This window comes from Euphorbia lathyris, chromosome 6, assembly GCF_963576675.1.
Source record: "Euphorbia lathyris chromosome 6, ddEupLath1.1, whole genome shotgun sequence".
NCBI lineage: Eukaryota > Viridiplantae > Streptophyta > Magnoliopsida > Malpighiales > Euphorbiaceae > Euphorbia > Euphorbia lathyris.
In genome coordinates this window covers 25,310,955-25,455,133 of record NC_088915.1, presented here as the reverse complement: position 1 = coordinate 25,455,133, position 144,179 = coordinate 25,310,955, and the positions used below count along the sequence as shown (strand labels likewise).

Genomic DNA, 144,179 nt, shown 5'->3' with positions numbered 1-144,179 from the left:
TTCTTTGATGAATTGGATCACTTGTGCTTGGCCGACTTGCTTCATTGGTGCTGCTTCTACCCACTTGGAAAAGTAATCTGTGGCAACTATGATGAAACAATGGCCTTTTGATGAAGCTGGAAATATTTTCCCAATTAGGTCGATGGCCCATCCTCTAAAAGGCCATGGTTTCAAAACTGAGTGTAATTCTTCTGAGGGCACCCGTTGGACTTGGCCATACAATTGGCACTTCTTGCAACTCTTCGCATACGTGATGCAATCTCGTAGAATCGTGGGCCAGAAATACCCATGACGATTAATAAGCCACCGCATTCTCCTTCCCGACTGATGAGCTCCACATATGCCTTCATGGACTTGCTTCATGACCTCCATTGCTTTTGGGAAGCCGAGGCATTTAAGTAGCATTTCATCGTAGCTCTTACGGTACAAATCACCTGCCATCAACATGTAATTTCGAGATTGAATGCTTAGTGAATATTTTACTTTTTTGGTTGGGTCATTGAGGTATTCGACGAACGGTTTCCTCCAATCCTGAGCTAAGTTGATATCGATGTCGAATGATTCGAACTGGACACCTCTATCTGTCACGGAAGGATGACCCTGTCTTCTGATGATGACGACTTTGTATGCTGTCTCTTTAGAGATCTTCATTCCAGAAGCGATTTGGGCTAACTCGTCAGCTTCCCAATTGTCATTTCTTGGAATATGCTCCAAACTGACCTCATCAAACATCTCCAGAAGTTGGATTGCGAACGCGAAGTAAGGTAACAGAGATAAACTTGAGCATTTGTATTCTCCTGTTAGGTGTCGGATGACCAATTGTGAATCTCCGAAAATCTTGACCTCTTTTTCTCCTAGGTCGATTAAGATTTCCAAACCAATGATCAGAGCTTCATACTCGGCTTGATTGTTCGTGCATTCGAAGTCCAAGTTTACAGCTAATATCGTCTTAGTCCCGGATGGGGCTGTGATGATTACTCCTGCTCCGCTGGAGCTGTCTGTGCTCGAACCATCGAACTTTAACTGCCAAGGTTCTTTATGTGTCAGATAGATTGGGAGTTCTGCTTCTTCGGGATATTGGAAACTGGTTGGGTGATCGGTTACAAAATCTGCAATTGCTTTCCCCTTTACTGAGGATTGTGGGAGATATGTTAAGGTGAACTCGGCCAATGCTAGTGACCATTTCCCTATTCTTCCCGAGAGGATAGGCTGGTTTAGCATGTACTTGATCAAGTCTGTGCTGGCGATCACGTAAACTCTTGCTTTGAGCAAGTAATGCCTCAACTTCGTGCAAGCGAAATAGAGGGCTAAGCACGTTTTCTCAACTGGACTATATCTTGTCTCTGCTGATAACAATGTTCGGCTTAGGTAGTAGATGGCTTGTTCATGGCGGTTTGCATTATCTTGGGCGAGTAGACACCCAATCGACTCGTCGGTTGCTGATATATAGAGCTTGAGTGGGGTGCCTCTCTTGGTGGCATCAAGACAGGTGGATTACTCAAGTAAGTTTTGATTTCCTCGAACGCCGCTTGATGCTTGTCATCCCACTTGAAACTTTCTTCGTCTTTGAGCCTCAACAGATTTGAGAATGCTCTGGATTTCCCAGCCAAGTTGGATATGAATCGTCTCAAATAGTTTACTTGGCCCAAAAATCGTTGTAACTCTTTTTTATTCTTCGGAGGTTGTGCTTCTTTGATTGCTTTTGCCTTATGGTCGTCGATCTCGATCCCTCTTTGATGGACCAAGAATCCGAGGAAGTTTCCCGCTTTGACTCCGAAGGCGCACTTTAGAGGATTGAGCTTCAAGTTATACTTCCGCATTCATTCGAAGCTTTTCCTCAAATGACCGACATGTTCTGCTTCTCGCTTGGACTTGATAACGATGTCGTCCATGTATACTTCCATAGAGGTGCCGAGTAAATCATGAAAAATGGCATTCATTGCTCTTTGGTATGTGGCGCCGGCATTCTTTAAACCGAATGGCATGACAACCCATTCGAACGTGCCGATTGACCCTGGGCATCGAAATGCCGTTTTTGCAATGTCTTCTTCAGCAATGGGGATTTGGTTATATCCCGCATAGCAATCACACAGAGATATTAATTCATTCTTAGACACAGCATCTACTAACATGTCGGCTATAGGCATTACATAGATGTCTTTTGGCGTGGCCAAATTTAGATCGCGAAAATCTACGCATACGCGTAGTTTACCGTTCTTTTTCACTACAGGCACGACGTTAGATAGCCATACATCGTACTTTGCTGGTCTGATGAATTTAGCTTTGAAAAGTTTTTCTATCTCCTCCTTCACCTTGCCTTCCACTTCTTTGCTCATTCTCCTTGTTGGTTGCTTGAAGGGTTTGAATTCCGGTTTGATTGGCAATCTATGTTCCACAACGTCTTTGCTCAACCCGGGCATTTCATCATAATTCCAAGCGAAACAGTCTTTGAACTCCTGAAGCAAACTGATAATGGCCTCTTTCAACGTTGGGCGTAGTAGGTTACTGACAAATGTAACCCGAGGTTCCTCTTCGGTTCCTAGATTTACTTCGTCCAAAGGATCGACTGCCATGGAACCTTCATCTTCTAACTTTGGGTTTGCCCTCTTCAGATCTTGTAGTTGGATTTCTTCTCCTTGAGGATTCAGTTCTGTTATTCCTTCGGGGGTTTCGACTTCTGAGACCCTCATGTCGTTTTCTTGGAACAGTTTCTCCACTAGTTGTTGTGCATTCAGTTTTGATATAGCGGCTGAAGCTACCGCTTCTTTTCTTGATGTTGTCTTAATCATGGAATTTCTTCAATTACTGGTTCGTTATGGAATGGCCTTCGATGAGGCACAATTGCCGTTGGTTTCAGGATATTCTTAATCTCTTCGCCACATGATTGTTCTTTGTGGTTGGCCCCAATTCGGATTGGGCCAACAGATTCCTCGTAGAGTCTGGCTTCGACCACATCGGAGTAAGTTTCGAACGGCTTCTCGTTTGCCCGAACAATTTCCACATCGTCTCCCTTCCAAAATAGAAGGAGTTGATGTAATGATGAGGGGATGCACGAGTTGGAATGAATCCAATCTCTCCCCAAAAGCGCCTGATAGCTCGCAGTTGAATTTACTATGAAGAAAGCAGCCATGGCAACCAATAGTGAGCTCCAAAGGTAGGACACCGTAAGTCTTCGCAATTTCTAACGTGAAAGCTGAAACCGACACTTCTGACGAGATTATGTCTTCCTCCGATTTTCCTAAGGCTAGGACCATCTTCATAGGCATGATGTTAACGGCCGATCCATTGTCGATGAGCACTCTGGAGATCGGTTTGCCATCTACATGAGCCTTGACGTATAGAGGTTTAATATGGCGAGTCATCCTTGGAGTGGGCTTGTCAAAGTAAACCCTCTTCATGCCCTCTTCACCTGATGCCTTCGGTACTGTGTCTTCTTGCTTTTTGTGCTCGAGTTTGGGGACTTCTTTCTTGGTGTCTTCACCTCTAAAATCCGAAGGTAAGCTTAAAGAGGTAGCGGCACAATCTATTCGTATGATGAAATCTCCAACCCGGATCTGGAGGTTTTTCTCTTGGTTTTTTCCTCCTCCTTTCGCGTCATTAGAGTTAACGCTGGATGATTCCTTTCGATCATTCCTCTTTTCTGCCTCTCTCTTCCTTAATTTTCTTTTCGCATTTTTGGAGAGAGGTCTTAGGAACTTCTTGTGGCTATTCAATTGCCATTGATTGACGGGCGACATGCTTGAAGGTGTCACGAAACGTGGTCGTCGTTGTTGCACGTCTCTTTTCTTTGTATTTTGCGATTGCCTTGAGCTTTCCTCCAACTTAGATGGCGTCGCTTTTGGTACCCATATCTGCCGGGTTTTTAGGTCGCAATGTTGCTTTCCTTTGCCCCCCCCCCCCCCCACACTAGTGAAGTGGCATTGATCATGTTGGCTATTTGGAATGGGTCCTCATCAATCAGCATGCTTTCCTTCTTTTCCGGGAATTGGAGTATCCCGCGGTTAATCCTATCCTGCACGGCGTTTCTAAAACCAAAACAAGCTTGAGTGTTATGGCTCCAGTTGTCGTGATACTTACAGTAATCTCGTCCGCGTATTTCATCTTTGGATGGGATCACATGTCTAGGAGGCAATGTGATGAACTGCTCTTTTAGTAAGTAATCGAAGATCTCTTCCGTCTTTGAGACGTCGAAAGTATATTGGGTGGTTGGAACCCTTTTGACTACCTCTGGAGTTTTGGGATTTTTTAACAACACGGGACATGTTCGAGATCCGGTGTTTGTTAAATCGGCGATGGCTACCTCATGTGTTTGTACATCCCCTTGATAGCTTCCCATCGAGTTCTTCTTGCGTCGATGATCTTCTCTCATTAGTTCCTCATACTCCGAAACTTTGGCCACCATCTCATAATAATCATGAAAATCAATCCCCTGAAATTTCTTCCGGTTCTCGAATTCTAGTCCGCGTTGGGCAATCTTTACGAATTCGACCTCGGGGATATTGATTCGACATCGATGTCGCATCTTTTTGAATCGGTTGATAAAATTTTCAACCGGTTCCCCATGTCGCTGTGTCATTCGGGACAGTTCCTCCACGCAAACTTCGGGCTCCGTCCGGTAGAATTGGTTGTGGAAAAGCCTTTCCATTTGCTCCCATACGTGAATGGACCCTGATGGCAGAGTGGCATACCAAGAGAACGCTGGTCCCATTAGTGATCCTGGGAATAGTCGCAAGCGCAACATGTCGAAGTTCGTATCCATGCTCAAACCACTGCACTGAAAGGTGAAGCGTGCCACATGTTCTATGGTGGATTGCCCTTCCTCTCCTGAAAATAAAGTGAAATCAGGGACTCTAAAATTGTGAGGTAAGGGATAGAGTTGGTCATACTGCCGTGGGTACGGTTTTTGGAATTCGGGCCGGTACACCTCCCTCACGGCTGGCCCATAAATCTCTTGGACGATGTTCTTTATGCGTTGGGCCTCCCCTACGTTATTGGTGGGTTCCACGCGTGTATGCGTCGTCCGTTGTGGGTGAAAGTTGCTTCCTCTCCCATTGCCCCCCGAGTTACGAGTATAGCTCTCCTCATAATGTTCGGTATGGTTACTAGGCCCGGTATGAGATCTAAACTGTTGTTGAGGTGGTGGGACTTGGACGTGTTCTGGGATGATCCTATCGCCGTGCTCATTGAACCTAAGGTTTTCTTCCCGGATTGGTGGAGGGGTATATCTTTCACTGGCACCTGAGATCGGCGTTCCTTTTCCATTGCTTGCCGGTCCTTGGGATCTTGACTTTTGTGAGAAAAGCTCGGCGCATTTCTCTGGGATTTTGCCGATTTCTCCGGTTAAATCGACAATCCTCTCCTCGAGGGCCGGAACCTTGTTGGAATCGTTTATCGCCTCGCTGTTAGCTTTGAACATGGCCTTATTGCTAGCTTGCATTGCGCTGTATATAGCTTCATTATTCTCTCTCATGGTTTGTGAAAACCCATGTAGAAATTGGTTGATTTGCTTCTCCATATTTGCTATAAATGGTGCCAAGTCGAATATGGGCGGGCCTTGAGGTGGTTGTTGGTTTGTATCGCGACTATGGCTCACAGTCTCGGCCACAAAGCCTTCGGGCATTCCGGGCTCATTGTTACGGTCTTGGTTCTGATTTTGACTCTCTTCGGAGTCCGATGGAATTGGATCTTTCCCGGTGTTCTTCCTAGGCGGCATCCTTCGTGAGTACTTATAGGTAAAAATGATGAAATCAAGTTAGTAATCTAGTATTGAAAAAAGAAAGAACAAGAAAATAAATAAATACTCATTAATGGAATAAAAACAAAGCATGAAAAACAAGTGGTTTAAAACTGAATGAAAAATAAATATGATATGAAAAAGGGTAATGGAAGAAAATAGGCACAAAAACGAGTTCTAAAATTTTTGGTGAAGCCTAAAGAAAAGGTCCCACTGGGCGTGCCAAAAATTGTTAGCGTTAGCTAATAAATTTTGGTAAAGTGGAAGTGGGATAATGAGTGTGGAAAAATTGTGTGTGATGGGTATTGAAATTTTTGGCAAAGCCTAAGAAAAAAGGTCCCACTGGGCGTGCCAAAAATTGTTAGCGATATTTTGCGAATATGCTAATTTTCAATCTTGTCACGTGTGGTTAGGGTGCGGGCGTGCCAGAGAAGATTACCTCTCAATTAAAATGGTTAAGTTTATGGAATTTGCGCGCCAAAACTTGAATTCTAAACGAAACGATTGGCGAGGGACGCAAGGATTGAAAAAGTCCCTCTTGGGTCTCTCGCGCCGTTATAGAAACTTTGCGAGATAAATTGTTTTTATTTAAGCTAAGCGTATAGATTGAAGACGGGAAAAGTAAAGAAATTGAAGGTGCGAAATTAACACGAGATTTGGTGAAAAATCGGTATTTTATTGATGTAAATCAAGGTTTGAATACATGTGTTTGAGGTAAGCATGAAATTGAAAATGAATTACAATTGAAGAACTTCTATACTAAACATATAGCTAATTCAATTGAACTGGAAGAACAAATCAAATACAAGGAATTGAAATGCAATTAAAATAAATTGGAATTCAACAACAAACTCGGAGCCACAATAGCTATCTCGGATTGATATTGAATTTTGGTGTCGGTGCGAGGTCCTTGGAGAGCTGCAACCGGTCGGGCCCGTACGGTATGTGATCTTGGCAATGGCAAAACGTTGGTAGGCAAATGGGGCAGATTTAACCCTCAACTTTGGGAGGCTCGTTTGGATGCTTAAGAATACGGAATTGGACGAGTAAATAGGCTAAATTTAACTTCAGGAGGTCAGGAACAAACTTCTATAAGGGATCGAAGGCTAAAACGGATGCTAAGTAGACGAAATTGGGAGTTGAAAATAACTGGACGAATCTGGAAAATTCTGGAAACAGAATGTCTAAAAGGATTTGGGCTGGACAGATCGGCTTGTAAATAGAGTTTCTGGGCACGGAATTGGGCAAATAAATATACTAGATTGAACTTCAAGACGTCAGGAACAACTTTTTCAAAGGGATTGAAAGCAAAAAATGACTTTAAATAGACGCAATCGGGCTTTGAAAGTAATTGGACGAATCTGGAAAATCGATTTGAAAACAGAGCTCTAGCTAGGAATTGAGCAAATTAAAGACTTGGAATACTAAATTGAATTAGAAAAACTTGGAAAGAGGCTATTGGAACTTTAATTGGAGCTAAAGAAGAGCTAAAAGAGGAATCGAAGCTAAGAAAAAACGAAGAACGAAAGAAAGAACTTGAAGAACTAAGAACAAAGGGACTTAAGAACTAAGAACTAGAGAGCATTGGAAGGGACCTTAGGAAGGGGTTTTGTTGTGTTGGATTGAGTGTGATTTTTTATGAAGGAGAGGGGGTCTATTTATAGTATTTTGGAGTGGCATTTTGGTAATTATTCAGTGGCATTTTGGTAATTATTCACCAACTACCCCTTGAAATTCTCTCCCACTAACTTGCCACATCACCAACTAACTTAACTTCTTCAACTCCCACTAACTGCTGTTGACTGCTTCCAACTGCTGCCGGAAGAGAGGATACGCCCCGCGTAATGTCGGTTACGCCATGCGTACCAGGGCTTCTAAAGCTTGCGCGTTTTGTCGATGACGTTTATGCGTGGCATATGGAAGGGTACGTCCTGCGTAAACGAGTCTCTGAAGTGGAACGTCTTCGGATGCGCGGTATACGCCCTGCGTATGGAAATGCACGCCCCGCGTAAACGTGCTCCTGATCCTGAAACGCCTTTGGATGTGTGAAGTACGCCCCGCGTATGAAGATGTACGCCTCGAGTATTTGGGATGAATTTACGAATGTATTTATTATTTTTATTTTATCATTATTATTTTCTAGATACAATGAAAACTATATCCTAAAATTGACAAACAAGCATTATATATATATATAATAAAATTTATTTATTTTGGGCCAACAGGTGCAAAATCAAATGTTAAAGTTATTTATAATGATCAATTAAGATTGGTTTGAGTGGTTAATGATCGATCTCAAATCGCTTAAGCTAGATCTCGAGAGAGAGGATCTACCTAAAGGTTATCTAACGAGCCTCGGACCGAGAAATCTGACAAACTATAAAAAAAAAAAAAAATGTATCTATAATGACTTTGATTATAAATTTCATTTAGAATTCCTAAGATGAATGTAGGACAAATGGATTAATACTCAGAATATTAATCAAATTATTAAGTAATAATTGAAAGGAGAAATAAAAGGAGTTTTTATATTAATAAGTAATGCCCTCCCTTTCGAAAAGACCGGTGGGCATAGTATTCGGCCCAAAAAGGCCCAGTCAATTTCAGAATATGGATTAGGGTCACTGAAGCCCAACAGAAATTTCAGAAATGCCAAATCAAGCCCATTCAGGCCTGCCTCAACTTCAGTAACAAAGATAGAAATAGAGAGGAAGAATAAAACATAGAGAAAACATGAGGGTCACAAAATAGAGTAGCAATCAATTAGAATCTACTAAGTAAAAAGGCTATGATATTATTATTATACTATAATATTAGAATTAGAATCCTTAAGGAACACAATACAAATTACCAGAATGAAATCAGTTTTTGCACCAAGTTCACAACCTTACCCAAAGGAGAAATGAGTTTTTATTTGTAACATCCTCAAATTATGAAATTTAATATACATTTTGGTATTAATTTCAGAATTCATAATTGAGGGTAACTTGATTACTTCATTTCTATATTAAATTCCAACGATTTTAAAAAGGGTTAATTGCATTTTCTAAAGGTCTTTTCAATTATAGTTAATGTTTTATGCGCTTGGAGTGAAGGTGATACGGATTAATGTTGAACGAGTTAAATCAACAAAGAGGTTCTTTTCTAGCTAAACTAGAATGAGTGAATCTCGGCATTTCACAGACTAAATCCGTAGGAAATAAGAATCCCTCATTGCTGAAGGTGTAAAAGCTTAACAAACATCGAAGAGAAGATAATAAGTTTTAATTAATGAAAAGTTGTTCTTTCTTACAAATAAGGAGGCTTATATATCACTCCCAATAAAAATGTAAAAGACACAATTACCCAACTAGGGTTACAACTCATTAAACAAGGAATAAGGGCAAATAGGGAATAAAAGGATAAATGACATTTAGATTAGGGTAAAGTTCAAATAAAACCCTTGTGGTTTCACTAATTTTCAGATAAAGGACTGTGGTTTACTTTTTGTCAAAACGATGACTGAGGTTTTCAACTTTAGCAAAATAAGGACTTTTTCGATTGATACTATTAAAATCACCCTTAACAACTTCAAAAATGACATATTTTAAGAACTACTAATATTCTAAGCAACTTTAATTCTTCAACTTTTTTATTTCGAGATTATTTAGATGATGTTTGGTAAAGAGAGAGAAAGTTAATGTTTAGAGAGAGAAAGTTCCAAAAAAGATGATTTTATAAAATCGAAAATGTAGTTCCATAGAAAATATGACATTGAACAACTTTAATTCTTGAAAATTTTCATTTTCAGGTCGTTAAAGATAGTTTTAATAGCATTATTAAAAGTGCAAAACCTCAGTCCTCGTTTTGACAAAAAGTAAACCACAGTTCTTTATCTGAAAATTAGTGAAATCACAGGGGTTTTATTTGAACATTCCCCTTTAGATTATTCTTTTTAAATGGCAAGACAGTAATTATATGAGTGGCAAAATAGTCAACTACAGGAAGGACAGAAAAACTAACGACATTGTCTTAAAGTTCGTTGTGTTGGAAATCACGCTCATACGTCGAGGGAGTGAGCCCATATGTAGTGTTAGTCACTCCACATGATGTGTGACTGACATTCTGCCCTTCAGTGAGCAAAATTCGTTCTTCTCCATTTCTAGTTGCAACCTCACTCGGCGAGTGGGCAGACTCACACACCGAGTGAGGGGTTTTTCACCCTACAGTTCATTTTCTTGGTTTGGTATGTTCCCCCTTTGATGCAGCTTCTTCCACCACTCGCCCCCTTTCATCTAGTCGATTAGATGCCCATATCATTCACTCCCTCTTGAAAAGAACTTGACCTCAAGTTACTTGTTGAGTATGGAAGAAACTCGTAGACCTTGAGCGGACTCTACGATTTCAAACCAAACAAAGGTGTTGTTCGAAATAAATCCATGAAGCCCATTCCACAAGCTTCCGGATTCACATTCTTCACATGAAATTCCTCTTCAGTTTGTGACCTGCCACTATCCTCATCCTCATTCACATTCATCTTCCACTCTCTACCTGCATCAAATGAGATATCTCGGCGAAGCTTGTCAAACCACTTCCCAACAATACCTTGCATTCTCTTCCAAATTCCCACATTATATCGAACAGACCAACCCCAAACCTTCTTAGTCTCCAGTCCACTAACTTGAAGACTCGCCACAACATTTTTTCTCTCATAGCTGACATTAAATGGAATATCCCGGCAGCACTCGTCAACCCACTTCATAGTGATCCTAAGAACACTCGCGTTAGCTCCTCCCTTATCTTGAGTTAGCAATCTCGGACTTCTAGATTCACCTCTTCACTAGCTCCGCAACTCTTGAAGATCTCTCATTATATCAACATCACCCCAGATAACATTCCCATTGATAAGATACTCCATGAATCTTACATTCTTCACTACAAGGCTACCTCCCATAGATCCCTCATAGGATAAATTCTTCCTCAATAAACACAACATAGATCACCAACACATGCATTTCAACAAAGTACAAAAGAATAAGTTCAAATTTTACCAAATGGGAGAATTGATTCATCCATAAGGTGTATATGCTAGGAGTCCCGGTTCTTTCTACAGGCGTCACAAGGTATACTTCATCCATCTCCTTACAGCTTAATTTCTCAAGACTAGGTGCACTATCTCTAGGATCACATGCTATGCCACATGGCACCCTTCCCAAAGGCGGAAGCCCTTATGGTGGCTCTTTGAAAGACCCATACTTGTCACCTTCAGACATTTGTTCAACTTCCCACTTTCAACTTTGCTCTTTCCCTTCTCAACCACATTCTTCCCTTTGGATCTGACTTCATCATGAGAGAGGCTAGGTAAAACATCCACGGAATCCAAGTCAATATGATGAAATGTCTTGCCCGTTTTACCGATGCACCCATTCACATTCAACTCCCGAGTTGGACAAGCATTCAAGGTTGCCTTCTTTTTCTCTAAAGACAAACTCTTCAAGGATGTAAGGATGTACTTGATTCCGTCTTTGCATATGGTGTAGGTGTTGCTTCTTTCCGCATGTGGGGCATCACAATCGAATTGCCATGGCCTACCTAATAGCACGTGGCAAGCATCCATCTCTACAACATCACATATAGCTTTATCTCGATAAGCCCCAATGGCGGAAGGAAACTTACACCAGTGAGTAACTTAAAGCCTCTCCACCTTGTTGACCCAACCAATGCAAGGTCTAGGATGTGGCTCGGGAACCAAACCAAACTTTCTCAATGTGACTAATGATATTCATTTGCCTTCCTTCATCGATAATCACCTCACATTTCTCCCTAAGAACTAAGCATCATGCTTTAAATAATTGATGTCGTGGGTCATGCTTTTATTCACTAGATATGAGCACCCTTGTCACCAAGTACACATTGTGCTCATCAGCATCATCATCAGCTCCATATGTATCTTTATTTTGGCCCCACTAAACGTCCTCCAGCTTATCATTATAAAGGAATCTACCTTCATCATCTTTATAAGTAGCCTCGTGTTGATTCCACTCAATGTACTGGAGCTCATCCTCGTCATGATAGACCCCGTCTTCGCCATCTTCATAAGCGACCCCATGTTGGTTCTGCTCAACTTTTCAATGCTCGTTCTTATTATGGTAAACATTATCATCTTCATCGTAATCATTTTCATTCATATGGCGATAAAATTCACCATCCTCACATATCTCATCCTTGGAAATGTCCTCTCTCTTCAACCCCATCCTTGAATTCACTATCATAATAGCCAAACTCACCATTTCTTTCTAGCTCATTCTCGTATTGGTCTCCTCTTCATCAATCTCCTCTTCTAACTCATTTTTCCCATAATCATATTCAAATTCCTTCCCCTCTTCATCAACAGTCCATTCTTTCCCATGACCTCTCATTTCCTCCCACTTCTCCCTATGGTTCAAGCCGGTTAATCCATTTGGATAGTTACCCGACGCAAATGACATGTTACATCCCACTATGGTTGAACCACCAACATCTCTCCCATCAGTATAGTCATCAACCTCCATATAATAAGTGATTTCCTCATCCTCCTCAAATAGTTTATCAATCCCAAAATCACTCTTCCCCTCTTCAAGATAAATGCCCTCACTTTCCTCAAGCATAAAAATGAAGTTGTGTTTAAGGGGCATTTTATCAAACATATGAGGAGCACCATTTTCAACATGAGTTTTCGCAATGTCCTCACCTACAAACACTTCTTCCTCCTGATATATACATGAACTCACATTTTCATTCACAATTCCATTATCAATAAGCTCACAATGAGAATCTAATCCACAAATAACATCATAAACATCCAACTCCTCCCTAGTAATAGGATTACCCATAACTTCAATATGAGAAATTGAAAGTTTAGGATTTACCTCTTCGATGTGTAATGGAGAAAATATTGGTGATGTATCTTTAGGAGGAACTTCCAAGGTTGGTTGGAAGGCATTTTGGATTTCTAGCTTGAGACTCTCGCACGATGCTCTCAACTTCCTCATTATCTCATCACTTGCCCGGTTTTTCTCCCTAATACCGGCTCTCCAATCATCGAGTGTCTTGAGATCATTCCTTTATCTTATTGATTCGGTTAGGAAATCTTCACATCTCTTGTTGGCTGCTTCTTTGGATTCTTAAGATGAACTTGGTTGAACCATTGTCAAAGAAGTCTCGATTAGGAAAACGATCGGCTCTGATACCAATTGATACAGATTAATGTTGAACGAGTTGATTTTAATCTTAAATCAACAAAAAGGGTTCTTCTCTAGCTAAACTAGGAGTTAATCTCGGGTTTCACGGACTAAAACCGTAGGAAATAGGAAATTCCCCATTGTTGAATGTATGAAACCTTAACTCGCTTCAAAGACAACACTATATTTTTAAGTCATCAAAAGTTAATCATCCTTACAAATAAGAAGGCTTATATAGCTCTCCCAAATAAAATGCAAAAGACACAATTACCCAACTAGGGTTACAACTCAATAAACAAGGATTAGGGGTAAATAGGGAATAAAAGGGTAAGTGGCATTTAGGTTATTATCCCTAAATGGCAAGACAGTCAATTATGGAAAGGGACAGAAAAATTGACTTCACTATCTCAAAGTTCATTGCATTGAAAATCACCCCCACACGTTGAGTGAGTGAGCCCACACGGCATTTGAGTCACTCCACACAGCATGTGGATGACATTATGCCCTTCAGCGAGTGAAAATTCATTCTTCCCCATTTTCAGTTGCAACCTCGGTCGGCGAGTGGGAAGACTCACACGCCGAGTGAGGGTTTTTTCACTATACGGTCCATTTTTTTGGTTTGGTATGTTCCCCCTTTGATCTGGCTTCTTCCGCCACTTACCCCCTTTCATTTAGTTAATTAGATGCCCGCATTAGAAGGATAACGATTCTCATCTCTCATCTCTCTTCCATCTTTTTATCTCCAATAATTCAATCCATGCTTTAAAATATAACGACGTGTTTGCAATCCTTGTGAAGAAACATTTAAAGTGAGACTTATTTTGGTTTTGATAGTGATGAAATTCAGTTTGGATAAATAAATTTCAGACTAGCTTTATTTCTCTAAAGTCATTACTTTGAAGGTGTTGATTGTTCGTTTTGTTTCAAGAACAAAAGAAATGGTGTTAGGGAGATCTCTTACGAATATTAGGAGGTTAGAATACCATATTTTCAGAATCATTTTGGTTAGGGATTGAAGTTTGAATTTGATGGCATTCGAGTTTAAATTGTGATTGTTAGAATTAAGATGTTCGATCTTAGTTAATTCGTTTTTGGAAGAGATTAAAACTCGTTGATATGAGTTCTTATGGTCCAGTAAAGGTAAAATGTAATATATTTCATGTTGGTTTGTTTTCAGTTCGAATTTGGTGACCTTTAGGATTGAAATATGGCTGAATTCGTTTCCCTCTCTTTATTTATAACTGTTGGTAGATTTGGCAGCATTTTGTGTTTTAAATGTAACTCTTTCATATGAACTCTTCAGTGATTCAAATTGGAGAATAAACCTGAGACATAGAAGAAAAACTTCTAGCTTTATATGTTTTACAAATTCGAATTGTTAATAGTTTCGTATTGGGGTTGTAATCTGATGAATCCGTTGAAACCTAATTTTTCATTTTCACTGTTTTTCTCCATTTAAACATCATATTTGTCCGATCGATATAGACCTGTTCAAAAGCCTACTAGCCCGCCCAGCCCATCCAAGTCCGTTCTTCAAAGACTGGGCTTGGACATGTATGTTTCATAATAGGCCCGACTCGGTCCAACCCGCTTAGGCCTGCATATAAAGTAGGTTGGGCTTGGGATTTGACTCAAAACCCAGGCCCAACCCGACCTAAAATTTTAATAATAATTTTAATTTAATAAATTTTATAGTTTAATAAACTTTATATTCCAAAAATAAAAATTTTAAATTTTTTCAAACATAAAAATTTCCAAACCATATATTTTTTAGAATTGGTGAACATGTTTTTGTTACTATTTTATTTATTACTATCAAAAAAGTATTTTTTTTATTTAGGATTGTGTTAATTGATTTTTATTGAAATAATCCTCTAAAATTTATTTTATTGTATCTTATTATTTATATTTGTAATATAATTTTTTAGTTTAATTTTAAATTTAAAAAAATACAAAGATGTTAGTTGGATCGGGCCGGGTTGAGCTTGGGAATTAGTTCTTTTAGCTTGGCCCAACCCGGCCCGAGCCCGGTATAAATATAGTGCAGGATTGGTTGGGTTCGGACAAAGTAATTATGTGACAAGCCCGGTTAGGCCCGACCCAAGCCTAGTCCGATCCAACCCATGAACAGGTCTAAATCGATATGGAATTTATTTCGAATGTTCTAGAACTTAAAATAGAACTTCTTAGATATCTTTGAGAAACTTTGAGGATTGATTAATCATAGAATGCAATTTATGTTTATAAGAGAGCGAGTGGCAGGTGACAAGAACTCGAATAGTTTTGATTAGCTTGATAAGCAAGAGGTAAATATAATTGTTTGTATTTGTGTGTGTACATATGTACTCAACAATTCAAACCATTCAATTCAAGTAATTATTATTCATAAATATAAATACTCATACAAATATTTATTGTGAAATATTTAGATAACGTGAAAGAGATGATCACGTTGTTAAGATGCTTTCATATGATCAAGAAAGAATAGTTTGAAGTTCATAAGTTTTGATCTATTAAGAGAATTAGGCGTTTATAAATTGTGAGTTTGTGTTGGAATATGTTTACGTTAGAATAAAATGTAAATAGCTAGCTTGGGTGGGTATGTTCAATGGTCTGGAGGTTTGATAAATGTGATCATAGATACCTATCTCGGAAGGGAGGTGATATGGTGTTATTTTGCTCAAATTTGAGCTTATATTGTGCCTAAAACTAGGGGCAATAGCAATATCGTATTATTGAGATAATTATTATGAGGTTAAAAGGTTATGTGTCTTGAAACTGGGGGCGGTAGCGTATACCTGCGTTGAAATATTACTAACCATGAAATTATTGGGTATATTTCACTTAGGTCTAGCTGGGTTCTTAAAAATGAACATAATAAGTTATTTTTTTGTCGTTTGAATAAATCAAGTCATGTACGAGATGTTATGTTTATATTTTATTTCATTTTTATTGATTAATTAAATATAATATGTATGCAATTATTTGTATATATGTTTGCATATATTTATGTATATAAATATAGGTAATTATGTTTGTTGAATAAGCAGCTCACCCCTTGCCATGTTGAAATTTTGAGGCTAGGGTTGAAAGATTCATGCTTGCTAGTTTTCTCAGTTTCATTCTACTTTCAGTTTGGCCAACACAATCGTCTCATTCCCATTAGCAATTCCATAGACATTCATTAGGATTTATTATATTGTTGGATTGGATTATTTTGTTTAGATTTAAGTGAACTTTATTGATTAATTAAATTGTTTAATTGGTTACTTAGTTCTTTGATTATGAGATTTTGGTTGACGATAATAAATGAGGAAACTTTATTGGTTATGTTGTTTGCATGTAATTATGATGGATTCTTGAATTTCTGTGTGTATTTAATGTGACCCGGTCTAAGGACTATCATTCCTTCGTTGTACTAATTTTGGTCTAAATGATGGATATTGATCCACGTGGCCTGTCATATGGCATCATCTTTTAAGCAATTGTCTCACAACGATCCAAAGGTTTCTCCTTTATTTGTTGTATTGATTTCTAGGATGAATGGTGGGTATTAATCCATGTGGACGGATGGTATATAAGCATCTTTCTGGGATATTCCTTAGCTTGGATCAAATAGTCCTTATAAGTGATCCAAATTGTAAGAATGACATTAATTAATGTGTAAAGGATGCTCTTTTTGAACATACTAGAGAACATTCCTTAGGGTATCAGATGTCCCCCCTCAAAGTACATGTTTTCTTCGTTATCCTTAAGAAGGAAGGGGATTTCTTTCCAATGGTGCTTCAAGAAGTCCTGACGAGTAAAAGATAGCTTGAAAGAAAGAATAAAGGCCATGGTCATCTTTTTCATCAGTTGTAAGCGCCTTTTTTGGTTTCCATAACCTTTTCTTAACATGAAGGGAGTTTGATAGCGATAAAATGTATCTACTCCTAATAGCAAGTGAACTCTAACGTTATAAAGTAGTAAACGTTCTTAAGAACGATATTGATCCCACAGAGACTAATTTTTTATTCCTTACTCGACTAAAATCCTAAGTTAACTAATGAGTTGGTTAAGAAGTTTGTTGTTTTTATTACTCTTAGTTAAATGAAAAGGTTGTGATCTAAGATTGGTTGTTCTATGAATGAGTGAGAGACCGAGATATCAGGATTCCTATGTATAGCTCCTATGGTATCGAGTTGTGTAGTGATGTGACAAAGATAAAACTATAAAGACGGTGACTTTCCTTAAAAAGTAAATAACCTCGACCTAAGATTATTAACTTTATTCATACTTCCTTAGATCAATGCTTGATTAGGCAAGATCTTTAAGTTACCAGAAAGCATGAATATTAATGAAAGCTAAAGCTAAGTTGTGACTTAAGCTACAAAGTCGCACTATCCGATTAGGGTATAGGTAAATTTAGGGTTGCTTAATTGAATTGATTACTTGATCAGGTTTCACAATTCAACTCCTATACTAATTACTTGATTAGGTTTCTTAGCATAGAAAAACAATAATTCCTAACTTAATCTTTTAGTTAGTTTCTTTTCACAACATCGTTTAAACGTTAACTTGATTCAGACCATATTCGCTAAACATAGTTCACCTTTAATCTCAGCCAAAAGGGTGATTTAGTTCATGATGGAGCTAAAGCACAACTTTGAGGATAAGATGTAAGAGAGATGAGCCCATGTTTATCAAATACTTTCTTAAGATTCAGTATGAGAGAGAATACGAGATGAAGAGAATTGAACTTTAATAAGTAATAAATTGACAAACTTGAGATGAAGAACAAACCAATATTGATATCTTACAACTAAGGAACGAATGTACCTTGGTTGATTGAATACAAAACGAATCTGAACTTACTTGAATGTAAAAACGAACAAAACTAAGAACTAATTTAAGCGAAAATTAAGAATGACTGAAATTGAATACCTAATACAACGGTTCTAGCCTCTATTTATAGTGTTCTCATCACCGCCCTAGTCTAATTAGGTCTTCTCTCTATCTCTGAATCAGATTGAGGTTTTTTCTTTGATCAAAAGTTGAATAATTAAAGTTGAGTTGGAGCAGGATTCGTTAAGCTACTCACCGAGTAAGGGGGCTTACTCGCCGAGTAGGTGTCTAAGATCGAGCATTCAGATTTGACTTTTGGTTCTATTTCTTTGACTGAGCTTGATGACTGTCTAGTCTGGACAAGTAAATTAACTCGCCGAGAAGCTAATATTACTCGCCGAGTACAAGCTCTACTCGCTGAGTAGCTGTTCTTTTCAACCTTCATTTTGCTCCGTTTGACTCTGTTTCTTCCTCAATTGTACCTGAAACACCTCAAAGTGCACATCAAGTGTATAATGGAGAGAATACCACATAAACCATGGTAAATAGATGATAATACACCTAAATAGGCCTAAAACCATGCCTAAAATTCTATATAAAACGGTCCTAACAGAGTTCCACGAAGTCTAAAAGGGAACCCATCCGGAAACAGAGCACCTTCAAGGTCGTTTCCATCCTTATCCCACATGATTCAAATCTAGAACTAGTAGGGTTTAAATTATTTTAAGCTAGAAGATTTGTTTGTAATGAATGGCATTCTCTCCGAGGGGTAGTTGTTAAACCACACGGCGTCATCAGTGGCATGCCGAATAGTGGGGGCCCAAATACTTCAAAGGGTGTCCCGATCATGATAGCCTTTAGATCATCATAAATTTTAACTATGGAAAGGAGATCGAGCCAGTCATTCGATGTAATGTGGCTGGGAGAAATATCAAATTCATTCAAGACATTGACGACGTCGTCGGCTAAGGTAACCTCGCCCGTTGCTATAGGATTTTTTTTTTGTAAAAGTCTAGATGGCCTTCTAGAGCATGGGTGCTAACTTGATTATCATGAGGGAGCACCGCCTCCCGATGGACGAATTCAAGGTATTTAGCGGTGATGGTAGCCAATGAAAAAATGTTCATAAAGGGAACTTGCTCGTTGTTTTTAGGTTTTCACTCTTTTTTTTAGGTTTGTTAGTTCCATATTGGTTCGATGGATTAAGATTTCTAGATGTCATATTGGAAGGAAGATAAAAATAAAAAGAAAGAGGAATTTGGATAAACCTACTCGCTCGGAGGAAAATGAGATTGCCGGAAAATAGGAGAACACAAGCAAATCACAAAACATATTAGAAGAGAAATAACACATGTAAAATGCATGAAAGCATTGAAGGAAAGTATCTATAGGGAATTAGGCAATTGAAATGACAATGACGGTATAATGATCTTAACTAACTAAGTTTAATGATGGGGTTCAAGGATCGAAGAGTTTTGACCAATCCCAAGAAGAGAGCGAAAGTGATAAACAGACACTTAAAGTTGCGTGTGCAGATTGAAGAAGCACAATTCCCTATAGCTAGCTAGCTTATGCAAGCAACACCGAACCCTTGAAGAAGGAAAAAAAATGACTTTACCTTCCAAGCTATTCAACGGTGTCATTTTACCAAGTCCAATATGAAAGCCGAGCCTTCAAGAACTCAGATACATACTGAAAGGGGGAAGTTGAATATAATGAAGGGTAAATTCCAAAAAAAAAAAAAAACCATGTGGTTTGTTATTACAAAAAAAAGGAGCGTGTTATACGCCATTACCCGAAAAACGAAAAATGGCTTAACACCGTTAAAACTGCTGACGTGGCAATGGGTAAAATTGGAAAAATTAATTTTTTTTATTTTTTCTCTTCTTCTTCTTCTTTTTTTTTTCTTCTTTTTTTTTTAAATTTCCGATACTTCGGAAACCTAGAAATTTTCAGATTTCTGAAAATTTCCAGATTTCTTCTTTTCTTCTTCTTCTTCTTCCTCTTCTCTTCTCTCATTCTTCTTTTTTTTCTTATTTTTTTTTTTAATTTCCGATACTTCGGAAATCTGGAAATTTCCAGATTTCTGAAGATTTCCAGATTTCCGAAGAAATTTCCAGATTTCGACGGAAATCTGGAAATTTTCAGATTTCTTCAGCTGGAAATTTCCAGATTTCTGGAATCGAATCTAAAAAAAATAGAAGAAAAAAAAGAAGAATGAGAAAAGAGAGGAGGAACAAAAAGAGAAGAAGAAGAAGAAGAAGAAGAAGAAGAAGAAGAAGAAGAAGAAGAAGAAGAAGAAGAAGAAGAAGAAGAAGAAGAAGAAGAAGAAGAAGAAGAAGAAGAAGAAGAAGAAGAAGAAGAAGAAGAAGAAGAAGAAGAAGAAGAAGAAGAAGAAGAAGAAGAAGAAGAAGAAGAAGAAGAAGAAGAAGAAGAAGAAGAAGAAGAAAGAAAAATAAAAAAAAAATTAATTTTTCCCGTTTTACCCCTTGCCACGTCAGCAGTTTTAACGGTGTTAAGCCATTTTCTGTTTTTCGGGTAACGGCGTATAACACGTTCCTTTTTTTGTAATAACAAACCACAAGGGTTTTTATTGAAATCCATGAAATCACAGGGTTTTTTTTTAGAATTTACCTATAATGAATTGTTTGAAGGTATCTTTCTTTTATTTTTTATCCTTATTTATTTATCGTGCTTCCTATTTGTAACGTGTCTTCTGGATGAAAACCATGTGTTATTTAACAAATACATGTCTCCAAATCAAAACCATAAATACTATGGTCGACATTTTACGTTCTTTTTAGTAATTTGACAGCTTATAAAGTAAATTGATGTTTAAAATAATTCTATACGTCGATTTAGAACGTGAATTTTATTAATATATAAATATAGTTTTTTTAAAGATAAAAAACTATTAACTATGATTAATTTAAGATACTTTATGATTCAAAAAAAAAAATATGTCTTGATCTTTATTAATAAAGCAAACGATGTGCAAATCTTTTTTCCTTTTCCATGAAAAATTACTACTAATAAACTACTATCTTATAAATCATTTTAAAACAAATGTTAACAAAACTAAATAGAAAACTACGTAAAAAATAAATGGGCAAATTACATCTATGGCCACTGAAATTTACCAATTTAACATTATGGCCATTAAATTTCAATTTTTAATAATATGATCATTGGACTTTATATTTTTTAACACCGGTGACTACTCAACGCCTCAAAACGACCGTTGACGGCCTAAAAATAAAAAATCCAAAGCGTTAATGATATTCTAAGGAACTTTAATTGTTGAAAATTTTCGTTTTGAGGTTATTTAGGTATTGTTTTGTTAGGAGAGATAGTGAATTTTTAGAGAGAGAAATCTCAAAAATATGTGATTTTGGAAAATAAAAGTGGTTTGATGGTTAATGTCGTTCTGAACAATTTTAAATCTTCAATATTTTTATTTTGAGGTTGTTAACGGTCGTTAACGGTCACTTTAAGGAGTTAGTTAAAATTGAACGGTCACTGGTATTAAAAATGTAAAATTCAGTGGTATACTATTAAATTTAGTGATTATAATGTTAAAATGGGTAAAATTGAGTGACCATAGGTGTAATTTACCCAAAAATAAAAGATTCCCTAATTTTCATCAATCAATTAACCGTTTCAAATCTATAATAATAATCTCAATTTGTTGGGAGGCCACTGCAAGTTATATAACCTGGGATGTCGGTATTGAATATTCTTTTTCGGATAAAACTTTTATTATGATTAAAAAAGTGATGCGCCGGGCATCGCGTGACTAGAAGATGGCACGTCCCTACGTGCGTGCCTTGGTGTGTAAGTCAAGACAGTTGTACTTTAGACTATTGTACTTCACTATTTATTTTTACATTTTTATTTATGCATTTTCCTGTTAGCAATAAAAGTACACAATCTAGTTTTAAAGAAACTTAGATTTCTTACCAAAAAAAAAAAAAAACTTAGATTTTAAAATATAATTATATAACTTTTGGATTCACACAACAAAATGGATATCTTTGAACAATATAATTATATGAACAATATACCTCCATCTATGGATAACTTTTGGATTTATACAACAAAATATAATTATATGAACAATATGTCTCTATCTGTAGTGGGGCGTGATGTTCATACGTCCCACCTATGGTGGAGACATATTGTTCATATGCCCCGATATCGAAAAATTGATTTTTTAAAAGTCATTCGATTTTACTATAAACAACCGTTAATAAAATATATTTTTGAATAAAATTACGTATCATTAATCATTTTCCATATTTTTTTTCTTTACCGAATTAGATTTTAGAGAGTTTTGGATTTTTGAGAGGATTTGGAAATTTGAGAGGGTTAGTGAATTTGTTGAAAGGGTTGTTTCGTCTTTTCACGAGGCTAAATGTAGGAATTTGTGGCTAGATTTAGTAATCAACTAAAAGAAATGATATAAAATATAAAAAAAATATTATTATGTAATATTATATTTTAAAGGGTTAAGGTGCAAAAATACCCCTAACGTTTTAGGCCAGGAGCAATTTTACCCCTAACGTTTAAATATGTGCAATTTTACCCCTAACGTTGGAAGCCAGAGCAATTTTACCCCTAACGTTAATAAATTGGATCAATTTGAGAAATAATTCATCAAACTTTATTCTTGGTCATGAATCTTGTCATCTACACTTCATATGTGTGTCATTTTATCAGTAATAAATCACAAATATACGTTGGGATGTGAAAAAAAAAAATATAGTGTCTTTTTTGTACGAATTAGACAAAAAAAATTCAAAAATTCACCGAATTTATAAATATTAATCTCAAATTCTATTATTAAATTATAAAAAACATAAAATCTTTTTTTAGAACGAATTGTTATGCAATCTGTGCATAATAAGGAACAAAAATATATGTGTTTTATAATAGTGTCTGAAATTGACCCAATTTATTAACGTTAAGGATAAAATTGCTCTTAGCTTCCAACGTAGGGATAAAATTGCACCATTTTAGACGTTAGGAGTAAAATTACTCTTGGCCTAAAACATTAGGGGTATTTTTGCACCTTAACCCTATTTTAAATGTTATCGTTATTATAAGCATATTGGATTTTTAATTAAATTAGAATTGACAATAGTTCAATAATTGAGACGAAAACCACACTAAAAATAGTTTGACGTGTAATCGTAGAGACCTTGTCTTAGCATCGCCATTAGGATGGTGGTATTGACAATCATCTTTGTCCAAAAAGATGTACTATTCTTTTTTTCCTCAAATTGAAATAAGTACAAAATCAATGTCAAATTCTCTCAAGCTTAAATGTAATTAACAAAAAAAAATTCCAAAATATAATTCATAGTCAGTCTATTTTCTATTTAATATGATAAAGTAGTAATTATATTATGAATTTATTTTGTCCTTTCACATGCTAGATAACTGAAAAATTCAAATTTTAATACTATATAATTATTTGGTCCATTGAATATACAGTTTTATACTCATACCACTGTAAAAAGGTAAATAAGAATATATAAGAGTAAATTATATATCGACTAGTATAATAGATACATAAGTTTGTGTAGCGTACAAAAGTAAAATTTTATTTTTAATTATATTTAAATAAAAGCATATAGTCTAAATTCAAAAAACTATAACTCACACGCCGTGTGATTAAGTCACAGATCGTATAAGAGCGATGTAAGGTCCCTACTCATATTGAACCACACAATATGCAAGGTATGCCACACAACGTGTAGGTTCGAGAATTAGTCTCTATTTAGTCAGAAATCAACCAACACGACGTGTGATTTAGCCCACATGATGTGTGGGATAGAAAACCAGCACTAGTTCACACGTAATTACAAGGATTCGAGACAATCGGGACACCACAATGAACCAGCAATCGAACTAATGAGTAACCACTTAAGTCTGACACCTTATTTATACATGTCCAAAAGACACACAAATCCATGAACCCAAGATTAAAGGAATGGTAAGATGAAATGGCAAGAATGGGGAGCAAATCAAGGAAAGTTGATGAAGTGAGTGATGAGTTTATGTGGTGGATAGAAGATGAAAGCAAAATTAGGAGGAGTGGGCGACATGTACAACCAACTAACAATCCAAAAAAACTATAAATAAGATCCAAAGCTTCCATTCTAAACATTAACCTATAAGTAGGACCTAAAGCTTTCATTGGAAACGCCAACCAATAATCTAAAAACACATAAGTTATGCCAAAATCTCTCTAGAGTTTTAGTTTTGCTCTTTTTAGTTTCCAGCCTTGTTTTCGTCCTACAAACCCTTTTCTAGTCTTAATTTACTCTTTAGCAACTCAATCTTTTGATGAGGGCATCTTTCCTCTAGCAACGACTCCGAAGCCGAGGGATGAGGAGCTTAGTGTCAAAGCTAGCGAGGGCTATTGAGAGCCACCCAAGGAGAAAGGAAGCAGCGGCAGTCAGCATAACACGCGGGGCGTGTCTATCGTTACGCGGGGCGTACGGAGCCCAATCCGAGAAGAGAGTCCAGAAGCTCATCCACGCGGGGCGTGCTTCCTCATATGCAGGGTGTCATACCAGATACGCCACGTGTAAACCCCATCAACAAGAAGCACCAAGTTCAGGAGCTTCACCACGCGGGGCGTAGCAAGCTCCATGCGGGGCGTCATACCAGATACGCCACGCGTAAACCCCATCAACAAGACGCACCAAGGGCAGGAGCTTCACCATGCGAGGCGTAACAAGATCCACGCGGGGCGTGTCCCGCCAGGAGAATACTTCTTCCCCAAGTTTCTCATGCTATGGACCACTTCTTATTTACACCTTTGCCACTCCCTTATTATAGCCCTACCACTCCTTTATTTACATCCATGCCACCATCTTATTATTACCCCCATTTTACCCCCTAACCTTACTCTTTACTTAATTATGTATGTTAGCCTTTTATGTAATTTTGTTTTAGGGTTTTAGATGATATAAATTCATCTCTTTGTCATTGTAATAGTTAACTTTTTATCAATCAAATATTAATCTTCTTCAAGAAGCTTGTTAAGGTTTTCACCTTCAACAATAGGGATCTTTGATTTCCTACGAATTTAGTCCGTAAAACCCGGGATTCACTCCTTCTAGTTTAGCTAGAGAAGAAATATCTTTGTAAGTTTACGATTAAAACTTTCAGATAAACCTGATCTGTATCATAAGTTCTTTACATTCGATTAGTAATCCTCGAGTTCAAAAGTTACCGTTTTCATAGCTCAAGGTCCACTAAAATCAGTTTCTGTCCATTTTTTTACAATCTTTCCAGCTAATTCGTTTTCAAATTTCAGACACTTTAAAGTATGTTTATGTCCTCAATTCTTATACAAACTCGCCCTTAATGTCCTGAATTTGATTTTAGCCTTTTTTTTGCCATATTATGTGTCTGAAAACCAGTTTTACAAGCCATTCTATGCATACATTTTACATATTTTGCCAAGCTTTTACAAATTCTGTCAACTTACTTCATTTTTATGCATCCGAGCCTTTATAGTTCGTTTTTGTCCTTAATTTTTATACAAACTCGTTCCTGATATCCTAAACTTTAATTTAGCCTTTCATTTCGTGCTCAAAAACTCATGTGCGAGTCATCCAAAGTGACCCAGATATGTCCAAACTTAGTTACTCTACCCATTTTCAAACCGTTCAAATCAGAAACCCGTAGACGAAGTCGGTCTCGCTTGTTGTCGTCTGCTCGAAGTGCTCATAGTGTTCGCAGATCCAAAGCCGCTCGTAGCTCAATGCCTCCTTGAGATAACTAATTATGGCTCCGAGTTTTTCTTTTCAATTTCTAATTTTATTTCCTTTATTGTGATTATTGTAATTCAATTCAATTCCTGCTCATGTTATTGATTTCTTTAAACCCAATTTTGCAATTGGTTTAACTATATGTTGATATAGAGATTAATTCAATTATAATTATTTGCCTTTAATATATGTATTCAAACCCTTTTTTACATCAATAAAGTATACCATTTTTACATCAAATCTCGTTTCAATCTCACATTTGTTTCCTTTACTTACTTGCAATAGCTTAAAATTATTCTAGCAAAGTGTCTATAACGGCGCTAGAAACCCAATAGGGACTTTCTCAATAATTGCGTCCCTCACTAATCATTTAGATTTCAAGTTTTGGTGTGCAAATCCATAAATTTAACCATCCATATTAATTGAGAATTAATTTCTCTTGCAAGCCCACACCCAAACATGTGACAATGTTGAAATTAGCATTATTCCAAAATATCACTAATAATTTTTGGCATGTCCAATGTGACCTATTTCTCAAGCTTTTACCAAAAAATTTAATACCCTTTTTTCTTATACCATATTCCATAATTTTTTCCACACACGTTATCCCACTTTCACTTTACTAAAATTTATTAGTCTAACGCCAATAATTTTTGGCACTCCTAGTGGGACACATTTTTTTTTAATATTAGCTTAGCCAAAAAATTTACACACCGCCAGAATAAAACTTTAGTAACTCAGTCTGCTAGAAAATCTTTGGTCTTTAGGCTAGCAATAAATTTAGCTACCAAAATTTGTGTCTAGACTTGCTTTATTTGTTGGGTGTTCTTTTGACAATGTTGCTATTTATTTTATTTGTCTTTATTTATTCCATACTTTTATTTCTTGCAATTTTATTTGCTAGCAAAATAAGAGTATGTATTTGCTTTATTTACATAATAAATTTAGTTTAATAATTTTTACTTTCCATTATTCACGGAAAAATGCCTCCAAAAAAGAACATAGGGAAAGACCTTATTCCATCTGACTCAGGGGAAAGCCAAAACCAGAGTCGGATCCCAGATAACAAACCAAGAATACCTAAAGGCTTCGTAGCTGAGACGGTAGACGACATCAAGAGGACCAACCGGCCTCTGCCTCAAGAGTCATCCCCAATCGATTTTGATACAACTCTACGAAACATGGAAAATTATATGAACATGATGATGCAAGTGCTTAGAGCTAACAACGAGGTCATCACAAAGGCAAATAAAGTGTTAGCCCTCGAGGAGAGAATCGTTGATCTCACCGGTAAGGTCAACAAGATCCTAAAAAAGTGTGTTGCGATCTTCTCTCTGAAGTGAACATCACAAGGAGCAACAGACAATGGGAGAGGAGTCTCAATTTCCGGTGCCGGTGAAAAGTACATCCCACCCCAGACTCGTGAAGAAAATTTGAGGTTTAATGAGCAAAGATATATGATTAGCCCATAAAGTGTTCCCGTGCCACCACCATACCAACACTTCAGGTCTCATGTCAGACTTAGCAATCATGATGTGTATTACAAAGAAAACCATGTTTGTAATATGAAGGGCAATGGAAGAGGAAGCGGTTTAAACACACACCGAACGATGCACACACGAGTGGAGCCGATGCACAACATTAGGGACACTTAATGAATAAATAATATCGTCCAAGAGATCCACGAACCAACTGTAAAGGAGGTGTATTATCTTGAGTTATAGATGTTGGTCCCGTGTGATTAGTTCCAAAGGGGGGGTTAGGAACTAATGTCACTTTTTAAGGTCAATTATGCTGACTTAATCAATTCTTTAATTTATTTAACTTTGTTTAGGTCAGCACGGCCGAGAGATGTATGACAGCTTTAGTCAGATGCTGACTAGAACTGTTTTACTTGTGAGTTGGGAATTAACACTTGAGGTCAGCTTCCGAATTAGCACCAAGATTACTCAGTGTCAGCTTTTAAAATTTATATCCTGAGCAATTTAATCAAGCAACACATAAATAGATATATTGAGAGAGAGTTAGAAGTTACTCAGCATGACTTATCCTGGTTTGGCCTCTCCGCCTACGTCCAGTCCCCAGAGTCCCTTCGGGCTTTTTCAATCCAATACTGAGCTCTTTAAAGGTAGAGCACAAACCGTTTACAAGGCAGTTGAATATGCAAGAGTGCCTTCCTCTATTCGTCTACTCAACTCCTACTAAGTGCTATAACCCAACACCTAGATTTCTCTACCGCTGAGTACTTAAAACCGAGTACTCAACACAACTCTCTCAATTTTACAATTGATACAAACTTGTTCTTTCTATATGAAGAACACTTTAGATGATTACAAAATCAATCTAGCTTTTACACAGAAATGGAAGTTTAGTGTAAGATCTTTTTCTTGTTTGAATGTGCTTTGTATGTGTATGCTCTTTTCTCTTTTGTATTTTTGCAGTCGGTAAAGGATCCAAGAATGAACTTGTCTTTTTATAGTTGAGGTCTGAAGCTCTAATGATTTGAATCTGGAGTTATCCGTTGGATTCAAACGGATCTATTGCGTCATTATTCTGGTCAGCTTCAGATTTGCAGGCCAATCCTATCGTCTGAAATTAGCAGGCGCCAGGCTTGTCTTCTTCCCGCAGGTGCGTCTTCTAGTGCCAGTTCGTCTTTTAGCTAACGGACAGTTGACCCATGCATCTCAAAATTGACTCTGTGCGTAATTCCAAGGTTTCTATTATTGGTGCAGACAGTTGTCGGATCTTGTCTTCTAGCAAACAGATCGTTCGTTCTGTCCTGACGAACACTCAGCTTGACTGTATTGACGTTGCTTTTGTTCTTTATTTCTGGGTCATATTCTTACTCAGCTTCCGTGGTCAGCTTCATCTGTAAGCATTAGTTTAGAGGAAGACTTCTCTTCTTTGATATTGAGTTGCGTTCCATTCAGCTTCTTTGGGCAGCTTCATCTTCAAGCTTTTGTTCTGAAGATGGCTTATCTTTTATTACGCTGAGTTGCACTTCACTCAGCTTGTGCTGTGTTCTCATGCCGATTTCGTCCTTTCTTACTTTTTATTTTTGTTTTCATTTATATTTATACTCAACACTAAACAAACATATTAGTACAATTAAATCAAAGCACTTAAATTTAATTGCCCCTTAATCATGGATTAACTTAAATAATTTTGTCAAATCAAAATCATGTGGAAAGGTGTTTCAACAAACTCCCCCATTTTGATGTTGGCAAAATATTTAATTAATAGAACTCAGCATTGAGATTCCTCATGATTGAAATTTCTTTTATACTTCTAAAATTACTCCCCCGTAAGGGTTGCATCTATTGACTTAAATTAACTCTAAACCTTCTAAGATTTAATCGAGTAAAATTAAGACATGTCTATACTGACTTAGTTCAATTCTAGACCTTCCAAGATCTAATTCAGATGAGCCTAGGTCAGCTTTCAGAAGAGTTCGATGCTTCAAACATATGTTAACTCAGTTTGATACATGGATAGTTTAGGTATCAAAGTTTATGGAAGGATGTATCAGAGCTAATGTGTACTGAGTATGTTCCTTTTTAATTTTGTTTGTTTGTTCATTTAAGACAGATAAGCATATAGCACAACAAGTAAGTAAGCATCACATAAGATTTATCAGTTTGAATGAAAGATGCATAAATGTATAGATGTTCAGTTTAAACAGGATAGAACACGCCAGATAAAATTACAAGTCAAGAAACTAAGACTAGCCAATCTATTTCTTCCTATTGACTTGAGCTTGGTGAGCAGGATTTACTTTGCCTTTCCCTTTGGCGGTTTGTTGTTGCTGACCCTGATTTCCTAAACCAGATGCTTCCCTCATTTTCTGCTGAGTTCTAGCAGCTTGCATTTCTTTCTCCCCCGTTTTTCCAGCATCAGATGAAGGGGGAATAAATGTCTCGCGAAGAACAGCACGATTTAGTTTGGCTGAGTATGCTTGGAGTTGACTCGTACTTTCCTGAAGGCCGTCGAAGACTGCCATGCCATCGTCCAGAGTGGCATTAGGGATCCTTATGATAGCACTTAGCATGCTCAGAAGATACTCCTATGATTTCCCGATCCAAGTTATAGATTCTGATAGCTTGGCATAAGATTGATGGTACATTTTGAGTAACGCATCATCATAGAACTGACGTTGAGCATTGGAATGCCGGACATGCTTAAGTGTGGCTTGAGAATACTGCAGAATCTCATTTGTCTTTACTTGGTCAGTATCCATCTCTCATTTGTCTTTAACTTCGAGCACTTGCTCCACAGAAACAAGACCGTGTGGAGCTTTGGGGTCGGCTTGTTCCTCAGCTTGAGAAATAGAGGCTTGCTTTTTCTTAAGTTGATCTAGAGTTGGTTCAGAGAAGAATTGAAACTGAAGTTTTGTGAGGGCAGTAATCAGTTCTCTTAGTGGAGAATCATCCAGAATGTCAATGACTGGAGACTTTTGAGCCTTGTATTTGAGTCGTTTGCCTGTGCGGTTCTTATGAGTTGGAGGAGAGGGATCAGCAGGAATGGAGTCAAGAGACTCAGAGGAGGAGTTTAGTCCAAGGTCACCATTGAAACCTTCCACAACCTTGTCCTGCATAAGCTGCTCAGTTTGATTTTCAGTCTGCTCAGCATCAACTGTTTGATTTTGCTCAGCATCAACATCCTTACTAGGCTCAACATCATCTGTCTTTTCAACATCAAACTGACCTCCATCATTTCCCAATTCTTCTTCCTAGTCAGTAGGGGTTTTCTCAAGATCAATCTCTTGACTTCTTACAAAGTGTGAATCTTCAGAGACTAAAAAGTCTAGAGGAGGTGCATCAATCGGTTTTAACCCAGAAGGTTTCCTCTTCTTTTGCAAAGGTTGCTCAGGGGTTTCCTCACTTTCTTCTTCAGTCTCTACTGGCCTTTTCTGTTTTTCTACTGACACAGGTTCCTCCTGACCTTGCTCAGTATCAACTTTCTTCCCATATGATACAAACCGAATTTTCTTCGGAGCTGAGTTAATGTCTTTGGAAGAGGTTTGGTCAGCTTTCCTCTTTTTATCCTGCCTAGTGCGATCAGCATGTTCCTTGCTTACCACCACTGTCTTTCCTTTCTTAGTTGGCATAGCTTGTTCTCCTTCCTTGTATGCTAACCCAAACAGTAGTGCCGCTGTGATTTCAGTACCCCATGACTCAGCTTCACCAACGGTGCTTACCTGATGGTCCTTAAGAATTCTTGTGATGAGGGAGCCCATCCTAAGTTTCCCAGTACTCCGTTGGAATGCACCGACGAGAAAGACGGACATATTGAGTGGTTGGTAGGTCAGCATGTGCCAGATAAAGTTTTGCTCGAAATTTGAGGCTGATGAGGCGGAGTTGACCTTAGGAAATATGAAGTTGGTCAGGATGTAATGAGCCATTTTTTGATTCTGACCCATACACGTACTGGCTATTTCTCCCTTGTGGTCCTTCGGTTTACAGAATTCATCGGGGTAGTCAAGTTTGGCGTTTGTGGTTCTAAATTCTTTACCTTTGTTCGGCATCTTTAGAAAAGTTGCTAGATAGGATGGAGTTATCGAGATGTCCTTGCTTGTGACCTTGGTGACTAGATGGTCATCGTTGTCCTTATCCACTTTGAGATTCGAATAGAATTCCCTTACTAGCCGGGGGTAAGTTTTACCAGAGATAGAAAAGAATTCTGACCATCCGTTTTTGGAGATCCACTCACAGAAGGGTTGCTCAGCTGTTACAAAACTTAGGGAGAACCACCGGCAATGAAGTACCTCACAATTCTTTACACAGTTGTAAACCTGAAGAAATTCCTTTTCCTTAGGTTGCTTGTCTTTCTTCTCTTTCTTCTTTTTCGAAGAGGTTGCTGGGTCAGCTTGAGGGTTCTTGCTCGGAGTATTGACCTTGGATTGGTCATGCTGACCATGTCCTTAAGACTCAATAGAAGTCTCATCATAGTCCTGCTAAGCAGGAGATGGAGGGTTTTCATCGGAGCGATTTTGGTCGTAATCGGCATCGGAGATATTCTAGGAATCAGACATGATTTTCTTGAGAAATTTTGAAAGGTTTTGGGATTTAATAGAGAGAGAGAGCGAGAGATTGAATGTCAGAAATTTTAAGTGTAAAGAGAGACAAGTGGGAATTCGTCCACTATTTATAGAAGTGCCGAGTTGATCTGATACGTTGGAGTGGCGGTTTTACCTTGAGATGATCAATCGACAATTATTCTGGCATTTATGACACAATCGGCGCATGTGTTTTCTAATTATTGCTCTTACGTCATCCTAGGTGGCTATTTAATATGCGTGCTAGCATTAATTGTGCAAGTGGATTTACTCAGTATCTGGAGTTCTAAACGTTTGAAATTCTGAGTAGTCAGTTTTACGTAGAAGAATTTCGTTATGCTTAGTAACTCAGCTTATGTTAATCACTCAGTATGTATGTCTACTCAGCATAGGGTGATAAACTTCATATTTAGCTCAGCATGCAATGGTTACTAATTTAGCACAAATCACTCAGCATGGTAATCACTCAACATTCAATTTAAACATAGAATTTTAGTGAAGAGGATTAGACATATCGATAGCTTCCCTTAGTATGTGAAATTGCTCACGAGCCAGAGGCTTTGTGAAGATGTCCGCAAGCTGTTCATCTGTAGGAACATAGGTCAGCTTGATCTCACCCTTGAATACATGATCCCTTATGAAGTGATGCCTTATGCTGACATGCTTCATCCTGCTGTGTTGGATTGGATTTTTGGATAAGTCAATGGCACTCTTGTTGTCACATTTGACTTCTATTGTTTCTGTTTTTACACCATAATCCTAAAGCTGTTGCTTTATCCATAGGACCTGGGCCACACATCTTCCAACAGCAATGTACTCAGCTTCAGTTGTTGACAGGGCCACTGATGATTGCTTCTTTCTGAACCAAGATACTAGACAGCTTCCAAGGAAGTGACACCCTCCTGAAGTACTCTTACGCTCTAGCTTATCTCGTCCATAGTCAGCATCAGTGTATCCAATGAGTGTGAAGTCATTTGTATTTGGATACCATAAACCTGCATTAACTGAGCTTTGCAAATATCTAAAAATTCTTTTCACAGCTATAAGATGAGATTCCTCGGGGTCAGCTTGATATCTTGCACAATAACATACTGAGTACTGAATGTCAGGCCTACTAGCAGTAAGATAAAGTAAGGAGCCAATCATACCTCGATATAATTTGCTATCTACTGATTTACCTTTTTCGTCAGCACAAAGGACAGTGTCAGTACCCATTGGGGTAGATATGGGCTTACATTCTTCCATATCAAATTTCTTTAGCATTTCTTTGGCGTACTTAGACTGACTAATGAAGATGCCATTCTTCCCTTGCGTGATTTGAAGTCCAAGGAAGAAGTTGAGTTTGCCCCATCATAGACATCTCAAACTCAGTTTGCATCTGTTTACAAAATTCTTTGCACATAGATTCGTCAGTAGCACCAAAGATTATATCATCTACGTAGATTTGTGCCAGCAGGGTATTTTACCCTTTTTCTTAACGAATAAGGTTGTGTCAGCTTTGCCTCTGACATAGTTCATGGTCAGCAGGAAACTGGTCAACCTCTCGTACCAAGCACGTGGTGCTTGTTTCAGGCCGTATAGGACCTTCTTGAGTTTATAAACGTGGTTTGAAAATTTTGGATCTTCAAACCCTAGAGGCTGACTAACATATACCTCTTCATTTATAAATCCATTAAGAAAAGCACTTTTGACATCCATTTGATATAGTTTGAAGTTCATGAAACTAGCATATGCACACAATATACGTATAACCTCTAACCTAGCAACGGGAGAAAATGTCTCACCATAGTCAATACTGTTGGTCCCTTGTAGGGTTGCAAGTATAGTTCCAAGGGGGGGTTAGGAACTATTTAAACTTTTTTTGCAATTAGGGCAGACTTCTTTTTCTAAGGAAAAAGGTTTTAACAGCGGCGCTGAGTAAACAGCAAGATACTGGCTTAGTCAACTGGTGACTAGGTTAGTTTCTTAGCTTGAGTCAGGAGATAGCACTTAGAGTCTATTCCTGAGCTCAGACGTTTAACGCGCACAACTCAACTTGACCTCTTTACTTGGTCAGTTTTTGGTTATTTCAAGCAAGCAATATATATAAGGAGTTAAAGGTAAGAAATACTTCACTCAGCAGATTTATCCAGGTTCGGCTTCTTCTAAGCCTACGTCCTGTCCCCGGAACACGTTCCGAGATTTCGAATCCTCTACTGAGCTCTTTAAAGGTAGAGCCTCAAACCTTTTACAATCTTAGCAACTGAGTATGACAAGAGTACCTTCCTCTATACCTCTACTCAATCCTAATCTCTCGCCGAGTACTAAAACCGAGTACTCAGCCTCTCCTTTCTATCTCTAGAAATGATAAGTGTTTTGTCCTATACAAAGATTTGCTAAGACACTTTAGACGATTGAAACAATCACTCTAGACTTTTACACAGATATAAGAATTGTAGTGTAAAATTTGCTTTGCTTCTTTGCTTGCAGAACTTGTGTAGAAATTTGGTCAGCGTAATGGCTTGATCAAGTTCTATGTGGAGTGAAGCTTCTGATGGCACTATTTATAGAGACGTCTGGGCATCGGTCATTTCGAATTTCGAAATAACCGTTGGAGGGAAACGGCTATATGTCGTTGTCATCCTGACTTGCTCAGAGCTCTCAGCCAATCAGAATTGTGTATCTTCTGTCCTCGGTCAGCTCAGCAGACTGTCTCTCCTTTTATGGTAAAGTCAACTGGACAGTATACTGTGTCGTCTGAACTTTACCCAAAGGGGAAATACTTTGTCTGGAAGTTTTCCTTTGCCAGCTGCTGTCTTGTACGCTTTGTCGAGACTACTCAACAGCTTCATCTTGAAGTTGTTCCCGAAGGTCTTCTAGATCCTTCCTTTTGCTGAGTTGCGTTTTGTTCAAAACGGCAACATCTTGACACACGCGGGCCGAGTTGTACTGAGCTGTTTGACTTGGGCCTTGACTTCCGTATTGGGCTTGGGCCTTTTGATTCTTGTGACTTATAAACAATTTTAACTCAACATTGAACAAACACATTAGTAGAATAAATCAAAGCATTTAAACTTAGTGTGTTTAGAATATGTATTTCAATTATACTTAAACAATTTTGTCAAATCAAAATTATGTGGAAAGGTGTTTCAACAAACTCCCCCATTTTGATGTTGGCAAAACTATTCAGCGAGGAACTCAGTATGAGCTCCCCCATGATAGTTGACCTAGTATAGTTTAGCAAACTCCCCCGTAAGGGTTGAGCTACTGACTTAGTTTTACTCAAAACATTTAAAGGTTTAAATGAGTAAGTCTAAGGTCAGTTTTCAGATATAGGTCAGCTATTTCAACATATTCTATTTACTCAGTATTAAGCGGAAGGTTTAGTCATATAGAGCGCACTGAGTAATTTATTGTTCAATGAGTTCTTATCAGAATGTTTTATAAACACATAGGTCAATGTCAAACATGTTATCAACATTTGATTTAGTCAGTAAATGTTACAAGTATTAAACATAGCTGATTTAATTGAAGATACATAATGACTCAGTACTTAGTAACATATATTATAACTCAGGAATTGAATAAAAGATGCAGATATGATATATAGATAGAAGTCAGTGATTACACAGCAAAATATATATAGATAAGGCAAATAGATTACAACTGACTTAGCCTATACTGATCTAGCCTATCTATTTCTTTTTCTTGTGTTGCGACTGACTTCGCTCATGCTGAGCTCTAGCTGCATGTTCTTTCTCCCCCATTTTGTCAACTTCAGGGAGTCTGAAAGCATCTGTTAATACAGCTCGAGTCAGTTCTTGGGACAGCTCTTTAAGTTTCTCAGCGCTTTTATTTACGCCATCAAAGATCGCAACTCCATCAGCTGAGACCTCTTCGGGTACTTTGAGATCAGCAGCACTGAGCATATTGACGCTAAACGCTTGAGCTTTGCCTTGCCAGATAAGAGCTTCAGTAAGGCCAGCAAAGATTTGGTGAAAAGTCTTTAACAGAGCTGTGTCGTAATACTGACGTTGAATGTTGTTATGACGAATGTGGTTGAAAGTTTGTTGTGCGAGAGTCAGCATCTCATTCTGCTTCATTGCGTCAGTATCCATCTCTTGCTTATTCAGATTAAGCAACCGTATAGCCTCACCAATTTGCTCTACCGAGCACTGACTGTACGAAACCATTTGCTCGTTGGTCTTAAGTTGCTCAGTATGAAGCTGAGCAAAGAGCATCTTGATTTCAGATGAAGTGGCATAGTCAGTGTTCACAGCTGATAATTTCTGAACTTGTTGGTGGAGAGAGTTCAAGTGTTGCACGGTTGTCAGCTGGATCTCAGCCAGCTTGGCAATTGAATCCTGCTTAGCTTGCTGTGCTTGGAAGGATATAACGACGTTCAGCAGATCCTTGAGTCCCTTAACTTTGTTGAGAAGCTGAGTGACCTGTGAAAGCTGGGAGGTCTCAAGAATTGAAGAGCCAGCAGCAGGAGGAGTGGAGTGGAGTGTTGAAGGTCTCTGATTAATGCTTGCACCGAGTCAATGATCTTTTTACCGGACTCAGTGGCATTCAGATAGCTTTGTGATCCTTCAGGGACATCAGTGTGACCGGAAGGAAGAGGAGTGAAAGGAGTTACCAGGTCAGTGACTGGAAGTGATGAACCAATCTGCACTTGTGTTTGTGGGATAGTTGATTGATCGGCAGAGAGTTGAGTTGGAGAAGTTGTAATGCGAATACTGTCTGTGCTGACGGCAGAAGTGTGTGGAGTCAGCACCATGCTAGAGGAAATAGCATGAACAGTAGTCGGCTCAACCTGACTGGTTGATGTTGCAGAAGCATTGGGGTCGGCATGTTCCTGTTGAGAAGAAACAGAGGCTTGCTTTTCTAATGGCGCCGATGTAGTGGAAGTGGATTGGCGTTTGAAAAACTTGAGTTTGACGGTAGAAGGGTCCTTAGATGGTTTTGAAAGGACAAAGTCAGGAAGAGTTGGTGGTTGCACAAGAAGTTCACTATCTAGCTTCTCACTGGCCTTCACCAACTTTCGCCTTCTACGAGGTGGAGTGACAGTATGATCAGGTTCTCCTGAGTGAGAAGGGGAAGATTCTTGTTGCTCAGTATGAGGCTGGTCAGCTTGCTCTTCAGCTGGATCAACAGTGTGTTGGTCGAGTACTTGCTCAACTCCAGCAGCTAACTCAGTATCGGCATGCTCAACCTCATTCTCACTGGCCGTTTCCTCAGAGTCCTTAGCGTCATCCTGACCGATGGCTTCTTCTTCTTCTTCTTCGGTACTGTCACCGTCAAGTTCTTCCTCAATTTGAGAGATGAAGTGATCATCTAGTTGTACCTCATGCTCATCATGCTCAGCTTCTGTACCTTGACACTGGGTGAAGTGAGAGTCACCCGGTACAACGAAGTCTATAGGTATGGCATTCAGTGGAGTCAGTGTTGAAGACTTCTGCTTCTTCGGAGGTTGCTCCACAGCTTCCTCAGTTCCAGGCTCACCTTGCCTGCTTCTTTTCTCAGCTGACTTACCAGCTGACTTCTGCCTCTTTGCTGGAGACTCAACGTTTTGTGAAGGAGTCTCAGCAGTTTTCCTTTTGCGGGAAGCTGGGGCCTTAGTCCTTCGCCCTTTCTTTGGCTCAGCAGTTCCCTCAGCTTGGCCAGCAGCAGCAGCAGCTTTACCTTTCTTCAAAGGCTGTCCAAACTTTAGTGCTCTCAGTGAGGCTGCTGTGATCTCAGTTCCTCGAGTCTTCTCCTCACCTTCAAGATCAACCTTATGGTCAATGAGGATTCTGGTGATGAGTGATCCAAGCCGCATCGTGCCAGTGCTTCGAAGGAAACCAGCAACGAGAAAGACCGGCATGTTAATGGGAGTGTACGTCAGCATATGCCATATAAAGCATTGCTCGAAATTTGTTGCTGATGTAGTGCAGTTGATCTTTGGGTAGATAAAGTAGGTCAGCAAGTAGTGAGCCATCTTCTGGTGCTGACCCATTAATGAAGCTGAGACTTCTCCTGAGTGACCCTCAGGTTTGCAGAAGTTGTGTGCATAGTCAGTTTTATCCTGATCTCCCGATCTTCTCAGTCTTGGTCCCTCAGTTTTTAGCTTGAGAAGATTTCCTATGTAGAGAGGGTTGATGAAGATGGTTTTGTTTTTCACCTCAGTGCACAGGTAGTCAGTGTTGTCATTTGCAACTTTGAGGTTGTGGTAAAACTCCCTCACCAGGTCAGGATAGGTTTCATCCCTAACCGAAAACAGCACAGTCCATCCATTCTGTGAAATCCACTCGTAGAACGGTTGTTCATTTTGCACGAAGTTTTCAGAGACCCATCTTGAGGGCTCAACTTTCCATTCGCGGACATTCTTAAAGACCTTGGAGTAGGTACTGACCTTTATGGGTTTTCCCTGACCAGAGGTTTGGCCAGCTTTTCCTTTGCTCGTCGTAGGAGGATTTCCAGTAGGTTCATCGGAGCTAGTCTTTTAGTGGCCGGCACCGGAGACGTTGTAGGATACCTTAGTCATTTTCGAGGATGGAGAAGGTTTAGAAGGATTTTGAGAGAGAAGGAGTTTCTTTGCCTTAGAATTTGATTAAGCGTAAAGAATAAAAGATGGGGAATTACCCATTATTTATAGATGGAATGAGCGGTGTGGATTTAATCGAATCCATGTGTCAGTTTTCCCTTGGGATTGTGTACCGACAAGGATCCTGGCATTTATGACACATACGGCGAATACGTCATCCTAGGGCTATACGCGTGCTATTGCATTTATGCTAATGGATCTAACACTCAGCGTGTAGAATACTAAGCGTTTGATATTCTGAGTGGTCAGCATTGCATAAAGGGATGATTTTTAAGTTTAAGTTTAAACTAATTTACTCAGTGTGCAAGTTTACTCAGTATTTGATGTTCAATCAGTTTCGATGAGTTACTCAGCAAACAATCAATCATTCAGCATAGTAATTCACTCAGCATTCATATTTATTTAGCACAGGAATTTACTGAAGAGGATTAAACATACCAATTGCTTCTCTCAGTATGCTGAACTGTTCACGGGCCAGTGGCTTCGTGAAGATATCCGCAAGCTGTTCATCCGTTGGGACAAAGGTCAGCTTGATCTCACCCTTGAGTACATGGTCTCTAATAAAGTGATGTCTGATGCTGACATGCTTCATTCTGCTGTGTTGAACTGGGTTCTTTGAAAGATCAATTGCACTTTTGTTGTCACACTTGACTTCAATTGTCTTCGTTTGAACACCATAGTCTTCAAGCTGTTGCTTGATCCATAAGACTTGAGCAACACAATGACCAGCAGCAATGTACTCAGCTTCAGTGGTAGACAAGGCTACTGATGCCTGCTTTTTGCTGAACCAGGATACAAGATAGCTTCCTAAGAAGTGACATCCTCTAGAGGTGCTTTTACGTTCTAGCTTATCCCGTCCATAGTCAGCGTCAGTGTATCCGATGAGTGTAAAATCATGAGTATTTGGATACCATAGACCTGCGTTCACTGAGCTTTGCAAATATCTAAGGATTCTTTTTACAGCAATGTAATGGGATTCCTTAGGGTTAGATTGATATCTGGCACAATAGCATACTGAAAACTGAATGTCCGGTCTACTGGCTGTTAAGTAAAGTAGAGAGCCTATCATACCTCGATCTAATTCGCTGTCTACTGACTTACCATTCTCGTCAGCGCAGAGGACAGTGTCAGTGCCCATAGGAGTGGATATTGGCTTGCAATTTTCCAAATCATATTTCTTTAATATCTCCTTGGCATATTTGGCTTGACTGATGAAGATGCCATTCTTTCCTTGTTTAATTTGAAGACCGAGGAAGAAGTTTAGTTCTCCCATCATGGACATTTCAAACTCAGTCTGCATTTGTTGGCTAAACTCCTTGTACATTGATTCGTTAGTTGCACCAAATATTATATCATCAACATAAATTTGGGCCAGTAGGGTATCTTTACCCTTTTTCTTAATGAATAAGGTTGTATCAGCTTTACCCCTGACATAATTTCTAGTCAGCAGGAAACTGGTCAGCCTCTCATACCAAGCACGTGGTGCTTGCTTGAGGCCGTACAGAGCCTTTTTGAGTTTGTAAACATGGTTTGGGAACTTAGGGTCCTCAAAACCTGGAGGTTGATTTACATAAACCTCCTCGTTTATAACTCCATTAAGAAATGCACTTTTGACATCCATTTGGAATTATTTAAAGTTCATGTAAGATGCATATGCACATAGAATTCTAATTGCCTCTAGCCTTGCCACTGGGGCAAAGGTCTCACCATAGTCAATACCTTCTTACTGACTGTAGCCCTGAGCTACAAGCCTTGCTTTGTTCCTGACTACGTTTCCTTGTTCATCCATCTTGTTCCTGAAGACCCATCTTGTTCCGATGGTCTTTTGACTCTTTGGATGAGGCACTAACTCCCATACATCGTTTCTTCTAAATTGATCGAGCTCCTCTTGCATTGCGATCATCCAGAATTCATCGTACTCAGCTTCAGCGAAATTCTTCGGTTCTTGTACTGAGACGAAGGCAACATTGCTGAGGTACTTCCTGAGTTGATTCCTCGTCATCAGGGTATTCCCAGCAGAATCAAGGATTGCACTCTCTGAGTGCCCTCTTGGAATCCTTATCTCTTTAGGTAGATTCATGTCTTGTGCTGTTTCTGTTTCAACAATCTCTGCAGAAGTAGATGGGTCAGTAAAAGTAATCTTAGGTTCACTCTTACTCTTGGTCAGCCTTTTCGTGAATGACTCAGTAGCTGGTTCTTGGTCAGCGGTGGTTACTGAGTGTGGATCATCTTCGGTCAGCGGCTGGTATCTACCTGCAGGGTCAGTTTCGTCGAACTCTACATGTACTAACTCTTCTAAAACTTGAGTTCGCTTATTAAAAACTCTGTATGCTTTGCTGTTTGTTGAGTAGCCCAAAAAGATAGCCTCATCAGCTTTTGAATCAAACTTTGCTAAGCTATCTTTGGTATTTAAAATAAAACATCTACAGCCAAAGGCACGAAAGTATCCAATATTGGGCTTTCGTCCTTTCCAAAGTTCATAGGGGGTTTTCTTTAATATAGGTCTAACTAGAGCCCTATTAAGAATATAGCATGCTGTGTTAACAGCCTCTCCCCAAAAATACTTTGGAAGCCTATGCTCATCCAGCATTGTCCTGGCTATTTCAACCAGAGTTCTGTTCTTCCTTTCTACAACCCCATTTTGCTGAGGTGTTCTAGGAGCAGAAAAATTGTGGTCAATGCCGCTGGCTTCACAGAATTCAACAAACTTTTGGTTTTTGAATTCTCCACTGTTATCACTACGGATGTGAGCTAATTTTAGGTCTTTTTCATTTTCAATTTTTCTAACCAAATTTGAAAATGTCTCAAAGGTCTCATCCTTGCTGGTCAGCAAGATAACCCACGTATACCGAGAGAAGTCATGTACAATGACCAAGGAAAATCTTCTTCCACCCAGACTCAGCGGCTGGACTGGACCAAAGAGATCCAAGTGTAGTAACTCTAACGGACGCTTAGTTGAGACAATATTTTTGTTATGAAAAGATTGTTTGGTTTGTTTTCCAGCTTGGCAAGCGTAGCATAATTGATCTTTTTGAAATTTAAGGTCAGGCAGTCCCTCAACCAATTGCTTTCTTGCTAGTTTGGCCAGGAGGTCCATGCTTACATGACCAAGTCTCCTGTGCCATAGCCAGGAATTTTCTTCCTTTGATACTAAGCACACAGTTTTTGAAATTTTTTTCTCTAAGTCTAGCATAAAGACATTATCTATCCGAGGGGTAGTTAAAATTAACTCATTTGTTTTACTCTCGTATATTTTACATCCAGTAGCATCAAATATAACTTTTCTCCCATTGTCACATAGCTGAGCTACGCTGAGTAAGTTATATTTGAGTCCGCTGACTAGGGAGACAGATTCAATAGTAGGATTACCTCCGATGGTTCCTGACCCTACTATCTTACCCTTCTTGTTGTCTCCAAAACTTACAATTCCTCCTCGTTTACGCTCAAATGTGATGAACTGAGTTTCATCACCCGTCATATGCCTTGAGCATGCGCTGTCAATATACCACATCTTTGACTTCTCGGCACATCTCAGGCTTACCTGCATTGTAACTAGTTACTTTTAGGTACCCAATTCTTTTTGGGTCCTTGCTTGTTAGGTGCAACAGGTAAAGCATCATATTTTATTTTATGGCGACATACATGGACAGTATGGCCATTCTTTCCACAGAAGTCACAACTGACCTTCTGTTTAGGATGTTTCACTGACTTGTCAGCACACCTTAGTGGTGTGTCCTAACTTCCCACAAAAGTCACACTGGACTTTTCGTTGGGGATTCCATCTCTGCTGAGTACCTTTGTACTGAGTTCTCAGAGGACTGCTTCTTTTATTTGGAACCTTTAGTTGGTTCTGGATAGCTGTGACGTCCTTACTCAGTTTCTTTGAAACTGACTGGACTTTAGAGACAGACTCATGTATGATCTTCATGTTATCATGCAGAGTTGTATTGTCCTGAAGAAGGAATCTGAGGTCACTCAGTTTGACCTCTCCCACTTCGTCACAGCGCCTGCTGAGTGCTCTAACTTTCTTATTACACTTCTTGACAAGTGTATAGAGATCACTCAGGGCATTAACCATATCGTTTCTGAGCTGGGGAAGATAAATTACCTCATTTGATTGCTCCTCGTCAGTGGAGTCAGCTTTCATGACAAGGGATTTCTGCTTCTTGTCTTCAGATTTTTCCTTCACCTCAAAGTTTTTCATGGATATCTCATGGGTCAGCAATGAACCGATGAGTTCGTCATATTTGTAGGTGGTTAAATCCTGAGCTTCCTCAACTGCTGTCTTCTTTGCTTGCCAATCTTTAGGAAGACTCCTGAGTATCTTTTTGACTTGTTCTTCCTTAGTGAAGATTTTTCCAAGTCTCTTGAGCTCATTAATGATGTTGGTGAACCTTGCATTCATGTCTGAAATGCCCTCATCATTGTTCATCTCGAACAGCTCGTACAGTCTCATCTGCTGATTCACCTTGGACTCTTTTACTTTATTTGTTCCCTCGTAGGTGACTTCCAGCTTTCTCCAGATCTCTTGTGCTGACTCACAACCTGAGATTTTATTATATTCTGCAGCATCGAGCGCACAGTGAAGCATATTGATAGCCGAAGCGTGATTTTGAAGCTTCTTAAGATCATCCTCTGTCCATTTGGCCTCAGCTTTTACAACTGTTTGGCTAGCCACAACCTCGACAGGTACAAATGGGCCTTGGACTATAGATAGCCAGGTACTCATGTTTGTAGCTTGAATGAAGTTTTTCATCCTATTCTTCCCGAAGGTATAGTTTGACCCGAAGAATAGGGGAGGCCTAGTAATGGACAGCCCCTCAGGCAGTATCTGAGTTGTTTGGTTTCCAGGGAGAAACCGAGTGCTATTTTCGCCCATGGTAGGGATCAGCTCAAGGTTGTTAGACCTTTTACAGTGAGCTTTTAAGCTCTGATACCACTTGTTGGTCCCTTGTAGGGTTGCAAGTATAGTTCCAAGGGGGGGTTAGGAACTATTTAAAAAAAAATTTGCAATTAGGGCAGACTTCTTTTTCTAAGGAAAAAGGTTTTAACAGTGGCGCTGAGTAAACAGCAAGATACTGGCTTAGTCAACTGGTGACTAGGTCAGTTTCTTAGCTTGAGTCAGGAGATAGCACTTAGAGTCTATTCCTGAGCTCAGACGTTTAACGCGCACAACTCAACTTGACCTCTTTACTTGGTCAGTTTTTGGTTATTTCAAGCAAGCAATATATATAAGGAGTTAAAGGTAAGAAATACTTCACTCAGCAGATTTATCCAGGTTCGGCTTCTTCTAAGCCTACGTCCTGTCCCCGGAACACGTTCCGAGATTTCGAATCCTCTACTGAGCTCTTTAAAGGTAGAGCCTCAAACCTTTTACAATCTTAGCAACTGAGTATGAAAAGAGTACCTTCCTCTATACCTCTACTCAATCCTAATCTCTCGCTGAGTACTAAAACCGAGTACTCAGCCTCTCCTTTCTATCTCTAGAAATGATAAGTGTTTTGTCCTATACAAAGATTTGCTAAGACATTTTAGACGATTGAAACAATCACTCTAGACTTTTACACAGATATAAGAATTGTAGTGTAAGATTTGCTTTGCTTCTTTGCTTGCAGAACTTGTGTAGAAATTTGGTCAGCGTAATGGCTTGATCAAGTTCTGTGTGGAGTGAAGCTTCTGATGGCACTATTTATAGAGACGTCTGGGCATCGGTCATTTCGAATTTCGAAATAACCGTTGGAGGGAAATGGCTATATTTCGTTGTCATCCTGACTTGCTCAGAGCTCTCGGCCAATCAGAATTGTGTATCTTCTGTACTCGGTCAGCTCAGCAGACTGTCTCTCCTTTTATGGTAAAGTCAACTGGACAGCATACTGTGTCGTCTGAACTTTACCTAAAGGGGAAATACTTTGTCTGGAAGTTTTCCTTTGCCAGCTGCTGTCTTGTACGCTTTGTCGAGACTACTCAGCAGCTTCATCTTGAAGTTGTTCCCGAAGGTCTTCTAGATCCTTCCTTTTGCTGAGTTGCGTTTTGTTCAAAACGGCAACGTCTTGACACATGCGGGCCGAGTTGTACTGAGCTGTTTGACTTGGGCCTTGACTTCCGTATTGGGCTTGGGCCTTTTGATTCTTGTGACTTATAAACAATTTTAACTCAACATTGAACAAACACATTAGTAGAATAAATCAAAGCATTTAAACTTAGTGTGTTTAGAATATGTATTTCAATTATACTTAAACAATTTTGTCAAATCAAAATTATGTGGAAAGGTGTTTCAACAAATACCCTCTTGCTAACTATAGCCTTGGCCTACAAGTCGAGCTTTATTTCTGACTACATTGCCTTGCTCATCTAATTTGTTTCTAAAGACCCACTTAGTTCCTATGGTCTTTTGATTCCTAGGTTTTGGTACTAAATCCCATACCTTATTTCTTTTGAACTGATCAAGCTCGTCTTGCATAGCATTGATCCAATGTTCGTCGTGCTCAGCATCCGAGAAATTCTTTGGCTCATGAACTGAGACGAATACAACATTGCTGAGATACTTTCTAAGCTGATCTCTCGTCATCAGCTTGTTTTCAGCCGCATCAAGAATGGACTTCTCCGAGTGTCCTCTTGGAATTTTGACTTCTTTAGGTAATGTTTAGTTGTCTGGAATAGGTGTTTCTACACTATCTGTAGGAGTAGATTGGTCAGCAAAGGTAATTTCGGGTTCGTGTTTACCTTTGGTCAGCCCTTGTGGTGACGACTCAACGGCTCCATTTTGGTCAGCGGAAGCTGAGGTTGGGTCATCTTCGGCAGACTGAGTTATCTTTCCTGCAGGGTCAGTTTCATCGAACTCAACATGTACAGACTCTTCTACAACCTGAGTTCGTTTATTATACACCCTATATGTTTTACTGTTAGTTGAGTACCCAAGAAAGATCGCTTCGTCAGCTTTAGCATCAAATTTAGCAAGGTTTTCTTTTGTGTTGAGTATAAAACATTTACAACCAAAGGCACGAAAGTAGCCAATGTTGGGCTTTCGTCCTTTCCAAAGTTCATAAGGGGTTTTCTTGAGTATAGGTCTAACTAAAGCCCTATTTAGTATATAGCATGCTGTGTGGACAGCTTCACCCCAGAAATACTTTGGAAGCCTATTTTCGCTCAGCATTGTTGTAGCAATTTCAACTATTGTTCTGTTCTTCCTTTCAACAACCCCATTTTGTTGAGGAGTCCTAGGAGCAGAAAAATTATGGTCAATGCCACTGACTTCACAGAATTCGTCAAACTGTTGGTTTTTGAATTCTCCGCCATTATCACTTCTAATATGAGCTACTTTTAGGTCTTTGTCAGTTTCAAGTCTTTTGACTAATATGGAAAACATCTCAAATGTTTTATCCTTGCTACTCAACAAGATGATCCAAGTATACCTAGAGAAATTGTCTACAATAACTAAGGAGAATTTCTTACCGCCCAAGCTGAGTGGCTGGACAGGTCCGAAAAGGTCCAAATGTAGTAATTCCAATGGGCGCTTGGTTGAGACAATATTTTTATTTTGAAAAGACTTTTTAGTTTGTTTACCTTGCTGACAAGCATTACATAATTGATCTTTCTCAAATCTAAGTTTGGGCAATCCCTCAACTAATTGCTTTCTTGCTAGTTTGGCAAGGAGGTCCATGCTTACATGACCAAGTCTCCTATGCCTTAGCCAGGAGTTGTCCTCCTTTGATACTAAGCATATATTTTTTGAAAAGTTCTTTTCTAAACTCAACATGTACACATTGTCAACACGAGGGGCAGTTAAAATCAAATTGTTTGTTTTTCCCTCGAGTATCCGACACTCAGTGGCGTCAAATACAACATTTCTACCGCTGTCACACAGCTGAGCTACGCTCAATAGGTTATATTTGAGACCCCTTACTAAGGAGACTGACTCAATAGTAGGGTTACCTCCGATAGTACCTGAACCGACTATCTTACCCTTTTTTATTGTCTCCGAAACTTACACTTCCACCTCATTTACGCTCAAGTGTGATGAATTGAGTTTCATTAGCAGTCATGTGCCTCAAGCATGCACTGTCAATATACCAAAGCTTTGACTTCTCCACGCACCTCAGACTCACCTGCATTTTGAATCATTCATCTTTATGTACCCAATTCATTTTGGGTCCTCATTGGTTAGCATAGACAGGTGCTACATCATGTTTTAACTTGTGACGACATATATTTATTGTGTGGCCAGCTTTACCACAGAAGTCACAATAGGTCACCCTTTGAGAGTGATTTTGTTTCTGGTCAGCATGATTATGCTGAGCATGCCAACATACCTTAGTAGTATGGCATTTCTTTCCGCAGAAGTCACATTGGACATTCCACCGAGTATACCAACACACATCAATGGTGTGCCCTCTTTTCCCACAACAGTCACACTGAGTGAACCGTTTATGTTGACCAGTACCTTGATACTCAGCATTGAGATAGAACCCTTTCTTAGCCGATTTACTCAGTTGGTTCTGTATGGTTGTGATGTCCTTTCTCAGCTTCTTTGACTCAGTTTGGACTTCCAAGACAAAACCATGCATGACTTTTAGATTTTCATCTTGCCCGGTGTTGTCTTGGAGAAGATATCGGAGGTCACTCAGTTTGACCTCTTCAATCTCATCACATCGCCTGCTGAGTGCCTTTATTTTCTTGTTACACTTTTTAGTCAGTGTGTATAGATCACTCAGGGCGTTAACCATTTCATTTCTAAGCAAGAGTAGTGATGTTACCTGATTGGAGCGTTCTTCTTGGTCAGTATCATCTGAGAGGTCAGCTTGCTCAGATTGGCTTTGGTCAGCAGCGTCGTCGGCCATGAAGCATATATTTGCTGTCTTATTTGCATCAGCTTCTGATGAGGTTGACTCATCACTGTCACTCCATGTGGCTACCATTGCCTTTTTGCTTCCCTTCTTTTCTTTCTTTAAGTTGGGACAGCTTGACTTAATGTGCCCAGTTTGATGGCACTCGAAGCATATGACAGGTTTTGAGCTGTCCTTTTTGTATCTATTATCGCTGGACTCAGCTCTGTATTTGTCGCTTCTTCTGAATGGCCTTTTGCTGTTCTTGTCACTCTTTCCGAACAACTTCTTCATCTTCCTTGTGAACATGGCCATCTCCTCATCATCTGATGAGTCAGCTTCGGTTGAGCCAGCTTTCATGACAAGAGATTTTTGCTTCTTGTCTTCTGACTTTTCTTTTTGCTTCGAAGTTTTTAATAGAGATCTCATGAGTCAGCAGAGATCCGATCAGCTCGTCATATTTGTACGTTGTCAAGTCCTGAGCTTCTTCCACAGCTATTTTCTTAGCTTGCCAGCTTTTGGGTAGACTCCTCAAGATTTTCTTCACTTGCTCTTCTTCTGTGAAGTTCTTGCCGAGTCGTTTGAGCTCATTAATGATATTTGTGAATCTTGAGTTCATCTCCAAGATGTCTTCATTTTCATTCATTTCGAACAGCTCGTATAGCCTCATATGCTGATTCACTTTAGATTCCTTGACTTTGCTCGTGCCTTCATAGGTCACCTCTAGCTTTTTCCATATCTCTTGTGCTGACTCACAACCTGAAATTTTATTGTACTTTGCAGCATCTAGAGCACAGTGAAGCATATTGATAGCCGAAGCATTATTTTGTAATTTTTTAAGGTCATCTTCTGACCACTCAGTTTCACTCTTGACAACTTTTTCGTTGTCTACTGTTTTGTAAGGCACATATGGGCCTTGAACTATTGCAAGCCACGCACTCATGCTTGTAGCTTGAATAAAGTTCTTCATCCTATTTTTCCAAAATGTATAGTTTGATCCAAAAAACAAGGGTGGCCGACTAATTGATAATCCCTCAGGGAGTATCTGTGTTGTTTGATTTCCTGGAAGGAAACGAGTGCTGTTCTTAGCCATTTATCGGGATCAGCTCAAGATAGTTATATCTTAGAGTAGTGAGCTACTCAGCTCTGATACCACTTGTTGGTACCGTGTGATTAGTTCCAGGGAGGGGGGTTAGGAACTAATGTAACTTTTCAAGGTCAATTATGCTGAATTAATCAATTCTTTAATTTACTTAACTTTGTTTAGGTCAGCACGACCGAGAGATGTAAGACAGCTTTAGTCAGATGCTGACTAGAACTGTTTTACTTGTGAGTTGAGAATTAACACTTGAGGTCAGCTTCCAACTCAGCACCAAGATTACTCAGTGTCAGCTTTTACAATTTATATGCTGAGCAATTTAATCAAGCAACATATAAATAGATATATTGAGAGAGAGTTAGAAGTTACTCAACACGACTTATCCTGGTTCGGCCTCTCCGCCTACGTCCAGTCCCCAGAGTCCCTCCGGGCTTTTTCAATCCAATACTGAGCTCTTTAAAGGTAGAGCACAAACCGTTTACAAGGCAGTTGAATATGCAAGAGTATCTTCCTCTATTCGTCTACTCAACTCCTACTAAGTGCTATAATCCAACACTTAGATTTCTCTACCGCTGAGTACTTAAAACCGAGTACTCAGCACAACTCTCTCAATTTTACAATTGATACAAACTTGTTCTTTCTAGATGAAGAACACTTTAGATGATTACAAAATCAATCTAGCTTTTACACAGAAATGGAAGTTTGGTGTAAGATCTTTTTCTTGTTTGAATGTGCTTTGTATGTATATGCTCTTTTCTCTTTTGTATTTTCGCAGTCGGCAAAGGATCCAAGAATGAACTTGTCCTTTTATAGTTGAGGTCTGAAGCTCTAGTGATTTGAATCTGGAGTTATCCGTTGGATTCAAACGGATCTATTGCGTCATTGTTCTGGTCAGCTTCAGATTGGCAGGCCAATCCTGTCATTTGAAATTAGCAGGCGTCAGGCTTGTCTTCTTCCCGCAGGTGCATCTTCTAGTGCCAGTTCGTCTTTTAGCTAACGGACAGTTGACCCATGCATCTTGAAATTGACTCTATGCGTAATTCCATGGTTTCTATTATTGGTGCAGACAGTTGTCGGATCTTGTCTTCTAGCAAACGGATCATTCGTGCTGTCTTGATGAACACTCAGCTTGACTGTATTGACGTTGCTTTTGTTCTTTGTTTCTGAGTCATATTCTTACTCAGCTTCCGTGGTCAGCTTCGTCTGCAAGCATTAGTTTAGAGGAAGACTTCTCTTCTTTGATACTGAGTTGCGTTCCACTCAGCTTCTTTGGTCAGCTTCATCTTTAAGCTTTTGTTCTGAAGATGGCTTATCTTTTATTATGCTGAGTTGCACTTCACTCAGCTTGTGCTGTGTTCTCATTCCGATTTTGTTATGTCTTACTTTTTTATTTCTGTTTTCATTTATATTTATACTCAACATTGAACAAACATATTAGTACAATTAAATCAAAGCACTTAAATTTAATTGCCCCTTAATCATGGATTAACTTAAATAATTTTGTCAAATCAAAATCATGTGGAAAGGTGTTTCAACAATAGAAGGCCTATCCTCGATAGTATGACCAACGGTACCTCATGCCTCATAATTTTAGAACTCATGATTTCACTTTATTTTCAGGAGAAGAATGGTAATCTACTATGGAGGATATTGCGCATTTCAAATTTCAGTGCAGTGGTTTAAGTATAGATACTAACTTTGATATGTTGCTTTTGCGTCTGTTTTTTGGGTCTAATATTTTCTTGGTACACTACATTATCAGCGGATTCGATTAACAGATGGGAGCAAATTAAAGGCTTTTCCACACCTAATTCGACCACATATAACTCAAGGTATGTGTTGCTGAGCTCTTTTGCATGGTGCAACGAGATGGTGAGCTTGTTGAAAATTTCATTAACAGGTTTAAGAAAATGAGTTCGTAAAAATCGCTCAAAGAGGTTTGGAATTCAAAAACCGAAAGAAATTTTAAGAGATTGATTTTCATGACTATTATGAACTGGTGGTGAAAGTGTCTAAGTATGAGGAAATAATGAGGGAGGACCACCGCCAAAAGAAGAACATGATAAAGAGTTACAAGGGAGATGTGCAAACTCATGTGGTTGTCATCGCTGATTTGACCAACATTGGGTCCCGAACGTGCCCAATTTTGATGAAGAATCATAAAGCTATGAAAGTGGTCAAAAGAAATCCAATGACCCAATATACATTCGACGTATCAAAGACGGAGAGAATCTTTGACTACATGTTGAATGAAGAGTTTATCACCCTGCCGCACAGACATATGATCCCGTCTAAAGAAGAAATACATGGATGAGATTACTATAAGTATCACAACAACTGGAACCATAGTACTCAAGTGTGGTTTGGTTTTAGAAATGCTCCATAAGATAGGATAAACCGAGGAATACTTCAATTTCCGAAGAAAAAAGAAAGCATGCAGATAAATGACAACCCTTTCCCGATGGTTAACATGGTTAATGCCACTTTGTTAGAATGGGGGGGCAAGGAAAAATATTTTTCCAACCCAAGAACTCTGTAAGTCTAGGTATCATAGTCGGGAACATCAGTGGCAAGTTCAGAGGAAAGTTTGAGGCAATGATAAAACCTGAAGAAGAAATGCGTACAACAACAGCGCTCGTGTTTCATGACACCTCCAAGTACGACACCTATCTACCAGTGGAAAATCAATAACCACAAGAAATTCCCAAAGCTTCTCTCAACAAACACAAAAATAAAGATAAGAAAGAGAGGGTAAAAAAAAGAAAAAATCAAAATGAGGAATCCAATGTTAATTCTAATAAAACAAGAAAAAAGCAAAAACGAAGAGAAAATATTCAAATTCACATCGGGGATTTCGTCATTCAAATCAGGTGCGCGATAACCTTTTTGATCTTGCCTTCAAATTTAGAGGTGAAAACCTAAAGGAGAAGGCGTATAAACCTAAGAAGGAAGAGGGAAGTAGTGTAACAACAAAGGCATCAGATGAGGACCTCATAAAGAGGGTTTATTTTGATAAACCCACCACAAAGATGACCCGTCATATTAAGCCACTAAGGCACATGTAGATGACATGCCAATTTATAGGGAGCTCATCAACAATGGACCAGCTATTAACATCATGCCCGTGAAGATGGTCCTAGCCCTTGGAAAGACAGAAGATGACATCATTTCATCCGAAGTATCGGTGTCAGCATCCACTGGTGAGATTTCAAAAACATATGGTGTCTTACAGGTAAATTTTTTATCAATGGTGTACAACTTTTATCCCATTTCACACTTTGGTGTACAACCTTCATTTTGTCTCACTAACATGTACAACCCTATAGGTGACCTCCCACATTTTGTGTACAGTCGGTAAAAATATCCGGTCAACACCTGATCAATGCGCCACCTTATTGTTTTTATCCAAGTCATTAGTAAAAGTGGAACCCATAAATTACAAAAAAATAATTTTTACTCTTTCTCTCTTTTACTCTTATCCCTTCATCTCTTCATGTTCTTCTCTCTATTTCTTTCTCTCCCTTTAAATTTCTTTTCTCTCTAATTCATCTCTCTCTAGCTCTCTCTAAATTTCTTTCTTTCTCTCTCACACACCTCTCTCTCACACACATACACACACCTTTTGAGGTTTTAAAATAGAGATGTTTTTTTTTTTTGCAATTCTTTTACTGCCTACTTGGTTTCAGAACTGAAGTATTGGCTAACAACAAAAACAATGTATATATGATTTTCAAAGATTTACAGCTTTTACAAATGATCTTATAATTTCAACACAATAAAACTAAACTATAGAGAAATTATTTAGTTCTTTAAACGAATACCATTGAGCAATTCATTTCTTCCGACTAGTACTTATGAGAAGACACGGTCCACTTGCTTTCCTATATCATCCAAATGCTTTTCAAATTCCTCAAATTTCATCTCCATTGCTTTTCCGCAGGCTATGACATTTGATAAATTTCAAATCCAGATTTGAGATTGCAAATCAATTGGGTTATACAAGTTTGAAAATTTGGCATTCTATATGAATTTGTTTGATAGAAGAACATAAATACATAAATAATAATAAAAAAGAATAGTCAAAAGATATTATCCATAAAAAGGACACTCTAGATGAAATTAAACATTTATTTGACTTTAGGTTGACCTGTCATTTTATTCGATCATACACAAAAGTGGGAGGTCACCTATAAGTTCGTATATTAGTGCGACGTATATGTGATGGTGCCTGTTTCGAGACTTTCAAACCGATATCCACCCGATCCAGTCAATGTTGTGGATAACATTCGGTAAATGAGTCCTTTATTAGCTTTAGCTAAGTCCTTTCCATCCCGATAAACTCTTATGCGAGTATAATGGCCTCTGTATCTTTTATACAGAGGTAAAGAAGGTTGCTTAAAATTCCCATATATTAGTTGTCTCGATATATGTTGGGAGAAAACAGAATTTGGCCTCTCTAGTAAGGGCCTATTACTGATGCATAGAGAATCTATATTAATCTTGTATGTACTTGACCACTTGTATGAATTCAGGCCCTAGTCATACTGGATGCCTACTCATTGCAATGGCGCTGGACCTCTTATGTATCTGAATCTAGGATAATATTAAAGAGCCATGTCTATAATTTTGGAAAAAGTATAAAATTGTCACGTCCGTGTCTAAATTTCTAAAATTTATACCTTGATAGTAATAGATATTATAATTATTAGGTGTATGATTTTTATTTGGTGTTATAGGAAAAGTTTGGAGTTAATTTCGATGGTTTTATGTATAAATTAAAAGTTTAGGATAATTTGTAAAAGAATATATAAAGATAGAGGACCAAACTGGATATTCGATAATTATGGTATATATAAATCCAACTATGTCGAAGAGGCAAAGATTATCCATTGTTTTTTCTTTTCTTTTTCTTTTTTCTTATCATTTTAAATTCATCAGTTTTCTCTAAACCGTTTCTCTTCCGTTTCTTTGATTTACGGAGATTCGACCGTCCGAATCACTCGAAATTGAAACCATAGCATCTTTATACATAGTTCTAAGTCTTAACCGAAGAGTTTTTGAGTTTCGGCAATGTTTGGAGCGAAACGTCTTAGACATAATTTAGACGAGAATTGAACGGGTGTATTTTAGCCGAGGTAAGTAACTATCAACTATATTTTGAGGTTTATGTATATAGATATATATTTAATCAAAGAAGTTTCAGAAATTGATATTTTAAGATTATGCAGGAATTTTGTAAAATTGAGATTTTTCACGATTTTGCTTTTTATTGTGAAATTACGGTTCAAATGAAGCTATTAACTATGCTTCTATGTGAATTTCAGATTTTACTTGATTATGTTGATTTAAGGCTTGATTTGGTTGATTTACATATATACATATATGTTTTTTGTTTCAATGTATATATATATATATATATTGAATAAAATGAATTTGATGATTTCTTACGAATTGGTTTTGGATTGAGAAATCTGTTGTGGTTATTGTTGTTATTATTTTGGATTGAAATCCATATATGATTTTTATGAGTTGTGATATTTCGAAAGATTAAATGGTTTTGTCCATCTAGGATTGCCCGGGGTAGGAGTTGTATTTGTAAGACCATACCTAATGGCGGTATGGCCAGAGTGCACGGCTGGTAGTCCTAACTATTAGGCAAGGAACGAGATATAAATGAGATATCTCGATATTGTTATGATTGATGTTATGATCTACACGGGTGCAATTCGAGGATGGATACACATACACAAATTTTATTTTATGAACTTAAGTTTTGAGAATATTTTATAAGGTTTTGATGATTATATTATAAACTTAAGTTTTGAGTATATTTTATAAAGTTTTGATTAAATCCCTTTATAAATGTATATATGTAGCTATGTTAAGTAAAGTTGGTTTTTATAGCTGATAGTTTCTTATTGAGATTTTTGTCTCACGTTTTTAAATGTTTTAACGTTTTTAGGTGATAAAGTACAGGATATAGAGAAGGTTACCGATCGATTAGGCGAGGTTTGGAAGTGGCTGCTTATTGTTAGAATTATGGTTAGAACTTTGGTATTTCAATTATAATATAATATGATATTATGATATTGGGATAAATTGGAGACTCCTAAGTGTTGATTATGATCTTCCTAATTCACGCCCGATGCCGATTGAGGTCATCTAGGGTCGGGTGTGACAGTTTGGTATCAGAGCTCTAGATTAAATTCTTCGGACCTAAGGTTGATAGTAATTGAGGAATATCGATATTTGGTGATAGCTAAGAATTAATCGATAGTAATTGAGGCATATGGATATTTGGTGCAAGTTAAGAAATAATTTGAAATTTTTCGAGGATTGAGTAACTAGCTAATAAGGGGTAGACATGAGATTTGATGGTTAGTAACATATTGGGTGTATGAAAAATTAGCAAATGATTTGATATTTGGTGATATGAGTTACATACTTGATATGAAGTATGACTTGGAATTGATATTTGAGAGTTTAATAGTTAGCTTACAACCCTATATATATGAGATATTAGTAAATTATAACTTTGAGCTAGAGATAATAGAAAATTGTCTATATAGGTGTGGCGGGAGAATCAGATTCGTATATGAATCTTATGATGCATTTTACGACCAGATAGAGGTCGAATCTGTCATAGAGTCATAAATGAAAGTTCTTTATTATTATCTTACGTTTCCAAGGGTTTTTGAATCGCCTTAATCGGACTCCGTATGAAAAAGTTATGCTGAAAACGGCATATGTTGGTCATTTTAGCGTTAAACCAGACTTTGGTTTTTGCTTCGATTTTTCTCCTTATTTGAGAGACATTGCTACTGGTTTACATGATAAGTTTGTCTTCTTAGGACTATAGGAGTTTGAGGAAATGATAAAGTGATAAATTGAAGATAATAGATATGAGATTGAGAAAGATAAAATATGGAGGTTTCATTTAATGGGTTTGATGATGTTTAGAGAGATACCGATGTTCGTGATCAATGAGAAGTAAAGTGGGAGAATATATTAGAGTTCATGATTTGATGATTAAATATGAAAATTTGGTAAGCTTAAATAGTGTTTGAGGAAATAATTAAGATATAAATTTTGAGGACAAATTTTGCCGATCTTAAGCACAGTTTGAGATAGGAAATTAAGAGATAAATATGATATAAAAGGATATATATGTTGATAATTTGTAGTACATATATGGTTAATAGAAGTTATAGTTGAAGTTTGTGTGATTATGGTTTAAGTTTATATAAGGATCAAATTGAGTGTTTATAGGTCAAATAAGAAAATCGAATGATATTATAGATTTATTGACTTTTATGGGTGTAAAGATAGTATTTGGAGTTTGGAGAAAAAAAAACACATTGATTGTCGTAATTTAGGTACTCTATATTTCTTGATTATATCGTTTGGAGAAACGATTAAAGTTTATTTGGTTGGATTGATGGTATATATAGTGGTGATTATAAAAAAAAATAGCAGGTTACCTTAATTGATTTTAAGGAGTTAACTGGAGAATTATAAGAGTGATATGAATATTAAAATTTTATGGAAATGAGCCTTATTGATAGGAAATTGTATCATCATAATGAGGTTTATATTTGTGATGTTGATGTTGAGGTTTATGAAATGACTCTTATAAGAGTGATGATGATGTTGATGCTAATGATTGAAGATTATCATATAAATAGTTATTGGAGTGAAAAATTATAGATTTAAGTATTATTATGATGAAATATGATTATAGGTGTGTGATGTTTATTGATTGGAATTATTTGAAGTTTAAGACAAATATAAGATCGTACATATTAACGGTTCAAACGTGATATTTTTGAAGTCTGTAGAACTTGGAGATAGGTAAAATATATTTGATATATATCTGCAATTGATGGAATCAATTGTGGTTTAAATTTATTGAAGTGAGATTTGGTGTATGTTAGGAAGATATGAATGATATTTGAAGTTTTATTGTGGATTATGGTGATGGAATTAACTAGGTGAAGTTTAGAGTTACTAAGAGTTATATTGAAATGGATAAATCATGGAGTTAATGGAGGGAAATGTTAGAATTTGTGGTCTTATGATGATTATGAAGAATTGTGATAATGTGAAATAATTTTGTGATCTTGGAGATAATTTGAGGAAGAAAATGTAGATTAGAGAACGTGAATTTCGATGACGAAATTTCTTAAGGTGGGGAGAATTGTCACGTCCGTGTCTAAATTTCTAAAATTTATACCTTGATAGTAATAAATATTATAATTATTAGGTGTATGATTTTTATTTGGTGTTATAAGAAAAGTTTGAAGTTAATTTCGATGGTTTTATGTATAAATTAAAAGTTTAGGATAATTTGTAAAAGAATATATAAAGATAGAGGACCAAACTGGATATTCGACAATTATGGTATATATAAATCCAACTATGTCGAAAAGGCAAAGATTATCCATTGTTTTTTCTTTTCTTTTTCTTTTTTCTTATCATTTTAAATTCATCAGTTTTCTCTAAACCGTTTCTCTTCCGTTTCTTTGATTTACGGAGATTCGACCGTCCGAATCACTCGAAATTGAAACCATAACATCTTTATACATAGTTCTAAGTCTTAACCGAAGAGTTTTTGAGTTTCGGCAATGTTTGGAGCGAAACGTCTTAGACATAATTTAGACGAGAATTGAACGGGTGTATTTTAGCCGAGGTAAGTAACTATCAACTATATTTTGAGGTTTATGTATATAGATATATATTTAATCAAAGAAGTTTCAGAAATTGATATTTTAAGGTTATGCAGGAATTTTGTAAAATTGAGATTTTTCACGATTTTGCTTTTTATTGTGAAATTACGGTTCAAATGAAGCTATTAACTATGCTTCTATGTGAATTTCAGATTTTACTTGATTATGTTGATTTAAGGCTTGATTTGGTTGATTTACATATATACATATATGTTTTTGTTTCAATGTATATATATATATATATATTGAATAAAATGAATTTGATGATTTCTTACGAATTGGTTTTGGATTGAGAAATCTGTTGTGGTTATTGTTGTTATTATTTTGGATTGAAATCCATATATAATTTTTATGAGGTGTGATATTTCGAAAGATTAAATGGTTTTGTCCATCTGGGATTGCCCGGGGTAGGAGTTGTATTTGTAAGACCATACCTAATGGCGGTATGGCCAGAGTGCACGGCTGGTAGTCCTAACTGTTAGGCAAGGAATGAGATATAAATGAGATATCTCGATATTGTTATGATGGATGTTATGATCTACACGGGTGGAATTTGAGGATGGATACACATACAAAATTTTTATTTTATGAACTTAAGTTTTGAGAATATTTTATAAGGTTTTGATGATTATATTATAAACTTAAGTTTTGAGTATATTTTATAAAGTTTTGATTAAATCCCTTTATAAATGTATATATGTAGCTATGTTAAGTAAAGTTGGTTTTTATAGCTGATAGTTTCTTATTGAGATTTTTGTCTCACGTTTTTAAATGTTTTAATGTTTTTAGGTGATAAAGTACAGGATATAGAGAAGGTTACCGATCGATTAGGCGAGGTTTGGAAGTGGCTGCTTATTGTTAGAATTATGGTTAGAACTTTGGTATTTCAATTGTAATATAATATGATATTATGATATTGGGATAAATTGGAGACTCCTAAGTGTTGATTATGATCTTCCTAATTCACGCCCGATGCCGATTGAGGTCATCTAGGGTCGGGTGTGACACAAAAAGTAAACCATGTGGTTACACCTGTTTTTGATTGGCACCCTTGTGGTTTAAAAATTTACAAACTGGTACCTTGAGGTTCATTCCGTTAACAAACACGTACCAAATTGACTAATGGTGTTGAAAGTCAGAGGGAAAAGAGTTAATTTTGTCCTTATTTTATTTAAATTAACCCCCTTATTATCTAATTATCACAAACAAACCCCAAAATAAAAAATAAAAATCAATTACACAATCTTTTCCATCTCTCTTTAATTTCTTATTTTTCCTTCTTCTTTCTTTCTTTCTCTTCTCTCACATCTTTGTTAAATTTTCTCTCTCTAAAAAATCAATTGAACATAAGAACCATGAATGTAATAATAATAAAATGCTAATATATAAGGGGATGTAACCATCTCTCCTATTGGTGTGCGAAAGGGTCTTCAGTTCCGCCAACCACATGGGACAGGGAAACTGTTAAACAACATTCTCAGTTCCACTATGTCGTGAGCCCATCCTATAAAGGAAGCTTGCATATGCACTCGAGTCTTATAGGCTCAAAAGTCCCATCAGTCTTCTCACAAGTTGCTAATTTGTCTTAGTGGTGGGAGGAACATGGACTTGTACTAGCTGGAGGAGCTTGAGTTGTGGGGGAGGGGGGGGGGGGGTGAAGGTCGTCACTATTGCCGAGGTAACAACTCCAATTACTCTAATATCGATATGTAATGAACTCGTGATGATTTCTCAGGTCCATACTCACTCGTAATTAGAAGATCCGGTTCAACATTCCTCTAAGATTCCTACAAGATAGAGATTGGTCGGATCCTTGAGATGAACTCTTCTACGCTCAAGTTAGTTATAATCTAAGAGAAAAGCAAGGCAATAGTAAACTAGGGTGTTAATGAGCCAGAGCAGTTCAAAAAAATATTCAAGATTAGGTCGGTCAAAGCTTAACTTGATAGCTTTCGCTTGAGTTTGGGATCGACTCGAGCATTAATGAGCACGAGTTGAAGCTTCCTTATATTCAGCTCAAAAGCTCACAAACATGCTCAATTTTTCTCCAGAAATATCTTCATAATCTTTCAGTAAGTAAGATCTATATGATAATAGACAAAACTCTTTAATTTTTTTCACGAAGGAAAACATAATAACACCCATATAGGGTGACAAACAACAACCACCCGTAAAGAAAAAACCACATCTACTGTAGTAGATCAATAATTTTTTTTATTTAATAAAAAAAAGAAAAAACTTATCTTTCGGCTAAAAGCCGGAAAACCCCTAAAATTTGGATAAAGAACTAATTGAATCACATTCGACGTGTATAATGACGCGTTTATGTTTGCTAAATGTATTATTGCGAAGCTAAGGTAATAAATTATAAATATACATGAACTAATTAATAACAACAAATTGAAATACAAAAATTTATTTAAGATTTTTAGATAATTAAAGAGATGAAATAAATTTGCTAATTAACAATGTTTTAAAAGTTTGAAAATCTTTTTTTTGACACGCAAGAAAAAAAGTTTGAAATTCTGACACAAACAAATACATTATCCTAAAAAATGATGAATGTTAATTTGAAGATTTATATCACTTTTTATCTGTCAATGTACTAATAATTATTGATTATAATTATTTGAAATATTGGAAAAAACCTTGAATTCATATCCACTTTAAATTGGAAAAAGAAATAATTTAAAAAAGAAAAAAAAAGAAAATGATAAGCATTGCTACTTTATTTTTTTTTATTAATTTTATCAAAATAAAGAGTATGGATAAAGCTAAACTTTGAACAGATATGGAATCCAACCTCAAACTTACACCATCATTGAAAAGTTTTATGTTAATATTTAAAATTCAATACTTATTTATATAATTATAAAATTGTTACGTCATTTAAAACATTTGATATATTTAATATAGACATTTTATTTGATATTTCGAAAAGAACTTAATTGAATAGTTTAAGCATTTATCTATTATAAGTGCATTTAAGATTATGATTTTTCAACCACTTAAAATATTCAATTAAGTTAAAAATCACTTATTTTATTAAATCAAAATACTAATATTTTTTATATTTAATATATTTTTTTATTGAAGCGGAAAAAGTTATATATTTTTTAAGAGATAATTTTTTTATACGAAGTACTTATTTTTAATATTTGTCAAACAATTATCATTCAATAATTTTCACACTGATAATATGCAATTCTTAGAATTTAATACTTCCTCAAATTCAAAATAATTATCACATTTTGAAAAAAATTCTTATTTCATATTACATATTATTTGTCTATCTTTAGTTTTTAATGTAAACTTTTCATATTTTACCCTTATTAATCAGTTTAATATTAATTGTATTTTTTTTGTCTAAGCTTTTAATGTGTAATAAGTGGCACAAAAAAAAATGAAATTTATTAATAAAGAGAAATAAATAATATTTTAATCTATTTTCCATAAATTTAATATAAATTAATTATTTTTTTTTTATCAAAGAAAACCAATAGATTATAATTAAAGAAAAATACCCGCACGGTCATTACAAACTAAAGACCAGATACTAGCAGGACAATCCTCCATAAGGATAATCGAAGAATCAAGATCGTTTGCCCACTTAGCTAAAGCATGAGCCACACTATTTCCTTCCCGAGGAGTAAACTGGAAAACACATGAGGAAAAAGCACGACTCACAAATAAAACATCAGAGTACATAAAGGAGAGACTAGATTGTGGAATTTGTCCCTTAATAAGGCCATTGATCAGAACCAGGCTGTCAGCGTCAATGATGATAGGGCTAAGGCAACAATCACGGGCAAGCTTTGCACTCTCAAGAACTGCCATAAGTTCAGCCTCCTCAGCGGAACTGCAATCAGTAACTGGTATACCTGCAGAAAACATAATATGCCCGTACCCATCTCTAGCAATAATTCCAATTTTCGTTTGACCAGTGCTTGAGTTCCAGGCCGCATCACTATTAAGCTTGTAAGTTCCAATAGGTGGAGCAATCCATCGCACGCCAGATCTCGTGATCACCTGCTGCTGCTGTCCCAAAAGCGATCTATGCATCTCCACACTATCTCTTTCCCGAGCACTCCATTCCGCCTGGAAAGCCATAATTTTTGACAACACAATCTGCACAGGTATAGCTTCCCCTTTGTAAACTAAATTGTTCCTTCTATACCACACCCACCATAAAGCAATTACCGCCACTTGTTGTTCCTGCAAATTGAAATTTTTCAGAATAAATGTAAACAGAGACCACATATCAGCAACAGGGACCTTGTCAAGCCTTGCCGGTAAGGGTAGTTGACGCCAGAGGTCCTTCACAACGGGGCATTTTAGTAGCGCATGGTTTATATCCTCTCTAGCAAAACCGCAGCCCTGGCAAATCGTATCCACCATAATGCCACGCCCTTGTAAATTCACAAAACACGGTAGTTTGTTTTTCAAAAGTTTCTATAGAAAATGATGGATTTTAGCTGGGACATCAAGATTCCACAACGATGCCCAGTTAACCACAATTGGATTCGACGATGAAGCCCTATCCTGCAACTTCATTCTAATCCCTTCAGCCAGATAATAACAGGATTTTACTGAAAAAATACCTGATTTTGTACATTCCCAATACACTTCATCAGGGGGTCTTTGCATGCTGAGCTTTAATTGCAAGATTGCTCTCACATCATCTTCCACAAAAACCTCTCGTATTCGATCACCCTGCCATTCACCAGTATCTGCATCAATTAGTTCCTTTACCATATCAGGACGAGGGGAAACCAACGCTACAAGGGATAAATTAATTATTTTTATAATATATACAATTTGTTCAAATATAGCCATTATTTTGAAATAAAAAAATAGTATTATTTCAATACATTTTTAATTTTATAAAAAAATAAATACTTATTATTTTATCACTTAATTTTATATTTCTAAAAAAAATTGCTAACATGTTCTCCCGAAAAAGGAAAAAAAGTTACCATTTCTTTTGCTTAAAATATCTGTATCGAGGGGCTTTTACTCATAAAAAAATAAAAAATAAAAAAATCTGTATCGAGGGCGAGTTCAGCGTAGAGTGTATGCACCTGATGACTGCCCGCTTTTGCACCTTCCAAGTCCTACAATGTTCTGGTAGCAGAAAATGAAAAGAAAAAACGGTGAAAGCAAACACATCTAAATACCGAATCTCTATTCCAATTAAAAAATTCTTTTGCTTAGTATCAACTTTTACATTCCATTTGCTTGAATTTCGTTCATGTGCTGCTTGTACTATTCTTATGTTTCACTTCGGCGAGTGATGCTACTGCTAATTGTTTCTTGATCCGATAATCCATTTCCAAAATATATCGTCGGCACGATGTTGGAGGATCAGGTCGCATATCTGTTGCAGAGGTACCTCGGAAATTATGTCAAAGGCCTCAGTAAAGAAGCTCTAAAAATTAGTGTCTGGCGAGGTTTGTGCCATCATCATCATCTTCTTCTAGTTATTTGTGTAGCTTGTTAATTGATTGCTACTCATTGGTCAAGTATGTCGTTACTTCTTGGAAATTTGATATGCATTCGAGTTTTGGGGCTTCAAGTAGGTTTCGAGTTGTGCGATTGAACTTGAATTTGCTGTGGCTTGATGTATTAGTAAGGAAGTAATTGCTATGTCTAGTGACAGTTTAGTCCTTGGTCTTCTAGGAGTATAACGAGCTTGAATTTCAAGAAATGCCGTATTTTCATGCATTGCCAGTTGGCTTCGTTTTATTATTGACAATTAAACTAAAGGTAGAGAAGAATAGTTGGTTTTAGATTTCAATGATCAAACTGGCATAATTTTTGTTATCATTTTACCGCACTAGGGATTTGAGGATTCCGTAACTCACAGCACTAAGATGATGTTGAAATGCACGAAAATCTAATTCGTCTTAACTTGAAGGGTGTTTTAGAATGAGCAAGGAAATAAATGGTATTCTGCTTGTGCTGCACTGCAATTATGTGGTTTGAGCAAAAATATGTTATAATTTGAATTCCTGATGGATAAAAGGCCAATTTTGCCGTTATACTCACCAGCAAGTGCTGTCTTTCCAAGATAAATTTATGGTCTGATTGGCTTGCTGTTTTATAGGCATGATCAATTTACTCTAATTTCTAACAAATAAAATAAGCTTACCTCATTATAAATGACAAATTAATTTTGTCCAAAAGGAACTCATGTGAAGTATATTGGTATTATTTTGATTTAAATATAAATTTAAAATATCAGGTTAATTAGCCAAAAGTAGCTCTACTGCCAGAAATTGGGGTAAGTTTGACATAAATTCAAGCTAGCAGTTAATTAGTTCATAAAGTTAACTTGAGTTAAATCAGACTTCGTTTTCAAGCTCAAGTTGGTAAATTGACCTGAACCAATTTTCTAATTCAATAATGAACAATGAGGTAGAGTTCCACTTTATTGGAAAAAGTTTTACATTATATGAATAGTTTCTTATTTATTGAATTTCCTTTGTTTTTTCTTTTCCTATTATTGTATTAGCAATTTGTTTCTTCTCTTCAGTGTCTAGTTCTATACCTTCTAAATTGAACAAGTCTTTTGGTGCTGAGACCTGAGAACGAATAAATAAGAAACTATTCATATAATGTAATGATCTTCATTATTTTGATGTTGACATGTCAAATCAAATAATTTTCTGATGCTTTTCAATTTTTTTTTTCCTGATGTGGCATTTCTGGTGAATTATTTTGCACTCATCTTTGGTGAGCGAATAACTTTTGTCATGTTGAAAAATGCAAAGTAGAGATATACTCTCTCTCTGTTTGAAACAAACTTTATAAGCAAACAAATCAACGACATACACTAGGAAGGTGGGGATACTATAGAAACCGCTCTCCCACCATAGCCAGAGAGCTTACTTGCCTAGCAAGGAAATGGGCAATCTCACTAGCTGTTCTTCTAGCAAAGACGACAGAAACTTCCGGAAGCTGTGACAATAATTTTTTACAATCATCAAATAGTAACATAAAAGGCGAAAATCTGGAACAGTGATCCTGAACCGCAAAGCAAAAACTTGACTGTCTATTTCCAGCATAACACGACCCTCCCAAATCCAAAGAAGCCCTGCCCTTAGACTAAAAGTTTCAGCAAATAGTGAATCTGTAATTCCTTCAATTATTCCCGAATGCTCGGCTCAACTATAGTTTTTCCCAAATGATTTCTCAAAACACAGCCAAGAGAACTGAAAAGGTTATCCGCAAACACAACAACATCTATATTAAATTTTAAAAGAGACAGCGTCGGAGGAACCCAACTAGGATTATTAAGGCCCGATTTCCACTTTTGTAGTTGAACCTTTGTTGTTTTTCCTTAAAATTCGAAGGAATGATGTAATGAATTTAGTCTTGCTTGAACTTGTTCACAAGTCTTACTGGTCAAGCAGAATAACTATTTTGTGAATTGATTATCTTTTGTAATGACATCTCTTGAAAATATACACCTTTGCGCAGTAGGGTCCATATATATATATATGTATATATATATATACATACACGTGTAGATTGTATTTTTTTTTGGGGCATATTCTAAGTATTTTGCAAATCGTTTTAAGAAAAAACACAATCTAATTTCCTTTTTTTTTTGGGCTCAGTATTAGTACTTTACAGAGTCTGTGAGGCTGAAATACAAGACTTAGGCCCTTATTATTTCTATTTAATTTTTTATGGGGCCACTAGATAAATAGAGTGATTTCACTTCACCTCTTATTTGTGTATACATAATGCTGATTTTTGGAAACAAGTAGGGTCCACGGACACCATTTCTTACCAAATAGACCTGTCTATGACCTGTTGAACTCACATTTATCTGACGATTAGCTTATATGGATATTGACTAGTATATCTTACATGTTTTACCCATTACAATTATAGGGGAAACCAACTATGCTGGTAATTTCATTACATTATCAATAATTACAAATTTGATTTTAGTTGCTAAAGGGTTATGCTTGGGAATGTTTGAATCTGTTCAATGGAATGATTGAACTTAGATGAGGTCCAAATGAAAAAAATGGGTGGGCAAAAATGTTTTTCTCTATGTATGCAACATGATTGGAGAACCAAATTCCTCACCCCCTTTCTTTTAATAGTTATTTAATATAGTTTTGGCCTTTATATTTTCTTGTCCTAAAATTTGGACCTAATATACCATTAGACTGTTTTGTTTGCATCGCTTTTCTAGAGAATTCATTTATCGGATGTAAGTTTGTCCTTGTTGGTAGATATACCTATTTATGAGAATTTTCTTTTTCGTGGACTTTGCAATGTATCATCTGAACCTTGGGAAAGTATTGACTCATTAATGTTATGAATAAGTTTCCATGTTTGTGCTTTGACAATAGCTTTGATAACAAATATATGTTAAAAACCATATTTCTAGTCATTGAATTTCTTACTTGATGTCATATGTTATACTTTCGATCATTCGTCAAGTTATATGTGATTTTTTTCACGCATTTTGGCTCATAATCTTGTGGTGTATTAAATTCTTAGATTATAGATTGAATTATTAACCATTAGTAACTTCTGTCTAAAGTAGAAATAAGTGTGCATTGTTTGAAACTATCTTGATCTACTGTAGCATGTTTATTTTATTCTTTGCAATTAATTGGATTGTCATCAAACAAATAACGTTCTGAATTTAAAAGTAAGTTTTGTTTTATATGTACTTGTGCATTCTTGTTTTGAAGGTGATGTAGAGCTAACAAATATGCAATTGAAGCCAGAGGCGCTTAATGCACTACAATTGCCTGTGAAGGTGAAAGCAGGATTTCTTGGATCAGTTAAGCTTAAGGTTTGTGGTTTTAGCTTTTCCATCAAACTAATTATCTATCATGGTCTGTAATAATTGTTCCTCTTTGTTTGTGAAATGGGTCAATCCTCTTTATGCCTATGTGTGTATTTGGATTTGAATAATTTGAAGCATGCAAATTTATATTTCCAGCTAAGTTTACTTTGGAGCACTTTGATGTTTTTGGGAAACTTGGATTATGTGGTTTGCTTTTGTAGAGAAATGGACCCCTTATTTAATTTGGATATGATCTTGTATCTATTCCTATGTCATTTCTATTTTGCTCAAATCAAGGACAACTTGGCTTCAATTAGGGAGCATTGACATACTCCTTGTATCAGTATTTTCAGTTGCAATCTTTTGCATGTTGAAATACCCATGATTTTGTTGATTTTAGAACTCTTAGGCACTGTTGCTTTGCCTTGATAGATCTTCCTAATGCAATAAGCATTGAAGTTTCAACCCATAATCAACCTCATGAAAATTCTTTTGTAACCGTCCATTTTGTGCAAATGAAAATATTTTATGGCCGCTTCAGTTTGTTCATAGCCTCCTTAGTCACCAAACCTTACCTTCACTAACGTTTGTTAGACATCTCGAACCTTCTTCTTCTTTAATCATCATTGTCATCATAATTCCTACCCCGAAAGATTAACCTTGAGTTAGATGCATATCTAACTCCTCTATTTCCTAATCATATTATTGAAAATCAGTACTAGTTCTCCATAAAAAATGATTTAATTATCTCTTTAGTTTAGCTTATTTTGCCTTTCTTTTGGGAACAAACTAGTGAAGTTTTTCCTTTCCTGCACAAGTGAAAAATTGGACTTTATAATTATTCCCTCCATTATTCAATTCCGGAGCATGTTATAATTGCTCTTTCTACGCCACCTTGTGCCATTTGATTTTTGGGGCCAGCTTCATGAAAAGAGGTCAAATTCAAGACTTCTTCTTCCGCCCTGAGATCTTCTTGAATTTCAAGTTTGTGGTTCCAAAATTTTCAATTGAGCTTTTATAGGTTCTTGATGCTGTAAGGCTTGGACAGCATGGGTCTAGTCAATCATTCTCATCTAGCCAACTTGTTTCTTGGGGATGATTAATTCTATGTCAAACTCTTCCTCTACCAACCATAGCCTCGATCTTTCTTGTGCAATGTCATTATTATTGCTTTGGAGGATATAAGTGTCACTTTATATTAATTATTAGCTAAATGTTGGACTAAAGCATCATAGAAATACTTTCTTGGGAGGAGGTTGATAAATTCTTACTATATTTGTTTTCACATTTTTTGAAGGTTTTGGTATAAGGGAATTCAACAGTATTGTTCTAGACTGTATATTGGTTGTTTTTTGATGAGTGTGGCAGGAAAATACGGCTATTAGAAGTTGATATTTATGCTGTGGGATTACATTATAAGAAGGGATTGAATTTTGAAACTGCCTTCCATTTTGCATAGCATTCAAGGGTTAAAATTTAACATGGTAGTAATGGTGAGATTAACTTACAAACTGGCTTTGTGGACCCCTTCTCTATCATAAAGCAAATCTGAACTAATTGGCTTGGTAAGCATAGCCTAACAACATCCAGGGCTGTGTTAGAAATAATAAAGTTTTCTTGAGGTCCTTCACTAGCTTGTGTCTTTTTTTCTTCTTCACAAATTCTGTTAGTGCATTTGATGATCCGACATTAGGTACACCTTCTTTTGGATGTTACTGAACGGATAGAGGTATGAAATGGGTCTATAATTTACTTGCTCATCTGTTAGAGAATTTGTCATGAATCAGTGCCTTGCTCATATTATCCACAATAGGTACATAGCGTGGTTGTGTCTTTTGAGACGTGAGAAAGAATGAGATTTTTTATCTGCTCTAGTATTTAGGTATTCATGTTCATCTATTTCCTTATGAAAAAAATATGTTGGCCAGCTTGGAGAAGACATGAGGTGATGTCAGGGAAGCCGGACCATTCTATATAATATAATTGTACAATATATTTGTAAATGAGCAATCTGATTTTGAGAGGGGATGCTAATGTAGGTCTTCATAATTGCTTATAGACTTCCACATCCTTGGTTTGCACTGCTTTAGGCATTGGCGTACATACTCTTAACTTTTTTTTTTTTGTTTTCATCATTCAAAATAAGTGTCATTTGAATGGTTGGTGACAACACATGTTGTTCCACTCTTCTTTCATTTGAGGTATCTTGTACTGGGAGAACTTAATTGCTTTATAAATTTAGCAGTCTATGGAAGGGGCTTATGGCTTTATTCCATTTTTTTTTTATCCAAACTGCCAACCTTGGTTCAATAAATCTTCAGATCAGAATTTAACTATCATGATTAAGTGCTAACAGATAAAATGGTTCTGTGGTAGACCTTATCATCCTAAAAATAGGAAATGATTAGGATAAAAATTGGTCTCACTAGATTAGATCAAATAGACTTCTAGAATAGTTTTCGTTTGATTACATTTATTTTATTAGTTGCATCATTTATGTGTTAAGTTTGTATTGCTCCTTTATAAAAGGAGAATCTATAGTGAAATGAAGCAAGCAATTCCCTAAAGCTTCTATTTTCAAGAGACTGTTGACTGTTGAGTTCCTAACTGTTCAGGATGATAGTTAAAGGGTATAAGGTCTCAGTACTAGATTGCATACTCAAATGCAGAACAATCTAGCGTTTTGCTTGACCAGTTTTCTGGTTTTTAACTGTTAGAAGTTGTAGTTCATAGTTGTTTTTTCCTCCTTACTCTATTTGCACAACACACAACTTGAATTCTGCATAAAACACGCACAGAAAGATTGCTAATTCAGTTGGAAACTGAAACGACATGATGCTCTACATAGGCACACATGCATCATAGCTAATTTTTTCTGTTAACCAAAACCAGAAAACATGGATGTGCACAATAGCTTAACCCAGTTGGGCAACGAAAACTGAAATTGATAATTAATATGGCTAGTTTACCGAAACTGGAGATGAAAATTTGAAAACATAAATCTGAACTGCTATTTTGGTTCAGCCCTATGTACGGCTTGTAAATGTGCAAAGAAAGGACCATCTCAGCCCTAGTACGCAGTACAGGAGATCTGGGTTGACAAAGGACCATTGTCTGATAAGCAGGCCTGTATACTCGCGATTATTCATTAGTTAGCAGGAATCTTTACAGGTTGCAGATTGAAATTTTAGTGGCGTTTTGTGCCTAGACATTGCATGCATTGAAACCTTCCATATCTAATTATTGTTATTTTATCTTCATGCATGGTTACACCTACTTACAGCTTACAGTATTTTTCATCTTCTTGTAGTCAAAGCTAAGTCTTTTTCTAATTGTGCTGGATGGCATGATTAGAGTATTCTGGGTTTTGTACTTATTGACCAGCACTTACAAAACTTGTATGGAGTAATAGATATGTTCAATTCTAATGCTATATCTTGTCTCGGCTGCGTTCCTTTTCTTATGCAGTACATGCAATGATTGTATATTATGTATGAATAATTAGATCTTTGCGTATTCAAGAAACCTACTTCAATTTCAGGTTCCATGGAGCAGGCTTGGCCAAGATCCTGTTTTAGTTTATCTGGATAAAATTTTTTTATTAGCTGAACCTGCAACTGAAGTTGAGGGACAGAGTGAGGATGCAGTCCAAGAAGCAAAGAAAAGTCACATACGGGTAGGACATGGTGATCCATGAGCAAGTAGATACAGTTCCTGCATGGGGCAGTATATTAATGTTGAATTTACTTTTCTTATTCTTTTGGGCATAGGAAACGGAAATGAAGCTGTTGGAAAGAGCACAGCGATTAAAGTCAGAAGTGGTATGGTGTTATGTTTTGCTTGTGCCAATTAAAGATTCTTTGTTTTATTGAGTTCCTTGAGTACTTGACATTCGCAATTACATAAACCCTAGGACAAAACATAATCTTTGTTCAATTGGCATGTTATGTGCTCCTAATGTAGTGAATTGCATTTTTACTTGTTTCAACATCATGGGGTCGGCTATTTGGATGTCCGTTTGGAAATTTGAGGAAAATCAATAGTGTCCATGTTGGAGACTTTTTCTGGGCCAAAATCCATTTGAATTTTGAGTTTTTGCTATTATAGAGTATTTAGTTGGAATAGGATCCCCACAAATCTTTCATGGGCCAGTTTTATCTTATTCCGATATCTTACCAATTTTCTGCTTTTATTCAGATCTTAAATGTATTAGAACTTAAGAAAGAGAAAGAAAACTATTGGGAACACCAGTGCCAAGATCCCTTGGAGGTTGTCTTCTTTGCATAGCATATTTTGAGTCGTTATCTCTTCAATATGCATACACTATTATAGCAAATGTCATCTTTCCCAAATAAATTAAAGAAAAAGGATCCCCGATAAATTTTGTCATTATTACAGTTGAACCGATCTTCATTCCTGCCACACTCCTTTTTGCAGCTGGCTTTATATTTTTACTACTGTATTGCCAGTTACTGTATAGTAGTATATTTCCAAGAAATGGTGGACAATAAAACTGTGAAATTCTTGCCTTTCGACTTGACTTATAGTCTTTTGACCGTTTTGGTCTTTCCATTTCTCAAATTCTATCTCCTGAATCTGTTGCAATGCATATTGCATGTGTGACTTTTGAAGAACTCATCGTGGTTGGGATCCCTCATCAACACCATAATTGGGAACTTGAAGCTTTCAATTTCAAATATCCATATCAGATATGAAGATCATGAGAGGTATCCTTCATCTTTTGGATGTCAATGGCTTTTCATTTCTAGCTATTTTTGATGCGTGATGATGTTGTCAAGTTGTGAATATATATTGTCAATTGTCATATGATAAATTGGTATGTCAATGTGTATTTAAAATATCAATGATCTCTTGTTCCAAAATAAGATAAAAAAAAAAAGGGCGGCCCGGTCGCACTACGCGTCCCCGCTGAGCGAGGGTCCGGGGAGGGGTCCCACCACAAGGGTGTACGGGGGGCAAGCCTTCCCCTGCCAATTTATTTGGCAAGAGGCCGCTCCTAAGACTCGAACCCGTGACCTTTTGGTCACACGACAACAACGTTTACCGTTGCGCCAAGGCTCGCCCTCTGTTCCAAAATAAGATAAATAAAAATATTTAAATAGGTTGGACCATTGGATCAAATACTAATACACCACTTCCTTTCTTCAATTTGTATGGTAATTTTGTTTGTGTTTTATTTATTAGAACTAGTTGAACTATAATCATCTTATAAATCTAGGATTAAGATTACTATAAGAATCATCAGAATTAGGATTATTTATTATCCTTAATATTCATGGTAGATTTATTATATAGAGTTCATACAACGTTATTGTCTAAAAGTTGATTTTTTTAATGACCAAAATAGAGGATCTATGATTAAATTTTATCATATATTGCAAGTCTTCACTGTGAGTGTTGTTGAATCATTCACAGTTAGCTTATTTTATGTTTGTTATTTGAGATGCATATTTGTAATAAAATTTTATCAATAGAAAGTGCATTGATGTGTTTAGGCTTAAAGGGTCTAGATAGTTAGGCTTTTCCTTTAATTTTTTTTTTTTTTTCATTATTTGAGTTATAAATACTAATTATATGAAGATATTAAAATCTTTACAAGGCTACATATTGTTAATAATTTTATAAACAATGCCCTTTTTGTTTGTCCGAAGGATTGCTCCTTGTGTGTATATAACTTGATTTTAAAATTTTCTGTGTTGTAGCAATCCTGGCCATCCATTTGCAGCTGGTGTTACTTTGGGGAAACTCTCAGCTGTGACAATTGATGAATATGGCATGGAAACTTTTGTAACTGGGGGAACACTTGACCGTATTCAGAAGGTTCATATTTCCATTCTACATATAAACAGCCATTTATACGGAAGATCTGATTGTTTATCTAATTTTCTTCTGGTGCAGATTGAAATAATCAGTTTATTTGGACTAGTAGAGTACTACTTTGAGTTATATTTTTGCTAAATGTTATAGAAATATATGCTGGATACTTGTGTGAAATACTATGCTCTTAATTAGTTCCTTATACTTTAGAGGCTTATTCATCTGATTGCTTGTGAGATGGATGGAAATTGTAGAATAGTACTCGGACAGATGATTTAATGAATAACGGAACTAAAGCTTTTTTGTTTTTCTCCCCATCCGGCCTTTTGTTTTGACAGTGTTTCAGTGAGTGATTTTGTTGTTACTATATTGTGGCTAACTAAGGTTTATGTTTTTGTTTTCTTTAGTCTGTGGAACTTGATCAACTTGCTCTCTATCTTGATTCTGATATATCACCATGGTATGTTGACAAACCATGGGGGGACTTGCTTCCTTCAGAATGGGTTCAGGTTTGTTGTCTGAGTTGTGTATGCTAGTTTTAACAACATCTTTCGAAATGGTTATCTTGGTGACAAAATTGATATTTTTCAATCAGGTTTTTACATTTGGTACAAACAATGGTAAACCGGCAGATCGTATAATGAAAAAACATTCATATGTTCTGCAACCAGTGAGTGGGAATGCAAAGTACTCAAAATTGTCGCCAAATAAATCAACTAATGGTGGTCAACCTCTGCAGAAAGCAACAGTTAACTTGGATGATGTGACACTCTGTTTATCAAAGGTTCACTAGTCTTTCAGGTTCATTTATCTTTTGATTCTGAGAGTACTAGGCACATGTTCACTGGTTGCCTTTTTGTGTTTACAGAATGGATACAGGGATGTTTTAAAATTAGCTGATAATTTTGCTGCCTTTAACCAACGCCTAAAATATGCTCATTATCGCCCGCTTGTGTCAGTAAAATCTAATTCACGATCTTGGTGGAGGTATGCCTATAGAGCTGTTTCTGACCAGATGAAGGCGGCAAGGTATTCACTAGTTAGTTGTCTTTGCCTAATGATGTTGATGTTTATTTATTGAAACTTTGAAAGTTATAAATTAGATATATACTGGTATGTATGCCACAAATTCGACTGACACAGGATAAACACCAAGGTGCCTGCAGGTGATGTCAGATAAAATAATGGAACGCTTCTTCTGCCTGCTTGTTTAGGAGCAGGAGATGTGTTTAATTCAAAATACTTTGCTAGAATTTTCATGGTACTTGAGTTGTTATGCAATAAGGTCCCATCGAGTATTTTTCTTTTTGATCAAAGAAAGTGGAAGATTCCAATGTATGCACATCCTTATTTTAGAATGTCATATTTAATGTCGGCCCACAATTGTAGCACATTACACTTTTGAAGCAGATGGTTGTTCACATGGCATCAAGTCAGGATATTTTAATGTTATGTTCATGTCATTTCAATCTGCTAAACTATTGATTCCTTACAGTTGTATATTTCTAGTACATGTGTCAAAAGCAATCTTTTGGAGAAAATAGTTATATGACAACAGCATGGTGGGTTTTGGTTACTCTTAAGCATGTGGGACTTGCCATTTTAAAAAGCTGTTAATCTTGTTTCTTAAAGTAAGGTCGAGCAATGCTTTAATCACCTCTTATTTGTTTGGGGAATTATCTCATTGTTTTACTTGTTGTTATTTATTGATGCATCAATTTGCGCTTGTATTTCTTACTCCTCTAAGCTTGCTTTGCTGTGGGTTTTGAATTCTCTGTTTAATATATATATATATATATATATTATTTATTTTATACCATGGAAAATTCATTTTATACAGGTAAACTCATGGAAAAAATGAGTAAAATCAGATTTGTGAACTATAAAACAGCATTCTTGTATTTAAAGTCTTGCTTCTTATATAAAAAATGAAGTGCATTCATCTGATTGTTGCCCACATCAAATTAATATTATCCCTTGAACAATATGGATGCTAAGGCAGCTATTTCTATCAACATTGTGCTTCATAGTGTCATCAACTGTTTATTATTTTTAGGCTGGGTGTTTGTAGAAGATGGTTTTGGGGGAATGAAGTTCTTTTGTCGTCTTATGCATATTATATTTCATGGTTCTATGATCGCTAACAGAATGACCGTTGTGGCAGTGGGAAATTATCTTGGGATCAGGTCCTTAGGTATGCAAGTTTACGCAAGAGATATATCTCTCTATATGCTTCTCTGCTGAAGTCTGACCCAAACCGGCTGATAATTGATGACAACAAAGAAGTTGAGGAGCTGGATCGTCAACTTGATATTGAACTCATAATCCAGTGGAGGTATCTACAATTTTATGCGTATTAACTTGTCTTGTGTATTGATTCTTGATTAACCTTGATCGAGAAATAGTTGCTTTCAGTTTCAGCATTGGACATTGGCATTGTGAGATGAAAACAAAAATTGTTCATCGAGACCAACATGCCAAACCTGCTTTTATGTGGTCTGGCAATGATTATTAAAAAAAATAAGTTAAAATAAGAGTGGTTCAAAGAGGGACACTATAATTTTGCTCTTTTGCTCATCTCTTTTCCCTCACAAACACATGAATAAGCACTTACAATGCTAGTTTCACTTGAGGCAGTCCCGATTGACCTTTAAATTATTTATATTTTTAGATATTTGGTTCAAAAGTAGAGTGCAGTGGTGTTATTTACCGCCATGCATGTGATTTGAGATGTTTTTCAGTTCAGCTTCTAATTGTTTGGGAGCTTAAATATGCTGTTGTTTTGTTAGATTGTCATTTTTATTGGCATTTTTGAAACTGTTACCTTCATGTGGTTTATTGAGGAGCAGATGCTCCAAAATCTGCATGTCAAAGATTAAACAAAAAGTCAGGTAACTTTTACGTAACAGTATACAAAAATCCTTGATGTAACGGTCTTTATGTGGTGTGATGGCCTTTATTTAAATCCATGAAGGAAGATGAAACTTATACATGCATCTGCTTCAGGATGTATTTTCTTTCTTCAGGCCTCACCTAGGAAGCCCTGACACTTCTTGGAGGTTAATGTAAGAGTTTCGGACACTTCGAGGACAATCAGGCAATACGGGGACACTTCGGGGACACAACTTCTTTGTTTAATTAGAATATAGGTTTTTTTAATGATTTTACTAAAAAGAGGGGTTATATATAAGAAAATAAAATAAAGGGTTAATTTCAAATTAAACCTTGTGGTTACATGTTTTTGCAAATCGTTAACTGCGGTTTTTTTTTTTATTACAAACCGAACCTTGTGGTTTGCAAAATTTTCATTTTGTGTTGACTTTGCCAAATTTGGCCGATAACGACCTCAAAATGAAAATTTTCAACAATAAAAACGTGAATCCACATGGTTTAATTTGAAATTAACCCTAAAATAAAACCCTTAAAAAATCAAAATCTAAAGAAAAGAATATAGCAACAGCCCTTTTTTGGTAGTTTAAATAGTTTGAAATATTGAATGTTTATTTTTGATGAATTAATGACTTATGAATGTTAGTTACAATATATATATATATATATATACACACACACAACAACAACAACAACAAAGCCTTAGTCCTGAAATGATTCGGGGTCGGCTAACATGAACCATCATATATATATATATATATATATACACACAACAACAACAAAGCCTTAGTCCCGAAATGATTCGGGGTCGGCTAACATGAACCATCATATAAAACCGTGCAATCAAGTCGTGTCAGCGACAGAAATTCTCTCCCTCCGTCGTATCCACTACCATATTCTCCTCAATCCCTAATAAACTCATATCACTCTCGATCACCCTCCTCCAAGTTTGCTGAGGTCTTCCCCTACCCCTCACCACTACATCCCTTTGCCACTCTTCAGTCCTCCTAACCGGCGCATCAGGCGCTCTTCGTCTTACATGGCCAAACCACTTTAGTCGGTTTTCCCTCATTTTATTCTCAATAGGTGTAACCCCTACTTTTGTCCTAATTATTTCAATACTCACCCGATCGTTTCTCGTATGACCACACATCCACCTCAACATACTCATCTCCACCACCGACGTCTTATGAATGTGACAGTGTTTCACTGCCCAACACTCAATGCTGGTCTGATTGCCGTGCGGTAGAATTTTCCCTTCAATCTATTAGGCATGCCGGGGTCACAAAGGAAACCCATAGCACTCTTCCACTTCGCCCAACCAGATTTAATCCTATGAGCAACATCTCCATCTACTTCTCCATCCGTTTGGATAATAGATCCTAAATACGGGAAGCAATCCGAGGCCTGAACAACTCTCCCATCTAGGGTGATTGTCCCTGCCTCCCTACTTCTATCGTCGCTAAACTTATACTCCAAATATTCTGTCTTACTTAAGCTCAACTTAAAGTCTCTAGATTCTACAATTTGTCTCCATAGTTCCAACTTATATATATATCTGGCGTGTCCCTTCCGTAGCCGTCTCTCACATTTTTTAAAAATGCCGTTTGCCGCACCCACACGGTACGAGTACCTGTGTCGGTGCTTCCTAGGGCCTCCCTCACCCATGAATTGCTAAGCATGTGCTTGTTTTCATACTTGCAATAGTATGTTCTTATATACAATTATATTGGTAGTCTCGAGGTTAAAATATGTCTTCCTGTGTCTGATCACTTATTTATTTTTTCACTTTAGTATTTACCTACATCACCACATACTGATTTTATGCAGAATGCTGGCTCACAAGTTTGTGGAGCAGTCAGTTGAATCAGAACTTTACTCGAGGAAAGAGAGAGCTAAGAAATCGTGGTGGTCATTTGGATGGTAATATATATATTTATTTTTTCTCGAGAGTGAACCTGTTTATGCATGTTCTAATCTATTTTACATGGTTAACAAGTAATGCCAAAAGTTTTTTGAGATAACTGTTTGCTGTATGTATTTTTCAGGGGGAACCAATCTCTTAAAGATGGAGGTGAACAAATTCATTTCACTGAAGAGGACTGGGAACAACTAAACAAACTAATAGGTTATAAGGAAGGTGATAGTGAGGAGTCGGTGATAAGTAATGAGAAGGTGGATGTTCTTCATACTTTCTTGGAGGTTCACATGCAACATAATGCTTCAAGGCTTGTTGATGGGGTCCATGAGTGTCTTGCTGAATTGTCCTGTGACGATCTCAGTTGCTGTATTAAGCTTTATCCAGAAACAAAGGTTTTTGACTTCAAATTGGGATCATATCGGTTATCATCACCAAGTGGTCTCCTTGCCGAGGTTAGATTCCATTCGTCATTGAAATATTTTCTAGCAATCCATAATTAGTATGTGAGCATATATTTTTTGATTCTTGACCTTGCAGAGTGCAGATGCTTTGGATTCTCTGGTTGGTGTCTTTTGCTATAAGCCTTTTGATGCTAAGGTGGATTGGAGCATGGTTGTCAAAGCTTCTCCGTGTTACATGACTGTATGCTGCTACCCTCTAAATCTCTAAGATGATAAACTTATGCTTATTTACTGATTAATGTTATGGGTCAGTATCTGAAGGATTCTGTTGATGAAATTATCAAATTTTTTGAAAGCAATGATGCTGTTAGTCATACTATTGCACTGGAAACAGCAGCTGCTGTGCAGGTATTCTTCTTCTTTTTATGCAGGTCTCTTGAAGGAAAAATTGTTAGCTTCTAAAAGTGCTAGGAAAGAATACCTGCTTATGCATGTTATCTGGATTATAAAAAAATTATTAGCTTTTTAAAGTGCATGGCGAGCATGTGCTACAATTTAATACTTCTATTTCTGGACCCAAGAAATAATTTGTTGTTGGTGGTGCACAAGGTTCTAGCAATAAGTTGGGGAATTTTTTTTTGTTTTTTGTAGAATTCATGATACAATCTAGACAAGCATGCTTATAATAATTGGACACATGAATTATGAAATTTTATGCTGACTAAAGTGTCTATGTAGGATAGGCATTCGTAATAGTTAATTTCAAGTTTAAGCAGATATGATCTGTGATAGAAGTTGTGGTGCTAGATAGTGTCAAATTCTTGTATTTTGAAATTAAGTTTTCAGGGCTTGATCTTTCTGTGGAGGTCTACTGATTGTTTTTCCATTGTTTGATAAGCAGATGACAATTGATGGAGTTAAGCGCACTGCTCAGCAACAAGTGAACAGAGCATTGAAGGATGAATCAAGGTTTTATGCTCGCTGATATTGTTTGTTGTTTAGAAAGAGTTGAAGTGATTTCAGTTGATTCTTGTGCAAGCATTAGATGTAGCTTTTAGTCTTTTTTGGATTCTTCATGTGCATTTGATTTGTCTCGTTTTTAGAAGAGTGTCTTCAGCTTGTCTTTGACAATATTGGATGCTGTTATTTTACTGCTCGCTTGTTTATGTTCGCTTTTGTGCTTTTGAAAAGCTGATTGCAAATTTGTAGAGTTTTAGACGTGTTCTACAGAATTACAACATTCCAATTTTGATGATTGCCGATGTCCTAGGAATGTGATTTGAGATGCATATGCGGATTTGCCTAGACTAATATTATATTGCTTTTACCTAAATGAGGAAACTGACATTTACTGTTTACACGGTGATAGGTTTCTGTTGGACTTGGATATTGCAGCTCCAAAGATCACAATTCCTACTGATTTTCGTCCTGATAACATCCATTCCACAAAACTTTTGCTAGACTTGGGAAATTTGGTGATTCGCTCGCAGGTCAATTCACGAATTTGATTTCAACGGATATTTAGATTAACTATTTGAGTTAATAACTTTTGAACTTGTTTAGAATTTTAAAAATAGTAGTTCATAGCTGTCAGGGTACCCATAACTTTTGAACTAATAGCTGTGCTAATATGAATATCTCCATTTTGATTTTTTTTCAAATTAGCTGGGCTTTTTAAATTTATATAATTGGTGTTATCCTTACTGACCTTAGTAATTGCGAATTATTTTTCTCAAAATTAATTTTGTTACATCATCAAATTATTTATAATCATAACAAAAATCTAAATATGTGGAAGGTGGTTAGATAATGCTTATTTGAATAACAATATATATAAATAAAGAAAAGATAACCATGACTGACTTCTTTAAAATATTTAGAAGTTCTATTTTTTTCATATTTCATAGCATAACATATACTCCCTCCATTCCATTATATAGGTCATTCTAGCAAATTAGTTTTTTCCCTAAATATTAGTCATTATAGGATTCCAAAAACTTTTAGTTTAGTTTTTTGGTCCAAATATTAATTTTTTTTATATTGGTCCAAATTAGTTTTTTCCCTAAATATAAGTCATTCTATGGAGACAAACTTTAGAATCTAGAGGCTTTAAGTTGAGCCGAAGTAAGACGGAATATTTGGAGTGTAAGTTTAGCGGCGATAGGAGTAGGGAGGCAGAGAGAATCATCATAGATGGGAGAGTTGTTCAGGGAGATGTTGCTCATAGGATTAAATCTGGGTGGGCGAAGTGGAAGAGTGCTCCTTTGTGACCCTGGCATGCCTAATAGATTGAAGGGAAAATTGTACCGCACGGCAATCAGACCAACATTGTTATATGATACGGAGTGTTGGGCAGTGAAACACTGTCACATTCATAAGATGTCGGTGGCGGAGATGCGTATGTTGAGATGGATGTGTGGTCATACGAGAAAGGATCGGATGAGTAATGAAATAATTAGGACAAAAGTAGGGTTACATCTATTGAGAATAAAATGAGGGAAAACCGACTAAGGTGGTTTGGCCATGTAAGACGAAGAGCGCCTGATGCGCCGGTTAGGAGGACTGAAGAGTGGCAAAGGGATGTAGTGGTGAGGGGTAGGGGAAGACCTAAGCAAACTTGGAGGAGGGTGATCGAGAGTGATATGAGTTTATTGGGGATTGAGGAAAATATGGTAGTGGATAGGACAGAGTGGAGAGAGAGAATTTGTGTCGCTGACACGACTTGATTTCACGGTTTTATATGATGGTTCATGTTAGCCGACCCCGAATCATTTCGGGACTAAGGCTTTGTTGTTGTTGTTGTACATGTGTTTTTTAATATTCCAATGCTTATTCTCCAATAGTGACATGAGAGAGAATTTTTTTTAGTTAACCAATATATTTTTTAATTTGTGTGAAATACCCAAGAATGACGAGTAAATTACACCAATAGTACCTGAACTTTACCCTAATTCACACTTTGGTACCTAGATTACATTTTGTCCCGAAAATATACCTAAACTAACGATGACCGGACAATTTAGTAGGTTTGATGAGTAAATTACACTAATGGTACCTAAACTTTACCATAATTCACACTCTGGTACCTAAATTTCATTTTGTCCAAAAAATACACTTCAAGTAAAGATGAATCGATAATTTAGTATATTTGACCAGTCAACGTGAGTTCCATTTTAAATTAGAAATTTAGACCCATCATACACTCAATTAACATATGCAATACTACCCTTTAGCTCTACATATATATTAAAGGGTAGTATTATAATTTTATGTTAATTGAGTGTATTGTAGGTCATAATTTTTAATTCAAAATGGTCAAACTCTCGTTGATTGGTCACTAACCGATCAGATGTACTAAATTATCCGGTCACCTTCACTTGAGTTATATTTTTAGGACAAAAAAATCTAGGTACCAAAGTGTGAATTAGGAAAAGTTCAGGTACTATTGATGTAATTTACTCGGACAAACTTGCATTGACCGGTCATTTACCGGTAAAATTTACTAAATTGTCCGGTCATCGTTACTTCGGGTATTTTTTTGGAACAAAATATAATCTAGGTACCAAAGTGTAAAATAGGTAAAGTTCAGGTACTATTGGTGTAATTTACCCCAAGAATGACTTATATAATGGAATGGAGGGAGTAAAATATATGATTAAAACCTATGCATACCTTTGTTGGTCACTAACACATGAAAAACTACTTCTATCAGTCATTTAATTATTTAACTGTTATTAGCTATCAGTCTTCAAGCTGCAAACTATCTCAAACAGTTATATACTTATATAGGTTTTAACATGTTAAGTATTTAAAGCCGGTGAACTTAATATTTGATTCGTCAAGTGCTTGCAGGATGACTATGACAAGAAATCATCTGAGGACCTTAATTTGTATTTGCAATTCGATTTGGCTTTAAGTGATGTCTCTGCTATTTTGGTTGATGGTGACTACAAGTGGAATCAAACCTCAATGCACCAGTCTGCAAACTCTGGTCAATCAAGTGGTATTAGCTTCTTGCCTGTTATTGACAGGTGTGGGGTAATCTTAAGGCTTCAACAGGTAAAAATATTCATATTCTCACTCTAAATTTTGGTAGTTTTAGTGTCTGCATATGTACACATCACACATGCATGTGGTTCATGTTGTATAATATGCATGTAGTAAATAATATGCATGTGGTAAGCATACACGTGGATTTTGTGATGTCTTATCAGATTTTATGTAATGGAAGCTAATATCGTGTTGTATCGTATTCAGATTCGATTACAGAATCCATCCTTTCCTTCAACAAGAATATCTGTGCAGTTGCCATCGTTAGGGTTTCACTTTTCTCCTGCAAGGTATCATCGATTGATGCAAGTAGCAAAGGTTTTCCAGGAGGAGGATATTGAGAATTCAAATCTGATCCGGCCTTGGTTTCAAGCAGATTTTGAGGGGTGGCTGCACCTTCTTATTCGAAGGGTTCTCCCTCTCTCTCTTTCTCATGTGGTTTGATTTCAAGAGGAGGGTTAGCATTTTAACAATGGAGTTATCTTTTTTTATTATTTGATAGGGCATGGCAAATAGAGAAGCTGTGTGGCAGCGTCAATACCTTTGCTTAGTTGGGCCTTTTCTTTATGTACTGGAAAGTCCTGGGTCTAAATCTTACAAGCAATACCTCAGGTTTGGAAAACAACTTCTTTCACATTCTGATTTTTGATCATCCAATCATAAAGATCTATGAGAACATGAAATCACGAATTGAGAAGTGATACAAACACAGAGAAGAAGATTGAAACTACCAAATAGTAGTCTATTAGATTGAAGAACTCAAAGAACTATTACACTGCTATGAAATGAAAGACAAAGATAGAATAATGAATTGAGCCTAAACTCAACCCCCACAGGAAGATATTCTTCCCTCCCTACTCAAAGAGCGGAGCCTAACTCAAATGAGCCAAACAACATGATTTTGCATACCCTTTCCTTCTCTCCCTACTGATATATATATATATTATATATATATGTGTGTGTGTGTGTCTGTATACTAACAACCACTCTCTCTCTTCACTAATCAGACCCTAAACCACGTGTCCCTCAATTCCCATATCACCCTTATGCCTATCAGCATATTCTCTATCATACCCACCCTTTCAGAACAGACTTGTCCTCAAGACTGTAACCATCCAATCGACACCAAATATTGAAACCGTGTTGAGTAAAAGTCAAAACATGAAAACTGATGTAATATCTCAATAGTATAGCTCTCTGCTTCAGAACCCTCTTTTGCAAACCTCCACCAAGGCCACATTTAATCGCTGTCCCAATAGCTTTCTCCAAAATAGGACCATCACCATAAATATAAGCTTTAGGACTACAATAAAATTCAAGCTTTAGACTATCAGGTTCACCATCACTATGATATTTGATGCCTTAAGAAACTTTAGACTCGATGCGCACTATTTCATTGGTTTTCTATGTGATGAACCAGAAAACAAGAATTTCTTGCACTCCTGTTGTGTTATCAACATTTGTGTTTGTTGCAATTTCTATTGTACCACTGTCAACTTCATTCATCATCTCAAATCTCTTAGGGAGAAGTGGTTCCTTAAATTTCTAGTATGCAGCTTTCATTGCTCTGCTCTCCTGAATAAACTCTAACCCACTCTTATCAACTGTATTTGTGAATACCCAGATGGACTTTAAAGCTTCCCCTTTTTCCCTTGTTAAATGAGAATAGCCATCTACGACTGCAACAATGCTAGAATTCTCGTAAGCCACAACAAATTCCTTTCCCTTAATGATGTAGACTGTAGTCATCTAACATACTCACCTCCTTCGAAACAATGGTTGCAACTGTTATACTGCTGCCCACCTTTGAAACCAAGCCAAGTGAACTTAAAATTTTCCCATTGTTGTATCGAGGAATTGCAAATATCCAGATTGCTCTTATTTCTGTAATTCTGTGCATCTGAAATAGACAGAAGAAAAAATACCCAATTGATTTCACCATCCAGAGTTGCCCAATTTGGGACCACAGAGAATTTAGACTTATTTCTACGAAATCGAAAATACCGAATTGAAGTCTGGGTTTGATGGGTCTGACCAGTGTCAACAAATAGCGGTGTATGAGCTATCAAGGACAAATCAATGGCAGTTCCATGAAGATGCAGTGCAAAATTCCTGTCCTGTACGAAATGACCCGCCAGCTTTTATCTTAATGTCAAGAGCCGTTGCTGAATGACGCTTTGGTATTTCAATGACTCCATTTTTGTTATTTATGGACACAAAATTCCCAAGAACGACGGCCGGCAGAATTGGGTCGAAGGAGAAGTGGCGGTGTTATGAAGCGGTGGTAGAGGGAAAATAGGAAATAAAAGGAAGGTAGATGGTATAGGACAAAATGTGAGACTGATTTACCTCATGACTGGATCGATTACCCTGACCTTGCAATTCTTCTGTCAGACTAATCACCGTCCAAGCTTTACACTTTCTGCTAGATCCAATAGTTTGCGTTTGTCCCTCAAACAGAAATTCGTTAGTCTCAACCTCAATCCCATCAACTCAATCAATCGCATTGATGCCATCCCAGCATCAGTATTCTCTCTGTTTTTTAGAATAGTGGAAAATTATTACATCAAGTTTAAAGAAGAAATTATGACCTGCAAGTGAAGTTGGAGAATCGTGTTCTGTTGTGGAGATTGAACAATTAGGTGTAAAATGGAAATTACCCATTATTTTGTTGGGCCTAATATCTTGGCCTGTATCAACATAAAATGGGTCCCATATTTCACTATGAATTAGAAACACTTTTCTGGTGGTACTCCACTCACGCCAAACAACATCTCCATTAGATGGTAAGTTACCTTTCCATCCAAAAAATGTCTCCGGCGAACACCCTGGCTGCTAGGGCTGTAATCGAGCCGAGCCGAGCGTTAACCTGCTCAAGCTCGGCTCGCTATAAAATTAACGAGCTCGAGCCCGAGCCGAGCTTGCTGTACAATTAACGAGCTCGAGCCCGAGCCGAGCTTTGGCTTGCTCAACAAGCTCGAGCTGAGCTTCGAGCTTGTTTCGAGCCCAAAATCCTCTTTGGACTTGGTTCATTAAGAAAATTATCTAACCATGAGTTGTTTGTGAGTAAATCGTTAATTATATTTGTGAAGTTTGCTCGCAAATAACTCTTTAATTGTGTACATAAACAAGCTCACAAGCAAAGTTTGTGAATAAATAAACAAGATGCTTAAAAATAGTTCGTCTATTACTCATTTATTATGTTTGTGAACAAACTCATCTAACAGCAAATGAAATAGTATTAAGTTTAGATATTTGTGAACTAAGACAAAACTATATAGTTTTCTACAAAACTAAAATTTGTTCATAAATGTTCTAATCGAGCCTGCTCGCGAGCTTTCGAGCCGAGCTTTGGTCTGCTCAAGCTCGGCTCGTTTACGAACCGAGCCAGTAAATCGTGCTCACGAGCAGCTCGTTTACAAATCGAGCCGAGCTTTTATCGAGCCGACCACCGAGCCGCTCATGAGCGGCTCAGCTCATTTACAGCCCTACTGGCTGGAAAAAACACTTGGACACGTTGTCCAATTGAGGCAGACAACAAGTGTGGCCTCATCGACGCCTCCACCAATGCCCTTCCCAATAGGAACAACAACAGCTTTGATCCGATCTACAGTCTCATGAGGCTCAACAGGATTATCGGTGATCTGGACTTGTTGGAGGAAGAAGCGATTTGTCTCTGGTGGTCGGCGATCCATCGTGACTTCTTTTGAAATTTCCTCCTGCTTGTTAGACCAACTCTCCATTGTATCGTCTATCTTCTGAATCTCTTCTTTACCCATAAACTCTTCACACTTCTGCATAGACTCTTCCATTGCCTCTCTGGTTCGTTTTTCCAGCTTAGAGTTGGATTCAACGATTCTTCCTGTTGGAGTAATCTCAACGGCATTTGTATCCTCCATGTGAGTAACTACTGGAATGTTAGATTCAACATCAGTGGGTGGTATTTCAAAAGGCCTCGAAATATTACCACAGAAATGCTTCTCCATAGCTTCAAGTCCGGATATGGTTTTCTTCATTGTTTTCTCCAGATCTACCAACGTCTGAAAGATGTCCCAACTAAGTTCTTTCAGTGTTTGCTTTCCCATTCTGATTGTGTTTCGATTTTCAGTTTCCTAGAGACACCGCCGATTTATACAAATGAAATACAAACACAGAGAAGAAGATTGAAACTACCAAACAGTAGTCTATTAGATTGAAGAACTCAAAGAACTATTACGCTGCTATGAACTGAAAGACAAAGATAGAATAATGAATTGAGCCTAAACTCAACCCCCACAGTAAGATATTCTTCCTCCCTACTCAAAGAGCAGAGTCTGTTAGGAATAATTGAAATTACGATAAACGAAAATAAGCAAAGACACAAGAATTGTTTACCCAGTTCGCCACTCAATATGAATGACTACGTCTGGGGGCACTACCAAGCCATGATATTTACTATAATGAATGAGATACAGATTACAGAGAAAGAGGTTACATTTATACTCCTGAAACCCTAACCGTCTGAAACCCTAATCGCCCAAATTTTTTTTTTGGGCCGATGGCCCAACAGGGGCTACCGCTCCCGTACCCCCGTCCAACTCAGCAGCGAGTTGGATCGCTGCAGTTGGGCCCATCGCTTCAGTTGGGCCTATATATATTAGTCTCCATAAGCCCAACAATCTCCCACCTGGAGACTAAATCCGTCCTTTGATGGTAGTGCCATGCCTTTAACTTAATTACCAAGGCCAGCTGAAGCCATACATAGCTTCAGCTTCTCTAAGGTTACAACCTTAGTCAACATGTCTGCAGGATTCTCTGTGCCTGGAATCTTCATCAACTGCAATATCTTCCTGTCCAAGAGATGCCGTATGTAGTGATACTTCAACTCTATGTGCTTTGTTCTTGAGTGAAAGGCGGGATTCTTTGCCAAATGAATGACACTCTGACTGTCGCTGTACAGAATAGGATCCTTCTGCTCCTTTCCCAACTCACGCAAGAAATTCTGCAACCATACCATCTCCTTACTAGCCTCAGTCACTGCAACGTACTCAGCTTCTGCAGTAGACAAAGCCACCACCTTCTGCAGCTTTGAAGCCCAAGAGACAGCAGTACCACCCAATGTGAAGACATATCCGGTTGTACTTCTTCTCTTGTCAAGGTCACTAGATGCCAAATCTGCATCCACATATCATGTCAACATAACTTTCTTGCCCTCAAAACATAGGGCCTGTTCAGTGGTTCCCTTCAGGTATCTCAAAATCCACTTTACTGCTTCCCAATGCTTCTTACCAGGGTCTCCCATGAAACGACTAACAACTCCCACAGCATGTGCGATATCCGGCCTTGTGCACACCATTGCATACATCAAGCTGCCAATTGTTGAGGCATACGGAGTTCTCTCCATCTGGACTCGCTCTTCTCTGCTCTTGGGTGAGTCATGTTTAGATAGCTTGAAATGGCTACCCAAAGGAACCGTAGCTGGCTTGGCATCTTGCATGCCGAATCTAATCAATACCTTCTTGATATACTCAGCTTGTGAGAGATACAACTTTCCAGCCTTCCTATCTCTTTCAATCCTCATGCCCAGAATTTGCTTAGCTTCTCCGAGATCTTTCATAGCAAACCGCTCAGATAACTGCTTCTTCAGTTTTCTCACTTCTCGAGCACTCGACCCTGCAATCAGCATATCATCAACATATAACAGTAAAATTATGTAGCCTTCATTCAATTTCCTGAAGTAACAACAATGATCAGCTTCACTCCTCACGAACTCAATTTCGTGCATGAATCCGTCAAATTTCTTGTACCACTGTCTTGGAGCTTGTTTCAGACCATACAAGCTCTTGTTCAACTTGCACACAAGCTCAGCGTTATCAGACTCATAGCCCTGAGGTTGCTTCATATAGATGTCTTCATCTAAATCCCCATGAAGAAATGCCGTTTTTACATCCATTTGCTGCAGCTCCAAATCTTCTGCAGCTACCATACTCAACACTAAACGAATAGTAGTCAGCTTCACCACTGGAGTAAAAACGTCAGTATAATCTATGCCATACCTTTGCTGGAAGCCTTTCACGACCAGCCTTGCCTTGTAGCGTTTGCTACCATCAGCCTCTTCTTTGATTCTGAAAATCCACCTGTTTTGTAGAGCCTTCTTACCCTTTGGAAGCTCAACAAGTTCCCAGGTGCCATTGGTCATCAAGGAATCCATCTCATCATCTATTGCAAGCCTCCACTTGCTCGCATCCTCTCCAAGAGATGCTTCCAATTAGCTTTCTGGTTCACCACTATCTGTCAACAGCATGTAGTTGCTTGTAGGCGTGTACCTGTCAGGTGCTCTACGCTCTCTAGTGGATCTGCGCAGTGTAACCGGTGGAGTTTGGGGTTCTTCTACCTCCTCCACAACTGTCTCCTCCACAACTACCTCCTTGCTCCCACCAGAATTCGTGATGTCTAGTTCCACGACCTCTGGTTTTGCATCACCAGTATCAGATGCGCCCAGACTATCCTTGTACATTATCTGCTCGTTGAAAACAACATCCCGACTGCGAATAATCTTCCTGTTCTGACTGTCCCAGAACCGATATCCGAAATCATCACCACCGTATCCAATAAACGTGCACTTAATAGACTTTGCATCTAACTTACTTCTCTCAAGGGGAGCAATATGAACACATGAATCACATCCAAATACTCGTAGAAAGGATAGATTTACCTGTTTGCCACTCCAAGCCTCTTCAGGAATGCCACTCTCCAAGGGACTCGAAGGCCCTCTGTTGATCAAGAATGCTGCAGTGTTAACTGCTTCTGCCCAGAATGTCTTCGGAAGTTCGCACTTCAGCCTCATGCTTCTAGCACGCTCACACAGAGTTCTGTTCATTCGTTCTGCAACTCCGTTCTCCTGAGGAGTTCCTTTCAGAGTCTTCTCCATGCGAATTCCATTCTCAGCACAGAATTCCTTGAATTCTCTAAGCTCATACTCTCCACCATTGTCAGACCTCAAGCACTTTACCTTCACACCTGTCTCATTCTCAACCAGGGCCTTCCATTTTCGAAAGGAATCAAAAGCATCAGATTTCTTTCTCAGAAAATAGATCCACACTTTCCTGGTGGAGTCATCAATGAGGGTCATGTAATACAAAGCTCCACCAAGGGATTTCACAGGTGCAGGACCCCATAGATCGCTGTGAACTAACTCTAACTTCTCTTTCTTCAAAGTTCTGCCACCCTTAGAGAAACTGACCCTTTTCTGCTTCCCAAAGATGCAATCCTCACACAGCCCAAGATCAGCAGATTTCAGACCCGGCAACAGACCCTTTGAATACAACACTTTCATCCCCTTTTCACTCATGTGACCAAGACAACAGTGCCACAAATCTGCATTGACATTCTCCATCACGACATCAATGCTATTGAAAACGTTGTCTGTTAAGTACAACGATCCAACCTTCTCACCACGGGCAACCACCATGGCTCCTTTGGTCATTTTCCAAGCACCACCTGCAAAGATTACACAATAACCTTCATCATCCATTTGCCCGATTGACAACAGATTTCTCTTTAGGCCAGGAACATGCTTTACTCCAGACAGCTTTATCACAGATCCATTCGGGGATTTGATCGAAACATCTCCCTTCCCTACAATCTCCAAAGGCTCATCATCAGCAAGATAAACCTTTCCGAATTTCCCAGGGGTATAGTTTTCCATCAAATCTGCACTACTACATGAATGAAACGAAGCTCCTGAGTCTAATACCCAAGACTCCAGAGGACTCCTTACACTCAATACCAGGGCTTCTGCTGCTGTTTCTGCAGTTGAATTACTCAGAATCAACGCATCACCAAAATCCTCGCTGGTTGAATTCACTGACTTCTCCTTCTGCGGTGCCTTACATTCACTCTTGTAATGACCATTCTCATTACAATTCCAGCACTTGATGTGGCTCTTGTCCTTCACAGGTTTCCCTCTCCCTTTGGACTTAGACCTGCCACGATTCTGCTTTGACCTGCGATCTGACCTGCCCCAATTCTCTGCATTCAAGGCTGATCCTGATGTGGAACCTGACTTTTTCCTGCGAATCTCCTTGCTTATAATCAAGTCTCTGACATCATCAAACCTAAGTTTTTCTTTCCCTGCTGAAGCACTTAGGGCAGTAACCGTGCCGCTCCAACTCTCTGGTAAAGAAGATAACAGAATTAGGGCTAATACCTCTTCGTCGAAATCAATATCTACAGAACTTAATTGAGTGATTGTCATATTAAAATCATTCAGGTGCGTCGCCACTGCTATATTCTCCGTCATCTGCAGATTAAACAGTCGCCGCATCAGATGAACTTTGTTTGCCGCGGAAGGCTTCTCGTACAACGAACTCAAGATCTCCAACATCTCCTTCGTGGTCTTTGCCTTCACCGTGTGATGCGCCACGTTTCTGGACAGCGACAGGCGAATAACGCTCATCGCTTTTCTGTCCAACAGCTTCCACTCTTCATCATACATATCCTCCGGCTGCTCACCCAGAGGCTGGTACAGATCTTTACCGTACAGGTAATCCTCGATCTGCATCTTCCAGAAACCGAAATCCGAACCATCGAATTTCTCCACAGGGGGTTTTTCCGTCTCCCATCGTAATTACCCTCGCTCTGATACCAGTTGTTAGGAATAATTGAAATTACGATAAACGAAAATAATCAAACACACAAGAATTGTTTACCCAGTTCGCCACTCAATATGAATGACTACGTCTGGGGGCACTACCAAGCCAGGATATTCTCTCCTTACTGCTATATATATACTAACTGCCACTCTCTCTTTTCACTAACCACGTGTCCCTCAATTCCCATATTACCCTTATGCCTATTAGCATATTCTCTGTCAAAAAACATAATATCCGACTGTGTGAAGCATTTGAAAGTAGGCAGTTAGTGACTTGTGCTCATAATTCTTGTCAACTTAAGTTATGTTTAGTTTCTGATTGCTTCCGCGTTGCTGGTCCAAATTCACTAGTGATTTGTGTTTATAATTCTTATCAATCAAAGTTATGTTTAATTTCTGATTGCTTTGGTCTTGTTGGTCCAAATAATCAGCAATAAATCTATGACCTTTTTTTTTAATGAAATTCGTTTATTAGAGATAAATCAGTTACAAATAATGAGAATTATTTAGCATTGCTAAGTGATAAGAAGGATGGGTGCAGATTAGTTGGCCACATGCATAGTAACGGAAATTCGGATTTAACTGACATACATATCTGTTGAGAATGGTGAATTTTTTTGTTGATGAAATCAATCAGAAGCTAGTATAGTTAAGTTCAAACTCAGCAGCATACCTGAAACAATGTTTGGATCAGATATATGGTCAGTGGGCTTTAGTTTAACTGGCACAGTTTTAAACTGAGTGAATTAGCTTTGTGTCTAAAACTCTTCTTGGAAAGAAACAGTTGCAAATGTACACTAGTGTGAATTTCGAAAATGGAAACTACAGCTGCAATTATATAATAGTATGATGTTGAGCTGGGTAAAAACTCTGACTTCTTTGGTAGAGCACATATCCTGTTCACTAAGATGAAACCGATATGGTTTGGCTGGTAAATGATACATGTTCATGCACTCGTTGTAGCTTACGAGGAAAGCAGATCTATCAACTTCCAGAGGAATTTGTTGGTGTACAGTATTTAATGGCTATCTGTGATGCCGGGCGGCCAATTAACAAGGTTTAATAATTGGATTCTTATTTTCATACCCTTCTATAACATTATTGAAAATTCATATTGTAGGTACTTTCTTCAGCATCAACTCATTTTCATGGTCTTTCTTCATGTAGGTTCTAGAGGATGTGAATGCACTAATACTACGATATGATTCTGATGATTTGCGAAGAAGTTGGCAAAGCCGCTTGCAGGGGGCCATATATCGTGCTTCAGTAAATCCTTTGCTTATTTCAACCTATGTACCTGTTTTTTTTTTTTTTTTTTTTTTTTTTTTTTTTGTTGAATACTAGTCTGTATACTCCTACCTATATTCTTAATTTTGAATATTCTTGGCAGTCAAAATCTTGAAAGTATCTATTCCTTTGAAATTTGCTTGAGTGTCTTCTTGGGTTTGTCATCCATTTTTTATATTTTTCCTTGTTAATGTATACGTAGTGTGTTTCCGTGTCAGAAAGTATAGCACTGTTAACGAATGGACATGAAACCTAAAAAAAATATTCACAAGATACAGAGGCAGATAATTGACAACTGTTTGTTTGCTTTTAGAAGGGTTTTCTTTGTCTCATAAAACAAGAAGGGTTTTAGTTATATGTCCATATGTATCTGTTAACATTTTAAATAACCCCCTATGTATATGCTTTTAACTAGCGGGCAAACCATGGAAATTCTCTGTACTTGAATACTTCCATGTCTAGCTGCTTGTTGCCTAATTTTTCAGATATCAATGATTTCCTACAGGTTTCTGCACCAATTACTAGCCTTTCTGAAAGTTCATCAGATGCTGATGACTCGGAAATGGAATCTAATGACAACCTTGATGCAAGAGATGTTTTGAAGATGGAACGTTTATTTTTGACTGGAGATCTTGATGAACTAAAGATATCCTTCAATTACAATCATCAAGTAAAGAATGCATTACAATTTATGACATTTCTTTTACTTGAACTGCTTGTGAAATCACATTACTTTTATATTTTGTAGCATGATATGAGCTTTCTGTCGGTGCTTCTTGCTGAGGAGAGTCCTTTATTCGAATTTCGAGCGCTAGGAGGTCAGGTACATATAGTATTGAACTATAATTAAGTTTATGAATGCTTTTGTGTTTCACAGCTTAGCAGATCTAAACTTATGCTCAGGTTGAACTTTCAATGAGAGAAAATGACATGTTCATTGGCACAGTTCTGAAATCTCTGGAGATTGAAGATTTAGTTTGTGGTAATAAGATTTCCCGGACTTCTTTCTTGGCGAGGTCAATTATTGGAAATGAGGATGATCATTCATCTCCTGATGTGATTAAGAGCTTCAACAATAATAATCGGACTCCTAGTGAAGGCGAGGACAATTTTTATGAGGCATCAGAAAATTTGGTTGACTCTGAGTATCTGACTCCCCAGAATCCACTTCCATTTGACAATGCGTGGTTGAAACCTCCTACTTTTAGTCGGATCACTGGTTTATTACCTACTGATACTTTTCAAAACAAGACAGAGGACATTGAACGGAATAATACCTTGGATAGTTTTGTGAAAGCTCAGATAGTTATCTACGACCAGAACTCTTTTCTGTACAAGAACATTGATATGCAGGTGGAGAACTTTCTGTTTTAGAGCTCTATCCCATTTGTATGGTTCACTGACTAATTTGTAAATGGTCATAATTAGGTCTCAGTCACATTGGCTACACTGTCATTTTTCTGCCGCAGACCAACAATTCTTGCCATCATGGAGTTTGTCAATGCAATTAATATCAATGATAGAAAAACTGAAGCTTTAAGTGATAGTGATTCAGCTGTAGTGGTTAACCATGACAGTTCTAGAGATGATGGGATTGATGATCAATCGACAGCCATTGCGGAGCCCGTTGTCAAGGGTTTACTGGGCAAGGGAAAATCAAGAATTATTTTCAATATAGTATTAAATATGGCCCGTGCTCAGATTTTAATAATGAATGAGAATGAAACTAAGCTAGCTTCTTTCTCCCAAGAGAATTTGCTGACTGATATCAAGGTTTCAGTTTTTCCCTCTTCTTTTACCGTTTTCACATTCAGTAATATGTGGACAAATGCAATCTGTTTACGCTTGTTTGTTATGTTTTTCCTTGAAGGTCTTTCCAAGCTCTTTTAGTATAAAGGCAGCTTTGGGAAATCTAAGAATAAGTGATGAGAGTCTTCCTGGAGACCATGCATATTTCTGGATCTGTGATATGAGAAATCCTGGGGGCAGCTCATTTGTTGAGGTACTTTCTGTTATATATATATATATGCATGTGTGTATATTCCTTTATGACAAAGGGTATCAGTTTCAATGCATGTGTAGCTGAACTCAACGAATTTGCTATTAGTTGAACTCAGATTTCTGAAGGTTACTAATTACTTATGTTGCAGGAAAGGTATATTTTGAATTGGGGTTATATAAACGCAGCATTGACGGCTCTGCGTTCTTTAACTCTTCTCTTCTCTGTAGCTGTCTAGTGTCTGGTTTTATGGGTATCTTCTTTTTAGAAACATGTACTGTTAGGTATCTTCTCTGGTGTGTTTATAACTGTCAAGGAACCATTTGAACTAAAAGCTTAAGCTGATAGTTAAGGCCCAATTCACATTAATATTTGACACACCCCTGCACGCAAATGCCCACTGGGCTTGAAGCGTGCACAACACATGCCCATATTACCATGTTCTGAAATTAAATTAACAAATGAGGTTGCCAGGAGTCGAACCCTTGATCACTTGGTCAAAGAGGCTATGATGCCATGTGATGTGATAGTTAAGGCCCAATTCATATTAATATCTGACAATAATCATCTTTTTGATTGATATGGTATATCTTACAAGCCTTACTTGTGATTATGCAGTTGGTTTTCACTTCATTTAGTTCTGGTGATGAAGACTATGAAGGTTTTGAATATAGTCTTTTTGGCCAGCTTTCAGAAGTGCGGATTGTTTATTTGAATCGATTTGTGCAGGAGGTAAATGAATATCAACTATTTTGTTTATTTGCATAATTTTGTCTCATTTATGATATCATTAAAATATTTGATATTTGATGTGCAGATTGTCAGTTACTTTATGGGTCTTGTTCCTGACAACAACTCAAAGGATGTTGTGAAGTTAAAAGATCGGGTGACAAATTCTGAAAAGTCATTTACAACTAGTGAAATAGAAGGGTCACCAGCTTTCAAATTGGATCTTTCTCTCAGGAAGCCTATCATATTGATGCCTAGGCAAACAGACAGTCCTGAGTAGGTTTACATTTAGTTTTAAAGAAAGTTGTATGTTATTTACAGTCACTGTGACGTGTGCATTGAATTTATTAAACTTTTAACAGTTACTTGAAGCTTGATGTGGTTCACATAACTGTACGGAACACCTTCCATTGGCTTCATGGTGGAAAGAGTGAGATTGATGCTGTGCACATGGAAATACTAATGATTCAGGTTAGATTTTGCCAAGACAGCTGAATGAATTTTGCTATGACATTCTTATATAACTGGTCGATCCAAGAAAATGATTTGTGGCTAGCTTGATTCACTTTGACTCTCTAAGTGCTCGCAATATAAACTAATCAGGAGTGTTTGTTCCAAGTATCAAACTTTTTCATGACTGTAAGCGATTGTATGCATGATTGAATTGTCGTCATTGTACTGCCAGCAATATGCATTTTACCTCTGGACCTAACTATTCAGCTATTTCTTGTTAATTACAGGTTGAGGACATCAATTTAAATGTTGGTGCTGGAACTGAATTAGGTGAAAGCATAATTCAAGATGTTAAGGGGATTTCTATAAGCATTCGGAGGTCGCTTCGGGACTTGTTGCATCACATACCAAGTATAGAAGCTGCTATCAAGGTATTCTAAGAGAGAGTAGAAAATCCCTCAGGTGTTCTCATCAATGGTTCACTTTTTATTGCTTGATCATCCTTAAATTAAAAAAATATATATTTTCGAAGTTCGAAAAAGACACAAGTATTACTTGAATTTGACATCTTGCTTTATCAGATAGGAGAATTGAAAGCGGCTCTATCAAATAGAGAGTACCTGATTATTACTGAATGTGCACTGTCTAATATATCTGAGACGCCAAATATTGTGCCTCCGCTTAAGCATGATTCTGGGACATCTCTTGATATAATAGAACCCATTGTCTCTCAGAATTTAGTTGGTAATGAAATTGAGTCACAGATTGAAGAAGCATGGATTTCCATGAAAGTTTCCGTTCATATCAATTTAGTTGAATTGAGCTTACTTTCTGGAGTATCCAGAGATGCACCTCTTGCTACAGTACAGGTAATATATTTTATTGTTCACGATTTATTTTAAAGGTTCAAACTCAAGGTTACCTTTCATTAGTTAGTCCTTGCGACAATTTATGGCCTACAACAACATTGTTCTTTTTACCCTCGTTTGGTAACTATATTTTTCAATGTCCTGATTGTGAGGTTTTAAATATTGTGGTGTTTGTTTTCTTAGTCAGTTATTCAGGGAAGGAATAAATGGTGATATTTAAAATTCATTGTCTCTTTTTATTTTGGTCCAAATTGAGAAATCTTTCATGTTGAATTAGTTTTTTTTTTTTGTCTTGCTATAAAGGAAATTAACAAGTCGGTCATCTCTAATATTTTTTTTTTTTTTTTAATTTTTAGACTTCATTATCCGAATAAAGTTCCTATGTTTATGATCAAAATTCGTTATTATTCATTTTTAACTTTTGGTTATCTTGTTTAGTATCACATTTTTCTACTAGTTCTATTAGAAGTGCAGGGTTAATTATGTCCTTAATTTCGAAATGTCTCAATGGAGTTGTGTTATGAATAGCATGCACAATGTTTGTTCTACATTAGTACCAACTTTCGAGCTCAATGAAAATTTAGCACAGCTAAAATTTGCTTGTCATAGCAACCTTTGATCAAAGCTTTAATGGATGCTTATGGTGTTTGACCAATACAAAACTGACGAAAAAGTATAAGGAAAAAAATTGTATTCTTTTTCATGCCCTTGACCTTTGTCTTCCACTATCTTGGTTTCGGTATCTTGTTTCGATGTCAGCAACCATCTTGTTGGTTACGTTTTCATATTCCTCTGTTCCTATCATTGTGTCTCATTGAACTTCCTGTCAAGTTTAGTTCCTAGAATTATGCGTGCTTCTTAACTATCTTGGATGTTAGACAGAAGGGGGAATGTTATATCCAAGGTTATTTCTTGTATTCGTTCCTTGTTTGAAGCAATTTCTAGTGTTTCATTCTCTTAAAAATTTCATTTTCATTTATATCACATGCCCATTTTTTAATCAGATTTTTTGAGGTGGAATCTATTTTTGAACTTCTATGTAATTTTAGTGTTGTCGTTGCACAGGTTGCTGGTGCATGGCTTCTTTACAAGTCCAACAACATCGGGGAAGGTTTTCTCTCTGCAACACTTAAGGGCTTCACTGTGATTGATGATCGAGATGGCACTGAAGAAGAGTTCAGATTGGCAATAGGAAAGCCTGATAACATTGGTTATGGTCCACTTCACTTTCAAAATGACAATGAAAACCAACATATGGCTGGTCCCAGTTTCAAAAATTATGATGAGGTGATACCAACTCCTACAATGCTTATACTCGATGCCAAATTTGGTCAACACTTGACACGCATGTCTGTCTGTGTTCAAAGGCCACAACTGCTTGTTGCACTTGATTTTCTTCTGGCTGTCGTTGAATTTTTTGTTCCAGCGGTTGGTAATATGCTGTCAAATGATGAAAGTAAGAAACCTTCACATGTGGTTGATACAATAACTTTGAATGAGTCAATTTATAGGCAATCCTCTTCTGAATTTGCACTCTCCCCATCAAGACCATTGATTGTTGATGATGAAAGATTTGACCATTTTATTTATGATGGTCAAGGTGGGATATTGCATTTAAAAGATAGACAGGGACATAGTTTCTCTGCACCTAGCAAGGAAGCCATTGTATATGTGGGAAGCGGAAAAAGGTTGCAATTTAAAAATGTTGTAATAAAGGTGATATTTTTTTTTTTTTTTTATCTGGATTGCCTGAAAGTTGAGAAAATATTTAATTGTCCAAAATACTGATAAATTATGAAATTTTTGTTGATATAGAATGGGAAATATTTGGATTCCTGTATTTTATTGGGAAGCAATAGCAGCTATAGTGTTTCAAAGGAAGATGCAGTCCATTTGGAGGAAGAGGATGAAGCTTCTTATTTGGAATCTTCAAGAGAAAGTATTAATGCTTTACAACCTCAAAATCCTGCAGTTGAGAGATTGACTGAGTTTATCCTTGAGTTTCAGGTCAAGCATTCTATAATTTGTTTGTTCAAATCATTTAAAAAAGTTATATTTAGAGTCATTTTAAATTAAGTGTTCAAACTTTATTTTGGGTGAATGATGCTTATGAAGATTTCTCTTGAAAATAGTGGCCTTTCTTATTCCTTTTCCTTGGTTTGATCCGTTCCTCTATGCTATTTTGTTGTCCTCATTCTTTCGTTTTTCTTTTTTGACCTCTCTCGCCATTTCTCTAGCATTTCAATAACTTGTTTGTTGCTTCATAGGCTATTGGCCCAGAGCTTACCTTTTACAATACATCACAAAAAGTGGGAATGTCACCAATCATCTCTAACAAACTTTTGCACGCACAATTGGATGCATTTGCCAGGTTTGCTTCCTAATTGTTATTTTGATGTGTTAGTTTCTTGGCAATAAGAAGTAGACAATATTTAAAAATTCTTCATGAAACTGAGTAATTGGAATATATATATATATATTGCTTGTATGTGTTTAAAAATTCTTCATGAAACTGAGTAATTGGAATATAATGGTTTCTTAGTAGAAGTACTAGGAAATAGTTGATGTAACACTAACATTTTTATACTTTGTTACTCTAAGGCTTGTTTCGAAGGGTGATACAACTGAAATGACTGCAAATGCACTTGGCCTGACAATGGAAAGCAATGGGATCAGGATTGTGGAGCCTTTTGATGCCTCTGTGAATTATTCAAATGCTTCTGGGAAGACCAATATCCATCTATCTGTTTCAAATATATTCATGAATTTTACATTCAGCATCTTGAGACTGTTTTTAGCAGTAGAAGAGGACATTTTGGCATTTCTGAGGATGACGTCAAAGCAGATAACTGTAACCTGTTTTGAGTTCGATAAGGTTGGAACCATAAAAAGTATGTAATAAGCTAGGCTTTTTCCCTCTTCTTCCATAGTGATAGAATGATGAGAAGATATGTTGCGTTGAAACGTTGATCTATAACCCTGTCATTGTGCTTTCAGATCCATATAATGATCAAGTATATGCCTTTTGGAGACCTCGTGCACCACCTGGATTTGCAGTCCTTGGTGACTATTTGACTCCAGGGTTAGTAAAATCTTCTAAAACTCCCTATTTTAAGTTTATTCACTACATTCATATAATTGCTTTGCTCATGACAGGGACAAGCCACCTACAAAAGGAGTTGTGGCTGTGAACCTGAACTTCGCTAGAGTCAAACGACCCACATCTTTCAAACTAATTTGGCCCCCATCAGCTTCTAAAGAAGTTTCTGGCCAAGGTGTGTCCAGTTCTAACTTCTTAGAGAATGGTCTCAAAGATGGGGATGGTAGCTGTTCTGTGTGGTTCCCTGAAGCACCCAAAGGCTACGTTGCATTAGGATGCATGGTGTCTGCTGGAAGAACACTGCCACCTCTTTCTTCTGCTTTTTGCATCTCGGCTTCTCTAATTTCTCCCTGTCCTCTGAGGGATTGTGTCGCCATCTCTAGCAATCTGTATGTTGAAATCAATGTGTTAACTCTATAGATCTGCACAAAATTATGCATGCTATGAAGATATACGTGTCATTCCCTAACGTGCTTATGTGTATATTTCATCTAACTTGATGGTTTGAATTTCTAATTTGTATTGGAATTTCAGACATTCATCAAGTCTAGCCTTTTGGCGTGTGGAAAATTCGTTCGGTACTTTCTTGCCTGCAGATCCAACGACTCTTTGCATGATAGGCGGAGCTTATGAACTATACCATCTAAAGTTCAGGCTTCCAGAATTTTCTCCCAAAGCTTCCAAAACTCACGATGCAAAACCTTCTCCTTCTGGTGATGCTGATAGACTGCAATCAGAAAAAGCAACATCTCTGAACTCTGGTCGACGTTTTGAAGCTGTTGCTAGTTTCCAGTTGATATGGTGGAACCGAATTTCAAGCTCAAGGAAGAAAATATCCATATGGCGTCCAGTAGTCCCTGAGGGGATGGTTTATTTTGGTGATATTGCTGTTAGGGGGTATATAACATTTTCCTTCCTTTACATTACAGATTTGTTTCCCCGTATCCAATAATAGATTTATTTAGGTTTTAAGATTGTTTTTAAATTAGGTATGAGCCTCCCAACACTTGCATTGTCCTTCATGATACTGGAGATGAAGAGCTTTTCAAAGCTCCCCTCGACTACCAACTTGTTGGACATATTAAGAAACATAGGGGAATGGAGAGTATTTCTTTCTGGATGCCTCAAGCTCCCCCAGGTTTTGTTTCATTGGGTTGTATCGCATGCAAGGGCTCTCCAAAACCAAATGACTTTTGCAGACTAAGATGCATGCGGAGTGACATGGTTGCTGGAGATCAGTTCCTGGAGGAAACTATATGGGATACATCTGAGGGAAAGTTTACGAAAGAACCATTTAGTATGTGGACAGTTGGTAATGAGTTGGGTACCTTTATTGTCCGTAGTGGTTTCAAAAAACCGCCAAGGCGGTTTGCTTTGAAATTGGCAGATCCCAGTATACAGAGTGGTTCTGATGATACTGTCATTGATGCTGAAATTGGAACTTTTTCTGCTGCAGTTTTTGATGATTATGGTGGTTTGGTGAGAATTTGTTCTTTGCAACTTTCTTTAGTATTGTTATAATTATGTTCAAATACATGTTTTGAACAAATTGTGTGCTAGTAGCATTAGTGGAATGAGCATCATATTCTAGTTTAGGATGCTCCATACATCATGGATATGGAAAATCCGGGTTAGAATATTTTCTATTTTATTTGTTCTCTTGTCAAGTTCTGAACTTTTTGAAGTGGGAAAGACGAGGCATAGGAAGTTTACAATGACATGCAAAGTTATGATGTCAGAATAAAGAAAACGTTATTGTGAATGTCTCTGATCAAGACAGCCTTGATGAAAATATTACAAAGTGAATTAGAGTTTAAAGAATTGTTCTTTTAAGCTGCAATGATGCATGTTAAATTTCATGCTTTATGCCTTCTTTTGTCTGATAGATGTTAGTTTCACGTTTTGTTCAAAGAGTGGTTCTTAGAATAAAAATGTTTTTAGTTAGTCTTTTCATTCTCTATACCAACTATACATAATTATGCTCTTCTTTTTCTTTTTTTGTCAAGTCTTCAGTTACAGCATCTGTCCATCAAATGTGTGACCCTTCTTTTCCAATATCTAGGTAACATGTCCTCAGGCTCAAATCCTCAAGATGTATTACCAAGGAAAATAGTGTGGATTCTAGTTATTTTTAGACTTGGAGGACCTTCTTTAGTTTTGTTGGCTGCATTAGTGTATTTGTGTTGTGCTTGTGTATAAATGATTCTGGTAGGGCCGAGGAACACATATCTTAGTGAAAACATGGTTCATTTTAGGTTTTTCTCCCTCAGCTTTCTATAGTTCGTCTTGCTCCAAAAGGTTTGATTGATAATTTGGTCTTACAGAAATTACAATTAAGTATTTGGAGGTAATGGACTTAAGCTTTAGTTTATGCATTAATGGATTCTTTATTTCTGTATTAAACGTTATGCTTGTCTATGCGGGTTGATTTGTGATTGCTTAAATGGACATTACGGGCATCTTCTTCTCTTCATTGGCTGACATCTTTTTCTATTGTTCAGCCTTGTAAATTGTTCTTCTGGTAAACTAAGAACTCTGGTGAATTTAAAAGAGAAAATGTTCATGCAAGAATTTGCATAGGAACTCAATTCTTTCTTCTCAGCCCTTCTTTCTTTGGGTTCTATCTGGTTTTCGAGTAGCACAGGAGAAAAGAAAGAAGTTTAACTTTCCTTGTTGGATTTTAAGGACATGCTTTAATTGCTTTTGCACCTATTTTGGATTGAATGAGATTTTGTATTTATATTCATGAAATTGCTATGTCATAGTAATCTATTTTAGTGTTTTCTTCCATATTTTTCTCTGTAAGATTTTGAATAACTGAAGTATTTGTTATTTGCTGCCTTGCTACTTGTGGCCTATTTGAAAGCATAAGTACAAGTTTCTGATGTGAAGAATCACACCTTCCATAAGTTGCTATCCTATTGTTTGTGTTACTTTGCTTGGCAGTTTGATTGTCTTATCTGTCTGAAATGTTGTCAGAAATATGTATGTATTTTACAAAATGCCTCAGTTGCTCATTATGGATCGACTTTGATCTCAATTCAGTAACCAAGTACAAGATTGGAATAAACATTTTATTGATTTATTTCCTGAAACTTGCAGATGGTTCCCTTGTTCAATATATCTTTGAGTGGAATAGGATTCAACTTGCATGGACGAACTGATTACTTGAATTCGACTGTGAGCTTCTCTCTGGCTGCTAGGTCATATAATGATAAGTTAGAATCATGGGAGCCACTTATTGAGCCAGTTGATGGATTTTTACGGTAAGCTATTTTCTACAGGTTTCTTTGCATGTTCAACTTTTGAAAGGATGGGGGGATACAGCTACCTGAATTCCTCATAATACCTTGCGTTGCTTAGTGAATATTAATGTTGCCTTCATTTATATATGAGAAACGAAGGCATAGACCTTAAGAACTCCACTAATTCTTAAAAAAAAACTTTAAGTGTTCTCTTTTTGTTTGGGAGAAAGTACTCCATTCCATATATTGAAATATAAAGAATTTATATACAAGAATGAGGATAGTAAGTGGACAAGTGTACTAATCCCTATAATTTATATTACAGCTAGCCGTGTTCACATTTTTTCATACTATAACACTCCCCCCTTAAGTCGGAGCATAGATAACAAGCATTCCCAACTTTTTAGTAATGACATCAAGTAGTTATTAGGTGAGTCATGAGACCAAATTAAGTGACCAGAGATTATCACTGGAATGGTTTTAGAAGAAGTGACCGGAGGTGGAGACTGAGAGGTGATTGCGCTCTATAGAAAACCCTAATGTGGTTGCTTTTTGTGGCTGACCCGAATGTGGCTGCTCTCTAGGGCAGAGCCAAAAGAAAGAATAGGAAAAAGATCATATTTAATCCGAGAAACTCAACTCGTACATCTGAAACACAAACCAAAATCCAGAAGCTCAACTAGACTCTCATACTCTGTTAATTTGAAAGAAAATTATTCCAATTCATATACTGAAAGATATAGAATTTAAATAGAAGAATGAGAATAGGAAGTGCACCAATAATATATTAATCCCTGTAAGTCCTCCTTTGGTTGCTCCCTGAAATTCTTCTATTACAGGTAGCTATATTCACATATTTCATACAATAACATAAAGCTGTTTTTTTGTTGTCCCTTTTCTTACTTGTTGATAAAGAACAGAGCAGAATACATCATACACGACGAGGGATCCTTTCGTGATAAAAAAAAGCTCTAAAAGCTTATGCTTTCAACTGCATTATTGCTCTTTTACGTGCACAAGTGAAATGGGAAAAAAGGGTTGGGATTTCTATGTTTGGACTTCAGAAGCCTGTCACCATGTTCACTTGTAGTTAATAGTGGGTTTTTCGAAAACAAACAGTTGAAACAAGAATTTGACCAGGAGGAAAATCTCATAAAGGTTACAGGCATTTAATGGTTTTTTCTTTTTCCTTTTTCTGAAAGAAAATTGTAGAAAATTAGGGTAGAAGAGAACCCTTATGTAAAAATTATAGAAAACAAACAAGTTGTTATAGAATAAGTCAATGTAATAAATGTAAGAATGGCTAAGTCAACTAAAGCATGCCTAAGTCAACTAAAGCATTGTTAGAGGCTGCTGTGGGCTTACTATGTCTCCTTGATTGAAGGAGAACCTTGCATATGTTTGCTGTTAATACCTTCAAATTTGTAATAAGAAGTGACTCCTAAACTTGTCTAGGAATCCACTGTCTATAATGAAATGCCAGATATGGATGTTTCAAAATGTCCACAGCCAGACTTACTCATCTACTGTAGGTTGTTGGTGTTATTCCTAATGGGCATAGCTAATAGAACAAACATCTCAACTTTTAGTAGAACTTAGGCTTTCCATTTATATAAAGAAAAGGATAAGGTGCAAAAATACCCCTAACATTTACGGTCAGGAGCAATTTTACCCCTAACGTCTAAAATGGTGCAATTTTACTCCTAACGTTGGCGGTCAAGAGCAATTTTACCCATAACATTGTCAAGTTGGGTCAATTTGAGGAATAATTCATTAAACCGTCTTCTAGGTCATGAATATTATCATCTATACTTCACAAATGAGTCATTTTATCATTCATTAATAATAACAGATCATAAACATATGATTATACGTGGAAAAAAATTAAAAAAAAATTAAGAAATATACCTTATATTGTAAAAAATTTCACCGAATTTATAAATATTAATCTCCAACGTTAGGGGTAAAATTGCTCCTGGATGTAAACGTTAGGGGTATTTTTGCACCTTATCCCTAAAGAAAACAAGGATGCTTAGAGAGGCAAACTATGATTAAAACATGTAGATTGAAGGGAAAATTCTACCGCACGGCAATTAGACCTGCATTGTTATATGGTACGGAGTGTTGGGCAGTAAAACACTGTCACATTCATAAGATGTCGGTGGTAGAGATGCGTATGTTATGATGGATGTGTGGTCATACGAGAAAGGATCGGGTGAGTAATGAAATAATTATGACGAAAGTAGGGGTTACATCTATTGAGAATAAAATGAGGGAAAACCGACTAAGGTGGTTTGGCCATGTAAGACAAAGAGCGCTTGATGCACTGGTTAGAAGGATTGAAGAGTGGCAAAGGGATGCAATGGTGAGGGGTAGGGGAAGGCCTAAGCAAACTTGGAAGAGGGTGATTGAGAGTGATATGAGTTTATTGGGGATTGAGGAAAATATGGTAGTGGATAGGACGGAGTGGAGGGAGAGAATTTATGTCGCTTACACGACTTGATTTCACGGTTTCGTATGATGATTCATGTTAGCCGACCCCGAATCATTTCGAGACTAAGGCTTTGTTGTTGTTGTTGTTGTTGTTGTTGTTGTTGTGTGTATGTGTCTCTCTGTTCATTATTGCTTCTGGTTGTTTTTCGGTTTTGAATTTGGTGGTGTTCTGGAAATTGTCATTCTATTGAATTAGTTTTTTTACTTTGCAGATACCAATATGATCTCAATGCTCCAGGGGCAGCCTCACAGCTACGATTGACCTCGACCAGGGATTTGAACTTAAATGTGACTGTTTCTAATGTGAATATGATCATCCAAGCCTATGCAAGCTGGAATAATCTTACTCATGTGCACGAATCTTACAAAAATAAGGTTCCTCCGGGTCTTTCCTTCTCTCTCTCTTTCTCTCTCTGTTAAGTAATAACATTTCTATTTTTGCAATTATGCTATATGCATTTTTGCCGTGTGACCTGAGGTCACGGGTTCGAGTCTTAGGAGCGGCCTCTTGCCAATTAAATTGGCAAGGGAAGGCTTGCCCCCAATACACCCTTGTGGTGGGACCCCTCCCCGGACCCTCGCTCAGCGGGGACGCGTAATGCGACCGGGCCGCCCTTTTTTTTATGCTATATGCATTTTTCAGTATGATGTATTCATATTTAACTGATGGTCTATGATCAAATAGGAAGTTCTTCCTCCAACTGATGGTGGAAGATCTGTAATGGACATCCATCAGAAGAGAAATTATTATATAATCCCAGAAAACAAGCTTGGTCAGGACATTTATATGCGTGCAACTGAAGTCAGGGGGCCCTCGGATATAATAAGAATGCCTTCTGGGGATATGAAGCCTGTGAAAGTCCTTGTTTCAAAAAATATGTTGGATTCGCACTTGAATGGGAAGTTTTGTGGAAAAGTTAGAGCAATGGCAACAGTTGTCATACTGGACGCATTGGTAAGTTATTTTTTGTTGCCTTCCCTCTGAGGCATGTTAAAATTCCTCTGCAGCTAGGGTGTATGCAAACTGATCATAAAATATAAGCTGTGTGAGATTCCTGATATGCTCAGGATTTTGTTAAGATCTTGATATTTTCATTGACAAGATTGTTAGCTTGTGGTATTCCTGATTTGCTGCAGTAAGTGTTTGAATTGGAATCGTATTATAGATGCATCGAGTATGCCTCTATATAGCACGGAAACGTGTAAATATTGAAAATATAGTGACATATTTATAAATATTAGAAGTATAATAATATATTTCAAAAATATGAGAAGTATAATAATATATTTGAAATGTTCAATATTATGTTTAAAACAAAGATCAATATGAATTTTTTGTGTAGCAGACTATCATCACCAATTATTATAAGTAAGTACCTATAGGAACAGCTCTTATCATAAACATAACTATAATAAAATACGTGATATAATAATTGATAGAACAATGAAAGTGAATAATAAAAAAATTGATATTTATACTCTACAGTTGAACAACATCGAGTAGAGAATAGGAATAATTAGAAATTTTGGAATAGAAATTATCATCAATTAAGAAGTTCTAGCTAAAGAGGGAAGTTTCAATTAGATAGAATCATAGATTCATATTCGGAATTGAAATTGGATTGTGTTTGCTGGCAGAAACAGTTTCCTAAACTAGAAACACCTTTTCTATTTTCCATATTTACAGAAACATGCCCGGAAACGTGTTGTACTGGTTTCTGGGCGTTAACATTTCTGAAACAGACACAAAACATGAAAATGCTAATGAAGAGGAGTTTCCGTGCCACATAGGTGTGGCTTATTTGGTGTCTCTTCATGATTTGCAGGGGTATGAAGGGATTTTAGCCAGGAGCTTGGCTTTTTAATGTTAAAGAGTTGTTCCAATAATGTGAAATAATAAGTGCAAAGTAGAAAATAAACTGAATAGGTCCGGTACTTGCATCGACCAAACTCTCCGCTTTAGAAGATTCTACTGAGGTGGGGGGATTAGGAGGTTTAGATGACAAGTCAGAGAAAAGAAACAAAATAAATATAACAAAGTGATTCCTTCAAATCCATAAATTCTTAACTGTGTATTGCCTTCGGCAGAAAGCCACGATGTGATCATGTCATAAGAGTTTCACTATAGACCTGATTCTTCAAAATATGAACTGTTGAGATATGAGTCAATATGTCAAATTTCCTGTGGTGCCTGCCAAAACTCCGTTTCTATTGCGTTTGGGAAAAAACCACTCCTCAATAGGGCAGACGATTATTTCCTTAATATTACACACTTATGTCAGAGCTTGGCTTTGGCCCATTTACGTAGAGGTGGCATGGAGTACCCAAGTTAGAGGGTCTCCTACCCAATGTGAAGGTCTCGAACTCGATGTTGTTGAACATGGTGGCTAGCTAATAAAGTGGAGAACATATTCATGGAGTGGAGAGGGGGCTTTGTCAATAAGCATAAATAATTTGATTATGTATATATGAGAATAGAAGGGGTAACTATCCTTTTTTTTAATGGTTGAGTACATGAATTCTTGTCTCTCTTGTATGGTTGTGGAAAACTGGACCAATTTTTAATTAGTTAACATTTATGATACCCTTGATATGATAATTGAGTAAACTGATGCAATCGCTCATAGCCAATTATTACTTACAATTCGTAGGCAATTAATGATGTATATATTCTGAATAAATCTGACTTTTTCTTTGTTCGCATAATAAAATAATTCAAGTTTTGCTGGTTAGTTAATACGTTTCTCATTAGTGTAATTGTATTGATGGGTTTGTGCGAGAGTTTGGAGCTTTCAGAAATTCTGATATATTTGTATAACATGTTTGGTGGATAAAGATGTCATGCATTGTGGTAGTCATATTTAGGGATTTAAGTTTAACCATGTAACTTTTATGTTGTTGGATCACATTGCTTTTTATTGTTTCTAATGCTCCCATGACTTGAAAGAACGGGGTGGTTTGGCCATGTAAGACGAAGAGCGCTTGATGCGCCGGTTAGGAGGACTGAAGAGTGGCAAAGGGATGTAGTGGTGAGGGGTAGGGGAAGACCTAAGCAAACTTGGAGGAGGGTGATCGAGAGTGATATGAGTGTATTGGGGATTGAGGAAAATATGGTAGTGGATAGGAAAGAGTGGAGGGAGAGAATTTGTGTCGCTGACACGACTTGATTTCACGGTTTTATATGATGGTTCATGTTAGCCGACCCCGAATCATTTCGGGACTAAGACTTTGTTGTTGTTGTTGTTGTTAATTGAAATGCTCTAAATTAATTTAGAAAATGGTGAATTGCTTTTTTCGCGGAGGGCTAAGTTTTATTTTTAAGAAACTTTTTGGTGTCTCAAGACAACCATCTTATTCTTTTGGTTAACAGTAAAAAGAGTAACCAATTCCAAAATTACAAAGCATCTCTACAATGAGAAAAACTGTAGGAATATTTGATTCCCTCTTTGTCAGAGATAATAAATAGTTATATACTATTCTTGGGCCTTACCTATTGGCTTAAGCTTTTGGTTGTATGGTTCTGTTACACTGCTCATGCCGGGGTTCAAATGTTGCTAGCCCCAGCTGTATACGACTAGTCATTCATCTAACAATAACTTTGATTGTCATAAACATTTATCTTGGCAATACAAATATTTCAATGCCTGTGATGTCATCTTTTGGATTCATTCTTGTATAGATGATGATGTAGCTCCTTGCTCTCATATTCCTTCTGTTTCAAGAATGGGTTTGCTTATTGCAGTCATCTGCTTATGTTCATGATGTAGTTACCAAGGGTAGAGGGGTTAACTTCTAACATCTACACAGTAGCACTCCGTCTTACTCCGCACCAAGGTCTGAGTGGTGATTCTCCATTTCATCAACAAAGTGCACGTACAAGTGGAAGCATCTCAAACTCAACTTCTTCTGAGCTTGAATTGGTCAACTGGAATGAAATATTTTTCTTCAAAGTTGATTTCCAGGTGAGAAATAAGATTTTGATCTATCAAATGCTAGTGTGTTAAATACCTCTCTATCTACTGTTGAAATCTGATGTGCTGCTTGAAGGACTTGTACCATACCTCTGTATTTTACCATCCACAAGTTTGATAGAGAGTATCCTCTTCGTGTTATTACCTTTTATGCCCGCTATGTTATTGTATGCATTTGGAGGAAATTTTAAACATATTGCAATGAAGGTCATTAACATCTGGAAGCATTGATGCAAAATAATTGGATGTATGTCCACATTATCACTTTTGGCAACAGAACTACAGAGAGCTATATGTGTTATCAATCCTCGGTGATCTTGTTTCACTTTTATCTCTATTAATTTTGCTCATGTACTAAGTATACATTGATGAATAGGTTCTTGCTTTGTATTGTGTTTCATGCTCATGTCTGGACTACTCTAATGTACAGCTGACTTGACATGTATATCAGTTGTTTTTGCTTTCATAACATCCTTTGTCAACGATCAATGGTAAGACAGAATGAACCATTTTCATTACATTTGTCTTTTATTGTTAGTCTTCAAATTAACTTCAAAGATTCATACTTCTAATTCTAATTTGTATTACCTTAGTAAATATATCTATTTATATTCAATTCTTATTTGTATTTTTGAGATGATCAATGAAAAAGTATGTTTGCATGTTTTTTTTTCGTTCGGGCCGGGGGGGGGGGGGGGGGGGGGGGTGGGGTGGGGTGGGGGATTTAAATAAACAAATTTTCTTCTGGTGTTCTAGATTTATATCTGCATTTCAGGAAAGATTGTGCAAGAGCATTGATTTCATGTCTTGGTTAAATAAACAAAATCTCTTATGGTGTTCTAGATTTATATCTGCATTGCACAAAAGATTATGCAAGTGCATTGATTTCGTGTCTTGAAAGTTCATCAATATTAACATCTATATATTTATTTACTTATTATTTTCATCTTTTTCTTTGTTGTAGATGAGCATCCTTATTCTTATTCTAAAGTTTGAACTAGCATACCTTGCCGTGTAAATGGTAGCTGGTTACTTCTGATTTATATTTAATTTGTGCATCATGCTTCAATTTGTTGCAGGAAAATTACCTCTTTGAACTTATTGTGAGTGACATGGGAAAAGGTATGTTTTTAGATTTTTGTCTTTATATATATTTTTTTAATTGAAATCTTGGTGTGTGGGAAAAGAGTTAGACAGACATCCCAGCTAGGCTTGCACCCTCGCCTGGAACCCGAAACCCAGAACCATTATTATAAAAGGGAAAGAATAAAAAATAGTTACAAGATAATGTAAAAGAATGAGAAGAAAGCTATGTGAAACGGTAAACAGGCCGTCCGCTTAAATTACAGAAATAATCTGAAACACAAAAAACAGGGATACTATCCCACCAAACCGAATCAGGAGCCGTGCGACCAAAGTCTTTATATATTAATATATTCTCATTAAGTCCGCTTGAGGGAACTGAGGTCTTGAGTTTTAGAGCAACTAATTCATGCAAAAACAGTGAACCTTGGTATGATTTATTGGCACTACATGTGGATGGATAATGTCCTTGATACTGCCACTGATATATTTTATTGGGGCATTGCTTTGTGCAATGGCTAAAGTCTGAGATTGTAACCATGGGTTCAAGATCCAACTTTAACACTTCTAGTACAAGCATGGATATTTGCAAATTCTCCTGTCTTGGGCACAAAGATGGCTGTATTAGGGTTAGCTAGTGATGTTGATAACCTAGCTCTTTGTGAAAAAAGTAGGAAATATTTTTGAAGCAAAAGTTAGTGAGCGTTTGGTTTAGCTATCCATATAGCTGATAGTTGTTTCAACTCCCAATAGCTTGAAATTGGATGTAAGTTGGAAAATCAGCAACCCATGGTTATTAGGCTATCTCATAGCTGTTAATTCGAAAAGCTTCATATTGGAATTTTTTTCCTCATTACATGGTAAATGGTTCCATTTAATTGTCTTATTTTTTTATCATAGTACTCTATTGAAACTTATTGTTTAGATAATACCATCTTTTAGATAAATTAATTTTTATGTATTATAACTATAAAAAGTAACAAGAGGGTGGTGAGCCTTGGCGCAACGGTAAATGGCCGCCCTTTCTTTTATAACTATAAAAAGTAACATATAATTAACAAGATATTTAAAAATAGTAAACTAGCTACTACATATTTTTATATAGAAAATAAAAATAAATATATGCAGCATGGTAATCATATTCTCAAAGACTTTTAATATTTTTATGTTATTCAACATTTTAAGCAAAAACCATAACCTATACGAACATATGTTTAAAAATAAGTTTTACCTTGTAATGGTCACTAAACACATAAAGAACAGTTTCTCTTTTTTTTTTTTTCTTTTTCTTTCAAGCACGTTATATTTTCAACTACTCACCAATCACCATCAACTATGGATGTTCTAAGTGTCAACTATATTAACCTGTTAAACTAAACAAGCCCCAAAGATATTTTGTGATCTAAGATACAGTAGTCTTCTGATTATTAACATAATGTTTTGGTTCTACAGGAGATGCTATTGGGTTTTTCTCAGCTTCTTTGAACCAGATTGCCATAAAAATGAAAGAAAGTTGTAATCAATCTGATTATCTGCATTACTCGACCTGGATAGATTTATCTCCTGCAATGCATACGGTGATTTATTTTATGAATCAGTCTAATGGTGTTAGATGCACTTGTCTTAGTTATCTTCTTTTTCTTGTGAATACTTGTTGTAGTGTCATCAACCAATAGTAACTTATTATTAGTTATCTTCATACAGACTGTGGCTCAAGGAGATAAAGGTAGCAAGTCATCTGGGAGAATAAGATGTGCTTTACTGTTGTCGCCTGGGTCTGAGGCTGAGGAGAAAGATGATATTCTTGTCAGTAGCAGAAAATCTGGAGTTATTCAGATCAGTCCTGGTGTGGAAGGGCCTTGGACTACTGTGAGACTGAACTATGCTGCACCAGCGGCTTGTTGGAGACTGGGCAATGAAGCTGTTGCCAGTGAAGTAAGCGTGAAGGATGGCAGTAGACTTGTGACCATAAGGTCTCTGGTCTCAGTACGTAATACTACAGATTTTGTACTTGATATGCACCTTGTATCCAAAGCTTCCGTTAATTCAAATGAACCTGAAGATCCACAAAGTCACGGTGAAGCTCAGACAGATGAGTTCTTTGAAATTGAAGTCTTTAAGCCAACTGATGGTTGGGTTGGTTGTTCAAATCTCTCAGAAAATGCAGGTTTCCTTGAGGTAAATGATCAATAAAAGCTATTTTTTTATGTCCCCTATAATTTGATAAGCTTGCACAAGCAGTTGGCAAGAACATCCCACCTCCCCCCCCCCCCCCCCCCCCCCCCCCCCCCACACACACACACACACACACACACAGGCATGTGGATGAATAGTCTTTCTGAACATAATGAAGCCTACAAAAAGAAAAGGTCATGGATATGACTTTCTGTTTAGTAAACTCATTAGGTTTAGTGGATAGACACTTGAGGTATACTTATATGTCTGTGTATGTATGCCCATTCTAATATAAGAGATTTTAGTTCAAACTTGTATTTCGTTGTTGCTGGATGCCTTTATAATGGCGTCCTATACAAATAAATTATGATCATACCATTCTAGAAGCTGCTAAGGTGAAGCATGCATAACACCAAGAAGAAGAGCACCTTAATGCACAAGATTGGAAGACAAGTCCTAAGTTTTTGATATATTTGCATCTTCACCATCCATGTATAATACAGCCAAACTACAGGAAGTCCAAAGTACTTCAACATTTTATTAGACTACCAACTACTCAACAGTTTGATACTTGTAGCATAATTTCTTGTAAATGCTTTTAGATTTTTGGACCTTTAAATTTTGCGTCTATATGTTTCTGGCAACTGCTATTGTTGAAGCAGCTTTCTTATTTACTTTTTGTCATTTATTCAATTTCAGGGTAGTTTCAAAGTTGAGTTGCCTTCAGCTTGGGAATGGATTGATGATTGGCACCTGGATACTTCATCAATCGATAATTCTGAAGGTTGGGTTTATTCTCCAGATGTTGAAAGCCTAAAGTGGCCTGAGTCATATGATTCTCTGAAGTTTGTCAACCATGCAAGGCAAAGGAGATGGGTAAGGAACAGGAGGAAAGTTTCAAGGAAAGTAAAGCAGGAGATACATGTCGGATTATTGAAACCTGGAGACACTGTACCTCTTCCTTTATCAGGCTTGACTCAATTCGGGTTATATGTCTTGCAATTGAGACCTTTGAGTCATATTTCTTCCACTGAATACTCCTGGAGCTCTGTGGTAGATAGATCTGTTCGAACTGCACAAAATGACCAGATGAAAGATCCTGAAATATGTGTATCAACTCTCGAAGAGTCTGAAGAACTTCTGTACTGCACCGAGATTAGCAACACCTCTTCAAATGGTTCTCACAAATTGTGGTTTTGTGTGAGCATACAGGCTACACAGATTGCAAAAGATATTCATTCTGATCCCATTCATGATTGGAGTCTTGTGGTCAAATCCCCATTATCCATCACCAATTTTCTTCCACTTGTAGCTGAATACTCTGTTCTTGAAATGCAAACTAGTGGCCATTTTGTTGCATGTCAAAGGGGAATATTACCTCCAGGAAAAGCAGTGAAGATCCATACTGCTGAGATAGGAAAGCCTTTGTACTTTTCACTGCTTCCACAGAGAGGTTGGCTGCCAATACAGGTGAGATTTCAAATCTAAAAATGTTTATCATTCATGGATATAATATTACATGTTTGAATCAAATGATATACCTTCTCATACTTTTCTAAATTCTGTGTCTTTTTTTTTTTTTTCTTAAATTTCTAAATGCAGGAAGCTGTTCTCATATCTCACCCTAATGAACTTCCATCTAAAACAATGAATTTAAGAAGTTCAATTTCTGGAAGGTTCAGACACATGCCACTTTCAGTTACTATTTTCAATGTTTTTGCCTATAGATTGAAGCATATATTTTTGTTAGTCTAAAGTTCATTTGATTTATTAAAATGTGCAGGATTGTTCAACTTATTCTTGAGCAAAATTATGAAAAGGAGCAGCTTCTGCTAGCAAAGACAATTAGAGTCTATGCGCCTTACTGGTTTTCAATTGCCAGATGCCCTCCTCTTATATATAGGCTTGTGGATCTGACAGGTAGAAAACATGTCCGAAAGATAGCTCTGCCATTTGAATCCAGAAGGAGCAGCGAAGTCATCCTTGGGGAGATAACTGAAGAGGAAATATATGAAGGCTATACAATTGCTTCAGCCTTGAACTTCAATATTTTGGGCCTTTCTGTATCAATTGCTCAAACTTGCCAAGACCAGCATTTTGAGCCCGTTAGCGATCTTTCCTCCCTTGGTGACATGGTACACATCAAAAAGATTTATTTTTTTATTCAATTTATATTGAGCCGTCATTTCTACTCAAAGAGAACATCCTTAAACTCCGTTTTTATTATCAGGATGGATCCCTAGATCTTTATGCTTATGATGCTGATGGTAATTGCATGAGGCTATTTATTTCTTCAAAACCATGTCCCCACCAATCTGTCCCTACAAAGGTAGTGATTGAATCAATACAATTTTAGAAATATTCCAAGGGCTGAAGTATTTAATTTGTTATTCTTTTTTTAGGTAATTTCAATACGTCCTTTCATGACCTTCACAAACAGACTTGGTCAAGATATATATATCAAGTTAAGCAGTGATGATGAACCAAAGAAACTGCATGCATTTGATTCAAGAGTCTCTTTTGTATATCGGAAAACTGGTGGAACTGATAAACTTCAGGTTAGCGAACTGAATAAATCTGCATTACTGCCCATGTTTGTTTTGTCACTCTTTACTGGTATTATCAGCAGTTCAGTGCTGAATGAGACAAATAAAATTTTATGTTTTTCTACTTTTTTCTTTTTTGGATCTGCATCAGTATTGCAGGTTGATTCTGGAACTCAATAACCGTTAGTTTGCATTTCTTAAATCATACTTGGCTTCTAGATTTGCACCTTGATCCAATTGTTTAACCCCAAACTAGGTGTCTAAGATACTGCATACAACTGTCTTGTCTTCGTTCATGAAATCTTAACCTATAGCATTTGAATTTTTTGTTGAGGGAAGTTATTTTTCTTAGATCTTGTTGTAGCTTGATATATATCTATGAGCTTTTTATTGCATTACTTAACTTAGAATGCTTAGCATTTACTTGAGGGAATTCAGAATGTTCAAACTTCTTATCAAATGTTATGTGTGTGCGTAACTTAGAATTATTCAAAGAGAACATACTTTGACCACTAGAATTAAAGATGTTCAGATTTTTCTTCGACAGTTTGTCCCCAATTAATTTTCTATTTAGACTTGATTGAAAGGATTGGAATTAAGTTCTGGTTTGGGATCAAGGCTTAGTTGAGCTGAAATGAATTAATTGATCACTGCTTGCGGTTCTTTTCCATTTATTTCCTCCATCTGGTGCCTGGTTGGCCAACTACTCCAAAAACAGGTCATGGGTTTTTATTTTAATTGTAAATCACAAAAGTGACCTGCAATAAATGTGTTCTTGGAAAGGAATATATTAATGGTGATAAAAGATAGCACAATTATGCAGAAGTAAAAGAAACATAAGGTAAGCCCCCCAATAAAGAAGGGAAGTTAAACCTGGTTTTCTCTAGTATCCATTAAAATAGTACATTCTGTCAGTAGTACCAGGTTAATGCTTGTTTTGTTTTTGTAATTCTTGTGCTTTGTACCAACAACAAACAACTAGATCAGGTCAAATAAAATGAGGCAACTTTAAAGTTGCTTATATCATCTGCTAGGGAAGCGTTTCACATGATTTCATTCATAAAAATAATTTGATATGCTAATATGGTTTGTGCCGAGAAATGAAAGGAAACTCATAGATAATGGGGGACTTAGAATTCCTCCCAAGCAGAAATGCCATGCAATTTAATATTAAATTAACTATGACTAGTACTGATGTGCACTTTGCTATCATTCTTTTTTCTCAAGTTACAATATTTTCCACATTCTAATCTTTTAGGTTCGGTTAGAAGATTCAGGATGGTCATTCCCTGTCCAAATTACTAAAGAGGATACCATTTTCCTAGTTTTAAGGAGAACAAATGGTACTCGACAAATGCTGAGGACAGAAATACGGGGCTTTGAAGAAGGGTCACGTTTTATAGTTATATTCCGTCCCGGGTCAACTGATGGTCCAATCAGGTACTCATCTTGCATATCTACAAACACCATTTCTCACCTTATATTGGACAGTGATTATCCTGTCATCCTTTTATAACAGGATCGAGAACAGAGCAATAAGTAAGACAATAAGCATTCGCCAGTCTGGATTTGGTGATGGTGAATGGATTAGGTTGAAGCCCCTGTCGACAACAAACTTCTCTTGGGAAGATCCATATGGACAAAAAATCATTGACACCAAGATTGATTGTGATGGTAGAACTAGTATTCATAAATTTGATTTGGAAAGTACTGGGATGTCAACTGGGGAGTCTGCTGAAATAGGGTTGCAGTTCCATGTCATAGATTTAGGAGATGTTAAGATATGTAGGTTTACAGATAATATGGCTTTGATATCTCATGGAGAAAGAAATTCTTTGACACATGCTGGTGATTGGGGAAATTTTCACGGGCAGGGGGAGACACAGAATGAGATCACTCCTTTAGAGCTTATTGTTGAGCTAGGAGTGGTTGGGATTTCTGCTGTGGATCATAGACCAAAAGAGCTGGCTTACTTCTACTTGGAGAGGGTTTTGGTATCGTACTCAACTGGCTATGATGGTGGGACAACAAGCAGGTATTTCTCTTTCAGATGAACTAATTTATGTGTCAGTTCTGCTTAGTGCTCTAGATTTTCGATGTGGCAGGTTTCTGATTAGTGTCCTATATAACACTGAAAAAGAAAATGTACAACACCTTCTTCAACAGACACTGGATATCCATATTATATTGTGTACAACACTAAAATAAGTGAAGGTCTGTAAAAAATATATATATAAAGTAAAACAGCTTGAATAAAGAGTAGTTTAAATCCTTGAAAAAGCTAACGCAAACTTCCCAGGTCTCCAAGTTATCTAGTAATTTCTTTTATGATTATTTAGAAACCTAGCTAATAATAGTTGTATAGGCATTTCCCCCGTATAAAGTTATATAATGGGTAGAAACAAAATAGAGTTCTTATAAGCATTTCTATAATAACAATTTGTAATTAAAAATAATAAGTCTTGATGAATTAATATATGTAATTTAACAATCAGTCAAGGTATATTGTATATTAGGTTAGTTAAGTACGGGTTATATTTATTTTTATTATCGTTTCCAAAATAATTTTTTCCCACATCCTTTTATTGCGCTTTTTATGCTTCAAATCCTAATGCTTGATTGATTTCATTTAATTTTTTTCTTATTTATTTATTTTTTAAGAAAGGAAGTATGGAGAAGAACAATGATATAAGGTGGTTTGGTTGGGGATCTTTACATCTATCATCTACAAAACCTGAAGTGTTGCATTTTTCCATTAACTATGATATTAAATGAGCACAAACAAATTAATATTCTTATTACGATGGATGAGAAGGGTAAATGAATTCAAAGGAATCAATCCATTGATTTGCTTTTGATTGATTGCCTAAGTAGGTACATTTAACTATATTTTCTGGAAAATATATATGCTTATGAACAGTAGTCATTTTTACCTTATTTCTATACAAAGTATTTATAATAATTAACATGTGAACTTTTTACTGGCTTATATTTCTGTTTATTTTTTATACATCTACCTTTATGTGCTATATTGCTATCAATTTTTTTTGGCTCATTTTGTAGGTTTAATAATGGATTTTTTTTTTTTTGTCTAGTAATTATTTTGTCAGTTATGGGTAGAAAGTTATTTGTTTTGTCACTATGAACTGTAGACTATGAATTATTAGTGTATTGTGTGTTGAATTACGAACTTGTCAACTTTTTCTTTGATCATTTTTGGCTATAATCCCATGTAGTGTCACAGTGATTGCAATTTTAGACCATGTGTTCAATGCCCTGCAACAATCTGTTATAGCTTCATTGCCATATCAATCTACTAAATAGTATACTTCTTTGATAGGATCATATAAATATGTTCTATCTTTAATGTCATTGAGTATTAATCTAATCTTGCTGAAATTGAGATTTCATGCTAAGGAAGTTTTATTGTGCTGTGACAGGTTCAAGCTGATACTGGGTTATTTGCAGCTTGACAATCAGCTTCCTTTGACTTTAATGCCAGTGCTGTTGGCACCTGACCAGACGAGTGATATTAATAATCCAGTTTTTAAGATGACTATTACACAACGCAATGAGAATATTGATGGCATCCAAGTCTACCCATATGTGTATATCAGGGTAATGCTTATAAGTAAATTTGTGTTTAGAAGAGAACATCAAATCTATGATCTCATGGTAATCTATTATGATATTCAGGTGACTGAAAAGGTTTGGAGGCTTAATATTCATGAACCTATTATCTGGGCATTGATTGATTTCTACAACAGTCTCCAGCTTGATCGTGTCCCACAGAGTTCTAGTGTCACCGTAGTTGATCCAGAGATACATGTAGGGTAAGATTCTCAAACATTCTAAATGATTTGCGATTATACATTGATATTGTACCTGCAATGTAAATTCTAAAGCATAAAAGACTTTGTCAGTGTTACCTGGAGATCTGATTAGGCTTACGGCAAACTTTTTCCTTCCAATCGTCTCGACTCTGTTGATGTTTTGGCCAATTCTCGGCTTTGCATAGATATGTATATGCCATACTTGTGCCCTACATCAGGGTTATGGAATGCTTCTTTTATTGGCAGATTGGCTGGAAAAGGGTGGATAGGGCATGGTGTTCCTTGTACTTGTCTAATTCAGCTACCCTCTTTGTGCTTCTCAAGTTCTCAGGCACACAAGTGATCAAATGTTTAGTTATTCTTAAATTGTTGGTCCCTTGCATTTGTGGTTCTCTATCTATCACATCAATTTGACATTATTGTTTGAAACATTTTGATGATTCTAAATGAGCCTAGTCGCTCAAGAGCGGCTCGGTGGTCGGCTCAGCTCGATTTATAAATGAGCCGTTCATGAACACAATTTAGAGACTCGATTCGTAAACGAGCCGAGCTTGAGCATGACAAAGCTCGGCTCGAAAGCTCACGAGCATGCTCGGTTATAGGCTCGTGAACAAGTTCATGAACAAGCTCGATTATAATGTATACGAACAACCTTGATAGGGGCTCAGAAACAAGCTCGGTAGAAACTCGTCAATAAGCTCATGAATAATATTGAATATTATTTATATTTAATAATTATAATTTGATTTATGGCCAATTTCGAAATTCTTTTATTTGATATTATAGTAAAATATTAATTAGATTAGGAGAATAGGAAAGGGATTTAGGTTTTTTTTTTTTTTTTTTTCTGAATCATCATTAGATCACTTCATATCTTCATCACATTCACTTCTCCTCCTCCCATTCCTCTTTGTTCATGAACATGCTTAACGAACAAAATAAATGAGCAGCTTGTGAACAAACGAACTTCTAAATGAGCCGAGCTCAAACACAAATTTGAGCTCGTAGCTCGGCTCGAGCTTGTTAATATTATAACGAGCCCTCTTTTCTACTTGTTTTATTCACCTTGTTTTCATTGAAGTTGTGCGTGTGCCAAGCTCATAAAGTTTGTATTGGGATGCTTTCTTTATAGTTGATTTTTATCATGAGCAAAAACTCAGGTGGGGTGGTTGGGGTGAGGAGGATTCATTAAACATCCTTGTCCTTCAAGAAGTGAATTTATCCTGCCTATGGAATTTTTATGTCTAAGAGATACAAAGATGGATACTTTTTTCGATTTGAATTTAAAGAAGGCTGTTCTTCTCATCTGTTCAGGCTAATAGATGTTTCAGAAATAAGGCTGAAGGTTTCCCTAGAGACGGCACCAGCACAGAGACCTCATGGTGTTCTAGGTGTTTGGAGTCCCATTTTGTCTGCTGTTGGAAATGCATTCAAAATTCAGGTCAGTTCAGCAACTTACTATTAAAGTAGAGGTAAATTGCCCATGCTGTTCCTAAACTTTGGGTCAAGGTTCACAAAAGCCTTAAAACTTCAATTTATTTTAGAAAAATCATAAAACTTCAATTTCATTGTGTAGAAAATCAAAGTCATTAAAAATTGGTATTTTATTCATGGGATAAGGGACAATTTCCCCCCTAAGGTAATTGGAAAGCTCAATTTTTTCCTCATCCTACAAAACGGCTCAATTTTTCCCTTTCCCAGTATTCCGTCGCTAATTTTCGTACCTATTTACTTACAAAAGGTTAAAGTTGGACTAGGTTATCTATCATGATGGTTAAATTGAGCTTAAGTTTCTACCATGGGAGAAAAATTGAGCTATTTTGTACGGTAAGGGTAAAATTGATCTTTCCCATTAACGTTAGGGAAAATTTGACCATCATCCCTTAATTCATCGTAATGCTTGACATCAATATGACACTTGGGCATGTCACTGAATTCCATGTAAGCATCTAGTAAGAAAATTAAAAATAAAAGATTATCAATGAGAGAAAATTTATCCTCATCAACATCAATGTTTTTTTAATTTTCTTATTTAGTGCTTACGTGAGAGTCAAAGGACGTGACATGAAAGAAATGTGATTTTCCTGTTAGGTTAGAATTTCAGTCAGGTTAATGGTGGATTTTGGTTTTCTATGCAACTAAGTTAATTTGTGATTCTTTTTGCAACAAATTAAAGTTTTGTTGTATTCTGAAACCTGACTCAAAGTTTAGAGATGGTCTATGCAATTTACCCATTAAAGTAATGGAAAAAGTTATTCAGTTCAGTTACTTCAATAAGACCCAATTTGTTCTCTTGAAATTCTAGACATGTAAATGTATGAGTTACCTTTTAAGTGTGTTTGTTTTTCTGTCCTAAACACTTGCACTATGGCATAGATTCCTTGTGAACTAAATTGGATTATACAAAAAAGTTGATCATTGCAAAGTCCTTATAATTTACTCCTTCCTTTCTTTTTTTGTATGTCGTTTTAAGGTTTTTCACTACGACTAATGAAGTATTAATTACAATATTAAAAATGACTAATTTACCCTTGATAGTTTTCTCTTAAAACTCTACTTTTTATATGAAAATTCTTTTTCCTCTTAATTATTATGGCTTAGTTAGAGCATCTCCAAGAGACTTCTTCTTTAGGCTCTTAAGTTATATTTTGTGGCAAAATCCAACTTCAAAAGCCTCTTAGTTCCTCCTCAAATCACTAAGAGGCTTAATTTCCTCTCCATTATTGAGGAGGCTCTCTCCCCTCCTAATCCACTCTTTATTTCACTTTTCATTAATAATTTATTGTTGAGGAGTCTCTTTCCTCACTATTGGTAAATGTAACAATACATAATAATTTTAATGATAAAAATAAATAAATAAGGAGTGAGATGAGGAGTATTGTTGGAGATGGCATGTATTTTAATGAAGAGTCAATTGTTAATATTATTTTTAGAGAGTGAACTAAGAGCCTCTTGGAGATGCTCTTATAGAATTGTGTGCATTGATACTAAACGTTTCTCTTACCATAAATAAAGGAAAATTTGTCAAAAGTGTATTGGTAGTACAAAACTTGATATAAAAGTGAACAAATTGATAATCAAACTAGCAGAATAATGATTGCTGTTGACTGATCAATGATGACTGATACAAAATAACTAGCTATAGAAGTAGCATGTTGTAACAGTCCTGTCTGCCATTATTTTGGGCAAATAACATTAGAAATCCTTATGTTTCCGTATATTTTCAGTTTCATTAATGTATTTTAGATTTATCATTCGTGTTGGTAAGTCAACATTGGTAAGACTGGCAGTTTGCTTGTTTTGACTCTGCTGATCACCCTAAAATTGCAAATTGTTTCTCAGCTACCCTAAAATCATAATGTTTTTTGCATATTACCATAAACTGGTCATTAATGCTAATAATAGCTACGTTTGATTCCATTATCCTGCCTTCTCTATGTGGTTGTGCCATAAGGGGTGAGCTTCCAAAGGAGAAGTTTGGAGAATTATTGTGCAGTAATTTAGTTTTATTACAAAATAATTAGTCTATTAGATGATGGTAGTAGAAGACAAGTAAATTGTGATTTTTGAGAAAACATTAGAAATAGATCTACATTCCAACTGTTTGACAAAATAAGTTTAATAAGAATACAATATTGATGAAGAAAATCAACAGACAACTTTGAACAATCTATGAACTTGCAGAGCATAGTTTCATCTTAGATCTGAGAGAGAGAGGGAGTTCTAACTGTTGCATAGATTGTTTCAAGCTTGCTTCTGTAGCTTCTGCTTTGATTACAGTATATATTTGGAGGCCTGCAAGTGCTTGTTCTTTTCTTTTTTTTTTCCTGACTGATGCTTGTTCTCTATTGTTAGTACTAGTGAATGCATAATTCATGGCCTAATACAATGATCCGCCTTAAATGTAAAAACTGGTGCATTATACATTGTGAAGTGTGCAATGATTCTAGAGTGCCTTTTTTTTTATCCAATCAGTGAATGGATGTTGCATTTTGATGCTTTATTTTATTTTCTTGATGCTTTTAACAACTATCCATCTAAAAACTAAAATGATGTCAAGACTCGAGTTTTCAGAGAAGAGATGTAACATTATTGTCTCTCTATTTAGGTCCATTTGAGGAGGGTTATGCATAAAGACAGATTTATGCGAAAGAGTTCCATTGTTCCTGCCATTGGAAACCGCATTTGGAGAGACCTGATCCATAATCCTTTGCATCTAATATTTTCTGTAGATGTACTTGGTATGACAAGTTCAACATTGGCTTCTCTAAGTAAAGGATTTGCTGAACTTTCAACTGATGGACAATTTCTGCACTTACGCTCTAAGCAGGTGACTTGGTTAAACTACTATATCCAGTGGTGTTATTTGCTAATCCAAGTCATAAACTATATTAAAACCCAGTGGTGTTATTTGCTAATCCAAGTCATAAACTATATTAAAACATGTGAACAGGTGGGATTAAGGAGAATCACAGGGGTAGGTGATGGAATTGTAAAAGGAACAGAAGCTCTGGCACAAGGTTTTGCCTTTGGGGTATCTGGAGTGCTGACAAAGCCAATGGAGAGTGCCAGGCAAAATGGTCTCTTAGGACTTGCTCATGGACTTGGGCGTGCATTTTTGGGATTTATTGTGCAACCAGTTAGTGGTGCATTTGATTTTTTCTCGCTTACTGTTGATGGAATCGGTGCAAGTTGTTCCAACTGCTTAGAGGGTTTGAGTAATAAGACCACCTTCCAGAGAGTTAGAAACCCCCGGGCAATTCATGCTGATTGTATACTTAGAGATTATTCTGAGAAAGAAGCTATGGGGCAGGTACAGTTGCTATTTCTTATGTATAAGTTTAATTTAGGGAGTTCCTAGCGTTTCGGCTTGAATGACTTTTTGGTATATGACAACTGAATAGGCAAATTTTTTTTTTTTTTCATTCAAAAAATGTGAATCTCTCTTATATAGATCCCTCAAAAAGGAGGGATAAAAAAAGTGACATGACAATGACCAAAATGCAGCTTATTAAAGATATTTAGGACTTGAAATTGTATTTTACCGCCAAGATCAGTAATAATCTAAGTTTCTCTGAAAATACTGATACAATTCTTAGTATATAGGCTTTTAACTTTCTCCTATTGGTGTCCAGATGATACTTTACCTTGCGGAGGCAAGTCGACGTTTTGGCTGTACTGAAATATTTAAGGAGCCGTCAAAATTTGCTTGGTCTGATTATTTTGAAGAACTATTTTTCGTACCTTATCAAAGGATTGTGTTAGTGAGCAACAAAAGGGCCATGCTGCTGCAGGTTAGTAAAAGAGGATAATCCCTACATATTCACAAACAGTTTTCTAATTTAATATATTTTCTGTTTTCTTTCTAGATAGGGTTTCATGACAAACATTCTTTCTGTTCTACTTGTATCTAGTGCTCATCTCTAGACAAGATGGACAAGAAACCTTCCAAGATCATGTGGGATGTGCCATGGGAGGACCTTATGGCTTTGGAGCTGGCAAAAGCAGGTCATCGTCAAGCTTCTCACTTACTCCTCCATCTCAAGCACTTTAAAAGATCAGAAAATTTTGTTCGAGTCATAAAATGTAATGTTGAAGATGAGTCTGATGAGAATGAACCTCAAGCTGTTAGAATATGTTCTGCAATCCGTAGGGTGTGGAAAATGTACCAGTCTGATACAAAAAGATCAACTTTAAAGGTTGTTGCATAGATAAAAATTTGTAATTATATTAGACAGCATACATGTGATTTGGATTGCATTGATTCTGAGATGAGTGATTTTATTATGTGATTCTAATAGGTTTTTCTCCGTGGTGTTTTGTTTAGGTTCCTTCAAGTCAGAGGCATGTCTACTTTTCTCCGGGTGAAGCCAATGGAGGAGAACAACATATCCCGAGTAAAACAATTTTCAAGTTAAGGGAGACATCTTCATCCACTACTGCATCTGATGAAGGGAAGTTCATCAGACATAGTATCAACTTTTCAAAGATTTGGAGCAGCGAGCGAGAACCTAAAGGCCGATACAAATTATGCAGGAAACAGGTGCTTTTCCACATAACGATCGCTCAATTTTGGTCTAATAGATGTTTTGAATTGGGTGGTATACACTGTTGCATGCTAGATTATGTTTCGTTTCATTCCTTGAAATTTAAAATAAAGCATCTACTTGTTTTTCAGGATCTGGAGGATGACAGAATATGTAGCATTTGGAGACCCATTTGTCCCAATGGGTAACTGCTGTTTGTTACTTTTACATTATTACATATTCAAATTCTCTGCTGTAACCTTGTATGATTTGAAGTTTTCGTCTTTCTTGGATATGTTATGATGTAGGCTGAAAATTTTAATTAGTGCTATTTATGTTTTGAAGATGGGTTAATGGAATTTTTACTTCTTTTAGTCTCTTTTTCTCTTAGATTTAAGTAGGGTTCTATCATAGTGCTATTTATGTTTTGAAGATGGGTTAATGGAATTTTTACTTCTTTTAGTCTTTTTTTCTCTCTTTTAGATTTAGGTAAGGGTTCTATCATCAATCAGGTAAACCAGAAGAAACATGAACTGACACCATCTTGTTTTGTAATTACTTCAACCATGTCTTTGGAATTTTGAAGTAACAAAGAGTTGGTATGTATAGCAAATAGTGAAGTTGTAAGATATTGTGTAGCATAGGAGGACAAGGGACAATGATATTCGTAGAAGGTGTGTAATGAGTTTGATCCCGTATAAATATAATCTTCAAGGCGTCTTTGAAGCACGCTAAATAAGAGTCAATTGATTGCTTGTTTTAAGATATTGCATTATTTTAATAGCCCGAGGTACATGATGCAACTATTGCAAGGTTCTGTAACAGCATGGTATTGTGAGTCATTTCTCCATTTAGAGTCTAGTTGCATCTTAGTTTTTCACTCGTATCCTTCTGATAACTGAATATTATGTTAATCCAGGTATGTCTCCATCGGAGATATAGCTCGTGTTGGCAGTCATCCTCCAAACGTGGCTGCTATTTACCGATACGTTGAGAGATTGTTTGCAGCTCCTGTAGGTTATGACTTGGTAAGAAATCTTGGTTATTGATAGGAATAAGAAGAATTCATGTTGTTACAAATAGAATAACACTAGTTTCTTTACAGGTATGGAGGAATTGTTCAGATGACTACAAAAGTGCAGTATCAATTTGGCATCCAAGGGCTCCGGAGGGCTTTGTATCTCCGGGATGTGTAGCTGTTGATAGTTTTGAGGAACCAGCAATGAATCGAGTATGGTGTGTAGCAGAATCAATAGCGGAGCAAACAGAATTTGAGGAGCAGAAGATTTGGTCAAATAAAAACTCGTACCCGTGGGCTTGTCATATTTACCAAGTCAAAAGTGATGCTCTTCATTTTGCTGCTCTAAGACAAGTGAAGGAAGAATCTGATTGGAAACCAATGAGAGTGGTGGATGATCCTCTCTCTGACCAATCTATTTGAGTTTAAGAAATTTGGATGACATTTTTGAAAGAATATTACTTGCCAATATACAACTTTCCTGTAGTAAGTCTTATTTTTCAATCCTGAGTTATAGCCAATTCATTATTGTAAACACAGTGAAAGGGAGAATCAACTATTGTATGTTGATGATAGCAATTACATCTATAAATATAAGTGTTTCGGATCCATTCCATCTAGAAATTTGCATGACACTTTTGAAAGAATATTACTTGCATTGCCATTATACATCTTTCCTGTAGTAAGTCTCTTATTTTTCAATCCGAGTTATAGCCACTTCATCATTGTAAACACAGTGAAAGGGAGAATAAACTATTGTATATTGATGATAGCAATTACATGTATAAATTCCCTTTATGCCCGAATTGCTTCAAAAGGAAGTCCACAGGAAAGTAGGATTTCATCAAGAAAGAAGGTCCACTGAACCGTCTCACATTACCGCCAATCTAGCTACTTCCATCTATCAACATTTTGTCTCTAGTCATTATGATATGGCTATTTACTTTCTTTCTCTATTTTTTTTTATCTTACTGGCTTTAGTATTAGAGTTTATATCAGGGTTATTTTAGTGTAGGTCAACATTTTCAAAATAAGTCAACCTCAAGAAGTTGGATTAGATCTAATATTTAGTGTAGCGAATGGAATTTAATTCCTTCACCTCTAGAACTTGATGAACTTTCCCGACTAGCAAACTAGAACTCAATAGCATGGAAGAAATTTTCCGACAAGTGCAATACACCAAGACCATCTTTCCTCGAGGAACATGCGTGTCTCCTCGATGATTGGGGAAGAAGAGACCTCGTCTTATAATGAACATGTTATTGGGGCATCGGAACCCAAATGTCCTAATGATAGGTAGAGATACTACTCGGGCGTTTTCCATGCATGCTACCTCATTAGAGAAAAAGCTCTCTCCCTCGAGCGGGTTAGGAGTTGAGAAACACGTCGAATAGCTCGAAGTGAAATACGACAAATACCAATCCTGAGAGTAAAATTCGTCAAAAGGAAAAGTGTTGATGCTTATGATCCACAACTTTGAGAATCCTACAACTGAGGAACTTTGAAGGTTTTCCAGTGCTTTTTGATAAGAGAGTTCTCGATACACTCCACTTCCGCAGATACACCTTTTTTGGCACATCAAAACCGCATTTACCTCTCATTACATGGGGTAGAAGACCCACACAAGTATTGTGCAACATTTATAAGCATGATGAATTTGTATATGTACGACGACATGATGATGTGCAAGCAACTACTCTCTAACGGGATCTATAAACTCATTTAGATATCATAATGATATTTTTGTTGCTCAATTTGTACGAGCTATCAAGTCATATACATAATGTCCTCCTAACGGACCATAGAGTCACTCCGTGATTACCTCACTGGGTTTCAAAAAATGGCTTTTTTTTTGTCAAGTTTCTAAATTTGAAAGTTGCTACTAACAATTTGGCCAAAGGCACTAGCTATGAAGCATTGAGACAAAAGTGCTACATTGATCTGCCTCGATCCTTCGAGGAGTTGATGGCCATGAGTCAGAGCTTCGTTATATACGACTATAGCGAAGAGGCTGAAAAGGATAAGACTCTGTTAAAGTAAATATGAGTGAAGAAAACAATTCCTTTTTATTTATTTAGTAGTAATCATACAAAATGAGGTATGTCTATTTATACTGCTTTACATACTTAATAGTATAGACAAGTAATGACCATTGAAGCTTGTTCAAACTTGGCTGCATTTGATTTGCATTCAAAGGTTTGGTAAGCACTTCTGCAAGTTGCAATCTTGAAGCTATGTATGTTGTAGTAACAAAACCATTAAGTAAGCACTTCTCTAATTATATGACAATCTATATGTATATGCTTAGTTTGTTTATGAAAAACAGGGTTAGAGATTATATATGTTGCAGACTGATTATCACAATGCAATGCAATGGGTAAAGATGGTTTTACTTAAACTCTTTTTAATAGATAAACCAACCATTTTAGCTCATATACTATCGTGGTCATAGCCTTGTATCATGCCTTAGCGGAAGATTTGGTCATTATATTTTGCTTATTAGATTTCCATGAAATCAAAGATTCTCCCAGCATTATATTATACCATGTCACTGATTTTCTGGTGACTTTGCATTGTCCCTAGTCTGAATCATAGTAAGCATAGAGATTAAGATCATTAGTTGTAGAATAAAATAGTCTTATATCTACTATGGCCTTCAAATATTGCAGAACATGTAATGCAATCTACATATGAGCTAGAGAAGACTCATTTAAAAGTTGACTAAGTTGTTGAGTGATATATCCTATATCCGGTGTAGTGAAACTCAAATAGAGTAGCCTCCTAACTAGTCTTTTGTATTTGTCAACATATTCAAACTTATTTGCAATTGTGTTGAAATCAATCTCTGTAGGAAAAGGACTATTAACTGTCTTAGCTTCCTTCATTCCTAAATCTTCAAGAAGATCTCTGATATACTTTTGCCAAGTAAGAAAAATGTCAGTAGATGACCTAACAATTTCTATTCCCAAAAAGTACTTGTCTATACCAAGATACTTTTATAGTAAAAGTTCTATCTAATTCATCTTTGACTGATATAATCATAGAGTCGAATGTGCTTGTGATTAACATATCATTTACATATACAATCAATGCCAGAAAATCATCACCCCTTTGCATTGTAAAGAAACAGTAATCACGAATAGACTTTTGAACCATAAGAATAAAACCGTGTATGCATGGATCATGATGATGAATGTATGTATGGATATGTATATGGTTAGTAAAAAGAATACATCATGCATATACATATCATATAACTCAATCCGCATTCACATAATACCAGACACATGACATATTTGTAGACACACTTAGTGAAATACATACATTAGAATGCGCACGGAACATAAGACATACAGCATATCAATGTATTTCTTACAAAATAAAGCAGACATCATGATGTCACATTTTATAGAAAAATGGACAATATGACGACGCATTTTTTCACAAAACAAAATGGATATTATGACGCGTTTTTTACAAAATAAAACAAATATCACGATGACAACTTTTTCACACAACAAAATGGACACGTGACATATCTTACAAAACAAAACACATAGTATGATGTGTCTTTATAAAATAAAATTGACGGTATGACAGCGTATGAACTACCTTAAAAGGCATGATATCTCTCCAAAGACAACGACCGTATCTAAACATAATCGTACACCACAAATATGTTTCAAAAGGAAACAAAACGAACAAATGGTTAGCACATACATTTTCTTCACGAATATAGTATGCACACCCTTCCAGTCTTATAACTCTATGCTGTAAAAAAGAATCATATTTTCTAGGTGAAATTTCAACTTCGCATTGACATGGAATGACAATGAGCTTTCATAATGCAAGATTGATCAATCATTTCATACATTTTGGTAATTCCTAAGGGATATGTCTAAGTTTACTGCATGAGTTTAGTTGGATAATAAGAACCATAGGCTCTAATAGTATAATATATCTACATCCACATTTAAGGGTCAAATGGTGTATAAATAGTAATGAGGCTACAAGCGGTGAGGCAAAAAAATTGGATATGTATCCATGAAAGTAATGATACCAAATATTTGCAACACGCGACTGAATAAGGACCATCAGAATGTGTGTGATAGTTTTGTGATGTGATGCGACTAGTGTATATATTGTTTTAAAAGAGTTTAGATGTTAAAATTTTCAATTGAATCCAAGTTTTGTTGCTTCATAAAATACTATGACGTTTTCATAAAACATAAAAACCAAATATAAATTTCTTCAACTTCTTAAGAGATCAAGAAATGGCTAATTCACTTTTCTCTAAGTTTATTCCAAACAATCAAGAAAGAACGGGTCAATTCACCTTTTCCACAAAGTTACTAAAAAACCAAGAAATAAAAAACTAAATTTCCTCTAATTCATCTCAAACAATCAAGAAATAAAGTATACTTTATTCTCCAATAGAGTCGCCAATACCGTGCGAAAAGCGGTTTTGGTGAAAAGTGATCCGTTGTTAGATCAAAACATGAACAATTAAACATGAGCATTGGATTTGTTTTGACGTATTATTTTAGAAAACCTCGTCTGTACCAAAAGTTGACTTTTTTCACCTTATTAATTTTTGAGTTAATCCTTTATTTGGGGTAATCTTTATCAAAAAAAATTACTCCATTAGATCTGGTTGGGAAATATTTCTCTGGAAATAACTGTTTCCCAACCAGAGTTTAAAATTAATTTTAATTTAAAATTAAATTGTCCATTACGGCGCCTATGACACCGTAATGGACAATGTTGGCAGGAATCCCTTGAAAGGGAGCCACTATCCAAATAAATATTTATTTTTTAAAAATTTATTATATTATATTTTAAAAATAAAATTCTATATAAATTGAACTTTTGTTTTATAAAATTTTAATTTAATTTTAAATGTTATTATTAAATTTGCACAATTTTATACGTTAGAGCTAAATCTGCAATTCTCTTGAAACGTTAAGGTTAAATATTTAGTATATTACTAAAAAAAATACTTAGTGCGTTAATAACACAATAAAATATTCTAGACAGTTTCAAATGAAGTGCAGATTTAACTCTAACGTATGAAATTGTGTAAATTTAACCCTAACCTTTTAAGGGATTCCTGCCAACATTGCTCATTAGGACATGGCGCCGTAATGAGCAGTTTAAATTTAAATTAATACTAACCCTGGTTGTAAAACAGTCTCTTCGAAGAAAATATTTCCCAACTAAACCTAAATGAATAATTTTTTATAAAAATTACTCTAAGTAAGAGATTAATCCTTAATTTTTTTGTGCAAAAATACATTTTGATAGAGTCGCTTTTTAATCAATTAGGAAATCAGTCTATCGAGTCGCCTATTGAAACAGAGAATATAAGTCAGTGGATACAAATTTTTAATTTTAACATTTTTATCTTTTAAAATGTTGCAATTATTTTTTAGTGAAAATGCTAACACAACACACATTAAAATATAAATAATTAAATTATTATATAAACAAATGGGAAAAGTGGGTACATATTTCACAATGAAGATAGAAGAGAAAATATGTCTTAATATGAAACAAAGGAATGAGTATTTTACGAAACAATACATAAATCAAAGGAAATAATAAAAGTACACTTTTTTTTTTGTTCCACGACCGAATGATAGCTGCAAAAAGGTTTATATATTTGCCCAGCCAACCGTTAAAAGGGGAACCTTGGTTTTTGGTGAAAATACAGAGACGCAGATAAAACATGTCAGCTGCTAAATACCGTTCTTAAATTACTTATCACCGTTTCTATTTGGACTTTTTTGTCATTCTCATAATTTTATTAAAAACTAAAAATTTTCTTCAAAATCATAAATCTGAACAACAATAATTGAAATTATGAAAATAATTGATGTGTAATAACCCGAACTCCGAAAATGGATGATTACGAGTCGGAAACATTAAAATTTATAATTTTTTTTATCAAAGAACTTATGAAAATAATACATATTTTTCATGACGCTTTTGCATTTTTCGTCATAAAAAATTAGAGAATTTTGCATTTTTTCGTCACAAAAAATTGAACGATTTAGTATTTTTCGTTACTAAAAATTTTACGATTTTGCACATTTCAAAATTTGGCCTAAACGGATGCGGCATCCGTTCGGCCCATGGTGGGAACGGATGCGACATCCGTTCGGCCCATGGTGGGAACGGATGCGACATCCGTTCGACCCATGGTAGGAACGGATGCCGCATCCGTTCGGCCTATTGCGGGAGCGGATGCAGCATTCGTTCTCACCATGGGCCGAACAGATGCGGCATCCATTCTTACCATGGGTCGAACGGATGCCGCATCTGTTTAGGCCAAATTTTGAATTTTCTCTCAAATTTTTTTCCAATTTTGTAAAAAAAAATTATGCCAAGAGCAAAATTGTACAACAGAAACGGTGATAAATACTTTGGAGGCGGTAAATAGCAAAACTTAGGAAGCGGTAAATAGCAAAACCCTAAAACATTCATCATCATATGACTAAAAGGTTGAGATCTGCTCTTTGAAACTCATCTTGCAAACCTTTACAAAATAATAAGATCTATACTATTTAGACTCCAATGATCCTAAACATGCATGCAAATATACATATACACCGATAAAACTCCGAGAAGACCCAAAATGTCCAAGTTTAGTTATCTCTGTGGATCTACTTTCATGCAACAATGGACGTTAGTCGTACGACGCTTTCTTTGCTAACTATCCAACTACAAATCTCTCAAATTTGGATTTTTTCTGCTCTTCCTCTCTTCCTTTCTCTTTATCTCTTCTCTTTCAACCCCATAATTTATCAAGTTTCAAACTTACATCTTTTGCTATCTACTTTGAGGAGGAAGATCCTCCCACTAGGTTTGGTTTCTTACTTTTGAAGTATTATTTTCTTTTTAGTTGGTATTCATATATTTTATCGATCTCTTTATCCGTCTGAATTGTATCTCCTCTCTATTATTTTTCCATTTATACTTTTTTCGGATTTAGAAAGAGCGAAAACAATTAATGTTTTTCGTAAATCAATAGATCTACATTGTTGCAATAAAAGAAATGATTAGATCCGAATATTTGGAAGAGCCTAACAGATGAAGATTGGATTGCAGCTGCTTTTCTGCTGATTTGGATTTATAGGAAATATATGAGTTATCATTCATTTATATTTTTTTTGGATAAATTCCAAAAACAACCCATGTGGTTTAGTGTTGTTCAAAAAAAACCCATGTGGTTTGTTTTTACCAAAAAAAAAAGGACCGTGTTATATGCCGTTACCCGAAAAACGGAAAATGGCTTAACACCGTTAATTTGATGACGTGACAGAGTGGTAAAATGGTCCGAATAAAAATAAAAAAGAAAAAAAAGAAAAAAGAAAAAGAAAATTAAAATAATAATGAAAAATTCCCAACCCCACTTCTTCTTCTACTTCTCTTCAAACTACTACGTCTTCTTCTGCAACTTCTTTTTCTTCTGCAAACTACTAAGATCATTCACAATTTCAATTTCAACCCCAATAAATGCTACTCACCACCATATTCTTATTTTTAAAATCTGAACCCAGCTTCGCTCTTAATCCGACCTGCGACAATCCGACCTCGCCCCTGTTTGGATTCTTCACTTCCGTTCTCGCCATAGTTGCCGGCCAGAAGATGCAGCAACACATACGACCTGCAACTGATGATGTTCATCTTCCTTCTTACTCATTAAACTATAACTACCAAACCCTTGCTCCGCCGCCTCCACATCGAACCTCCTCGCGACACCGCCGGACATCGGCAGCTTTCCGACAGCAGGTCTAGACGACCAGCAAACAAAATTACCAAATCGATTTGGGGAAAATCCATGGCGAGGCTTATGAATCAGTGAATGAACTTGAATTCCGAGAGATCGGCCGTGGAGAGCTTGCGAGCTGTAGAATTTTCTCCGACAATAGTTGCAGGAAAACACTCTTTGTTCTGCGATTTGAGTATCGGACGATGAGGAATTTGAATTGAAGGAATCGATGAGGTTAAGGAGAAGGAGGAGGAGGAAGAAGAAGAAAAGAAAAATAAAAGGAAAATTAAAAAAAATTGGTTTTTCCAATTTTACCCCTCTGCCACATCATCAAATTAACGGTGTTAAGCCATTTTTCGTTTTTCGGGTAACGGCGTATAATACAGTCCTTTTTTTTTTGTAAAAACAAACCATAGGGTTTTTTTTGAACAACACTAAACTACAGGGGTTGTTTTTAGAATTTACCCTATTTTTTTACCTTTTACAGTTCTTTGTTGCTTTTTATTAGACCTGTTCATGGGTCGGACTGGGGCCGGGTCCAATGGGCTTTTGTCTAAAAATGCTTAGCCCAAGCTCAGCGTAACCCAATCCACTGTTAATTTAGACGTGCTCGGACCAGATTGGGTTCCGACTCAAAAATCAAATCTCAATCCACCATATAAGCCCATCTAACTATATATGTATACTTTTTAATAATAAAAAATTAAATTTATACTTAAAATTAAATATATAAATTTATTGGGTAATTAATTTATTAGTCCCTATATTTTGATAAAACACATTGTTTAGTCCCTGTATTTTCAAAAACACACGGTAAGATCCCTAACCTTTTTCTCGATGAACTGTTTAGTCCCTAAGGTTTTTCTCGGTGAATTGCTTAGTCCCTGTCGTTAGGCTCTCATTAAGATTCTGTTAGTCAATTTGGATTAGCAGAAACATCTTTCGTCATCACTGAAACAGTTGGTAGTAAACATGAGTTGAGAATATGGAGTAAATTAAACTCATCATTGAGAGTAAGAGGATTTCCACCTTCAATTCTAACATGAAGAGTAAGCGAGAGAGATTTGAGCTGATTTCTACCTTCAATTCAAACAGGAAGAGTGAGCATGAGTGATTTGAGATTCAATCCTTCTCCATTTTTTTGTGAGCGCGAGTTGTGAGAGAAAGACATAGAAGTGTGAATTGCTTTTGACTGATAAATAGTAAAGGGTAATTTAGTCATTTTTGAATTCATAAACGGTAAAAAATCTAACAAACAGACGGAAGGACTAAACAGTTCACTGAGAAAAAGTTTAAGGACTTTACCGTGTGTTTTTAAAAATACAAGGACTAAACAATGTGTTTTGTTAAAATATAGGGACTAATAAATTAATTATCCAAATTTATTAATTAATATTAATAAACGGACCGGATTAAACCAATCCATGCTATTTTTATAAATTCCAAACCCGCCCAAAAAAGAAACAAATTTTAATGGATTTCAGTCCGACTGGACCTAAAGATAAATTTTTATACACCAACCTGACAGACCGGATGGATACCAGAACCTTAGTTTTAACTTGGCGAAAAGCATCCTGAGGCCCCTGATCTTTCATTGTTTGGTGCATTAAACCCTCGATCTTTCATTTAGACACATTGAGCCCCTGATCTTTTATTGTTTGGTGCATTAATCCATCGATCTTTCATTTAGACACATTGAGCCATTGATCTTTCAGATATGGGTGTATTAGGTCCTTTTGTAAATCAATTCATATATGAGTGTATTAAGGGCCTGTTTGGTTCAACTGTTAGTTAATAGATGTTGTTGTTGCTGTTAGCTGTTTGCGATTGTAGTAAGCTGTTTGTTATTAGTTGTTTAATTATTAGCGTTTTACTCCAAACCGCAGGAAACATAGCGTTTGGTTAGGTTTATATAACCGCATCGTTTAGTATTTCCTCTAGACAATGCATCATTTTGGAGCTTTTCAAGAAAAGTACTTTTTCCTGCGGCAACAAACAGCTTACTACAACAACTAACATCAACAGTAACATCTACTAACTAACAGTTGAACCAAACAGACCCTTAATACACTCATATATGAATTGATTTACAAAAGGACCTAATACATCCATATATGAAAGATCCCTCATCCCTCAATCAAGAAAGATCAAGAACTCAATGTGTCTAAATGAAAGATCGAGGGCTTAATGCACCAAACAATGAAAGATCAGGAATTCAATGTGTCTAAATGAAAGATCGAAAGCTTAATACACCAAATAATAAAAGATAAGGGACTCAGGATGCTTTTTGCCTTTTAACTTCTATTTGTGTGAGGTTGTATTGTAAAGTTGCTCTGACGTGTCAAACCACTCCTGGTTACAAAAATGTCGGCAATTAGCTGTAATTACGGATATTGCCATTACCCGCCATCTTACCTTCCTCTACCTTTCTTACTTTAATTCAAGTGCCTGATCGATTTCAGGTTCCTTTCTCTCTCTCTCGAAAATGGACGGTATGATCAAAGGTTTGATGGACGTTGCACTTGGCGCAGGTGACAAAGACGAAGAACGATCTAGATCCAGTTGGGCACAAGTCAGTTCGCTCTTTCTCTTTACGTCTTTCACTTTATTATTTCTTTTCACTCATATTTCCCTAAAATACGCAGGTGGTGTCTGGGGATCACGACAATGATGATTCAGTGAGCAATGACACTAAGAACCATGGCTATCGTCCCAATAATCAGAGGGTCAACCAGGTCGTTTTTCTTTCCCTTCATTTTTTCTTTAAGTTTGGAATTCTGATTCCATTGCATTTCATTCAGATCTTGACAATTGTAATTTCAATAGCAGAGTGAAGGAATTCAAGACGAGTGGAATTCGAGACCTTCAAGGCGATCAGAACAGGTTCTTGTATATTATTATATGATTTTTTAAGATAGCCATTTAATCATTTGAATTTAACAAGTGTATATATAAATCCTTCGGCCGTTTATGGATCTTCAAAATCGGAGCTCAAACCTTGACAATTTTAATTTTAATAGCAGAGTGAAGGACGCAAAGAGGAGTGCGATTCGAGACCTTCAAGGCCATCTCGACAGGTTCTTCTATATGATTATGTGATTTTAAGATAGCCATTTCACCATTTGAATTTCACACGTATTTAAATCCTTTGATTCGTTAGTGGATCTTGAAAATCGGAGCCCATCTGATTGTTTTCCTTTAAATTTACATGTAGGAGGAAAAGGCGGAAAGCAATGATGGTTGGGAGACTGTTGGCAAAAAGCATCCTAAGCAATCACACAAGGTATATTACCAGTTTACCACTCTCTCTCTCTGATAAGCACCATTTCAGCAGGCACTTGATAACGAAATGGTTAAGATCCTGTAATGTAGTTTGGATTATGAGCACTGCCATTTCTCCCTAAATGCCTCCAGTTTATGTAAACATGCTTTTAAGGTTGGATAGATATCATCAAGAAAGAGTCTGATTTGTTTGCACTCATAATGAAAGTCAGGGCCAAAAAAAGAATTTGCAACTGATTTTTGTATGCCATTTTGACAGATTCAAAAGGATCACTGGAATTTATATAAAAGGCCTTCTAGAGAACAAGAATACTCTGATGCAGTTGAAGATAGTTCGTATTTAGTACCTTCAGAAGAGGAGCTTGCTGACCTGTCACAAGCTTGCAACAAGCTTTGGCAACTGGACAGAAATCGTCTGGTTCCTGGCAAGGACTATGCAATTGATTGTGGTGAAGGCAAGAAGGTATATCAGAAGGATGATATGGCACAAGGATGCCTGTTTAGCTGGCTAAATGATGATGTATTAAGGAGGCCTACAATTGCTCGCTTTTGTTCTCTGCTTGATAATTATAATCCAAATGAAGGGTACAAAGAAGTTGTTACTTCGGAAGAGAAGCAAGAGGAAAATGCTTTTATAGAAGAAATTAGCAGAACTGCACCTATTAAATATCTTCATAAATATCTTGCATTCAAAGGCATTGTGTCTGAAGATTATCGTGATTTTAAAAGAACATTGATAAGTCTCTGGTTCGATCTCTATGGGCGAGGTGGTACTTCGGGATCTTCTTCTGCTTTTGAACATGTTTTTGTTGGAGAAGTTAAGCAACGAGGGGAACAACAAGTCTCTGGCTTCCATAATTGGCTTCAGGTGTGTCTTATGGGAATTTGCTTTGATGTTTTCTTTAGAAGAAAGATATGTATATATTACTGCCGTTGTTTCATTCTGAGTTCCATGGTGATCTCTCATTTTTAAAATGAGTTTCAACCTTTACATACTGCTTGACGTTGGGGATGAAGAGGAACGAAACATGTTTTGCATTCAGAACAGAAAACTCAAAACAAGAATTCTAGAGAATTCTGCACATGAAAAATATTTTAATTTTCTTGATTTTGGACATTAATGCTACAAAAAGTCTCACTTCCCGATACATACTGAGATTGCCTAACCAAAAAGACATCTTATAGTTAATAGTTTAAGATTAAAAAGATTCTTACACAGAAAATTTCTTCATGTTGTACTAATAAATTCTTCATCATGGCACGTCTTGAAGAACACATTATTAGGATGCAATAACGACCATTAGTATTCACATTAGATAATTAAACTAAACTTCCATTATTTAACTTTCAAGAACCTCCATCCAAACAGACTCTAACTCTTTACATATGACAGTTAAAACTGAAGACATGAATGTGTTGTGAAACATAACATCTTTCTTCAATATTCCTTTTTTACTTTCAGTTTTACCTGGAAGAAGCTAAAGGTGCAGTTGATTATCAAGGATATATTTTCCCTCGACGTCGTGGCCAGATTGTAAGTGATCTTACTCTCACTACGTTCAATTATGTGGAGCTAAAAGAGAGAATACATGTGAATTTCAAAGACGTGGGAGAAAATGTTTGTTGCAGATTTAGTTCCTCTCGTGTTACATGAACATCTCAATGTTGTATTTTGTTATTTTGAAATGGATTTAGAGATCTGATATGTTATGTTGATAATATGTGTATGTTTACAAATACAGCCGGAGTCAGATACCCAGTTGCTGACAAGTCAGTTTGAATGGAATGGAGTACTGAAATCTGTATCAAGCATATTAATTGGTGCGAGCCCAGAGTTTGAGGTAGCGCTCTATACTTTATGTTTCTATGTAGGTGGAGAGGATAACCATGTAGAGCTGGGTCCATACCCTGTTAACATCAAGTGCTACCGCTTTGGTGATCGCATCGGCTCTGTTTTCCCAATAGCAAACACTTGAGTAACTTCTTTTTCTTTCAAAATTAAATCATTAGATCAGTATTCTCTTCGTAAAGACATTTATTTTACTGGAAAATAACCCAAATTTGAATAATTCAGACTGACAATTCAATAAGATGCGATGTTTCTTTCCTGGTGGGTGGTTTTGCTAAAGTTCTTTCAAAATTTTACTTCTTTGGTTGAAAGGTTTTTTAGTTGAAAGGGTTTCTTTTGAAAATAATTATCAGCCAAAGTGATAACTTTAGCTCCTCACCTTTAATAAATTACATGTTTCACATGTTGCTATCTTATTTTTACTTTTGCATGTAAAAATACTTGTATTTAGAGATGATTGACTGACCGGTAAGTTACTGGTAAATTTTGCCACATAACCCATATGGCACACCCCACTAAAAAACAAAAAAACCCAATTATCCTTGTGTTCTCTTCTCACCCATTTTCTCTCTTCTTTTACATTCGCATCTCTCTCCCACATTTCTCTCTTTCCTATTATCTCTCCTTTTGGTTTTCTTTTAGGGAGCGTTTGGTTCAAACCTCGGAATCGGAATCAGAATGTTACGGAATCAGAATTGGAATGTCTGTTTAATTCAAGTGTTTGGTTTCATCCGGAAACGGAATTCAGTTATTTTTATAAATTGTTTAGTTCAAGTTTGGAAATTGGAATCAGAATCACAATAGAACCAAATTAAATTTTCTTTTTCAAACTAATAAAAAATTTAGGATAATTAATTTATTAGTCCCTATATTTTGACAAAACACACTGTTTAGTCCATGTATTTTAAAAAACACACGGTAAAGTCTCTAACCTTTTTCTCGATGAACTGTTTAGTCCCTAACGTTTTTCTCGGTGAACTGTTTAGTCCCTACCGTTAGACTCTCATGAAGATTCTATTAGTCAATTTGGATTTGCGTTCTTCTTTTCCTTTATTTTTCTTTCCTTTAAACTCTACTGCATCTGAAATCAACTTTGAGTGTTATTCTTCTTGATTTTCTTCTTAATCGTTCAAATTCGTAAGCATTGAGTCTGTTCTTTTTCTTGTTCTCCATACAAATAGTTTCTTCTTCTAAATTAGATTTCCTCTTCTGAAATTTGAAGGTAAATATTAAAGGGTAATTTAGTCATTTTCGAATTCATAAACGGTAAAAAATATAACAAACAGGCAGAAGGACTAAACAGTTCACTGAGAAAGAGGTTAGGGACCTTACCATGTGTTTTTGAAAATACAGGGACTAAACAGTGTGTTTTGTCAAAATATAGGAACTAATAAATTAATTACCTAAAAATTTATTAGATAATATAATAAAATATTATATTTTTTTTTGAAGTAAAATAAAATATTATATTAATGTATGGTTTAATAAATTTAGTGTGATATATATCACATCTTATATAACATATGTTTGAAAAAAAATCTCTATATTAAAAAATATATATAGAGTGGATTATCTTAATGTGGTAGGTATTGAAAGCAAACGTGGTCTATCACACAAGAAAAGTTTGAAAAAAATAAAACGTGGAATGTTTTTTTTTTTTTTTTTTTGGGTAAATTTGAGAAGGAATGAGAATCAAATTTGATTGGTGGGAAGGGAAGAGGGAATCAATGATTCCCATAGATAAGTAAATGTGATTCTCATTCTTAAATTAAAAGTGTGCAACCAAACATTAACAAAGGGAATGAACCATTGTCATTCTCATTTTCTACTATAAAATTGTTTAACTAAGTACTCCCTTATTTTTTTACTCTTCATATTTGTGGAGCACCTCCTCATAACTCATCTCAACCATTAATCAGAACCCTACACTATCTCACGTTTCACCTACCAAATATCTCATCATTGGACTCATATCTAAACCAAATTCATAATTTAATAAAATGGGATGAATACAAATAATTAAGGAGGATGTTCTTAAGATGGTATTAGAGCTTCCATGGTAGATTCATCATTCAACGAATAACAAATCACAATAGCCAGTGATGCCACCAAAGGTTAACAAGAAATCGTACGCAAAAACATAGCATGATTCCTCCAATCGGAGACAATATGAAGGTCATACAGATTCAAGTGAATAAGAAGAAAACAACAATAATCATGATCATAGTCACAATCGCAACATAAATCAAAATATGGAGCATCATGATCACAACAGTGGAGATCAAGGTATGAATAATTAACATATTACACATAATAGTGATAATCCTAGTTTAGCATGGTCTTGAATGGAGGAAATTACATTCCATGGTGTAGATCTATGCTTTTAGCCTTGAGCGCTAAAAGAAAAGCTAAGTCCATACTCACTGATGAAGAACCAGAAGAAAATCTGGTATTCTCATGGATTATTAAGTTAGAAGAGATTAGAGCTGTTATGAAAGTTGCACCATCTCTTTATCCATATTTAATTTGATTTCTTAAAAAAATTCAATGGAAGGTGAACACATTTTAGTAAATAACTTTTTTTAGTTCATTAATTTTATTGGAAAAAAATAAATTAATTCAACATTTGCTCTTTTAATAATAATAATATAATATATTCTTTATTTTCAATTAAATATTTACCGAATAAAAAATAGATTACACTAGAAACTAGAAACGGTAAAAGTTAGAGGAGTGAACAAAATTTACTAGATCGATTAAACTTATCATTATACAAATCGTACACATAACTTATGAAATATGTGTCTTTATTCGAATATTTAAGTATTACTCTCTTTATTTTAAAATAATTGTTATGTTCGATTAAAAGCAACTTTTTCTATTTTACCTTTCTTAACGAATTTGTTATTAATTGTACTTTTTGTCATTTTAAATTTTCAATGTATGAAAATTTGTTTAATTTAACGAAAGATAAAAAAAAATAAAAATTATTAATAAAGAAAGATAAAAAAGTATTTTAGTCTATATTTTATAAATTTAATGCAATATCAGTTATTTGGTGAAATATAAGAATTATATAATTATTCTAATTTTTTTAGCATTTGTTTTTTAAATCCAAAAGCTTGAAACTTCATTTATTACATGAAGAAAGATCTCGTTAGATACTAGGTCCAATAGTTTTTTTTCTTTGAACTTATAAGAAAAAAAGTACACTAATAAAAAAATCTGAAATTGAATACACGTGCGAGAAAAGGACTTACAGAACCCCTCGATTTGTATTTTATTTTGCATCATCAAAATATCACAACTTAGAAGACAAGTAAGATAGTTTGCCAAATATCCCGCTGGACTGGAAGATATTTTCCTTTTTTTTTTTTTTGGTCGACATGAAGATATTTTCTTAATTTGGTGGTTTTACTATTTATCAATTTGACTTTAAAACATAGTTTGGTGGTATCACTTTCTATTTGATTTATAATGGAAAATTTAGCCTATGAACTTGTGTTCTTTGCCACACAAATTCATCCTATGAAGCACCGATACTTACCGGAGGTCACCGTACGCATATCCGATACTCCGAGTACGGGGATACGTACGGGATACATTTGGGAAGTATCCCCTTTTTCCTTTTTCTTTTTTAAATGGGAGACACTTCGGGGACACGTCAGGGACAAGTCGGGGATACTTTTGGAGTTTTTTAAAAAAAAACTTTAAATGTATAAGGGTTTTTTAAAAAAACTCAGAAAGTATAAGGATTAAAATTAAATAATCACACCCACTAGTATATACAGGCACAACATTTCGATTGAACCCTAAAATCTAAAATTGAAAATCTCCCCCTTTGTGCGATCGGTGCGATGCGATTGAACTGACATTCCTAAATCTCTCCCTTAATGACTTATTAATTAAAATTATAGATGTTATTTGTGATTTTATAATGACTTGTGAGTATTATTTATGTTTTTATAATGACTTTATGACTATGATTTGTGATTTATATATTTATGTATCTTTTGAATTTTCATTATAAATGATATATATATTATTAATTATATATAAAATTTATCGTATCCCCACCGTACCTATATCTCATATTTTTTTAGAAATCCCGTTTGACGTACGCGTATACATATCGGTGCTTCATAGAAGCGTATACATATCGGTGCTTCATAGATCATACGTAAACAAATAAAACAATAATAGAAATAGAAACCATGAGATTACAATATAATATCTCAATAATCAAAAATCATTTCAATTTTGAACAGACTATGTTTATTCCATGTCTCAATCAGGGGCAATTTATTCAAATTTAACTCCACTGCACATTTTAATTGAAATTTAATTCCTCATTTTGCACGACTTGATTATAAGAGGTTAGATTTTAACGAAATTGGTCTAAACAAAGGATCCAAATGACATATATTAACAATTGTTCCTTTCTCAAAACTTGGTATAAGAACTATGATAACCCGCGAAGCCCAAAACGGGTTATATTCATTTCGCAAGCCCAGCCCATATTAAAGCCCCATGGGCTAAGATTGGACGGGACCCGAATGAAGGAAGCGGGCGCAGCGAGTAAACCGCCCCGAATTCCTAAACGGAGCGCCAAGACTCCCACTCAGAACCACGTTCGTTGCCATGAAAACCACGAAAGGGACAGGGCCTAAAAAGGGGTAACCGCCCTCAGAACGTGGCCCACTAAGGAGTAACCGCCCTCGGCGGTTACCCAAAAAATACCTATAAAAGGCCCTAAGAATAAGGGAGGAGGTACGTTCACATTTTTTCCCACAAAGCTATTGCTAAATTATAGACTCATTCTGACAAAAACTGACTTGATCGTCGGAGAGTTTTCCCGGAGATCCTGTCTCTGGTTTTGTTTTGCAGGTAACTCCGGCAAAGGATATCAAAGCGGATCCAGCAAGTTATCATTGGTGCGGTGAGCGTGGACCTTTTTTACCAACATTTGGTTAAAGGTACACGAAGAACATGTCAGAACCATCACGAACGACCGGCGTTACCACTAGATCAACCAGTATGAACTCCAGGGGACCACGGATTGCGAATTCGCAACTTGCAAGTGCACAGCCTGTGGTGCCTAGCTCATCGGGTCCTTCGGGACAATTGAGTCCCTTATTGGAAGTCCAAGTGCAAGCTGAGATGGAAATGTCCAATAGTGATTTTGTGCAGATGGTAGGACAAGTCTTGGCTTCGAACATGAGCCAGGCGGCTGGAGATCGAATGATTAATTTACTAACGGCCCTCGCCGAACACAATACCGCCGTGGCGGCTGCTCCTCAAGAACCTGTGGTTATCTCAACGCAATCACCGACTATTCCTGTCATACCTGTCCTTCCGCAGCCATCTCAGGAGCCCAATCAAGTGGGCCAGAGTAGTCGCACAAACCCACACAGCCACCCGAGCAACTACACGCACCCAGATCTCATTACGACGATACATCCGACCTGGCAGCCATCACAACCGTTGCCAGGAGTACAAGGCACTCTTCCGCAACAGCAAGTGGAACCTTTTCCTCACAGACATTCAGAGTTGATGACTCCTGGGCGGGAGCACACATGGAACTTTGATCCTATAACGGGACAGCGGTTAGTCCCCCAACAGGCACACGTCTCAACACCGATGGGCGGGTGGATGCCACCCAGAATTCACCAGCAGCGGATGGAAGAAGTCCGGCGAATACCCGATATTGACTTAGAAGATCAATTACGAAGCATGATGGAGCGAATGGGGTACTCGCCTAGGCCGAGAGCAGAGGTCCAGAGCGATTCACCTTTTGCCCCTTCGTTGCGGGAATTCATTCCAGATCACAAAATCAAAGCACCTGCCATACCAAAATACTATGGGGATCCAAATTCTGACCCTGAGGCTCATGTCAGGAACTACCGAGAGTTAATGGATGTTGCAGGGGCAAGCGAAAGCATAATTTGCAGGTTATTCTCGACAACTTTGGGCGGTGCGGCATCTGATTGGTTTCGATCTTTACCGGCAGAATCTATTCACAATTGGCAACAATATAGTCGGGATTTCTGTGCGAAGTTCGTGGGCTGTAAAGCGGCAGATGTGACAGATAGGCGGCTGAAGGAGATCAAACAGAGAAACTATAATTCCCTAAGGGAATTTGTTGTCGCCTTTAACGATATCCTGGTGCGATTGCAGAACCCGGATATCGTGAGTATTCGCAACATCATGGCGGATGGAACCACAGATTGGAGCATGCAGGAAGAAATCATCCGTAACAAACCACGCAGTGTAGCCGAGCTCATGAAGATAGCAAAGGAATTCATGGAAGTGGATGATGTCAACAGGGAACATAGGGCCCAAACTCGGCGAGAAAGAGATGCCGCAAGAACCACTTCGGACAGTCGGCGTCAGACCCAGTCCAAAAGTAATTTTGTTCGAAGAGGTGATCGTCCCTTTCAGGGTGGAGGACATCACACACCACTAAACACGACTCGCCAAGAGGTGTTACTTTGGATCGAAAAGAGCCCCTTGAAGAAGGATGTGCGGTTCCCCGAGGTGAAAGGCCGAACCAGTTTGGGGCGCTATCCCAGTAAGTATTGCAGGTTCCACAGGTTGAATGGCCATGACACAGATGATTGCTACGAACTGAAGAAGGAAATAGAAAAACTGATCGAGAGAGGCAAGCTGAGTCAATTTGTAAGAAAAGAAACAGCTGATGAGAAAACACGCTCCCACATGAGGGAGAAACACGGCCAGAAAAGAAGCAGAAGAAAGGGGTGATAAACGTGATAGCAGGCGGAATCTACGAGCCTCCAACAAAAAGAACTCGCCGTGAACGGCGAAAGAGCAACACACATAGGGGGGATGCCCTCAATTACTCCTTTGCGAGAATCACGGAGCCACATACGGATGCCCTGGTGATCACGATGGCCGTTGAAGGATGGGACGTCAAGCGGGTCCTTATCGACACAGGCAGTTCTTGCAACGTCATTACCCGGACAGCATTCAACAAGTTGGGAATCAACGACGAGCGGGTGGAACACACCTTCATGGATGTAACTGGTTTTGGGGGTCAATCCTCCCAAACAAGTGGGCAGGTGGTGTT

At 36.7% G+C, this 144,179-nt stretch overlaps 2 protein-coding genes across 3 annotated transcripts; both read left to right on the top strand.

The window, feature by feature from the left end:
• The first annotated feature begins 61,951 nt into the window (after positions 1–61,951).
• LOC136233426 (uncharacterized) lies at positions 61,952–124,796 on the top strand. The gene is made up of 64 exons (XM_066023081.1): positions 61,952–62,261; positions 65,532–65,635; positions 69,171–69,305; positions 69,400–69,450; positions 70,262–70,356; positions 71,353–71,470; positions 71,875–71,976; positions 72,063–72,251; positions 72,336–72,496; positions 73,632–73,802; positions 76,187–76,279; positions 76,405–76,729; positions 76,815–76,919; positions 76,991–77,086; positions 77,580–77,647; positions 78,048–78,168; positions 80,531–80,737; positions 80,936–81,139; positions 81,231–81,340; positions 90,324–90,417; positions 90,528–90,626; positions 91,153–91,317; positions 91,396–91,470; positions 91,551–92,000; positions 92,076–92,420; positions 92,518–92,649; positions 93,265–93,378; positions 93,464–93,651; positions 93,738–93,846; positions 94,116–94,259; positions 94,410–94,697; positions 95,763–96,413; positions 96,513–96,704; positions 96,965–97,068; positions 97,299–97,588; positions 97,695–97,779; positions 97,854–98,186; positions 98,332–98,694; positions 98,787–99,276; positions 100,900–101,063; positions 103,748–103,910; positions 104,221–104,490; positions 107,303–107,497; positions 108,586–108,628; positions 110,042–110,166; positions 110,294–110,767; positions 111,464–112,234; positions 112,367–112,440; positions 112,548–112,899; positions 112,995–113,093; positions 113,167–113,322; positions 114,569–114,750; positions 114,830–115,345; positions 116,751–116,928; positions 117,007–117,143; positions 118,458–118,584; positions 121,252–121,473; positions 121,597–121,956; positions 122,279–122,437; positions 122,558–122,842; positions 122,971–123,186; positions 123,322–123,374; positions 124,089–124,197; positions 124,275–124,796. Exons 1-64 carry the CDS (start codon positions 62,165–62,167, stop codon positions 124,608–124,610), a joined length of 13,029 nt encoding a protein of 4,342 aa, XP_065879153.1. The 5' UTR covers positions 61,952–62,164; the 3' UTR covers positions 124,611–124,796.
• Positions 124,797–134,345: 9,549 nt separating this feature from the next.
• On the top strand, positions 134,346–137,351 carry LOC136233337 (uncharacterized). Of its 2 annotated transcripts, none has more exons than XM_066022971.1 (8): positions 134,346–134,533; positions 134,607–134,696; positions 134,791–134,844; positions 134,982–135,038; positions 135,176–135,244; positions 135,503–136,111; positions 136,706–136,777; positions 136,986–137,351. In XM_066022971.1, exons 1-8 carry the CDS (start codon positions 134,447–134,449, stop codon positions 137,217–137,219), a joined length of 1,272 nt encoding a protein of 423 aa, XP_065879043.1. In that variant the 5' UTR covers positions 134,346–134,446; the 3' UTR covers positions 137,220–137,351. The 2 variants fall into 2 exon arrangements, with proteins under 2 accessions (XP_065879043.1, XP_065879044.1); XM_066022972.1 differs by having other exon boundaries at positions 134,347–134,533; positions 134,985–135,038.
• Positions 137,352–144,179: the final 6,828 nt, after the last annotated feature.

Coding starts and splice junctions, on each gene's coding strand:
- LOC136233426 (XM_066023081.1), top strand. CDS start 62,165: ATGTTGGAGGATCAGGTCGCATATCTGTTGCAGAGGTACCTCGGAAAT. Junction 113,094..113,166: donor ACCAATCTGTCCCTACAAAG/GTAGTGATTGAA, acceptor TTCTTTTTTTAG/GTAATTTCAATACGTCCTTT. Junction 116,929..117,006: donor ACCCATATGTGTATATCAGG/GTAATGCTTATA, acceptor TATGATATTCAG/GTGACTGAAAAGGTTTGGAG.
- LOC136233337 (XM_066022971.1), top strand. CDS start 134,447: ATGGACGGTATGATCAAAGGTTTGATGGACGTTGCACTTGGCGCAGGT. Junction 136,112..136,705: donor GCTTCCATAATTGGCTTCAG/GTGTGTCTTATG, acceptor TTTTACTTTCAG/TTTTACCTGGAAGAAGCTAA. Junction 136,778..136,985: donor CTCGACGTCGTGGCCAGATT/GTAAGTGATCTT, acceptor TTACAAATACAG/CCGGAGTCAGATACCCAGTT.